Raw genomic sequence first — 110,824 nt, 5'->3', positions numbered from 1 at the left:
AGAACACAGACATTGTGTATAGACAGTGAAGTTTAAATTTAAAGAACAATCAAAACCAGCCAAGAAAAAGCAAAAGAAAAACAAACATTTTTGCATTTTTAAATATTATGGCTGTTTTTATTATATTCTTCAAACCATATTGATGGTTTGCCAACATCTGCCACATTCCTTTCTGCTAGCTGTTCAACGTTCATGGCAAACATGCTGTTTATAGGCTGTGTAATTATTTCTTTAGGGAAGGGGAGATGACTCTTTAGGGTAAAATTAGGCCTCCAGCAATCTTCATGCACAACACACAGGTAGATAATTTGAGCTGCTCCCTTATTTCCCGAGGCGTCACCGCAGCTGATAGATCTCCTGTTTGATGTGCTACAGATTTTCTGTCCTTGCTGTCACACCGCTTCCATTTATCCAAGCTTGGCACCAGTACTATGAGTATACTAGCTTGTGAGTCCATCACAGTACCAACACCGTGTTTGACTGTTGATATGATGTTCTTTTTATGGAATACTGTTTTTATAATAGACATAATGGGGCTCAAACCTTCAAAGAGGGTCAGCTTCTGTCTTCTCAGTCCACAGAATATTTTCCAAAAGTCTAGCGGATCATCAAGATGTTTTTGTTTTTCAGCAAATATGAGACAAGTTTGTGTTTTTTTGGTTCGTTTTTTGTTCTTTTGTGAACTCCTGGATAAATCGTCAGTGCACTCTTGGGGTAATTTTGTTATGTAAAATTAACAGTTGTTTAATAATTTAACAAAGAAAGGCAATTACTTTTTCACACAGGGTCAAGTAGCTTATAGCGTTTTACCCTTAACAAATGAAGTAATCCCTTAGACACTGAATATTTACTTACTCAAGTTATGTTTGTTTAAAATTATAATTTCTTTGGTGATCTGAAACATGTAAGTGTGACAAATGTGCAAGGAACCCGAGTCTGTTTCTCGAGTTATATTTTGGGGTAATTATGATATCATGTAGTAAAAACTAAAGGTAAGCCTGTATGGGATGGGTAATTTCCCTTGAAAAACATCTTTTTGCTTTTTCTTTGTCTTCTTGCCACAAAATCTCATGTGATCGCACTGGCAGAGAATCGAAACCTTTTGCCGGGTTTTGAGACGCAGCTGGAGAGATACTGACTCAACAGGAAGCCAAGTAAAGACAGAGCACTCACACTGATAGGACAAAATCACATGCTGTGTGTTATAATGTTTTTCAGCCTTATGTACAAATGTGTTCTTTTTCTAATTGTTTTCTAATCTAATGTGCAACACTAGATTTTTCAATCCAACAGCTGTAGCGAGAGAAGCAGCATTCACAAGCTGTTGCAGCGCCACCATGTGGACTAGATGTGTAATGCAATCTTTAAATGTAGACAGGAGCTTATCAACACAAAACACAAATCAGTTCCTGTCACACAATTTCACTTCCAAAAACGTAGGCATGGTGCACAAAGTCGCACTTAAAACAGAATGCAATGATCTGCAAATTGTATAAACTCATATTTTATATTTTTTAAAGAAACAGCTGGAGGAAAATTTTACTGTTAATTAGGTTAAGTGGAAACAGATCAGTAACATGACTGGATATAAAAAGAGCATCTTAGAGAGGCAGAGGTTCTCAGAAGTAAAGATGGGCAGAGATTCACCAATCTGCAAAGAAAAAACTGCAAATACAAATTGTGGAGCAATTTCAGAATAATGTTCCTCAACTTAAAATCAAAATGCCTCATCAGCAGCAGTACATAATATTCCAGCAACTCTCCCTGTTAATCTTGAGAAATCTCTTTGTGCAATGCCAAAAATCAACATTGGATGTCTGGGATCTTCGAGTTCTCAGGTGGCACTTTATGAAAAACAGGCATGATCCAGTCATGCAAATCACTGCATGGGCTCGGGAACACTTCCAAAAATCGCTATCTGTGAACGCGGTTCCCCGTGCCATCAACAAACGCCGATAAAAGTTCCATCATGCAAAGAAGCTTGTTATCAACATTCACTTAGCCTGCGTTTCTGAAGGCATGGGGGTGCATGTTGATGTAATTAAATGACTAAGCACATAATTCTGTTTATTGCTTTCACTTTTTCCTCTATTTGCTGCTACTCTCTTTTGAAACAATTGCCCTTTCAGAGCTTTAAAAGCCCTTTCAGAGTTGTTTTTCAGGCCCAAATCCTAAGAGGTGAGAGTATTCAGATACAATATCGACAAAACACAACCTGGACACTAAATAACACTCCAAGTCAAAAGTAGTGAAGTTGTTTGGCTTCTTTTTTGGCTTTGTCGCCCTCTTGTGAACATCTTCTGGTACAGCAACCATCTCTCAAAGTTGACCTGAAACTGTTTGTGTTGTTTATGTTTTTCAGGACCTACTTACTGACACAGAGCTGCTTTATTCTAGTACTTCTGTACCAGTTGAGTAACCTCACACAGCTTTTAACATTATCTCCTGACTACAAGATAATGTGCACTGCAGTCAGCTATGTGACATACCAACAGCGGTCTTGCACAACAACCATTCACACAGTAAAAAGAAAATATGCCTGTGGGTAATGCAAGAAAAATGAAAAGTAAAAACTGCTATTATGCTTTATGATTGTATATTGGCACGTAAATGCTTATAAATGTATGTAGTTATTAGTTTTACATCTGTTGCTATACAGGGATAGAAGTCAAGGTTTTTCAGCCATAACATGTCAAAATGTACCTTTTATTTGTTCTACAATTCAGTGCTTATTTGAAAGATGGGAAAGAGCAGAATATTTTTTCTAATACAACATGAGATCGATGTACTCTCTCATTGTTCTTAAACATATAAATTATGGTGAGGTGTTACGGCCTAAAGAAGTTCAGCCTTTCTAAAGTTTTCTCAACATGTTGTAAAAGAAATGAAGAAATACAACAAAAGGGAAACAGCTGCCATAATCAAGGTGAGTGGAGATAAAGAGTTGCTTAAAAAATATTCTGGAGGTGATTGGAGAAGCAGGTGATTGCTGAGAAGTCCACTCCTGGGAAGATTGACAGCTATGACCCACTTGTGGATAATCTTTCTCACTGTGGAATGATGGACGTCAGATGACCTCATAACTCATCCCAGATTGATGGCCTGCAACACTTCCTTCCCCAAGATCATCGCTGATATCTTTCATGCTCGGGATTATTCCTCCACAATGATGTGAGACTTTAAAAGTCAAACAGAAAAAGATTACTTCAAGTTCTTGATGCAGAAGGTATTTCTACAAGCTATGCGGTCATGTGGTGTATTTAGTTTTTTCTTAAAATATCTATATTGATGCTTACAGTACAATGGAAATGTAAAATATTTTGCAACAAAAACTTGGGGGGAAAAAAATCAAGAAATAACATCCTAAGAATTTATATTTATAATAGATTCTCACCAGAGAAACACAAAGACTTTAGACAATATAAAGAAGCACTGAGTCTGATGGCTCCTCCAACAATGGCAACATAAATCCGTCCAAAGTCTATAAAAGCAGAAGCTATCACTTGACAACAATTTAACTTTTCATTGTTTTTTCAAAATATATCTGCATTCGTGAACATTTACCAGCGGGTGTTACTGAATGTCTTGGCCTTAACAACCACTGGGTAAATGGAAAGCCCTGAGAAACTGCCCGTGGCCCCAGACAACGAGTCAGCAAACCAGCTGACGGCTTTGTGGATTGGTTACAACAAAGAAATCTTCATTTAAAAAAAAATACCATAACTGTTTTACTCCTTATCATACTATTTTTGAGTATTTAGTAAGTGGCAGAAGATAACATATATTTGTTCTTGGCTAATATATACTGGTACCTTCTTTTGCATTACTCCCCAACACAGACTGATTGCAGCATTACAAATAATGAACCACAGGAGTTCAACAGCTTCAAAGAGGGAAAACAGCCAAAATGTGATGTGCTTTGAAACCCAGCGAGCATTTAGTTTGGCTTGTTATGTATTTATGATCTTGTTCCTGTCATTGCAAGCAAAGGCAGTGACAAACGGTCATGTAAAACACACCTACAGCTGCGACCTTCTTGGCATTAAGTTCCTAAGACACTGATTGGTCTTCATCAAGATCATGGCTTTTGTTTCCCCACTGTCGAGTCTTACCTTACACTTAAGAGTTACAGTCAGCACTAAGAAAGGTGTCAGTTAGGTAGTTGGTCAAAGTACAAATATCTGTTAAATTAGCCTATTGCACTGTGATCCTGTACGAGTACTGATACCATGGTAACAAACTCAAAAGTAAGTAATTATAAGTAAACTTAATAAAAGATTTATATCACTCTTCTTCCTTTGGCTGTTCACTTTGGGGGTCACCACAGTGGATCAGCCACCCTTATCCTTATCCTCTATTACACCAACCCTCTGCATGTCCTCTTTCACCACATCCATGAATCTCGGCTATGCTCTTTTTCTTTTCCTCCAGCCTGGAAGCTCCATACTCCATATTTGACGAATATATTCACCATTGCTCCTCTGCACATGGGCAAACCACCTGTTCCTTGCTACTCTAACTTTGTGTCCAGCCTGAGCTGTCCCTGTGATATGCTCATTTCTAATCTTCATCCATCCAGCTTCATGCAGGTAATCCCCAAAGAACATCTTAGCATCTTCAACTCTCAATACCATCTTGTTAATTTACCAAAAGAAGAAGAAAATCCCTTTATCAATCAAATTTCTAGCTCTACTCTCATTATATGCTTCAGATACACTGCACATCCACTTTAGTACAGCTTACACTCTAATTAATTTGCCGTTTCACTTTGACACGAGCATGAAATGATTGGATATTTGGAGTATACTTGGAGTCATGACATTCCCATAAACTGCTGCTGAAACGTGACCGAACCTTTAGGGAATCCTAACACAGGAACTAAAGATAAAGAGGACAAAGAAGGGTCTGTCTGACAAATGAATGTAGGAAGATGCATTTTACTGTATTCTTCTCTATTGGACTTGAAATTTAAAAGACACTTCTGGGCTACCTAATGAATTACAGCACAAAGCAACTAGGTTCGCGATGCAGTCTGTGCTTGCTGGTGGCATTGTGTGTTACGAGACCACACACTGATGGGTAGGAAAAGAAAGCATTATCTGTGCTATTCTGCAATAGATCCTGTGAATAACCCATTATCATTGGGGAAGAACACAAGATGTAGCTTTGAATTGTCCTTTTGTGTGCACACAACTGAGGTTGTAACAAGTTGCATCCTCACACACCAACAAGGAAAATTCATTTGCATGCTTAACTCAGTTATAAAGCAGAGAGACATGGGGGGTGGCGGGGCATGAAGCAAAACACATCTGACAAACCATATTTACAGTCTGTGGCTGGCATTACTGTAACTTAATGTACTAAAGGGCAAAACAGCAAGTTTTCTTTGCACCAGATGTGTTTTTTTTTCTTCTGACAATTGATCCCAAAAACTAAACCATAAATCATTTCAAGTTATTTTCTCCACAGGATACTAGGCCTCCAAAAACTCACTGGATAATTGCTGTGCTCACACAGATTAAGACAAATGCTGGGTTATAAAATCTTCTGTGAAGGTACTCAACAGTCAAGAAGGTGATGAAACAGTCAGGGAAGGAAAGCACCAATTTTAGATCCAAGTTACAACATGGAAATGGCTGAATCACAACTCATGCTTCCTGTTTCTTTGCGACTGCACTGCAGCGTTTACAACCTCGGAAAATTTGGGCTTCCACAGGAAGACTAAGGATAGCCTCTTGCCATATCATTGTGTTCCATACGCTTCTGTCATTTAACACATGTGAGTGAGAGTCAGAAATCTAATTATACTTCTTACTTGTAATAAAGCACCAAAAGACATACTTCTAATTAAATAGATTTCTAAGAACACAACACTTTTTCCACCTTTGGTTTTCATTAGTTTTAGTTCACTGTTGGAGCACACAACATGATGTCAAGCTAGAGACAAGACTTTCTATTGATAATGAAGGGAATGAGGACACTGACCCCCGTGGAGAAAATATCACGGTTCGTTTGATGGTTCAGAGCTGCCATCAACTGAAAAGCTGTGTGTAACGATACAGCAGATTTTTATGAAGTGATAGCATAACATAACATGGTCAATTTGCCTTCGGCACAAGTGCTGCACACAGTATGATAGGAAGACCTACATAAGCTATCCTGCTACATAACACACACTGCTTAAAGGCTAGTGATCAATAAACAAGCAAATATGAAAACAATGTATATGTCAATATTAAATATAGTAAAGGACAGACATAATGATCTTCACTTAAATTTTTATTTTGCTCCTAAAACACCTGTGCACTGATGAGCACTTCTTATGTATCGCCTCCTCATTAACAAATCGTTCTTCAGCAGCTTCTCAGCATGTTTAACACTAAACTAGTGCACAGTGCTTTTCCTCTCACACATGTGCAGCAGCTGTGTTGCTTGCATTCTATTATGTGTGTAACCTTTTCCTAATATTAGAACATTTGTAAAGTCAGCCATTCACACCTTTATTGTGACTGTACTCATACCCAGATCAGAAAAGCCTGTGTGAACTCAACAAGCTGCCGACCGGCTTCGTGTGACCCCATATCCTGATTGGCAGTGTTAGGGTTAGTGAATCCAGATAACAGGAAGATACCCTGGGTATGCTCAACTCACTTTGAGTCTCTTACAACAGCAAGACACTCAAATCACAGAACTAAAGGTCAAATTCCAAACTGAACTTAACAAATAATCAGCACTTTGCAGCACTTGGGTGACTATAAAGCCAACCAAACCACCCGAAACAAACAAACAAATAAACAAAAACAAAAAAATCAGGAGCAAGTCCTTAAATTTCTTATTGATTTTACACTTGTGTCTCAAAGGTGCTGTATAAAAAAGGGTTACTGGCTTATACTTTTTAGTATACCTAGTCTGGTTTTATTTCTTTCTTTCTTTTTATTAGATTTCTTCTGTAATAAATACAATTTTATTTTATTTTACTCTTGGTTCTTGCTTCCAGCTCATCAAAAAGGTCCCTTTTTAAACCTTCTGCTCAAAATGAGCAGTGCAAAATTTCTGTTCCAACATTTTCTGTTACCTACTTTCATATTAAATGATAAGAAGATCTACTGAATTCTGTCATTTTATGCAGCCTCTGCATTCTTGATGTAAATGGGGTTGCAAAACTGTTCACCATCACAGCTCTGAATGGAAAAAATGTTGCCTGATAACAATGCTATTGCAAAACTCCAAAACTGCTCATTCTCCTTCCCTAAATCAATATGTTCAATTAAATCACGGAAGTGGAGACATCCGTCACTCATGCAGCTCATGAGTGAGACAGCGTTGTGTCACTTCTGACATTTTAGAGCTCTTTTTTAAAAAAAAAAAGAAAGGATCTAATTCCTCAATCTGAAGCAGTGGTAAAGGGTGAATCCTGGAGTCACTATCATGAAAATAAAAAGGTAAGAAGCCTCCTTTATTCTCTGTTAATATATCTTCTTGTCTTTGTTTGATTTTTTATTTTGGGTCGATGCGCCTCTTGGGTTTAGAATAAAATTCAGCTATGTTTCCCTTAATGCTATGTTTCACATGCCCAGAATCAGAATCAGAAATACTTTATTAATCCCGAAGGAAACTGAACTTAACTGAAGCTTGTTTATCATTGACTAAATTGGTACTTTATTATGTCAACAACTGGCAACACATCAGCTGTGTGTCTGCGCTGCACATGCATGTAAATCTTTTTCTTAACCCTAGAACACTATCGCTATAAATAGTAACACAATCACTAATGCCGGGTGATTTTTACCCGATATAATATAACCAATAAAAAGTAATCAAATATATCACAATATGACAACACATGACAAATTCCAGTGGTGTTCTTTTACTTTCAACTGTGCCATGTCTAACAAAATGAAAAAAAACCCTCCTAAAACAAAATAATGACTCTGGAAAGCTGGTCTTTGGTCCACCCATTCCTGGGAAATTTGAGACTTCCCTGGTGAAGGCACAGGCTCCTCGACACGCAAACAGCTGCAGGAGAGAGAAATCATGTAAATGTATTTGCTCGGGTGTAAATCACCCGGCGATAGTGTTCTAGGGTTAAATTCCGAATGTAGAGAAATGGCCTGTAGTTGTATAAAATCAAAAGACAAAAGGTTTTTGGAGAATTTGAGATCTTAATTTCACAAACAACTCTGTGGGACTAATTTTGCTGTAGACACAATCCATTTATTTATACTTGTGATGCATCAGCTCATTATTGTTTAGTCAAATTTTCACAGAGGCACTAAATATGTGTTCAATCAATTTAGGAAACACAGGTGTGCAATTACAATAAGACAAATGATAATCTGCTCGGGCACGTGTATGCATATATGCAATTAGAAGTCACTTTTTTTAAAGGTTTAGCTATGACAGAAAGTTGGTTCTGTATTTAAGTAACAAACACATGCAGATGTAAGGAACACACTAACCACAATGGAGAAGCAAAACATGACTAATGGCGTTTCTCTTTTTTAAACTAGTTAAGCTTAAGTATTGTTACACAATGGCCATATTCACTTTCTGGGATCATTATGACTGGTGAAAATATGTATAAAATGTGTCCTTAAAGTCCTTAAAGTTTTATCAAAAGTCTGCTGTACCGGAACAAGAAAAAGGAAACAAAAACTTAGAAAAGTTTGATGTGGAACACTGAAAGACAATTTTCCAACAGTATATGGTATAACAGTATGAATAAAGCTAAAAGACGGAACATTCAATAAAATCAGAGATTCCAAAATAAAGTAGGAACTAAACAAAAACCTCAAACTATGACAAATGAATGCACATCACATGACTATCCATGTACACTGTGCATCAGCATGTTTTTGTAAATGGGAAGAAGATGGTTGTTTCCTTAATTATGACCCAACGTAGGATGTTGAGTGACTGATAAGATCCACTTGGGCAGAGAATGTGGGTGTCTGCATGTTTGTTTCCAATAGTCTTTTTTCTACACTTAAACAATGTAAACAGTGTTTTAACGTCCTCATCCTTTAGCATTTCATATCTTTGAAAAAAATACATTGTGGCTGTAGTTGTATTCATTGATGGATTAGTACATAGAACAGCAGCTGGAATACCAGCTGTTATAGCAAGAGAACAATGGACATGAGAACACAGGGCCGAGAAAACAAACTCGAGCTTCCATTTAAAACGGGAAAAAATACATTTAAGGAAAGACCATACTGTAACCTGCCTAGTATGTATGCTTTTTTTTCCAATTATATCTATCAGAATTTCAGACTACTTCTCAGCTTAGTACATGCCCCGCATCACCTCACACAAAAACAGTCCTTTGTCGGAAATCTGGTCATTCTAGACTTATAACTTATTGGGGAGGCTAACTTTACTCCACACTTACATTCTCCTTGGACAGTGTGTTCCCATTATGGCAGAGGACAAAATTGGCAGGCTAATAATGTAAAAAAAATAAAATAAAATCCTCGTACCTGAACGTTTAAAAGAAATTGTTTTGTTTTGTTTTTTTTAAACTGCTCAATTGACTTATTAATCATTCAAGCATAAGAAAAGAACTTAAGGGATGAAACAGTGTTGATCTACACATAACTGACGACTTTAAAATTGTGTCTTTAGGCACTTTTACTTACTTACTGTTACTGTCTATTGCAAAAGCATGTGATTTTTTCTCATTTTTTTTGTTGTATCTATGGAAAAAGCTAAAGATAACAAAGTTTAACAGACAGATATAAAATTGTACTTTTGCACCAACAAGATGATTCCCAAAGAAGCTGAAAACTTGGCATTGTACAAAGCGTGTCCTTAAAACATTTGAGGAAACTAGACGAGGCTTTAAAATATCTACAGCAGATGAAGAGTACCTGAGAATCAGGTCCTTAAGAAAATGGAAAAAGAAATCCAGCAAATTCCTGGCGCAGATATATCAGGCCGTTCAGTTGATCCATCCATTTCCTGAAGCAGGAGTTTCATCAGAAATGGTCTCACTAGAAGGGCGGCTGTCAAAGGTAGCCATATTTACATATTTAAAGTCATTGGCAAGAGGTCTTATAGAGTGATGAATCCAATGGAGGAGGCCAGGAAAGACGTACAACAGTGGGTGTCTAAAGCGAGAGATTTTTCAAAATTGATGGAATTATGAGCTCAGATAGTCAAATTTAGATCCACCATATAACACAATCTGGAAACAGTGTGATTGGGACTGGCTTTGTTCTTCAGAGATTACAATGACCACAAACATGCTGCCAAAAAAGTCAAAGCATAGTTGAATAAAAAACATGCAATGAAGCGCTATCAGTCATCAAACTGCCTGCCCAGAGCCTGCACCCCAACATTATTGAAGCAGTGTGGGATCATCTTAATAGAGACCAGAACAAAAGGCAGCCAACATGCAAAGAAGAGCTTTGTATGTCCTTCAAGAAGACTTTCCAATTTTCCAAACAAAATATAATTAAATGTATACCTCACTATTTTACACTTAAAAACAAAAGCTCATGAGCATAATATGGATCTGTGCATAAAAAAATTATATTACTTTGCGTGTTTGCTTTTTTGACTCATAAGTACATACGTCCTAAACCCTGACAGCGTAAATCAGTTTCTGTTTTTTCGAGTTAGGATTATTTCACAGTAACTCAGCTTCTTGTGAAATGAGAAAAATAATTCAAATTATTTAGATTTTCAATAGATTTTTTATTGATATTTACAGCAAGGCAGCAATGAGAATGCAGCCAGTCTCACTGAACCTTAACAAATGAACTGCAGACTAAATTAAGCATGACTCAGCTTTTTAAAATATGGTTATAACACAAGTATGATTTAAACCATAGCAAGTGCATGAAAACCGTTGTATCTTCTAAAAGGCCGAATGGAAGGTATTTTTCTATGGAAAATCAATATACGACACACAAACGCTGAACATTATAAAACGACTGAGAAAACTTAATGAACTGGAACTTACTTTTCATAAGCAAGACCCCAAATAATCACTTTTAATGAAACAAGATGTAGATTTCTGTGAAATAGGTTGCGTAAAAAAAGAAAAAAGAGAGTTTCTCCTGAAGCTCTTTCACTGGTGATGTAAAAGCAATAGCTGTGGACCGAGGCTAGATTTGACATGCCAGCCTAATTAGTGCGATTATCACACAGCTGCGCAGGCTGAGAGGATTTGAAGTGGTTTTATCAAAAGGATCATTTTCTGAGGGAATGCCTCATCCTGACAGCGTGTGCACTGCCAGACCCAGTTCAGTTTGGGATGTGCAGCTGCTGTCTGCTGAAATATATATATGGATTTGAATGGATGAACTCTCAGAGGACAGACCGAGTTTTTGCACACGAGTAAATCTGCGATGTTTATCAAAGGTTTTCCAAAGGCCCAAGCCACTGCCTCACACCTCAAAGCTGATCGGTTATTTGGAGTCTGACGGTTCATAGTCAGCATTAGATTTCCCTGAAATAATTTTCAGACTTGGCAGAGTATAGATGGAAACCCAAGCAGACCCAATGATATTAAACGCTGGGCCACAGTCCCATGAGAAACACAACTTTGTTTTGACTTACATATTGATTTAACAATGTTTTCACATTATGAAGGTAAAGTTTTGCATGGCTTCAGTAAAGATGTTAGGGTTACTGTACGAAAAGACATTTCATGTTTCAGGGGGTCAAGTTGGAACCAATTACTGATTTTCCATTGAGTGACCTTTGGTCCAGTGGTCAGTTACTATGAGTAACATGGTAGAGGTTGCATAATGCACTGAACCCATAACCAGGAATTATAGCGCAATTCTCTTAGCTTTGTGGAACATTTATTGCCTGGTAACTTAATAATTTGGTCTAAATGCTTATTAGCATTGGCACGTTTTTATAGTGCTAAAGATAGCACTGGCCATTTGAATAGCTGTAAAGCCCAGTGTAGCACTACAGGACTGCCAAAGTTAGCACCTAATGAACATCATGGTGTATTTCCCAAATCTTGATATTTTTACAAACCAAAAACAGAGTTACAAAAGAAAACGGACATTTCTTGCAGTAATGCTTTCTATTTTATTTTAGGATACTTAATCAGTTAGATTACATCAGTGTTCAGGGTTGTATAGATAATTACCCACCCTCTTATAGTGTATAACAGTCCATGAAGCATAAATGCATCATTCACCCTCATTCATAGAACAATAACATGTTCTCAGTAAAAGAATCTCTGGCTTCCCTCTTGCTCAATCATTACATTGTGCTCTACTACAATACTTCATATAGCTCAGTGACTCAGGATGGCTCAGGAAAAAATGCCATTGGCCAAGTACATACACACCAGCGTTTTGTTTAGCCTGGCTCGTTTAACTCCTCCCTCCGTTTTTTGCCCTTGGGTGGGCCGGTGTTTGCAGTGCTCCTCTGAACCAGCATGGCCTCTACAAGCGCTGCCAGGATTCCCCCCCTCTACCGGCCATGATGTCACAGGTCCAACTCCAAGAGATGCCAGTGTTTCCCCCCTACCAGGTTCTAGAGTGTAGGGAAGCGAGGAAGAAGAAGTCCGGTGACCCTCTTCACCACAACGCCCAACACAGGTCTGTCCACCACCTGACGCCTCCACCTGGCCGTTCTGCTGTGAGTCAGTCATCCATAAAGGACCTGAAGGTAAGACTTCCAAGACTCTGGAAAACCTGCTTGAGTCGCTGGTGATCAGTAATGGGTATTCTCCAGTTGATCCTTGCTTCCAAAACCTGCTTAATGATTTTGTTCTTCTTTAAATCACAATTTCAACTCGATTATGGACTATGGACAAATACAGTTTTTTAAAGAGGGGACTGTGTTAATTCCATACAGGGGATTATCTCTTGACAGAATTCCTGTTTCCAGACATTTGGCATTAAACTCATTTAATCCTATTTGCTCCACTACACTGACATATTTTCATTCATCTGAGTCCTGGAATGACCGGATAGACCCTGAAAGTGTGAGTGTACACATTTTTCAGTCTGCACAAATACAGTTTGGTTTTAAAACTCATATATATTAGTTATAAATATTAGTTTCCTAAAATAAAAGGTCTTCAAATATAGTTATTTTTCCAGGTTTGAGATGAAGAGAAAGTATGATTTTGTACATTCTGCATTTTAAGTGTGTAAGAGGCTGTTAAAGAAAATTTTAACTATAGTTGGTGTGTAGCTGATGGATTGGCTCTACAGATTTGATGTGTATCTGAGTTAAAGTAAAATGTCTTTACCATCTCTGTGTTTCACTGGGTTCATTCCTGCTGCTCACAGTCTTTTTGCTGATGTGTTGCAGCTCTGATATATCATTGTGTTTAAACCTGCCATAATGTTACTTGTTACATGGAAAAACACAACATTGCTGTAATAAAGCAGACTATTTATGGAATTCTTTTGGAGGATCTTTTTCTTATACTTCATAACTTTCACACAACCCAGACAGAAATGCCATGTGGGCAAACACTTCCTGACAGTTTGAACCTTGTCTGTCTGGATTATCAGAGAGACCCCCCCTTAAGACATGTATTCAGTGCAAAATTAGCTTAGAAGTACCAGGCAGAGCTGCTGGAGCATGAAAGTGAAAACATAAAGCTCAGTTGAAGTCCAAAAGGGGATGGGGGGCCCTTAATTAGTCAAGCTTTCTCTGACCCCTGTGAGAATCGAGTGTAAAACCAGTTCAGGGATTGAGACAAAGGCACTCACTCAGCAGTGTTAATAATTGGGTTTCACAGAACTGCATATAACTTTTGTTTTTGGATTTGACTGAGTTAGGGCCAAAATTTTGGTGCAGACGGCTGGTAATTGATGATGATAGGGGTTTGATGTTTGACAGTTTCATAACCAAGGAGACAGCTTTGAGCTGCAGAGAAATTGGGGTCATAAAACACCAAAACATGAAGTGAAGACATATTGTTGTTAATAAAAAACAAATCCTTTAATTTACACAAATGCCTCTTTTTTGTCAGACCTAATGGTATCAATAACTATAATATTGTTAAAAAATAACCCGAGTTGAGATAATGTTTACACTTTTTTTTAACAAATAGAATAATGTAGTTCCACATCCTTAACCTTTACCATTTAAGTTTTTTAATGCATGATGTGGACCCCTATTGGAATTGATAATGTTGTTGTTTCTACTCGTAACCCCACGGAAATTTTGTCTCTTTTTGAGCTACTGCTTCAGCCAAAAGTGTTTGCTAAATTGTGGGATGAATTAACTAAATCCCATTTATTATGTTATCCTTGGGAAGTAACTGTAGCAACACAAAACTCTAATGTCTTATTTGAGTAACCAGACTTGCTGCAATGCCATATCAGGATGGATTGTTTAGTGGACTGTTTTTCAATAGTTTAGATCATTTTGACTTGATGGTAAAATGTAAGATAAGAAATACTTGATCTATCCCATGTTTGGGATAGTGCCACTGGTCTCAAGCTTTAAGGACCAGCTAAAATTCAGACTACTTAAGACTGGCAGCACTGCTTATAAAATTATATTCAGGTCATCTAAAAACCAAATCACACTCAGTTTGAAAACTTGTTAGAGAAATATTTAAAAGGTGATTTTTTTGCAGTTTAACATCTTACTATGCAATAATAACTGCTTTTTGATTCCATGGTGCACAACGGATAGGAAAGCTTCCTTGTGCCTATGAGCTGGAACTGTTCTTCTTGGGGTTGTGCTGTGCGTACACTGTGGCTTCTAAGATCATATCAGAGCTGTTACAAAACGTCTCTTCTACTTTCCATGGAACAACATACAGACATGAAAAAGCTTCATCAGCACCTATTTAAAGTTTGCCTGCCAGTCCACCTTCTAAGTTTCAGAACTTTGTCTTGTTTGCTTCGGCTGTGTTTGAATAAAATTCTCTTATTATGTGTGCAGGTGCAATTTCAAATTCAATTCAATTCAAAATTTATTTGTATAGCACATTTAAAAAAAACAGAGTTGACCAAAGTGTTTCACAATCGGTTAAAAACAAGAGAAAACAATAGAGAAACAAATATAGATAAATTAGAAACAAATACAGATAAATAAGAAGACAGTGAATTAAGAATAAAAGCATAAAACAGGCCTGATGGTACTCATACTGAACTCGAATTAAAAGCCAAAGTGAAAAAGTGAGTTTTAAGACGCAATTTAAAAGACTGAATAGACTCTGAAGTACGAATCTCCTCTGGCAGATTAATCCAGAGTCTGGGTGCTGCTACTGCGAAGCCCCGATCTCCTCCATGCTTCAATCGAGACCTTGGTTGTGCTAAGAGCATCTGGCTAGATGATCTCAGTGCTCTTTTGGGCTCATACATGTTGAGGAATTTGTTTAAATAACTAGGCGCCATATTATTTAAAACTTTAAAAGTAAGTCAAAGAATGTTAAAATCATTACGATATTTTACAGGGAGCCAGTGTAAATTTGCTAAAACTGGAACGATGTGTTCATACAATCTAACACCTGTTAAAAGACGTGCAGCGGCATTTTGGACTAACTGGAAGCGATGGAGAGATGAGTGTTGGAGAACCAAATAGAGAGAATTGGAGTAGTCCAGTCTAGAGGTGATGAAGGCATGAATAAGTGTTTCTAGGTCTCTTGGAGGAAATAGGGCTTAGCTTTGGCAATTTCACGTAACGGATAAAAACTTGTTTTCACAACTGTGGACACTTGCTTCTCTAATTTAAAGGCGCTATCTAAAAACACTCCGAGATTCCTTACAGAGTGAGAAACATGAGAAGCAAGAGGACCGAGGGTATCAGTTAACTTGTTTATAGGCATTACACCTGTTTTTACAGCTCTGTCGCACATGATGTCCCACCTGGCTTCTCTCCTATCAAAGTTGCTCACAAGCCATCATTTTCTGGGTTTGTGGTAGGATTCTGCATGGTATCGTTGGAAGGATTAATGATTAAAAATAATTTTATTTATTTATTTATCTAGCTCATTATGCATACGACTTGTGTTTATGTCATTTTATTCAAAATTAACATAAAAACTATGAACATAAAAAGCGATCAGTTAAAGTTATTTCGAACTGACCATATTTGAGTAAGAAGGTTATTATTAACAGGTAGTCTATTTGAGATTGAGCTCTATATTTCAGGTGAGACCAGTGTACACAAAGGCTATACAAAAACTGAGATAGACAGCTGCATAATAAAAGGACACATTATACATGATCACACAATAAGAAAGGTGTGAAAAAGAAGTTTTATTTTATACACAAAATATTATCTCTGGAAATGTTCCAGTGAAATCAGAAAATGCAGTTTCATAACTTTTTGTAGTTCAGTCCATTTATAAGCATCAAAGTATCCATGGCTGTAATGGGACATCGTAAATCGCATGCTTAAATTCCGTAAAGAAGCTGAGGGAAGCAGGGAATCTTTTCAGCAGAGCCTTGTAAACAAATATCATAAAATGCGGCTCTCTTCAGTTTCCTGAGGAGCATCATACCGCTTCTTTATGTATGATACAATGATTAGTGAGAAAAAAAATCACCTGTGATAAATCGTAATACACAAGCCTTCAAGGCGGATGTGGAAGCATGTATATAAACAATAGTGCCACAAGCTAGGGTAGACAAAACTATAGATTGTACAATCTATAGTCATCAAGATTTGTTCCTATGTAAAAATTCAATCGTCATCTTTGATTTTCTTGAATGATGTTTAAGGGGCAAATGTTGACTGGCATGTCTATTACTGTGATATTGAGTTGGGTAAAGATAATATTTCTTATATAGAAAGTGAATAAAAGAGGTCCAAGAATAGATTCCTGTGGAACACCGGTACAAATAGGAAGTGGTCTTAACCTGAAACTGCTGGAGACTCTTTCAGAGTCAGAAGGTAATCGCCACTCAAAGTTGCCATGTGCCTCAATTATTTTCAACAATAATAATACAAGTTAAAGGGGCGAGTTGTATGAATATGTAACCCCTGCACAGTTTTTTCTTAAGTTTAGGCTATTAGAGGAACTACAGTGTTTTGGCAGTTCGATGCTACCTGGTACTGTGACCAGTACTACCTGACTTTGTTTGGTTTCCCTGGCTTAACTGTTTGTTAATGCAAATATCTAAACCAATCATGTGGGACAAACTCAGTGCATGTGGAATGGTTGTTGAAGCACACAGGTTAGCCTACTGGGATTTTCCCACACAACGATGTCTAGGGTTTAGACAATGGTCTAACAAATAGAAAATATCTCCGGGTGAAAATGCCTTATTGATGATATAATTGCAGGCTGCTTCAAACCAATAGGAAAGCAACAATAACCATAAACAAGGCATGCAGAATAGCATCGCTGCAGCATCTCTGAATGCACAAAACTGCGCCTGGTCTGATGACTCTTTTTGCTGCAATATTCACATAGTAGGGTAGGAATTAAACATAAACAAGATGAAAGCATGGCTTGATTTGTATCAAGCCAGTGTTGGTGTGGAAATATTTTCTTGACACACATTGAGCACCTCAGTGCCAACTAAGCATCATTCCCATCCTATAGGAGTATTGTTGCCAGCCATGTACATCCCTTTGCATGTACACACCATGTCACAAATCTCCAACCATCTCAAACTTGTTTCTTGAACATAACCATAAGTTCACTTTACTCAAATGCCATCCACAGTTACCAGATATCAGTCCAACAGAGCACCTTTAGGGAGTGGTGGAACCTTGTTTATTGGACACCATGAAAAATTAAGAATAACAATTCTGTACACAAAAGGTGTACAGAATTGTGCTATACTAGTTGCGAGTGTACATTGTCCATTGTATTAACTGCATTTTTAGTCACATTTTTCATGTTTTCATGTGGCAGTTATAACCATTTTTCCTTATATAATATAATGTTCAGTGCTAAACTCTGAGTTTGTATTTATGTTTTCATGATTCTTATGTCTAGTGGGATGGTTTTTGGTAGTTTGCTTTTATTTAGATCAGGGGTGCCCAATCCCAGTCCTCGAGAGCTACTGCCCTGCAGCTTTTAGATGCGTCCTTGTTCCAGCACACCTGAATCAAATGAATGGCTCGTTATCAGGCCTTTGCCAGACTTGATGGCATGCCGAATTGGTAATCCAACTATTTGATTCAGCTGTGTTGGAGTAGGGATGCATCTAAAAGCTGCAGGACAGTAGCTCTCGAGGACTGGGATTGGGCACCCCTGATTTAGATTATTAAAAGATTATTTTATATGAGCTGTTTTATATTAGAATTTTAAAATAACATGTAAACTAATTACTAAATTCATAAATCTTCATGCATAAAAATTGAATTTATTCAACAGTGCCATCAAAGATTTTCCAAAGTCATTTGATGGCACTGCGTAGCCCTAAATAAAAAAAACCCATCAGATTCAAGTCCACGTGCAGCCTTTTGTGGTTTACACTGACCTTTTCCTCAAACTTCAGGCACATAAGCTGAATAATGCTAGATCTTTGTACTATTTGATTTTTGGGGTTGGCTCAGACTGAGCTGTAAACGAGCTAAGAGAGAGTCTTTTGTTTGTTACATTTCTCAGAGTATACCTAAAGCTCTGTTCTCAATTTCGAAGAGCCAGTCGATCCTTCGAGATAATGTTTAACAAGAGTAGGACATGTCTCAACAAGTCTCAAAATCCATGACACGAATTTCCAAACATAAAATATAGCATTTGTATATTTTTATTACTGCATTTCATCTGTAAATTCTGACACTGAGGAAGTGCGTGACCCTTCTCATTATGGCAAGATGGAAATGTACACTGCTTGGTTAAAATTTCAATTTTAAAACTCAAAGTTTAGTCGAGTGCAAAGCTCCCACATCAGACATGACAGCCAGACAGCGTGTTTATGTAGCTGCTAAATTAAGCTCTGTTGTTTGTAACTTAAGCAAGTGCATGTTTCTAATCCCACACTGACTGGACTGTGTGTCTCATTCTTGGAAGAGGATGTTACATTCTTTCTAATGTTACCCGTTAGCCTTAGGGAAAGAAAAAAGAACATGTCTTTGTCCCAAACTCCTCCTCCTAATGAATTGGCCTGTCTCTGCTGTAGCTGCTCTTTGCTAAAGAGAAGTGTTAGTGAGGGCATTGGGCAAGAGAGCAAACCGACTCCTTCAGGCCATGTCAAAACAACATAGTGTAGTTGTTCAACTCAAAATCCTTCTTACGATCACTTTGGATATGAGACTTTTTGCTGCCTTCTTGAAAAATCAACAATTTTCTCAAAAAGAGGCCTCGCAGTAACATTTATGTTTATTATGTATTCTATTACAACATATGCAAAGGATTTCTTAACTGTATCTACATCAAACGAACAAAACGTCTGAACAAAGGCTAAGTTGATACTTGTAAAAAAGAGGAGCCCTTGAGGGTGGGCAGCTATGGGGGAGGCGGAGGCGACCTATACAACAACATTAAAAGTTTTAATGGGGGCCATTTCTTCAGTAGAAAGCAGATTGTGTTCTGTGTATGGGGTTTTCTGGAATAACAGTGGCCGCGGTTGTGTAAAAATATGTGACTGCTTTGTCTTGTTAAATGCTATATCATTGTGTAAACTTCAAAGACAAGTACAGCGATATGTTTTTGAAGAATGACAGTTTTTTTTTCCTTAATTTCTGCTGATTAAAGCACCATTTGAATTTAACCCAGGGTAAAATCTGATTAAAGGGCTGATTGTCAGCATTAATTCAAAGGGTTTAACAAAAGCATTACATTAAATGTTCATTTATTACCATCATACATAGTTTCAAAAGTAACAGGACAATTGAATGAGACGGCTCATTGTCAGATGGAAGCTTGCTGTCTCATGAGAAATTAAACACATAAATATGTGGAGGAATGAAGCTATTATTGGAATCCTCAATGTGAAGTCCAAATAAATGCAATGCAACTGAAGGACGCCATTATTAAGTTGAGGGGAAAACAGCATAGAGGGAGCAGTCGCTTTAGGAGAGAATAAATTAGCAATCATGTATAAAACATGTTTAAAAGATTCCATGTACTGACTAGTTCAGCAGGGACTTCCAATCAATCAATCAAAACCGATTATAATGGATTTAAAAAATATTATTTTATTGGTTTTCATATGTACCTATTTTCAGTGACATCAACTTTAATACCTGGAAATTATCTACGCATATAATTATATTATTTTTCTGTTTTTTTGCCAGATTTTTCAAGTAACCTATATTTGACAACATCATAATAAAACTGGAAATTCGGTTCTTGGTGTGCCACCCCAATATTTTTAGTGCCCCCCCAAAATATTAACAAAGTGGTGGGAAAAGAAAAGTACAGGGATGCTGAGAAACATAATAACAAGTCATATGCCACATTATATGTCAAACACAGAGGAGTTAATGTTATGGGCATCTATGGCTGCCAGTGGAGGCTGCTGCTTGATGTTAATGTGGTTGCTGACAGAAGTTTGTGTGCAGTACTCGGCCAAACGCTGCAAATCATGATCAAACTGATCATAATGTTCTTCACAGTGCAATGAATAAACAGCTAAAGCAAAGTGGAAAAGCACTTTCCATTTTCCAGAAAAGTGTATTCTGTCATATTCTTGTGATCTGCTTATGTTGCCAAATATGTTGGTATTTTGGTGTGCCAGTATCAGTAAATCATGTCAACATGAGTGAATTATGGCAATTGAGGAATATAATAAAGCCTCTATTCAAGATGTTTCTTACAGATTTTGGTCCTTATTGATATTAAAAAGCACTGAAAGAAACCCAATTCTGTCCTCTGTGGCAATGAATTTCCCGGGTCACGTATTTGTCTAGCCTGTTGCTACAAGCGATTCGATCCTTGCAACCGTTGCAAGAGGTGGATCTGCATAGCCGGCAATAAGTTGGACTTGTTCCCAGTGGGCGTTGGACTCTGCCATAGCTGCCCTTTGTCACCGATTCTGTTCATAATTTTTTGGACAGAATTTGTAGGCATAACCAAGTGGTGGAAGGCTTCCACTTGGGTGGTCTCAGAATTTCGTCTCTGCTTTTCGCAGATTATGTGGTTCTGTTGGCTTCATCAAGTGGTGGCCTCCAGCTCGCACTGGAGCCTCTGATCACAAGCTTTGGGTAGTGCCTGAAAGTATGAGAACGCAGATTCAAGCGGCAGAAATGAGCTTTGTCCGAAGGGTGGCTGGCCTCTCCCTCAGAGATTGAGTGAGGAGTTCAGCTTCATTTGACAAGGATGCCACATGGACGCCTCCTGGGTGAGGTGTTCCAGGCATATGCCACCAGGAGGAGGTCCCGGGGCAGACCCAGGACACGCTGGAGACATATGTCTCAGCTGGCCTGAGAGCACCTTGTTCTCTGGGTCTGGGTTTCTCTGCTTAAACTGCTGCCCCCGTGACTCGGCCCCAGATAAGCGGAAGATGGATGGATGGATGGACATTATTATCATTATTATTATTATTAGAAAAGTTATATAATACAAACAATACTAGGCACAGCAGAAATGTGAAAACTCCATCTTAATAATTCTACTATGGTCTGTTCAGATGTGTAAAAGTTATTAAAGTATGTTCTGTCTGCTTCTTAATGTCTCACGGTGTTATGAGTAGGGGTTCAAATAGGTTTTGGCAAGTGGAGGAACCCTAAGATTAAGTCTAGCAGTGCAGAGTGAATTGAAGAATCAACTACAAATAAGTCACATCATGTGTTTTCTATGTCACAATAGGTTTTTCTTTGTGAACGTCCAGAGATTAGATGATCTGTGCTGGTAGTCTGATGTTCCTTGTGTTTCATGGATTTATCAAACTGAATTCAAAAAGATATGCAGATTTTACTTGAGCTATTACAGCTGCTTTGAAGCTAGCATTAGCATAAGCATTAGCTAGCCTTAAAAAACTAGAACTTATTATATGAATCTAATCAGCATCAGCACCTTAATCTGCTACCCTTGATGTTACCTAAAATTGACACGGAGTCCAGTATCAAGCATTACTGTAGACTTTACTACAGCACTGCAAAACAAATAGTTGAGCACTACACCAAACGACACCAAATGATCTAGTACAGCAGTTTTTGATTAAAAAAATGTCTTTTGCTTTAAAAGACATTGTACAATAAATATAATTTTAGCAACAATGTATAGATCCATGTATCTGACTATTAAAAAACAAACAAAAAATCTAAAATGAATTAGGACATCACACATAAGCTTTGAATTTCCACTTTATAAATAGGCCTATGGAAAATACTATATCCTATACTATGGAGAATAACTAAACATCTCCCGCCCTTTTCCTTACCTTACATCTGTAATAGTATGAAGTTCCAATGAGATGTTTTTAGCTTGCAGACAGACTTTCTGACAAACTGTGGAGAAATATTTTTGTATTTAGTGATCTTTGTTAATCTGTTTGTAAAGTTGAATTTAAAATTACCTGCCACTTAAAAAAAATATCAAGCTACTGCACTTATTATCACTCGCCTTGTAGAGCAGTAATTACACTCTGAAGTACTGTGGCCACAACTTTATTTAATTCTGCACCGTGAGGGAAGGAAAAGGGAAACGAAGGAAAAGGGAATGTGCTAAAGGTGTAAATATCAGGCTACAGGACATGGAAAAAATAATAACGAATTTGATGGTACCATGCATTAATATATCAGATTTAATTGTTCATTAACTGAACATGCTAAAATCCTGCAGTGCATCATTTATGGGCACTGACATTTTCTCTACTGAATTATCAAAAAAAGTCAAGGTAATAATACCTGTACTAAAGATAATCACAGCTTATGTCTTACATTTGTCAGGAAAATATTTCTTTGGAAATTTGTCACCTTAAACACAAACTTTTATATTTGTGTTTGTATTTATGTGAATTCCTTCCATAAATACAACAGCTTAAATTCACAAAAATGATATTATGTTGGAGATCAATTATTCTACTACTGAAAATTACACAGAAGAAAATTTTAGTATTTTTTGCTAGTATAGTATTTTTAAATTCATTATAAGGTGTTATTAATTTTTTTCTTTTAAATGAACACAATAAAAAAATTGATCCAAAATATAAGCATGACTAGTGTTATTTTTGTGGGTTTACTTGGAAAAGAACAGAAAAAAAGAATTTACAGATGACTTTTTGATGCTTCTGGGCCTCATTTTAACTTTTGTGGTCCTCCATTTTTGTTTTTATGTTTCATATAGTTTTGTTGACCCCATTACTAGTCGTGTAGTGCTTTGATAGCACTGAAATGTGTATGTCCTGGATATGTCTAATACTACTTTCAGTCGGACTTAGCTTGACCAGTGACCAGAGAAATCACATTTTTTTGTGTGCGTGTGTGTTTATTGTAAACCATGGGGCTCTGTAGTTTTACATATAAATCCGTGAACGGCTGGACTCTGCAGTTACTGAGTCTGCAGAGCATTGGTGCCTTTACGTGGTCTGCCACTTTGTGGCTAACTTGTTGTGGTTCCTAAATGCTGCCACTTTGCAATAATATCACTGAGAGCTGATAGTGGAATATCAAAGAAGGAAGGAATATCACAAACGGATATGCTGCTACCATGCTCAAATTCACTCAGCACATGGCTGAATCAGAGAAAAGCATATTTTACTGCACTAATATTGTTCTCTCAAACTCAAGATATGAACTATAAAATAATTGATTTAATGCCTGACTTTTTAATCCATCCACTGTACTTCTGTTACTGACTCGCATTGCCTAAGATAGGAAAGATCTTAAGTAGTCAGGACTGCTACTGTAGCCATATCCTTAAATGTTAGCTCACACAATTAGCATCTTCCTTTTGACTGAATGCTTTGAGTGTGGCTGGTTGCCAAGGAAGTTAGAAACAGTGGAGTGGGGCTGGTGGAGTGATATGAATGGATGTATTTCTTTTCAGGGGTCAAAGAGTGACGACTATCTCGAAATGTTATTGGTCCTAAAGGCATTTGTCTAAAGCACGAACCCATGTGCTTTCCTTGAGAAGGTAATAAACCTCTGTCTCACAAAGAGTCTGTGAATAAAGTGAGAGCTCGTCTTGCTGTAGGGATAGATGAAATACATCCCTTGTTAATAGTTCCCTCTAGACCCAAAGGTTTTGCTGAAGGAAAAGGCCAAGCTGTGAAGAAGAGACAAAGAAACGTTCTACTATGAGTTTGCAGAGAATGCTTTCTCTGTTTTATTGTATAAACCTCCGTCGAGCCAGGGGGCTCTTCTTCTGTTTGTGCTCACCTCTCAAGCTTTTACTGAGTTTCCACTAATTCAGACAAAGGCGTGACGCTCCGTGTTCTATCAGTGTTACACGAGATGCAGTGGCTCATATAGGCATTAATGAGCTCCCTCGTCAAAAAAGCGTCATCAAGAGGATCTCTGAATAAATGTGAGATTATAGAGATAGTGTACTATTTTTCATCATGAAAAAAGAAGCACACAAAGAGCTTTCAGTGCAGAGTACCTCTTGCTTTGCTGTTGTTTTCTGCTTGTAAAAGCAGACATAAAACATTATTGACAATCACAAAATGTAATTTAAAATAGTGTAAATAATTGATGCTTCAGTTTTCCTAGCAAAAACATTGAATCTGCTTTCAAATCAGTGCTTTAATTACTGGTAGCACTGTGGAACTTTATTTAATGGTTAATCTGCAGGGCCCAAAATGGAAAATAATTTGGCGTGACATCAATGTTATCCCTCTGTGAAGTATGGCCTGAAAATTTGACACCATGTCGGTGGTACAAGAACATGCACAGTTAGTCTAATGGTGCTTGTCATCATGAGTGAAATATCCTGAACAGCACTATTATTATTATACAAACAGAAAAGACAGGTGTCTGTGAATAGGGGCTTTATTTGTCCTTCTTAAATAAAATGTAATGTAATAAATGTGGTGATGAAGTTTCTCATTAAAACTGCAAAAACTGTTAATAGTAGCAGTACAGTGAAAATGGTTAGTCTGTTTTCATGAACATTAGCAACATTAACATTGAAAATGTTCATTAATAATTTGGGTTGAGGAGAAGGAAACAGAACAAATGCCATGCTGTGAAAGAAAGAAACACAGAGATTAATAATAACTAATGATTAAATGTAGATGGTGTATACATGTTGCATCATGGGAATCCCCCAGCAGCCTAGACCTATTGCAGCGTAACTAAGGGAGGTTTCAGGGTCATTTTATTTGTCAAAAAGGAATGTTTTAAGCCTGATCTTAAAAGCAGAGAAAAGCTGTAGTGAAAGCTGAAGGCTCTGCCTCCCATTCTACTTTTAAACATTCTAGAAACCAAAAGTAAACAAGCAGTCTGAAAGCAAAGTGCTCTGTTGGTGTGATATGGTACTATGGGGTCTTTATGATAAAATGCGGCCTGATTACTCAAGACCTTGGGCTGAGATTTCCAAATCTTGGTTTAATAAGGAGTCGATGTAAAGAAGCCTATATGGGAGAAATGTGTTCTCTCTTTCTATTTCCTGTCAGCATTCTTGCTTCAGCATTTTGAATCGACCCTGAATGATTTTCAGGGAGATTTTAGGAGAGCCTGATAATAATATATTATATCAGGCTAGTAGGGCCAAGTACAATAACCTCAGTTTTATCTCAATTTAGAAGCAGGAAATAGGAGACCATCAAGATCTTTATGTCTTTAAGACATTCCTAATGGGCGTGTGTCATCTGGCTTCATAGATATGAAAGCTAGGTATCATCTGCATAGGAATGAAAATGTATGCTTTGCCTTCGAATGATACTCCCTAGTGGAAGCATCTATAACTTAAATGCCCTGTGGGCCACTGCTGGCACTGTCATCTCATGTGGCGGCCACTTTAGTGTTCAAGTAGTACAAAAAAAACAAACAAACAAACAAGAAAACACCTACAGATATTTCCGAAAATGTAGTGTTTTGTTTGTTTGTTTGTTTTTGTCACGGTTTTGGGTCATTTGACCCAGCATGTTCAGTTTCTTGTATTTTGGTATTTATCTGTATTATGGTTTATGTTCTGATTCTTTAGTTATCTCATTTTGAATATTATAATCCTATGTTTCAGTTTATTCTGGTTAGGGTTTTGTTCTCAGGTCTTGTGTCTTGTGCCCTCGTGTTTAGTGTAGGTTTAGTTCAGGGTTAAGTCTGCGTTCTTGTCAATTGTTTCTTGTTTCCTGTTTTATTGTGAAGGTCCGTGTCTCATGTGAGTGTCTCATGTGAAATTTTGCTTCCCCTGTCTCGTCTTGTCAATTACTTCCAGCTGTGTTCCCCACCTGTGTGTAATCTCCCTGTGTATCTTCCATGTGTTCTCCCTGCTGTCTACCTTCATGTGCATTTGCCCACCTTCGTGTTCAGGTTTGCCGTTTAGTTTAACCCAGTATAGATTATCTTTAGTTCCGTTTTGCCATTCTCTCCTTCTGTTTTATTTTACAATAAACCTCCTTCACATCTCAGCGAGTGCCTGCTCATTTATTTCTCCACACGGCTCACTCTGTTAGCCGTGACAGTTTTTAAATTTCAAATATTGTATAACAAGGAAAAACTACAAACACATAATTTGTTCCAATTTTTTCCAGTTGAATCTGTGAAAAATGCCAACAACAACACAGTTTTACATAAATAAAATAATTCGTTTGCTCCAACAAGGTGATTTGATTCCTGGACTTCGACGTTATTGTAGCACTGTGGGACGCTCTTGATAGAAGAAGGTCAAAGGTCAAATGATGCCTGTTATTAAGGTGAAAGGAAAATAGTCATAAAGAGCAATTTTGTTTTTGTTCCTGGCATTAAAAAGCAAATTAACATGTAAGTTTGTTCGCTCTGACTCGCTTTTGAAGTCAGCCACACGGGCCGCTAGAGGAGCTGCAGTTTGTGTCACTTCCACATTGAATTCATTTTCCAGTTCCAGGGGTTGCAGCTTGGCCGCAAGACATATTTATTTAAATCATCTTGTTTATGTATTTCATGCTTAAAGGACAAAAGCACAGCCAGCATAAAAATGCAATGTTTTATTTTTTCACACCATTGTTCCCTTGTTGCTTCCAGATATTATTTTACATGTAACACAAGTTAAGCATCAATCTTTTGGATAAACACAGTACCTACAGTTTACCTAATATACTCATATAATAAATATTGATCATTAAAGTGTCATCAATATGTGTGTAACATGTGGCTCTATACCACCTGTTGGACAAGCATTGGAACTATTCTATTCCTGGGTAATGCCTTTCGGCTGTTTCCCCATCTTTGTTTCTTATCTTTTGTTCCTGATAGTTCTAGTCAGCGACGGAAGTGTACCATTTCTGGTAAAGCTGGGTAAAATAGCACTGGTTCCCAGCTTTCAGTATTATTATCTGCATGTTCCATCTTTTATGCTTGTTAAGGGCCAATAAGGGGTCACTACTTTCCGGTTCTTTATGTAAGACAAGCCAACTTGTCATTTTTTTGTTCAAAAGATTTATTCATATCAGGACCATCTGTGTAAATTTTTCAGTTTGCTTTTGAAGAAAACAACGCGACTTCCACCAGCGTTACGCTTCATGCATCTCTGGCCAAAACATTTTTTCCAAGTCATTCAGCACACCCTCTGGGCTCAATGCAGTGCACCATTGACTGAACTTGGTGACAACCAATTCACAAAAATAAAGCGTGTTCAATAAAAGATTTGAAAAGCAATAAACCCCTGTTCACTTTTGCTCAGTTCCAAGTTAATTTTCCTTAATACAAAGAGAATTGACCTAGGCAGCACAAAACTGTAGCCAGATAGGAAAAACAGGAATGAAAAAATACTTTGCTGCTAAACCAAGACATTCACTTTAGACATATATATACATATAATATCAATGTGACTTTAACTTTTAACTGTTGATGGTCAAATGTAATTAACCTCTAAAAAATGTTTTAAATGGATGGGGCTAGGAAATACAGCATACGTTTGAGTTTTCGTATGGCTAGATCGTAGTGAAACAATGGTGTCAATTGTGTTTCGGGTGCTCAGAACAAATAATGTTTTATACTGGATGAGCAGAACTAAAGATTAAATGTTAGCTGGCCTTAAGCAAGCTTCGGTTCGCAGATTACTGGCCAACCAGTAGAAAGACTCCTTTGTGAGCTGCAAGTTGTGACGTCAAATGGGCTCTATAAAGACATAAATTCATAGCTAATCTGGAACAACACAGGAGTGGGAGGATGAGTCTTGGTGTCCTCCTCCATTTCTTAACTTGCATAACTAATGAGCCTTAAATATTGGATAAATTAAGCAGGACCAGTGACTACTGTCAGATTTGCACAAGCTAACTTGTGGACCACAGTGTAAGCTAACAAGATAAAGGGATTGTACTGTATGTGCATTATTTTCAACTTCTGAAATACCTAAAAACCATGCTGGAGATGCTTGAATACAGCCACTATCAGGTGAGATGGGCTGACATATTTTAATATTTTAGAAAAAAAAAAGAGTAGATATGATTTTTATATCAAAAGAGTCAAACATCTTTCCTGCGATTGAAAATAGGGCTTGGGGTTGAGGGTTAGGGTTGAGTTCTACATACTTCATTATGTGTACCCGGTTCACAAGTCTTAGTTTAAATGACGACAGGGAAGCTGTTTTACACTGAGTCGTATTTAAATTGCTGCATGAGTTGGGGAGGTGCTGAAATGTTATATAGTGCTCTTTTCGAAAAAAAAAGAAAAAAAAGAGAGCTTGATGTAAAAGAAATTTTGCTTGGACATTTCAACATCTTATCACCGTAATGTTGCAAAGCAAGCAAGTTAGATTATCTGGTTTTTAAAAGGTGGTTTCAGGGGAACTTTTAATGTAACAGAGTAGTAAAGTGTGATTGATTTGGGTTTGTAAGTTGAACTTTGAAGTTGGAAACATTTGAACATTTAAACTCTTGCATTTTTAATTTGTGCTTTTACCACACTGGGACAGGTGTTTGGAATTATTATAATGAAAACATTCATTTTTAAATCTATTTTTTTTCTCTATGTGAAAGTGTATTTTTGTCCTTACCCATAACTGTATCACATGAGCTTAGTCAAAGAATAAATCCAAAACTAATGTGGTGTAATGTTTACGACTTTGCCACTTAGGTCCAGACCCACCTGGAAAGTCCCACCAAATACCACATCCAGCAGGCTCAGCGGCAGCAGGTGAGGCAGTATCTGTCAACCACCCTGGGTGGTAAAGCTGGCAGCCAGCCCCCCGAACACAGTATGCCACCCGGTCCTGGCAGCAGTGCACCCAATAGTCCCATGGCTTTGCTCACCCTCAGCTCCAACTGTGAGAAAGAGGTATACCTGCTCACTTCAAGGATATTCAGTATCCTTACATGCAGATGTCTCGACAGAGAGTTAGGACTTCATGAAATGTGCCTTTGTGTTATACAGATGGATGATGTCATTGATGATATTATTAGCTTGGAGTCAAGCTACAACGAAGATGTTCTTGGACTGATGGATCCAGGAATCCAAATGAACAACCAGGTAATTTATTTGAAGATAAAATAAAAACTACAATAAATACCAAAGTGTGTAATGTTGACACTTTCTTCTTTGAGTTTAAAATAAAATATATGGCAGTTGCTCTTTTGAAGAGGACACTATAATGACAGGTTTTTAACACCAACAGCTACCTGTGTCGGGAAATTTATTGGATGTATACACCAACCAAAGTCTCCAGCTACCAGGCCTCTCCATCAACAATTGTCCACCCAACATTAAAAGGGAATTCACTGGTAAACTAACACTCAATTTATGAGCGTTTGGATTAGAAAAAGTATAAGCCTTTACTACAGGTATATTTGTGGACACTCAGTTTAGTACACTTTTCTGTGACCTTTCTGTATCTAAAAAGTTAATGGCAAATTTACTGCTGATAAAATACATGCATAACCTTGTTTTGTATGACGGAATCCCAATCCACTCAGACGCTTTTACATCTAAATACATAGATTACTTTAGACTGATGTCAATATTGTGTGCAATTTAGAAGTGCACAAAATACTGTTAAGTCAATCATGTGCCAAATAATTACTCCAGCTCCTGGCATGAAGCAAGTACTGGACAAGCCTGGATCCTGTGGCCAGTATGAAAACTATCAAAGGCCAGAGAGCTTTCCAGTAGGTAAGCAAAGCAAAATGAAGAGAAAAAAAAGACATAATGTTTTGTAAACTGTAAAACTTCACTTTCAGAAACTGTATGTTGAGTGTTTTGTGTATTTTTAAATTGCACACATTATACTACTGTATATTGCAAAAACTGAGATGCAAACTTTAAGCTTTTTTCCAGTTCTAGCCTTCAGATTGTTACTTTTTGTAATGCTTGTGATTAACAGATTTCAAATATGCTAAACAAACCTTAGAGCATGTGAAATACAAACCTATAAAATGAATTCATTTACTGTGATCTAAATCACATTGTAATCCAATGGTTTTGTCTAAAGTACTGCTATTCAGCCATCTTTTGCTTCACAGAGGCCGAAGTTCGTGCTCTGGCAAAAGAGAGACAGAAGAAGGACAACCACAACTTAAGTAAGGCAATCAAAATATAAATGAATTTCAATTTTTTATGTTTAATTTTAGTAGCTTCATTGTGTAGTGGTTTACGCATTCGCCTAAATATCCTAAAAAGCAAATAGCTTGTTATTTTTATACTTAATTTTCTACTTCTAGCTGTTTTGTAAAGTTATATTAATCTGTGTTCACAGTTCATGTGCTTACTTTGCATTTTAGTTGAACGAAGACGGAGATTCAACATCAATGATCGCATTAAAGAGCTGGGAACCTTAATACCCAAGTCAAATGATCCGTAAGTGTTTTTGCATATATTCATGCTAATGGATGCATGTGCCCAGCCATCTACTTGTCTGCCTACTGTAGTGATTCATGCATTAACCATGTTTTAACTTCCTAATGTGTCAAAGTCTCTTTAAAATGCAATCGGCGTTTTGCTCAGCAGGATGTAAAGAACCCTGAGGTGTTTTGGTCAGCTGGTCAGCTGACTCTGACTGTAGATATTTGTCTCATGTATACCCCAGAGACATGCGCTGGAACAAGGGCACTATTCTGAAAGCCTCGGTGGACTACATTCGGAAATTACAGCGAGAGCAGCAGAGAGCCAAGGAGCTTGAGTGCAGACAGAGGAAGCTGGAGCACGCAAATCGGCATCTTATGCTCCGTATACAGGTGGGTCACTCTAAGACTTTGCAGACGTTATGTAGGTTTTTTTAAAGTATTATGGTCATGATTTTTTTTTAAAGTAAAACCATAAAATTAGTTGCAGTAATCTGCAAAAATCTACTTGATCCCAGATGTACAGTATTTTACACAAAATTAACAAATGCTTGTTCTTTTAATCCATCTATTACAGGTAATATGTAGAAAGCTACTTGTGTTTGACACTTTAATATATAAAGGAATTATCCTGTTAATTCCAGCAGCCAGTATAGTTTGGCAGGTATAGCATGAAGGGTGGCAAAAGAACCTGTGTGCAAAACCAGAGAAGGTTTTATCTGGAAAAAAAAAAAAAAAAAAAAAAGTATTCTATTCAAAAGACGTTTCAGCCAATTTTGAGTAATTTGTGTCATACAGTGCCTGGCCAAAAAAAAAGTCGCCACCAAAATAAAAAAGGTCACACACTCTAATATTTTGTTGGACTGCCTTTACAGCATGCATTCGCTAAGTCGATAAGTTTCTGCAATGTCACAAGATTTATTTCCATCCAGATTCTCAATGGGGTTGAGGTCTGGACTCTGTGGTGGCCAATCTATGGCTACGTCCACACGTACACTGGTATTTTTGAAAACACAGATTTTTCTATGCGTATGCACCTTTCCTCTACACGTAAACGTTTTCGATCACTGAAAAGTGCGATTTTTTAAAAATTCCTGCCAGGGTGGAGACTTTTGAAAACTCAGTTTTTGCATTTACGTCTGGATGAGGAAAACGGAGATGCAACGTCAAAGGTGTGCGCCTTTTTTGACGTGAAGCTGTGCGCCACGTTATTGTTTATATGTGATTATTTCTACAATGGCGGATATAGACAAAATACTGTTGCTGTTAACCTGACTATTTTACACACTTACATATATACACGCAGTTACTGTCCCTCCATTTAGAAAGGCGTCAGGGTGAACTTCGTAGGTGCCTTCTACATTCAAGACAGCTGCTGTCACAACCCAAATCCCGATGTTGGTTTTGAATGAATTTACTTTTTTTTAAAAATTCAAATTTATGTAGGCTGTATGCATTTTGTTCATTCCTAAGTTGTGATTCTACACCAACCAAAATACTATCTTTAGTTATTAACATTTGAAATGTTGGAGGCGCTTGAAAAGTAACACAAAATTATCTGCCTTTCCAGGGAACAAAAACTTTTTGGAAGTACTTAACGTTTTGTGAGGGTACAAAACCCTGTTTAGTCTTTCGTTCCCAGGCTTCTAGACTTCTGATTAGCCATTTTTAGCATTTACATGTGGACGAAGATATTTTTTTCAAAACTGCACATGTGGACGGAATTTTTTTTTAAAAACGGAAAATCTCAGTTTTCAAAAATGTACGTGTGGGCGTAGCCTGTGTCACTCTTTCACAATTTAAGCCCGATGAATCCTGGCATTGTCATCTTGGAATATGAACGTTCCATCGGGGAAGAAAAACCCACTGATGGAATAACCTGGCCATTCAGTATAGTCAGGTAGTTAGCTGACCTCCTTGGAGCACATACTGCTGAACCTAGACCCTAGACCTGACCAACTGCAGCAACTCCAGATCATAGCACCACCCCCACAGGCTTGTACAGTAGGCACTAAGCATGATGGGTGCATCACTTCATCTGCCTCTCTTCTTTACCCTGATGCACCCATCACTATGGAACAGGGTAAATCTGGACTCATCAGACCACGTGACCTTCTTCCATTTGCTCCCTAGCAATTTGAAGCCTCACTGATTAGTGGTTTTATTATGGCTACACAGCTGTTCAGTCCCAATCCCTTGAGTTCCCCTTGCATTGAGCGTGTGGAAATGCTCTTACTTTCACTATTGAACTTAGCCCTGATTTCTAAACTCAAAATCTTACCAAGAGTATTTGTCTTATTTCTAGTCAAAATCATCTCATTACACTTAAAATAAGACAGAATCAGCTAAAGGGCAACATTTCAGTAAGCTAAAGGAACTTGTTTCAAGACAGTAAATCTTAAAACTAGAAAAAAAACTAGACAATTTTCACTTGTTTCATTGGCAGATTTTTTCACTTATTTCAAGCTAAAATATCTTGTATTAAGTAGAAAAAATCTGCCAATGAAACAAGTGAAAATTGTCTAGTTTTTTTCTAGTTTTAAGATTTACTGTCTTGAAACAAGTTCCTTTAGCTTACTGAAATGTTGCCCTTTAGCTGATTCTGTCTTATTTTAAGTGTTATGAGATGATTTTGACTAGAAATAAGACAAATACTCTTGGTAAGATTTTGAGTTTTTGCAGTGTTACTGTTGTTTTTCTTCGATTTGATTTTTTTCAGGCCACATTTCTTCCTCAAAGACAGTGGGTTCCCACTATCCTTCCACTTTTTAATATAGTGTTGGACAGTTCTTAACCCAATTTTAGTAGCAATCTCCTTAGATGTTTTCTCTGCTTGATGCATGCCAATGATTTAACCCTTCTCAAACACACTAACATCTTTTCCATGACCACAAGATTCGTCTTTCAACAAAGCTGTTTATGAAATGAGAACCAACTCATTGCACCAGTTGGGGTTAAATAACCAGCTGAACAATAATCGCCCATGCAGTAATTGTCCAATAGGAGGTCGTACCTATTTGCTTAGTTAAGTCCAGGTGGCGACTTTTTGGCCAGGCAGTGTATTTGCATCCTCCCCCTTTTCATCTTTTCACCAATTGTTTTGCACTTTACAAACAAGATATAGCACTACCATTAGTGAGTTTCATAAGATGCCTTTAGTTGGATTTTCTTCTTTGCTCTATGTTCCAGGTTTTGTGCTGGCTTAGTAAATTTGCACAAAACATGATTTTGAAGTTGATTAGCGTAGATGTACTTTTTGTTCCAGTGTTAAAACATGTGCAATATTTCCACCGTTTTTATCTCTATCTAGGAGTTGGAAATCCAAGCCCGTGCTCATGGTCTTACAGTGGTGTCATCCCCAACTGTCTGTACGTCAGAGCTAATGGCTCGTGCCATTAAGCAGGAGCCCGTCCTTGGTGACTGCCCATCAGAGCTCTACCAGCATAGTTCTGCCCCTGACATGTCCCCTCCAACCACATTAGACCTCAACAACGGCACCATCACCTTTGACCATATACCAGCAGATGCGGGGGACCCCGGCCCTTACGGCAGCTCTAGTGCGTGTAAAATGAAGGAGCTGGTAAGGGACAACAGCCTAGGGCCAATTTCCCCCAGTGATCCCCTGCTGTCCTCGATGTCCCCAGATATCTCCAGCAACATCGACAGCCACCACACTTCCAGCTCAAGTCTGGAAGAGAAAGAGCATGGATGTTAGCCCAACAGCATGGGCTGCACTGACATTTACATTTTGTAGCATCTCACCAGTGTGGCGCCTACATTAAAGATATCACTGTGAATGGATTAAAGAACTCATGGTATGTTTAAATTGAATTTTTCTTATTTTTGTCCACACTGGTGTAGAAGTTTTAAGTGTTACATAGTCAGACAGCTCAAAATTACTTGACATGTAATATACACAGTGTCTGTGAAACATGACTACAATCTTATTTTGGACTTGCAAATCTGTTTATTTTTGTCATATTTCAAACTTTTCATATATTTTCTAAATACACAGTGAACCTGGTGGTAATGCCAAAAGACTAAAGTATGCATATGTAAAAATGTATGGCTGATAAAGTCCAAAATGTGGCACATGTTGTAATATTTGGAAATACTACATATAATAAATATTTAGAAATTAAAAGTTTTGGTATTAGAAATCCATGTATTATTTAAATTAAAGTAATTTTTACACTATGTGGTTGTTGTATTATGAGGAAAGAGCAATCTTTTAGAAAAAGGGCCACATAATAAAACACATTATACTCATTTACTGGGTAGAACTTTTGAAGTTACATGTGGTTTCTATGCTGATGAGAACAGTGGAAAAGCATCTGGTGCTATACAAGCACTTAGCACTTTGAGATTTGCCTTTTGCTTCTTTAAAATGACAATATAGAGCATGTGTCAAACTCAAGTCATGGAGATGAAATCCAGTCAAGGTTAAGCTTAAATGCAAGGGTCAGAGAGACAAAAACCCAATGCAGGGTGTTGTGGAGGGACTGAGAAGAAGATACTAGCATTTAGGGCTGAGTAGAGAATTGTAAAACCGCAAGATATATGAAAGACATATTAAAGTAATTACAGTAATCAGGTGAGAACATTCACTACAACCTCATTGCAGGAAAACAAAAAGAATGTTTACTGTGAACAGAAACCAAACATGAAGACAGGCCATGTCCACACTAATACGTTCTCGTTTCAAAACGCATCTTTTCTCTCCATTTTGGCCTTCCGTCCACACCGTCTTTGGTCAAGGAAAACGCAGCGTTTTGAAAACGCTCTCCAAAGCGGATACATCTGAAAATGCAGTTTTCGCGTTGCAGTGTGGAGAGTGAACCCGGAGCCTTTTCGAAAACAATGACACAATTTTGTCATGTGATGCAGTCATGTGAGATAGTGGAGGGCATTATACACCAGTTGTTTTGTTTGCTCTCAATTTTATATATCAGTTTGTACAATCTTCAGATAGCTTTTCTTCAAGTTCTTTAATTCTCACTCGCTTTTGCAACTTTGTACTTTTGTTAGTCCATTTGGTGCTTTTCCTCAACATTTTTCCGCGACGTTTCAAAGAGCCGGAAAGTGGCAGACAGAAATGAGGCAGGTTGAATCGTCTAGCGTTTCATGCATGCGCAGTACTGGAACATAAGCATTTTCGGCCGCATCAATGTGGATGAACAACTCTGAAAACGATAGTGAGGACGCGGAGCGTTTTCTGACGTATACGCTGTTTACGCTAGTGTAGACGTAGCCAGAGACAAGGGAACAGTGGGGGACAATGGCAGAAAGACAAGATAGAGAGGCAACACGTTCTCACTCCCGAGGCGTAATATTTTACGCTAGGTGACAAATCGTCAACATGTTGCGTTTCCGTGCACCCAAAACGTTCCTAAGTGACCAGATCAGAAACATGAGAACCGTTTGAAATCAATCCACACATGTTCGTTAATTTTCCTCAAATCATCTTGGAAAATGCAATTTAACGTCATTAAAGTCCTGGTTATGGTTAGGGATAAGGTTTGGGTTAGGGCTGGAATACATGGCTGGAACATGTTTTACCGCAAGACCGTCATTATACTGTATTTCACCCATAACCCAGCGCGTACCATAAGAACGCCGAAGGCCGCCTTTCGCGTTCCTCGGGAATGCCGCGCAACGTGACAAATCATCATGAGGTTACGCCTCGGGAGTGAGAAGAGGCTGAGAGAGGAGATGACAGGCGCTCAATACGCGTATATTGATGTTAAATTAAGACCATGGACTCACCTATAAAATGATAGGGATCCAAAATTTCATAAGTGCTAAACAGCAACTAACTAACTAATAAAATGGAAATCGAAACTGTATTATTAAGGTATTACACAAAGTTTAATTTTTATATTTTATGTATACAGTTTTAATGGCAGAAGATGAGGCATTACAGTACACACAAACTATACATAAACAAATAACTCTTAATTTACTTTTCTTTAGTGTACCTGTAAAGTAAATAAAAAGACAAGGAAAGACATGAGGCTACTGATACATTAGACGTAAATAACAATCATACATGTCATTTTTCCTCTCACCACTGCGGGTGATTTATCCTTTATGCTCGGGTCCTCTACCACATGCCGGGGAGCTTGAGGGTCCTGTGCAGTATGTTAGGTGTTCCTACTGGACTGCACTCTTCTGGACAGAGATTTTGCATGTTGTTTCTAGGATATGCTGGAGCCACTTGCCTAGCTTGGGAGTCACTGCACCTAGAGCTCGGATTACTACTGTTACCTTCACGCTCCAGATTCCCACTGATGCCGTCTTGTTCCAGTAGCCTACTTCTCATCAGGGTGTCCTGGTTCTTCAACAGCGGACGCTCATGCCTGAGGTAGGCTTGGTTAGCATGGGGGGTCAAGCCTAGGACCCTTACTGGATGCAGACATACAACTCCCATTCCAAAGGAGTGTGGTCTCTCCCTCTCTCTCTCTCTCCATATAAATGCCCCTGAGACAATCCAGCACATAACAGCAGGGTGCAAGATGCTAGCAGGCAAGGCATATGTGGAATGCTATAACCAAGTGGCCGGCGTAGTACACAGAAACATCTGTACCGAATACGGCCTGGACGCCCCAAAGTCAAAATGGGAGACACCCCGGAGGGTGGTGGAGAATGACAGAGCTAAGATCCTGTGGGATTTCCGGATACAGACGGACAAAATGGTGATGGCTAAAAAACTGGACATAGTGGTGGTAGACAAACAGAAGAAGAAGAAGATGGTAACAGCGGTTTTTATAAAATTAAAATTGCTCTTTTACATCAGGATGTACTGATTTCATTAAATTGCCTCATACTACAAGTTGCTTTGGTATTCAGCCTTGAGAAACGTGTTTCTGTGTTAACAGGTTGTTAGCCTTCTTATTAAATTGTAATTAAAAGGTATTTAACTTAGACTTAAGCGCTAAAATAATTTCTTAATTTCTGGCTAAGCATTTTCGTCCACAGCATGTAAAAAAGGATTTTTCAGATGTAATTTAATTAGCTTCAAATAATTAAAATTACATAAACGCATCTTAGAAAACTGTACCACTGGCCCTTGATGTCATTTCTCAGTGTGGCCCTCCAGGCACATGCAGGGAGGGGGGCACCTGCCCCTTTCCTGATTCTCTTTTCTAAAGGCAAATTTATTTATTTAGTTTTAACATGTGTCTGGGTGTGGAGTCCTGTCTGTGTCCCTCAACAATAACATTTAACTGTTAATCACAATTTCGCTAAATAAAAGGATCTGGCTTGCATCAGTCACATGATAACCATTAAACAATGCTCACCCTTGATGGCAGAGTACGCTGGTTACGAGCCGGGAAGAAGCTAGCAAATTTTTGCCACCTGGGTGGTGCGGAGCTGTAGAGGAAACACACAACTGAAAGATGCAGACTGACGCATCAAAAACCAGTAAGTAGGGTCTACAGCGTACACTATAGTCTATAGCAGTGGTTCTCAAACTAGTAAATATATGGCTCTTGAAGAACCGCCCTCATAACCAGTGTTGGGTAAGTTACTTTAAATTAGTAACTTAGTTACATTACTAGTTACTTCTATCAAAAGTAACTCAGTTACTTCAAGTTACTCATTACTTTCAAAGTAGCTAGTTACTAGGGAAAGTAACTTTGGTTTTACCCAGAATTCTATTATTAATGTGTTGCTTCCCTAACTGGATACACAGCAAGGATGCCAGTCTTCTAGCTTGCTTACATGTTAGCACTAACCTGCCACAAGTGCACTGTGCCACCTAATGGCCTGAAACGAAAAAGGTTCAAATGGCAGTGTAGTAGCGTGAGTTAATGATGAAATGAATGAAACTAAATTAGAAATTCACAGTGTTTGTTTTATGTGTCACTTTTTTATCTTTCTGTTTTAATCTATTTCTATTGTTTCAACTCTCTACAAATGCAAACACATCATTTTGGGGTTGGTGCAGCAGTGTTATAAATCTAATCAGTGCACGCAGTATCACTAGGAAGAAGCAGTGGATCACAAAACACGACATACAGTGTGTTGAAACTTTTGAAAGATATATTTATTTTTGCCATTGAAATGGGTAGAAAGTATACTTTTAGCAGTGCCAACATTAAACTGTGCCTCAGAACATTTAGGAGCTGTAGGTATCAAAATAGTGCAAAAAATATAGAGCAAAAATCGTTCATCATAAACACAGTGAGGTTTGTCCATTATTTGTAAACTTAACTGAACTTAACTTTGTAAACTGTTCAGTAATGACGGGCAAACTTAAAAGTATTTTCAGCCTCATAAATAGTCAATATTTAACAAAAATAATATTTCCTCCATACAGGTCATGTAGATAAATAAAATATAATGGTATTTTAAGTGCTTCAGTGGTCTAAGTTTCACTTGGAAATATTAACCTGTTTGACCTTGTAGAGCACCACTGAAGGAAACACATCATCATCATATCAGCACTACTCAACTTTGGTTCCCTCAAACCAACAATTGTACCTCAACAGGAGAAGCTTCTCAAACTTATGATCGGACAACTTGTTCATCTTTGGAATGAGAATCAGGTTTCCCAGGCTGAAAAGCCTTTCAACTGGGGCACTTGAAGGAGTGGCTGCATCAAGTTTAAGAGAGAGTTTATCATCAGGAAATGCTTCAGAGTCTAACCCTGTTGCTCCTGATTTGAGGTACTTGGCTACCTCAGCTTCAGCAGTGGCATATATGTCCTCATTCTATTCAAAGGAGAAGAACTCATCCTCTTTGCTAGAACTCGGGTGCTGTGTTGTCTTGGTGGCGCTGGTACCTGGTTGTAGCTGATCTTGCTCGGGGAGAAGTTTTCGACACTCTACCAGCAGACGTGCCTTTGTGAGGTCCTTCCGTGCCTGGTCATGTAACCAACAAAGCTTGAATTTTGGTAGTGTCACAGCAGCCAGCAAAGCATCTTCACTTCCTAGGACATGTGCAAACCTTGTTTTGACTGCCTGTAATAATGACACAGCAAGAGTCCCCAAAAATTTTTTGCATGAGAAAGTATGCATTGTTTCAACATTAAATTAATTAAACATTAACAGCATGCTGTAGTTTTATACAGAATGTATTTTAATTTGTAAATAGTGTGTATTTTACTACGTTGTATTTATTTTATTTATTTATTAGGGTTAAGTATCTCAAACTGTAACAGCATTTAAGGTATGTGCTAACTAAAAATAAAGACAAGATGATAGTTTATTAAACTTTTAATAAAATTTGCAGATTGTCTCAGTGGAGTTTAATAAACTCAGCCGTCTGCTCCTTGCTATCTAAAATATAACAGGACACTGGAGTAAATTCTCGACCATCTCACACTTTCGTTTAATTAGTTTTCTGTTTGAGGTTTATTCAGCTGTGTGAAAACTAACTTTAATCTCAGCCAAACCGATTTACTCAGGAACAAATAAAACACTAAAAAAAGCAAAACACAAACAGTTTTAAGTTATCTAAGTGACTTATATATCATGTTTAACACAAATAGCGAAAGTCCACGGGGGTTTGAAAACGATTTGCCGGAGTCCGCAGTTCTCGCCGGCTCGAGTGACCATTGCACCCCCCGGCTAGCTATCGAGCTGGTGGCTAACAGATGTCTCCAAAAGCGTCGGAGCACTTTTGCAAATATGTGATGTCTTGATAAACCAAGCAGATATTTCAAGTTTACACAGCTACATTCTCGCCTGAAAGTATGTTAAAAGTTTGTTTTGTGACTCAGAAAGAGTAATAAGAGTAATATTAAAACTCAGTAGCTGCCACCATTGTAGGAAACTGGAATTGGCTGAGCCGTGCTATGAATTCTGGGATAGGTTGGGCCACAAAGGATACGCCCGACCCATCCTTCAAATCTGGGGAAAAGTAGGATGCATTTGTCAGCTGCATTTGCAGAAGTCTTCAAATTTGGAAAGCCTTCGTCACGTTGCTGTAATGTAATCGGCCTTCAAATGCGGCCTCCGAAGGATGCGGCCTGAATTTGGACACAGCGGCCGTTTCTCAATTCTCAAGTACGCGAGTACGTACTCGCGTTCTCGGTGAGTACGTACTCGCCGAGAACGCACGGGAGTACGTACCCGCTGAGAACGCGAGCACGGACTCGCGATTTGTACAATTGGAACACCTGCGTATGTGATGATGTCACAGGTCCGGAGTTTTTACTGCCGTCCCCTCCCAGTTTAACTGTGAGTAACATGTTATGAAGCTTAACTTTAATCACAGCCAAACCGGTTTACTCAGGAACAAATAAAACACTGAAATAAACCAAACATTAACATTTAGAAGTGATCTAAGTGACTTATATATCATTTTTAACCTCAGTAGTGAAACCTCTATTAATAAAAATAGTGTATATGTACATACGTGTACATACCTTAATAAAACAAGCAGGTGAGATGTTAGAACGCTTTTATTTCTATTTTAGTGGACACTCAATACCATAGACAGCTGCTGGGGTTTGTTTAACCTGAGTAGTGAGAAGACCGCGAGCGGGGGGGGGGTTGAAAACGAAGTGCCGGGAGTCTGCTGTTGAGTTTTGGACGAAATGCATTCTGGGATATTTAGCTGTACCAAGTCCACACCGATGCATGCTCGATAAAACGGGCGGAGCGAGAACACATCCGGGACTTTTTCGCGTTCTCGGCTTCATGCGTACTTCAACAGTACTTGGTCTCCGACTGATGACGTATCACGAGTACACGAGAACGCAAGTACGCACAAGTACGCATATTGAGAAACGCCCAGCGATACCGGAGTTGCTTCTTCTTCTTCGGGGTTTAACGGCAGCTGGCATCCTTGTACATGCAGTGCTGCCATCTTCTGTTTCAGTCCGTTATTACACTCTTAAATCCTTCTACTTATTCCTGCATCTTTCAGGATCTTACAAGGCTTTAAACGACACGTCGACTATTAAATTTGTCTTCGATGATTTTGATAGTCGACGTAATCATGACTAGTCGACTAATCGTGGCAGCCCTAAACAGCATTCACTTGCATGTGACACAACAGCACAGCACAATATAAAAAGCAATTGAGTAATAAATTTAATTAAAGATAAACAAAAATGAAAATATCATCTCTTACCTGGATAACTGCATCTGGTAGCCCAACAAGGATTTGCAGACCATTTTTTATAGCCAGAGTCTTGGTCATCAGCAATTCCAGTGTGGGTAGGAGTGTGCCATAAAAACAATGGTCTTCTCCCTGAAGAATGTCCAGTGCCACAGTAAGTGGTTTCATGACTGCACAGTACTCACTGATACACTGATGCTCCCTCTCATTGAAACACTTCAACTGTAGTGTGGATGCGCCATCAGCACCATTCTGCAGCACATCCCCAATAGAAACAAAAGTCACCTCATCCTCCTCATCTTCAGAGTCATTTGATTCAGGTGGTGGCTGGTATATTTTAAAAGCCTTGACAAAATTGGAGCCATTATCCGTTACAATTGATGTGATTTTAAACGATAGGCCATGAGGTGAGTTAATGTTGTTCAGCTCAGATGCAATACTGTCATACTTATGTCGACCCATAAATCGCCTGCAAGCCAGCGCTGCTTTCTCACTTTTCATGCTTTGTGCATTTATCCAATGCGCGGTCACACCAAGAAAACTATTATGCACAGTCCAAATGTCTGTTGTTGTGGGGATATATTCTACCTTGTCAAGTGTATTTTTGAGCTCCGACTCCATGTTGGCATATTCTTGGTCTAGGTAACTGGAAAATGTCTTTCTGCATGGTGCCTTCCCAGCTCTCCCTCGCCCAGGTATATGACTAATCAGTTGTCTGAAAGCATGGGACTCAACCGTTGAGATGGGTTTCATGTCTTCCACAACATACCTGCCAATCAGCCTGTGTAGCGGTGGCTGGGTGATGGACTGTGCAGCAGGCTGTGTGAAATCAAGCTCCAGGATCCAGTTGCAGGTGGAGGTGTTAAGTCAAAGCACGTCCAGCTTGCCGATCAGCTGTTCGGAGATGTTAAAGATGCCCGCTAGGACATCAGTCAGCTGGTCAGCACTTCCAATTCCAACCCTGCTCCTTTATTCGGGCTTGGACCGGCAAAAGTGACCCGAAATTGGCACTCTGGTGGAGTTACTTTGTGTGTGTGTGTGTGTGTTTATAAGTAGTTTTAAAGCTTGTGATCCACAAAACAGCATAACAGTAAAATAAGATCTGACTGCCTTACAGTCAGTGTGGGAGCAGCGGCTTCGCTCATGCGCGATTCATTTGCAGTTTGGACGCATAGGTGTGAACATGTCCTGCCCTGATAGCAGCTGGGGGAGGACTATCCTCCGCCTGTGAGCGCTTTGGCACGGGTGAGGTGGCCACGGCAGCACCGCTGCTTGTTAACAGTAAGAGTGATACGCGCTTTCACGTCAAAAAGTCATCATAAATAAGTCTCCAATAACACCAGAAAAAGTCGCCAGATTTGTCGCTAGTCGCTTTTTAGAAAAAAAAAGTCGCTAAGGGGGTCTGAAAACTCGCTAAATATAGCGACAAAGTCGCTAAGTTGGTAACACTGCCCCGCGCATGCCTTTGGAGGAGTTCAACACCAGTCTGGCCGAATCACAGATAAGCAGGGTGTCTGGGCTGCAGAGCACAGCTGTGTCAGAGACTCTCTACATCAGGGGTGCCCAATCCCAGTCCTCGAGAGCTACTGTCCTGCAGCTTTTAGATGCATCCCTACTCCAACACAGCTGAATCAAATAGTTGGATTACCAATTCGGCATGCCATCAAGTCTGGCAAAGGCCTGATAACGAGCCATTCATTTGATTCAGGTGTGCTGGAACAAGGACGCATCTAAAAGCTGCAGGGCAGTAGCTCTCGAGGACTGGGATTGGGCACCCCTGCTCTACATCAATGTAGCGTTAAGGATGCGGGCCAGGACACGTCGCATAAACAACTCTACTTCCGGTGGGAAAACTAATTAAAGGAAAAGTCGCACTAATAACACCTACCACTCACTTTTATAAGCATACACTATGACCACTTCCACGCAGTAACGTTGTAATAAATATAATCCCCGGTAAAGTCAGTTAGCGAACACTACTGGCATGTAATGCCAATGACGACCATTTCACAAACTGTAGAAAATGCTCAAAATGTTGTCGGCACCAAAAGTGAAGGGCTGACAGTTGCGTTTATATACGAACCGTAAGCGCTAATGTTGGTTAGCATCAGCTAAAGCGAGGAAGTTTGACACTTGCAGAGGCTGTGAACGCAGAGAGAGCTTAAAAATGCATTGTGTTTTTTGTTGTTTAGTTTTTGTTTTGTTGCTTTGATTTGGGATTTTTTTGCATTAAGATGTTGCACACAAAATTAAAGATATAACGGTGACTTAGCTGCTCGTTGGATAAACCCATGGACCTCAGAAAAGATCAACACTACTCGGATGTAAGCACCCGTGTATAACACAATAGGCAAAATTACGCTTGCTAGCCTTTCCACATCATATGCTTTGCATTAAATAAATATTTTTCCAAATACTCACCATGATCTGAGACCGTTTAAATATTTTGTTACTCCGAAAATATGGCAGTATGAAACTAAACTTTCAGCCTAAGAGGTAACGCAATGCTAAGATTTACACGGAAACGATCAGCGGAAATCGTTAAAGTACTATTGGTCTACATTCTTCTTCTATGGTAGCAGCCTGGGCAGAGTAACACCCAACTTTAAACTGCCGCCATCTGTTGGCACCAATGACCGTAGAAAACATTATTGCGACAACACGTTTTTTGGGGAAAATAACAGAGATTGAAACTTTACTGATAATTTGTCCAAGTTGAAAAATGCCCTCCTCCAAAAATGTCATGTGACAACCTCATTGCCTTACAGAATCATGACGTCACACACATGTAGAATCTTACCACCACTTTGATCCTTTGGTCCTTTCATCCTTAAAACCCATAAATAGCGGTGAAAAGCAATGACTTTTAGTCCGTTTCTTGCAGCACTGATCTTTGCAGCATTGAACCGTTCGCCAGAAAAGCCTTTTGAAATATTTGGATCCTTTGCAATAGTCACTGTTTCCAGACCCAACATGTCTCAAACAGAAGATCCAAAGGGACAAGAAGTTGACCCCTACGCTCTTCCCTGGGATCAGCCACTAGACCCTTACCTCTCCTCTCTTCCTTGGGGTGACCAAGTAGAAATAGAGGAAACGTGCTTGGAAGAAATGGAGGATGAAACGCTCACGGATCAGCCCTGGGATCAGCCACTAGACCCTTACCTCTCCTCTCTTCCTTGGGGTGACCGAGTAGAAATAGAGGAAACATGCTTGGAAGAAATGGAGGATGAAACGCTCACGGATCAGCCCTGGGATCAGCCACTAGACCCTTACCTCTCCTCTCTTCCTTGGGGTGACCAAGTAGAAATAGAGGAAACATGCTTGGAAGAAATGGAGGATGAAACGCTCACGGATCAGCCCTGGGATCAGCCACTAGACCCTTACCTCTCCTCTCTTCCTTGGGGTGACCAAGTAGAAATAGAGGAAACGTGCTTGGAAGAAATGGAGGATGAAACGCTCACGGACACAGAGAAGGTTAAGTTATTGATGGAGGAAAATGAAAGAAACAGGGCTGAATTAATAAAGTTGTCCTACCAGCTTCTAGAAAAGGAAGCTATTATTGAGGAGAAACAACAGGATCTCCGGGACATGGACAAAAAGAACCAGGAGCTTCAAGGAAAGCTTGATCAAGCTCTGCAACAAAATAAAAAATTCCTCCAAGAGAAGAAACTAGAGGGCACGAAGAAGAGAGGGATGGACCGCAATCTCCGAGACTTGGAGTTAATGTACAGTGTAGACAAAAAAAGGCTTGATGACACACTGCAAGCAAATGAAAAGCTTCTTCAAGAGAAAAGGCAACAGGAGATCAAACAAAAAGAAATGGATCGCAAGCTTCAGAGCATCAAGCAACACAAGGAAAGCTTGCAAGGAAAGCTTGATCAAGCTCTGCAACAAAATAAAAAACTCCTCCAAGAGAAGAAACAAGAGAGCATGAAGAAGAGAGGGATGCACTGCAATCTCAGAGACATGGAGCTAATTTACAGTGTTGACAAAAAAAGGCTTGATGACACACTGCAAGCAAATGAGAAGCTTCTTCAAGAGAAAATGCAACAAGAGCTCCAACAAAAAGAAATGGATTGCAAGCTTCAGAGCATCGAGCAACAAAATGAAAGCTTGCGAGGAAAGCTTGATGAAGCTCTGCGACAAAATAAAGAAATCCTCCAAGAGAAAAAGCAGCTGGACAGAAAGCAGGGAGACATGGAGTGCCAACTCCAGCACATGGAGGGAAAAGACAGGATGCTGCAGGTAAAGTTCGATGAGACACTGCAGAAATATCAAGAGCTGCAAGAACTTCATAACAAAATGAAGTACAAAGTAACTGAGCTGGAAGGAGAAAATGAAAAACTGCAAAAACAGGAGGCGACATCTAAAGTACTGAAAGAAAGGTTGGAAGAAAAACAAGCCAAAATAGAAGAAGTGGAGAAAAAATGCAATAAACTGGAGCAGCAAAATATCGAAACAATCGAGGAGTTGAAAATCCTCATCCTCGAGAAAAAAGTGCTCATAGAAAAGCAGCTGGAAAAGAAGAAAAGACGCTTCTTCCGCTTCTTCCGGAGGAGGGACACTCCTTCTTTCACTGCTGCCGATGTCACCTCGTCTTCCTCCACCTCCGTTCCAACTTAATCCCCCCCTCCCCTTTAATTACTAACACCTCTCCATCCGCCCCCTCCTCCCCTCACACACACCCCAACCAGTCCCGACAGTTGACTGCCCCTCTAGAGCCTGGTTCTGTCATAGGTTTCTTCCTTTAAAGGGAGTTTTTCCTATCCACTGTCGCCTAGTGCTTGCTCAGAGGGGATTGTTGGGGTTTTCTCTCCTCTATCTCTTTACCTCCTTTCTTCCCTTTACCCCCCTCTCTTTTTCACACTCACCCCAACCAGTCCCGACAGTTGACTGCCCCCTCTAGAGCCTGGTTCTGTCATAGGTTTCTTCCTTTAAAGGGAGTTTTTCCTATCCACTGTCATCTAGTGCTTGCTCAGAGGGATTGTTGGGGTTTTCTCCTCTATCTCTTTACCTCCTTTCTTCCCTTTACTCCTTTCTCCCCCACCACCCCACCTTTTTTTTTTTAATAATATAACAATAAAACAATTGGCTGCATTTTAAATGTGTCACATCAATGTCTTTATTCAAGAATACAAGAAATGGGTAATAGCTGCATGTGTGTTTGTGTGTGTGCATAATATGCATACTTCATATAAATATTGTCTATAACTTAATTATTTTCTGTAGTTCAAATAATTAAACAATTCAGTTACATAACACATTTGAATTTAGATTTTATGTACTGTATAGCCTGTATGATAAATCAATATTTACCCAATAAGTATAAAATCCAGAAAGCTACACAACATGGGAGGGGTTCTTTACAAACACAAGTCTAACTTAGGTTTCACACTGTTAAATTTACACAAAATGTCAGAAATCTGCACTGTCATTAAACCTAATTTTTCATGATTTGTTGGGTTAATATTCTGAGGCCCAAAAAACAACTGGCCATTTTTGGCTACTTTTGATTTTACATTTGTATTTCACCTTCAAATTGTTTTTTTTTTTTTAAACCTTGCCTTGCTTGGTATCATTCTTTTCAGAACAACCTCACATGTCTGAATTTACAGTTACTTTTTCATTGACATACTGTATTAACTGATCTGATATCACACAAAAACATAAAATCCTAGTGGGAGTTATATTTTCTTTTTACTATAAAAACCACAGACATGTTTAGTAAATTATTTTCATATCTTGAAATGCAAATATAAATGGTAAATTTTTAAAACTTATGGACAAATTTTGTAAACAATAAAATTATATATAACTATTCATCTAAAAATGCAGCCAATGCATCAGGCGCTTTGTTTTTTTGTTTTGTTTTTTGTACAGCCATTTAAAAACACTACTTAACTAAAACGAGAGAACAATCAGGTGTCACAATAAGATGCCCCACAAATTATTTGTGCCAGTAAATAAAAAAATGTCCGCCACAAGACAGAGAAAAACAGCACAGGGAGAAACCTGCAGGCCTGACAGCAGGTGTATCACTCCCTCTGTTTTCCACCTGGAGACAGGCAGAATGCAGTGTAAACACTATGTGACATTCATTAGTGCCCTCACTAACACACAAAACAACAACTACACAACACACCAACTATACACTAAACGTCACAAATCTCTAACATCTCAAAACTCGCTCTCCCTCTCTCACTTGGTTGCTCGCTCTATCTCGCTGCCGTCACTTCCAAAACTTTCCACTCTTCCTAACCAAATCCCACTGTTTGCCATTTTTCTTTTTTCTTTTATTGGTCAACATGATACATTTTTTTCTTTCTTTACTGTTTACGCGCTGTCATTAGAAAAGCTTTTATTTTTTTTAAACCATGACAATAGTATTTAGAAAAAAGCATGGCTTATACATATTTTTTTAATCATAACTCTGGATTTAGCAGCCTGTCATTAAAATTTAAAAACTGGTGTATACTTTGAAGTCCAAACTTTCAACACAAGCTAAAATAGAGATTCAGCATGGCTGCAGCTTGTTGCTATGTCAGCTTAAATCAGTCACGTCATTTGGAGGTGGGTGTGTCCGTGGACCCCAGAGGGTTAATAACACTCACCTTCATTCCATTTCCACAGTGCAACAACCAACCACCTGTGTGAAATCTGAAATGTCCATGGTGTTGATTCAAAATGTGCTCTTGCACAATCATAGGCATCGCTTACTACTGAAAACAAGAAAAAAAAAGCCGGTCCGCGCTATGGGCTGAACCATTTGTTAATGTTCAGTTTTAGAATTTATATTCTATTCAGCGTTTACTGTAGCTAGACTCAAACTGTTAATGCTGCCTTATTTTAATAAACAACACTGCCATATGCAAAACTAGGGTGGCACTTGGAGTGGGAAGAGCTCATTTAAGGGTGGCACATCCCACCCTTCTTGATCTGCCCTTGGACAGGTCCTCTATAAAGTGAACACCGCGGAATCTGGTGCTCTTCACTCCGTCTACTCTGACACCAGCAATGCTGAGCAGGAGATGTACAGCCTCGGTCTTCCTAAAGTCAAAAATCAGCTTTTTTTGGTTTGTCAACATTGAGACACAGATTCTTGTCCTGGCTTAGCATATGTGACAGCCGCTCCATGTCCTCCCTGTATGCTGCATCATCATCGTCCCTGATGAGTAGCACCACTGTGGTGTCATCTGCAAACTTGATAATGTGGTTTGTGTTACATTCTCGGTCTACCAGTGATTGGAAAACAACAAGCGATGTGACACCCCCACTCACCCACCACCCAAGAAAGAGCAAAAACAGAGTACTTTTCAAAGTGCTAAGCAGCCATTTATTTACATCGGCAGTGAGCAATGCCAAAAATAACAAACAACAAATACCTAAACACTCCTAAGCGTCCCTAAAAAAGAAAAAAAAAATCCAACCAAAAGACAATTTACTTACCTGACCTTCTAAGTGAAAAACAGGAGAAAACTGAGTCAACAGTTAACAATTTATTAAGTTTTCAGACAAAGACACTAAGTAACACTTGGAAGCACAGACTGTTTGTTGGGTGGTGGAGGCTAGGAGAGAGGGGGACCATAAATCACAAACAATCACAACATTGACTCATCACATGTTGGAGCTGGAGGTGCAGTCGTGGGTCAGCAGCGTGAAGAGTAGCGGGCTCAGCACACATCCCTGGGGGGGGGGCTGTGCTCAGTGTGATGGTGTTGGATCTTATGTTTCCAACCTGTACTGTCTGGGGTCCATCAGTAAGAAAGACCAGGATCCTGTTGCAGGTGGAGGTGTTAAGTCTGAGCAGGTCCAGCTTGCCGATCAGCTGCTGGGCAATGATGGTGTTGAATGCTAAGATGAAATCAGTGAACAGCATTCTTAGGTGGACGTTGCATTGATCCAGTTGTGATAGGGCTAGGTGGAGTGCCAATGAGATCGCATCGTCCATTGTCTTCGAACTGCGAGGCTGTAGCTGTCTTTGGTACAGGTAAGATGGTGGTGGTTTTAAAGCACTTGGCACAACAGCTTGACTCAGGGAGATGTTAAAGATGCCCGCTAGGACATCAGTCAGCTGGTCAGCACAGGCTCCGAGCACACGTCCGGGTATATTGTCTGGTCCAGCAGCTTTGTGTGGGTTGACTTTAGTGAGAGTCCTTCTCACACTGGCCGTGCACAGGGACAGCACTTGGTTGTCTGGCGAGGGGGTGGCCCTCTATAGTCAGTCCTGCATCCCATTTAAAGAAGTGTGTGTTCACACTGCCCCTGGATGTCCTGGCCTCTGAGGTTAAGGTGTACGGCTCCTGGTTGTAAACTGACCAATTTATCATGGCAAAGGCTGTGGTGGAAAAAAGATAAGAGGCTGATTATAAAAATGATCAATGCATGCCTTATGACCTATACAGCATGTACAGATAACACAGCTAAATGTGTGTGAAATTGTAAAGTTACTTTTGAAATAAAGCTTCTCAAAGTCAATTAACTGTGACTATAATAATAGCAATGTTAGCCAGCAAACAAAACGTTAGCACTAATTAACATAAGCTGCTAGGTGATGTTACTGTTTCAAGTTCTCTCATTGTTTGACATGTAGGGCAGATATTTTGGTGACACTGAGATTAGCGAGACACTAAACAGCAGTGTACCATCAACGCTAGATTAGATGTTTTCTAATCCGATAAAATGACATTATTCCTGTTTATAGAAGATGTTTGTCGTCTGTTCGCTTTGACTGACAGGAACAGGAAACAGCGGTTGAAATTACTGTTGGTGTTACATGAGGGTAAAGGAGGGCTTTAAGCACCTGGGTAAAAACTGGACCCATGATGAAACAGTACAAGTACAAAATATTCTTCAGTTTTAATATGTGACCATACTGTGCAGACTGCTGATGAGTTACACCGTTACATTTCATTAATCATTGTTAAACTAAAGTGTTAAGCAGTTACTTTATCCTTTCACTTAAAATTTCCAGGAAAACACTAACTTGGCTACTTTTGTGGTTATATTTGATATATGCTGGTTCACTACTTTTGCACTATAATGCTGCTGCTGACACCTTGGTTCACACTGACAATTAGAAAAAAGCTGATGGGAAAAGAAGGATGGAAAATGCCTGGAATTTAGTTACACTTGCAAATACTGCTGCCTCCAAACTGCAAGCATCAATAAAATGTTACGGTATTGTTTTCTATATCTGTGGATATCATTATTGGTAGTTTTCTTGAAATAGAAGATCTTCATTAAAAAAAAATCGCTGATAACATTGATGAAGCTAGCGCCCAGCCCTACTGCACGTACTGCAAATATAAAACTGATATATACTTACATCATGAAGCAGTTGATGTCTGGTTTCCGACAAATGCAGTAAAGAGGTGCGTTCTCCCCCTCCATACCAGTGTTCTCAGGCACTGGTACATGGTCAGTGTCAGACACTTCACTGTCCTACAACATACCACATAGAACCACATTAGAAATGACATATATGTAGACATGCTAATTATACCTGGCTAAATGGATGCAGTAACAAAATGTTACTCAGCTACTCTAGTTATTAGTTTCCAGTTGTGTGCAGTTGCTCCAGTCTTAGTGACAGTATACTGTTTCAAACACCAGTGCCAACATTTTAGTTTTTAAATCTTAGTACGCTTCTGGACCAAGACTTGTGGCCTGTTGATCGCTAACTTATTGTCTGACTACTAGAGCTGGGCGATATAAGATTTTTTCATATCACAATATGTTTTTTTCATTTCAGGCAATAACAATATATATCACGATATAAGCCAAATAACTATATTTGAAATAATCAGCAGCTTGTTTTTATTTAAATATTTATTTCCCATAATAAGTTCAACAGGGTCGATGTACTTAAGGAACATGAGACTTTTTCAGATTAAAAAAAGGCAAATATTGCAAACTACACAAAGGGCAGCCGCTAAAGCGTTTAAGTTTCAAAATAGAACAAACAAAACAGACCACTAAATTGTCAATTCCACTTAGAAACAAAATATTAATTCTAAAAAAATAAATCTTAGTTTGTTTTACAGAAGAACAGACAAAATTGACTAACTTTTGTCAATATCACTGAGAACTAAAAGGAAATTCTCAATCTCTCCTTGTTGTATTAGCTTTTCAAACAGTTTTAACAGTTACTTTAGTCTGACAAAAGCCGAATGACAAATTAGCACTTTCAGTCAGAGATTGAGCATGCACTGCTTTATTGTATTTCCAGACTTGCTTTCGGCACAATTTACAGTGCGCGCTACTCTGTTTTTTGACTTGAAATAGCTGAAATACCTTCACACTACGAAACTTCTATGACCTTTCCGTTCGACAATCTCTCCGGCATTGGAACCATCATCTGTTTTCTCTTCGATAACCTTCGGTCACGCTCTCGGTTGATTTTTCTCTAGTCGGCACACTCATTTCCTCCATTACCCGGGTAGCACGGCGGTTGGCTGCTTCCCAAACAAATACACACGTGCGTTTTGGCACTTGTGCTGTACCATAACAAGTCACGTGACGTGACGCTGCGGCTGTGATTGGTTCAGCTCTGCGCTACTTAATTTGGATTGGCTGTTCTTTTTTCTTTTTTTTTAAGAGCACAAGAGAGATGAGGTCTATCGCAATAGTTTAATTTTTCTATCGAGAAAAAGTTGATTCGCAATACATATCGTTATCGTTTTATCGCCCAGCTCTACTGACTACATTAACTACAGTTCATAAACATCATTTATTTTCTCCCACTTATTTCATTCAAGGTCTATTCCAGCTGTCATAGGGCAAAAGTACACCCTGGACAGGTCGCCAGTCTGTCGGAGGATTATTAGAAAGACGCAGACAACCACTCACACCTACGGCCAACTAACCTAACCCCGCGCATGCCTTTGGAGGAGTTCAACACCAGTCTGGCCGAATCACAGATAAGCAGGGTGTCTGGGCTGCAGAGCACAGCTGTGTCAGAGACTCTCTACATCAATGTAGCGTTAATGATGGAGGCCAGGACGGGGAGAGATGGGTGCCATTATTAGAGTTATCGTCATTGTCTCTATGCTGTTGCGCTCTTACCCGTATTATTGCAACCATATACCTATTCCAGCTCACCCTAAAACTGCAGAGAATTGGTCTGTTAATAATAATCCCCGGTAAAGTCAGTTAGCGAACTCTGCTGGCATGTAATGCAAATGACGACCATTTTACAAACTGTAGAAAATGCTCAAAATTTTATCGGCACCAAAAGTGAAAAGCTGACGGTTGTGTTCACGTACAAACCGTAAGCGCTAACGTTAGTTTGCATCAGCTAAAGGGAGGAAGTTTGACACTTGGCAGTGGACACAGAGAGAGCTTAAAAGTACATTATGTTTTTTGTTTTGTTTCTTTGCTTTGTTTTGGGGTTAGTTTTGCATTAAGATATTGCAGACAGAATTAAAGATAAAACGGTGACTTAGCTGCTTGTTGGATAAAAGATCAACATTTCCCGGATGTAAGCATCCGTGTATAACACAATAGGCAAAATTAAGTTTGCTAACTTTTTCACATCATAGGCTTTGAAGTAAATAAATATTTTTTCAAATACTCACTGTGGTGGGCGTGGTCTGTGATCACGCCCCCCTGTTAAAACACAGGGACTCATGGGTTGGTGGGTTGTTGTTGTGGTGTGATCTAAATAAAATGGCTCAAAACACTGATCCCTGGACCCGCCGTGTCTTATTCACACCACACTGGTGCCAAAACCCAGGAAGCGGCACGGCGGGCCTACAACCGAGCCAGAGGGAGGAGCTGGCCCAGAGGGTGGCCGAAATGGTGGCTGCCCAGCGGGAGCAGGCGGTGGAGGTGCTTCACCAGCAGGAAGAGCTGCGGGACCAGACCGAGCGGCACCTGGAAAGGATTGGGGAGCTGGCGGCACTGCTCTGGGCCTGGGTACCACCCCCACAGGTGTATCCCGACGGCGGTGAAGCGGTGGAGGACCCGTGTGAGGTACCTCAGCAGCCAAAGGTGGCAGATGAGGCGTGCGGGGATCATTTAAATGGTAAATGGCCTGTATTTGTATAGCGTTTTACTAGTCCCTAAGGACCCCAAAGGGCTTTACACATCCAGTCATCCACCCATTCACACACAGGTGATCCTAAGCTACATTGTAGCCACAGCCACCCTGGGGCACACTGACAGAGGCGAGGCTGCCAGACACTGGCGCCACCGGGCCCTCTGACCACCACCAGTAGGCAACAGGTGAAGTGTCTTGCCCAAGGACACAACGACCGAGACTGTCCAAGCCAGGGCTCGAACCAGCAACCTTCCGATTACAAGGCGAACTCCCAACTCTTGAGCCACGATCGCCACAAATGTGAAGATTTAGATTTTCACATTTAGAATCTTACCAGCAATTTGATCCTTTGATCGTTAAACCCATAAATAGGGGTGAAAAACAATGATTTTTAGTCCGTTACTCGCAGCATTGATATTCACAACATTCAAATCTTTGCCAGAGAAGCATTTTAAAACATTTGGATCCTTTGCATAGTCAGTGTATCCAAACTCCAACATGTCTCAAAGAGAAGATCCAAACGGACAAGAAGTTGACCACAGTTCTCTTCCCTGGGATCAGCCACTAGACCCTTACCTCTCCTCTCTTCCTTGGTGTGAACGGGTAGAACTAGAGGAGAAGCGCTTGGAAGAAATGGAGAATGACAATCTCATAAACAGAGAGAAGATTGTGTTATTGACACAAGAAAATGAGAGAAAGAGTGCCGAATTAAAAAAACTGTCCTACCAGCTTCAAGAAAAGGAAGCTATTATTGAGGAGAAACAATGGGATCTCCTAGATAAGGACAAAAAGATCCAAGAGCTCCAAGGAAGGCTTGATGAAGCTCTGCAAAAAAATAACAAAATCCTCCAACAGAAGAAACAAGAGGACAGAAAGCAGAAAGAGATGAAGTTTCAACTCCAAAATACGGAGATACAATACAGAGTGCTAAAAGCAAGGCTTGATTACAAACTGAAAGCAAATGAAAAGCTTCTTCAAGAGAAGAGGCAACATGAGATAAAACAAAAAGAAATGGATTGCAAGCTTCAGAGCATTGAGCAACACAATGAAAGCTTGCAAGGAAAGCTCGATGAAGCTCTGCCAAAAAATGAAGAAATCATCCAAGACAAAAAAAAGAGCTGGACAGGAAGCATAAAGACATGCAGTACCAACTCCAACACATGCAGGGAGAAGAAAGAATGCTGCGCGCAATGCTTGATAAAACACTCCAAAAATTTGAGGAGTTGTTTCAAGCAAAAAAGCAGCAGGAGATCAATCAAAAAGAAATGGACTGCAAGCTTCAGAGCACCAAAAAACACAACGAAGGCTTGCAAGGAAAGCTTGATGAAGCTCTGCAAAAAAAAAATCAAGAAATCCTTGAAGAGAAAGAACAGCTGGTCATAAAGCAGAAAGAAGAAAAACTTCTTCTCCAGGACTTTGAGAGAAGAAGAAGAAAAGACGCTTCTTCTGCTTCTTCCGGAGGAGGGACACTCCTGCTTTTACTACTGCTGATGTCACCTCGTCTTCCTCCACCTCTGTTCCAGCTTAATTTTCCCCTCTCTTCTCCTGTCCTGTCCTCGCCCTCCCTCGCTCCCTCTAACTCCTAACACCTCTCCCATCTCCCTCCCCTCTCTTTTCACCCTCACCCCCCAACCAGTCCCGACAGTTGACTGCCCCCTCTAGAGCCTGGTTCTGTCATAGGTTTCTTCCTTTAAAGGGAGTTTTTCCTATCCACTGTCGCCTAGTGCTTGTTCAGAGGGGATTGTTGGGGTTTTCCCTCCTCTATTCCTTTCCCTGTACCCTCTTCTCTAACACCCCCACCTTCCATTTCCTCAATAATTTAATAATAAACACAATTGGCTACATTTTCTACATCTATTTTTACTCTCGCTCCAGAAGCTTCATCTTGGGCCTCTCCTCCATGCAGCCTGAGACAAACACACCCATTTCTGTATCCTTAATGCAGGGGTGTCAAACTCCAGTCCTCGAGGGCCGGTATCCTGCTTGTTTTTGAGATATTCCTACCCTACCTGCTGCTGATTACCTGCTGATTATCAGGTGTGCTTTGCCAATAAGAAGCTTCAGGGGCAGGTTAGTTGGAAAACAAGCAGGACAGCGGCTCTCAAGGCCTGGAGTTTGACACCTGTGCCTTAATGTGACCTCCATCATCTGAGTGCATAAGGGATTACTCACCTAAAAGTCCAATTTTCATTGGCGTGTGGGTCTTTAATCGTTTCTTCTTCATGGCTGTTAGTTGTTGCAGTCTATTCCATATTGTTTGCTCAGCCTTTTCTCTATTAAGAAAAGAGATTAGGTTGCAAAACTGCCAAAAGCTGCCATCACCTAGCACTAGATTTTAACGCTTTTCATGAGTTTGATCTTTGTTACTACCTTACAGAGCACGTTACCAAAAGAACAACATCTGCCTGCAAGTACACGCACATCTTAAACAAACTGCATTGAAAAAACTTCTGGTTTTATTTTATGATTCTAGCAGAAGTCAGCTGTACCTCATTTAAGGTAAGGTAATTTTATTTATACCCATAGGTAAATTTGCTTTACAGAAAAATAATAGCATTTGGCATCCCTTCAAAAACACACATACCTAATAAATATAAACCTCACTCTAGCACATATATAGTAATTTAACGTTTCGAATCAAAAACAAAAACAGTTCTTATTTAATTCAGTAACAGCAACACGATCTGCATCTTGGAGATAGAAACCTCCGTCCTGAGGAAAGAAGCTGAAATTCACCCCGTAGAGGATGGGAATCATTTTTAAGGATTGATAAAGCCATCCTCTGTACCTGTTTAGAGTACAGGGAGGCTAAACAAGACTGTGGCTCACCTATCAGACGACTGGACCATCTCACTATCTGATTCAGTGAGTTTTTCTCTGTGACAGAGGTCTGACCAAACCATGCCACCAAACAAAAGGATAAAACAGGCTCAATAAAAGAACGATAAAACAAAGTTAAAATTTTTTGGTCAATGTGGAAATGAGCAAGTTTCCTAAGGCAGTAAAGTGCTGATGACCCTTTTTACAAACTGATTTGCAATTCTGATCAAAGTTCAGTTTTTCATTGATTATGGTGCCAAGATATTTATATGATTGCTCTATTTTCTGACCTTTAATTAAAGTGACTCCGTGCCCATTTTGTTGTTTCCTAAAATCAATAACCATATCTTTTGTTTTAGACATGTTCAACTGGAGATAAGACTCCTTGCACCACTGAACAAAGTCATCAATGACTGGACCGTGGCTAGTTTCACTCTATTTCAGTAAGCTGACAATAACAGAGTCATCTGCATATTTAATAATGGCCCCGTTTTCACATCTGCTCTGACACATGTTTGTATAGAGAATGAATAATAAGGCGATAAGACACACCCTTGATTAGAACCTGTGGAGGAGAACACTGGGTCAGACAGAACCCCATTTATTCTCACTCTTTGTGACCTGTCAGTTAAAAAATCTAAAATCCAGCCCACCAGTTTTTTCCTGATTTCAAACTGTTCTATAAGTCTTTTAATTAAAATACGGAGCTGTATTGTATGAAAAGCTGAAGAAAAGTCAATGAAAAGAGGTCTTGCAAAGGTTCCCTTTACTCTCTACATGTCTAAGAATCAGATTTAGTAAAGTCAAAAGCACGTCCTCCACTCCTCTATTGGGCCTTTATGCAAATTGCATTGGATCCAGCTATGTTCAAACTCTTTCATAATCACATTTCTGATGATTTTTTCAAAGACTTTCATTACAACTGAAGTGAGGGCAACAGGCCTGAAGTCGTTTAGAATTTTTGGACGACTAGATTTAGGGACAGGAACCACGACTGCTTCTTTCCAAAGAGAGGGCACATGTTGTGTTTGCAAGGATTTATTAAAAGTAACCTGAAATATAGGACTGAGTTCTTCAGCACAAGATTTAATTAGGCAGCCACTAATGTTATCAGGACCCTGGCTCTTGTTCACATTAACTGTATGAAAGGCCTTTTTGACATCGCTGAGTTCAATGATAAAGTGCTGAGTATCTCTCAATTTCTGTTTCAGTTCCAAAATATCTTTGCTAAAATCAGAGGAACTAAAACGAGCATAAAACATATTCAAACATATTTCCTTAAACAGGATTTGACGCTTTTGGTGACCCATGGTTTATTGTTAGCGTACACTTTAACACGCTTACGGGGTATAATCATGCCTTTACAAAAAACTGCATAAGAGCTAGTAACATCTACCAAAGCGTCAAGATCATCTCCACAAGACTGAATAAAAACTTCCCAATCTGTACATTTAAAACATTCCTGCAAGGTAAGCACAGATTCTTCTGACCATATGTCAACATCCTTAGTCTTTGTCTTCTCTTGTTTTAAAACAGTTTTATAGATGGGCAGAAGATGCACACAGTTATGGTCAGCAGATCCCAGAGGAGGAAGTTGGAGGGATTTATAAGCATTCTCCACCGATCCGTAACAAAGGTCCAAGATTTTATCCAGTCTGGTAGGACAGGATACATATTGATACAAATTGCCCAAAGTTGATTTAAGAGAGACATGGTTAAAGTCCCCCCATTATAAAGTTTGGGGTGTCAGGAGAGAGCGCCTGCAGCTTCTGCTCTACCTCTGAGATGCTGCTGCAGGTGGAGGTGGGGTGAGCCCTCGTGTGAATGTAAACTATGGTAATAAAAGGTTTTGGAAACTCACAAGGGAGGTAAAAAGGGCGCAGTGACACGGACAAAAGTTCAACATCTGGTGTACAAATACACTCTCTAACAGTCACCGCCCTACAGTAACATTTGTTCACATACAAGCATACTCCCCCTCCTTGGGATTTCCCTGTTACCCGTGCATCCTGATCCCGGCAATAAGGAGCTCCAAAACCGTCAATTGAAAAATCGGCGTCTTGGTCCTGCTCCGTCAGCCATGTCTCGGAAAAAGCCATCACACAGCTGTCCCTGAAGTCTTTCTGGAACCTGATGTTTCCCTGCAGTTCGTCCAGCTTGTTCCTAACAGACTGAACATTTCCAAGGATAACAGAGGGCAGGGGAAACCGACTGACCTGTTGTCTCCTCAGACGCAATTTAACACCTCCACGTCTTGCTCTTTTTCTCTTCCTCTTGTCACTTGTTCTGTTAGAGTCTCCAGGTATAAGATCCGGCATACATGAATTTAGGTCCTTATCATGATATGGTAAGTTAAGTTGTAACAGCTCGTCGCGGGAGTAAACAATCCTCAGCTGACTCACGGCCTCACACACATCATCGGAAACAAGCCAGCACAGTAAAAATCCAACCACAATGAAGAAAAAAACGAATCCATGACGTTCTCAGTGCTGTGGAGCATGTGTCACTTTGTAAGAAAACCGTCACTTATTCAACCAAAATACATGCCAGTGATAAAAACGATAAAGCCATTAAAAACTTAAAAACTGAACGCCAAGCTTTCATTCACTGCGGGTCGCTGCGTGCACATGTGCCCAATAATGAGATGAGCGGTGCGCTGATAGTCCTTCTACTGCAGTATGGACCAGGCTATCTGCATGTCATTCACATTCATTTGACAACCATAGGTTTCAAAATAAACTGCAACAATAAGCCAAAGAACTCCTTTAGCTTTGCCACAAGCATTCAAAGCTAAGTAAACCAACGACTTTCACCGACCTTTCATTGAGTTCCCCATCAACAAGCCTTCAGAGAGATAGTGATGCTTTTCTACGTAGAGGGAAAGATCTTTTTCAGTGTCTTGGCCCAAAGACTATCTACTTTCCTGCAAAGAAACAACTATATTGACACATCAGTGCAGAAGGCCGGCATCCGGGGCTTCTCGGGATGTCTGGAACATGCCAGAGTCATCTGGCACCAGATTCAAACTGCCAAGAAAAAACAAAGAGACCTTCAGGTGGTCTTTTAAGACCTTGCCAACATCTTTGGGTCAGTTCTGCACGAGATCTTGTGGACGGCTTTCAAATATTTCAGCATACCAAACCATATCACAGGACTGGTCAAGACCTACTTTCAGGATTTACAGTTTTGTGTGACAGCTGAGAACACCACCACAGCCTGGCAGCACCTGGGAATTGGAATTATGGCAGGCTGCACAATTTCCCCTCTGGCATTTATCATGGCAGTGGAGTTGGTCATGCGGGCATCTTGGTGGGTAGTGGGAGGTGAGAGACTCAAGAGTTGCCTTCGTCTTCCTCCCATTAGAGCCTACATGGATGACATAACCATCGTTATGTAGTACTTACGTGGGTTTATATACAGTACCAATGGATAATAACCAAGGTAATGAGTAATTTGGGCTAGTATCAGAAGATTAAGAATGACTCTTAGAGCTCTGGTATATGAACGGCAGAGAAACCAGACAAACACAGTTGTGTGGCTTAAAAGTACCTTAGTGATGTTAAGCCTTTTAAAAGAATTTTGTAAACAACACAGAATTACAACAGATTTTAACAGAACTTCAAGTATAAAAATTTTCCCCAAGGTAGCAAAAAAAAAGAAAAAAAAAGAATCAAAATTCAGTTGTAACCTGCAGTAACATTAAAGATTATCTACAAGGCTTCAAACATTCAGTAATTATAGTCACCATATACAGGGAGTGCAGAATTATTAGGCAAGTTGTATTTTTGAGGAATAATTTTATTATTGAACAACAACCATGTTCTCAATGAACCCAAAAAACTCATTAATATCGCTGATATAATAGCTGAATGTTTTTGGAAGTAGTTTTTAGTTTGTTTTTAGTTTTAGCTATTTTAGGGGGATATCTGTGTGTGCAGGTGACTATTACTGTGCATAATTATTAGGCAACTTAACAAAAAAAATAAATATATACCCATTTCAATTATTTATTTTTACCAGTGAAACCAATATAACATCTCCACATTCACAAATATACATTTCTGACATTCAAAAACAAATCAGCGACCAGTATAGCCACCTTTCTTTGCAAGGACACTCAAAAGCCTGCCATCCATGGATTCTGTCAGTGTTTTGATCTGTTCACCATCAACATTGCGTGCAGCAGCAACCACAGCCTCCCAGACACTGTTCAGAGAGGTGTACTGTTTTCCCTCCTTGTAAATCTCACATTTGATGATGGACCACAGGTTCTCAATGGGGTTCAGATCAGGTGAACAAGGAGGCCATGTCATTAGTTTTTCTTCTTTTATACCCTTTCTTGCCAGCCACGCTGTGGAGTACTTGGACGCGTGTGATGGAGCATTGTCCTGCATGAAAATCATGTTTTTCTTGAAGGATGCAGACTTCTTCCTGTACCACTGCTTGAAGAAGGTGTCTTCCAGAAACTGGCAGTAGGACTGGAGTTGAGCTTGACTCCATCCTCAACCCGAAAAGGCCCCACAAGCTCATCTTTGATGATACCAGCCCAAACCAGTACTCCACCTCCACCTTGCTGGCGTCCGAGTCGGACTGGAGCTCTCTGCCCTTTACCAATCCAGCCACGGGCCCATCCATCTGGCCCATCAAGACTCACTCTCATTTCATCAGTCCATAAAACCTTAGAAAAATCAGTCTTGAGATATTTCTTGGCCCAGTCTTGACGTTTCAGCTTGTGTGTCTTGTTCAGTGGTGGTCGTCTTTCAGCCTTTCTTACCTTGGCCATGTCTCTGAGTATTGCACACCTTGTGCTTTTGGGCACTCCAGTGATGTTGCAGCTCTGAAATATGGCCAAACTGGTGGCAAGTGGCATCTTGGCAGCTGCACGCTTGACTTTTCTCAGTTCATGGGCAGTTATTTTGCGCCTTGGTTTTTCCACACGCTTCTTGCGACCCTGTTGACTATTTTGAATGAAACGCTTGATTGTTCGATGATCACGCTTCAGAAGCTTTGCAATTTTAAGACTGCTGCATCCTCTGCAAGATATCTCACTATTTTTGACTTTTCTGAGCCTGTCAAGTCCTTCTTTTGACCCATTTTGCCAAAGGAAAGGAAGTTGCCTAATAATTATGCACACCTGATATAGGGTGTTGATGTCATTAGACCACACCCCTTCTCATTACAGAGATGCACATCACCTAATATGCTTAATTGGTAGTAGGCTTTCGAGCCTATACAGCTTGGAGTAAGACAACATGCATGAAGAGGATGATGTGGACAAAATACTCATTTGCCTAATAATTCTGCACTCCCTATAATTCACTTTTCATGGTAACCATTCATTACATCCATCAGATATAAACTCACTGTATATATACACCAACACCTTAAAATCAGAATTAAGTAAGCTTATCGGCCTCAAATTTTCACATTTATTACTCGGTTTTCCTGGTTTAGGTAACAAAATGATTAGTGAACCTGTTATTGATTTAGGAAGATTTCCTTTGCTTAATGATTCCTGATACATTTCCAATAATGGTTTCATTAATTTACTTTTAAATTTTTTATAAAAATCAATTGGGAATCCATCTGGTCCAGCTTTTTTACCTGATCTCATATTGTTAATTGCCCTGCTTATTTCCTCTTCGGTGATTTCGGCATCTAATTGTTGTTTTACTTCGTCAGCGATAGTAGGAATATTTATTTTATCCAGAAACGCATTTCTGGAGTTTTGATCTGATCTATCCTGAGATTCATAAAGTTTTTCATAATAGTTTCTAAACTCCTTGTTTATTTCAATCGGATCCATTATCATTTCCCCTTTGCTGTTTATAATCGACGTTATATTTTTCTGCACTTCCAAATGTTTAATTTGCCATGCCAATATTTTTCCAGGTTTTTCTCCTTGTTCATAAAAAGACTGATTTAATCTCAAAATGTTCGAAGCTGCTCTATCTGCCGATTCTTTATTATATTGTGCTTTTAGTATTAGCAATTCTTTCTCTATTAATGGGTCTCTATTTTTGAATACTAGTTCCTCTAGTTTTTTAATTTTCTTTTCCATTTGCTGTCTTGTTTTGCATTTTTCTTTAGATTTCGATGAAGCATATGCAATCATAACTCCCCTTAAACATGCTTTAAATGCCTCCCACCTAATACTAGCTGATGTTTGTGAGCTATTCATAGTAAAATATTCATCTATTTCTTTTTCTACAAAAGTGAGGAATCCTTCATCATACAACCATTTCTGGTGTAAGCACCATCTATGTTCCATTATCAAGTTGTTATGTGTATATATGATATTGCAGGGAGCATGAGCCGATATTAATATATTGTCATATGAACATGTCTTTATGTTTGATAGGAGGTTCGCTGATACTAAGAAATAGTCTATTCTGGAATATGTATCAGGGCTCGCAAAATCGCTAGCCCGACGTCCCGGGGCTAGCGAATTTTCCAGTCGGGCTACCAAAATCTACGGTGGCCCTGAAGTGCAAACCACAAAAACAAATCACAAAACGCACAACAAATTGAAAAGCGCAAAAACAAATTGAAAAGCGCAAAAACAAATTCACTTAACGCAAAAACAAATTGAAAAGCGCAAAAACAAATTGAAAAGCGCAAAAACAAATTCACTTAACGCAAAAACAAATTGAAAAGCGCAAAAACAAATCACAAAACGCACAACAAATTGAAAAGCGCAACAACAAATCACTTAACGCAAAAACAAATTGAAAAGCGCAAAAACAAATTGAAAAGCGCAAAAACAAATCACAAAACGCACAACAAATTGAAAAGCGCAAAAACAAATTGCAAAGCGCAAAAACAAATTGAAAAGCGCAAAAAACAAATTCACTTAACGCAAAAACAAATTGAAAAGCGCAAAAAGCAAATCACTTAACGCAAAAAAACAAATTGAAAAGCGCAAAAAACAAATTCACTTAACGCAAAAACAAATTCACTTAACGCAAAAACAAATTGAAAAGCGCAAAAACAAATTGAAAAGCGCAAAAACAAAAACCAAACCGGGTACCAATGCTGCAACAACAGGCATCACTGATTGGATGATGGATCCGGTAGCCTTTTGAACCGGAAGTTGTTCTGTTCGGAAGTTTGGCGACTGCTCTACCAACTTTTTTCCACAACTTGGACAAAACATGTTGGCTGTATCCCAATTCAGGGTCTGCAGCCTTAAAGGCTGCATTTTAAGGCCGATTACGTCACAGCGGCGCGCGAAGGCTGTCCCAATTCAAAGGCTGCTCAAATGCGGCCCTCAAATTCGGCCTTCATTTCCCTGAATTTTAAGGCTGTGGCGGTGTAGACTTCGTGGCCCAACATATCCCACAATTTATAGCGCGCAGTCACTGTGGATAATTTTGCTGCAGACGGCAGAAGCGTGGCGGCCGAAGAGTAAACTGTTAAACGTAAGTACTGAATATGATGTCACTTTTTATGTGCAAATGTTTAATAATGAGGAACATTAAAACATTACTGTTGGCCACATGTCGGCAAAGTTATTTGCCATTAGCGATGTTTGTACTTTCAGCGTTTACTTTGTTTTAAAGCATTTAAAATATAATAATACAATAGTTGACCTTAATCTTACAGAGAATGTGATGATTTTATGGATAATTAAAGTCAGTCATATATCTACAAACACAACAAGCTGAAAGTCAGTGATGCTGCTCGGTTTGCAGTCCTGAATATCACGGCACAAGCAGGATTCACTGCACTGTTAATGTTAGCTATGTTATATTGCTAGCTATGTTATATTGCTGCCTGTGTTCGGTGGTGTCGAGCCAAACGGACTTTAACGTGTGTTTGAACGAGCTGACGGTTCACTCGTTAAGCTGAAAGAAAGATGCTTTAATCACAGGAGTCACACATGTGTCCACTGGACCATCTGGGAACTCTTCTTGTTTAGCACTTGTAATAACACAAACACTAAATCCTCCTTCTCTTGTGCTGTTTTGTAGCAGTGTATACACCTGAGACTGTCACCTGTCTGTCTGTCCTGCACTCTCTCTCTGTTTCTTTCTCTCTGATTGTGGAATAAAAGTATGAACATGTATTTATAAGTTACACTTGTGTTTGAATCCTGCAGCTTATCACACATTTGATTTCCATGTGTGACAACTGCAAGTGTCCAGAGTGAGGACAGACTGAGGGACCCACTGCTGCACATCATCTGTGAGGCTTTGCACCCCTGATGATCCACCAGGACAAACTCAGCAGTGTGTGAGGAAGAGGAGGAGGAAGAGCCAGCAGCAGCTGACAGATGTGGAGAATAGACAGACTGTTCCCTGTTTGTGAAGGACTGCTAGAAACATTTAAAATAACTAATTATCTGTCCTGAATCATTATTAGGTAATGTTCAGATAATTTGATCATTCCAGTGTTTTCAGTGTGGGAGAAAGTACTCAGGGCCTTCAAGTTACACACTATGAAAGGCAGCACCAAGTTTAATATTCAGAAACCTAAAGTATGTATCAGCAGCAGAATGGAGCTAAAAATAAATGTTTGTTTCAGTTCTATGAAGCTTTGAGTATTTTGGATTAGTAGTACTGCTGTGTTTGTTGCATCATATTGCTGTAATTGTTTATATGCTTTATATATTCTGAGGTAAGTTGATCTATAGTGTTACATCATATTCTATAAGGATGTTATGTGTTTGTATACTTTCTGCCCAGTTTGACCCATTTAGCAGAAGTCAGCCTGTTTAAGGCTCTGATATCTATTCTGTATGACTTAAAGCAGTTATGACATGGTCTGATTTTTCTCACCCAATAAAGGGATATTTAATGTATCAGTCTACTCTTCATTCTATCAGACACAGTTATCACAGCTCGTACATTTTCTATTTACACATATATGTAAGCATTGAGCCAAATTTAGTAATGCCAACATATTACACGGACAATATTTGTCTCTTGTATATAATACATCTACATATACACTGTCAAAGATACTTGAGTGTCTTTGAGTGAAGATTTAAGGTGATAGGACATATAAATAACTGCAACTTGAATCTTTACTGAAGCTCAGTATTAGACACAGAGTTCACTCACATGAATTTCACTCACATGTGCTGTACCAGTGTACCTGCACATGTGATGTGACAATAGAAGTGATTTGATTTGAGAGTTCAAACTCACTGCTGTAATAACTTATGATTAATATAATAACTATAATATTGGCCATATCATATTTACACTGACTTTAGTCTCATGAACAACATTAGCTAATTGTTATTTACTAGCTAATCTTAAATGACTGTTCAGTACAGATATGAAGGCCAGCAATCATATTTTACAGTCCTGTGGTCTCAGCCTCAGATACGTGTTAAATCACACAAAGCTCGTGTAGAAACAAACACACGAACAAAATATGTTCTCCTTCATTTCCGTCAAAGCTGTATGAAACGTTTCCAGCGGTTGGTGTTATGGTTGCTAGGCAACCTGGGCAGCGCGGGCGGAGGCTAGACCGTCCCATTTCACAAGCCTCGCACTTCCGGCCTTAGCGGTCTTTGAGTCTGCGCCCTTGAGGATCGTTGAGGCTGCGTGCTTAAAGGCTGCAGACCCTGAATTGGGATACAGCCGTTGACTGCTCTTTCTCATAACCACGTTCGGCAGAACAACTTCCGGTTCAAAAGGCTACCGGATCCATCATCCAATCAGTGATGCCTGTTGTTGCAGCATTGGTACCTACCTCTTCCGGTTTGGTTTTTGTTGTTGCGCTTTTCAATTTGTTTTTGCGCTTTTCAATTTGTTTTTGCGTTAAGTGATTTGTTGTTGCGCTTTTCAATTTGTTTTTGCGCTTTTCAATTTGTTTTTGCGCTTTTCAATTTGTTTTTGCGCTTTTCAATTTGTTGTGCGTTTTGTGATTTGTTTTTGCGCTTTTCAATTTGTTTTTGCGTTAAGTGAATTTGTTTTTGCGCTTTTCAATTTGTTTTTGCGCTTTTCAATTTGTTTTTGCGTTAAGTGATTTGTTGTTGCGCTTTTCAATTTGTTGTGCGTTTTGTGATTTGTTTTTGCGCTTTTCAATTTGTTTTTGCGTTAAGTGAATTTGTTTTGCGCTTTTCAATTTGTTTTGCGCTTTTCAATTTGTTTTTGCGTTAAGTGAATTTGTTTTTGCGCTTTTCAATTTGTTTTTGCGCTTTTCAATTTGTTGTGCGTTTTGTGATTTGTTTTTGTGGTTTGCACTTCAGGGCCACCGTAAAAATCTATCTCAGCCCTGCCCGTCGGGCTATCATAGGAAGGAAAAATATATGTCATTGCTTTTGCATTCTTTCGGAAATGTAGCTGGGTAATTGTGTCATTGGCATCGGGGAACCACTGTCAATATGTGACATATTGAAATCGCGTTTGAATTTGCGCTTGTTTTTTGCTTTCACTTTGCGATCGCGCGAACTGTGTATAGAGAGCGGCAGTACTGATTGGTGAGTGACGATTAATTGCGCACCAGTTCCTCTGACATCGTCTTATCACTCATTAGCTTACTATTCAAACCTGACAAGTGAAATCTCCCACAGCAAGCTTAAACATGTGAGAGGTTGATTGCGCAGAGAGTCGCTGACCGTTATGTGAGTGCGTGTGTAAAAGCAGCAGGATATATATTTTAGTTCTGCTGAGCCAAATAAGACAAGTCAGGGTGAAGAAGTGACAGCCAAAGGAAAGCCGACCACAAAACGGAAAAGTTATGACAAATCAGACTATGAGGGAAAAGAAAGTGCAGCTTTATGGTTTCATGGACAAAAGAATTTCTGTGGCTGGAATGTCTGTGAAGGTGTGGCTGGAATATGACAAGCTAAATAACCAGGGGTGCACATAAGTGGTCCGCAGGTGCGCATTCGCTGTCAAAATAAAAAACGCGCACCAGATAAGAAGTTGCAACGCGCGTTTGCGTACATGTACAGACATTTGTTTAGAACTCTTAAAGACGAAGAAGCAAGCTCCTTTAAGCAATTACTTTGGTGTTCCTCCACCTCCAAAGAAACGTCAGGAGTCCGAACCGCAAAAGAAGCGCGTATTCTCGGAAAAGTGGTTGCAGGAGGTGAGCTGGCTTCAAACAAATGATGAACGCACAGAGATGTGGTGCAGAATATGCTGTGAAAATCCCACTCTAGCGGACAAAAACCGTGCCTTTTATATGTACGCAAACGCGCGTAGCAACTTCTTATCTGGTGCGCGTCTTTTATTTTGACAGCAAATGCGCACCTGCGGACCACTTATGTGCACCCCTGTAAATAACATAATGTTCTGCCGGGTGTGTTGTTGGTTTCCCTCGATTACTGAGTCGACAAGCGCCTTTGTTACTGGGACCAGTAATTTTAAGAAAGACCCCCATTAGAACCCATGAGAAATGCAAGAAATGCATTATTGCTCAGTCTGCAATATCTTTCCCAGAACAAACACCAATTGCAAAGAACATACTAAAAATACACCTGAAAAATCTGTTTAGAGCAGCGTACTATGTTGCAAAGAGTGAACTACCATTGGCAAAATTTAGCAGTCTTTGCAAACTTCAAAAAAAATGGCCTAGATCTTGGTTCCACTTACCTCTTACCCGTGACTTCAGTGGAAATTTCAAATTCAGGACCTGACAGACTGATTCACACAGTTCTTACAAGTTCATAGAAATTTCTGTTCAATTAGAACCAAGTATTTGAGTTGATGATTGTAATTTTTATACAATGTTGTAATTTGTGTTTCAACAATTTTTTGATTACTGTTTTGTTTCCATTACAATATTATACTTTAATGTATAATATTGTAATGGAGACAAAACAGGAAAAAAAAACCAAAAAAAAAACCATCAATCAAAAAATTTCTCTCTTTTTATTCGGGCTACTTAAATTTATTTTGGGCTACCAAAAACTGGAGAGTGCCTGCCCGAAGGGCTACCAGGGATTTTGAAATTTTGCGAGCCCTGATTTCAAACTATTTACAGAACAATCAGCTGTTCTGCATCAAATCTGATGCCACGCAAATTATTTGTGCCACTCCAAAAATAATTTCTGTCCACTATGAGATAAAGGAGAACAACAGCCTGATACCTGCAGGCCTGACAACAGGAGATGTATCACTCCTGTAACACCTGTAACATTCAGCAGCCGCTTCATTGTTCTGACACACACAACAAAACTATTGACTACACTACACACTAACTACACAAGATTTGTGCTAAACGTCTCAAATTTCTCACATCTCAGAACACCACCGTCACTCCTAAAACTTCCCCCCGTTTCTTAACAACTAGATGCCACGTTGCCATACCATTTTTTGACTGGTCGACACGGTACTTTTTTCGACCAATAGGAAAGGGTGGGGTTTTTGTATGGGCAGAAATCTGTGCCATCAGAAACTGAATTTGAATAAGTTAAATTTGAATCTGAATTGTAACTTGAATAAATGCTTTTGAAAACTGAATTTGAATTAGTCATATTTGAAATTGAATTTATGGTTTGAAAATGATCATCACTAAATTGAAATTGAATTTTATATATTGAAAATGAATTCATTTGCTTTGAAACTGCATTTCATCCTTTAAAAATTCAGCTCTCCAATAATTTCAGTTTCACTCCCACCATTCAATTTCAGTTCCAAAATTCAGTTTTTTGGGACTTACATCCGGTTCCGGTTCAAGCGCAGATTAATAGAACTACATTTTACTAGCGCACCGAACGTGTTACTGACGGGAATCTACAGCGTCTTGAGCTGAATTAAGACTTCAGAAGTCATTCGTCATGTCGAATGACTAGCGGATAAACTCTCAGGTTGGTAATAAATATATTACATGTATAAAAACAAGCGTCATGTTAACAAATGATAGCCGTACAGTAACTTTTATGCTTATTGTAGCTGGTAGCTAAAAATGCTAATTTAGCCTAGTTTGCCCTGGATTTAGCTTTGACAAACAAATATGATCGACTGTTTCTAGGAGAATTCCAAAGTTGTCATCTTGTACCCTGTCAGAGCCCTGTATGCTTGTAGAGACCCCTACAGTAGGGAAACATGCAAAACGGTGTCCAAACCTTTGTATTTGAGCTTTATTTATGTCTTACACAGCATCCCAACTCTTTAGCTAACTTAATAACTTTAGCTAAAGTGAATAGTTAGTCTAATTTATTAGTGCAGCATTACTGGATCAACTCTGTTTGAAGTGATATGATATGTGACTATCACTGTGTTTAACTATCATAATAATTCTTAGGGTACTGAGTGCATGCTTAATTAGTTGGTTTTTTTTTTAAACATACTGCTCCATTGCTATGTTTGACAGGCTAAAGTTGTCGGGTCACCTCCTAAATCGACCATCTTTTACAGGTGTTTTGTGCCAGAAATGGAGTGTCCACTGAAGACTGAAGATACTGAATCTCTACGCCGTGCCATTGATCCCTCTTGTGCCTTCATCTAGACAAGAGACATAACCACTCTCACATGCTCTGTACCTACATCACCTTCCCTGACAGTCGTAGCTTGGCTCGTTTGAGGGTGAAATTATAAGAATGTGTTATTTTGCAAAGTGCTCCCTTCTTCTGAAAAATATATGTATGTATGTATATATATATATATATATATATATATATATATATATATATATATATATATATATATATATATATATATATATATATATATATATATATATATATATATATATATACACACACACATATAAGAACCTCTCCTGGTTTTAATGGCACTTTGGATTTCCTTACTTTCTGTTCCACTCCCAACCCCAAATAGATGCTGACACAGTAACATGGAAGAGGGAAAGAAGTTGGAAAGGACTACTATAAATAAACCTAATGCCTAACAATGAAAAATGTAAAATAAGAACAATAATAATAATAAAGATAAAAGATGAAGTAACAAGTTTTTAGTTTTTTCCAAATGATCATCCAGATGTCTGTGACATATGATGACAAACACCATAATGGAAGGCCCTTGTCATCACATGCTTAAACTCATCATATATTTTTGCATATCCTGAACAGGCAGTCAGACATGCTGTAACTGTGGGGTAGAAAACTGCATGAACACCATACGGCAGGGGTCTCAAACTCCAGTCCTCGAGGGCCGCTGTCCTGCAACTTTTGCAACACACCTAGTAGATCATTAGCAAGAGTATAGAACTTGAATGCATGGTGAGTTGGCAATTCAGCCATTTGATTCACGTTACAGCAGCTCATGAGTGAATGAACATGGTGCAATAAAAGTATTTTAGAAGTACATGTTTCCAAATACATTTACTTGAGTAGGTAGGGTTAGGGGTTGCCACCTCAGCATGCAGTCAAGTTCTATACTCTTGCTAATAACCTACTAATTGTATTCAGGTGTGTTGCACCAGGGACACATGGAAAAGTTGCATGACACCGACCCTCGAGGACTGGAGTTTGAGACCCCTGTCATACGGAATATGACAGGTGTGGTTGAACTGCATGAAGACTCTGAAGTTTCTCTTCTCTTCTGGCAGGACAGGAATGTCGCCTTGTCCTGTGAGCTACCGTAAGGATGTACTTGGAGTAGAACTGGACTGTCACCGGCCTCAGGCTCTTCACCTTTTCAAAGACAAAGCAGTCATTTAGATAAAATATTAGATATTGTTTACCTGTAAATGCACAAAGAGAATTTAGAAATGTAATTATTGTCAAGAGTGAACAAGCACTGATAGTGTAATCTACAGCCGTGGCCAAACGTTCAGAGAATGAGAAGTGTTGTTTATTTACAAAGTTTGCTGTTTCAGTGATAGTTGTATATCATATTATATCACTTCAAACAGAAGTGATCCAGTAATGCTGCACTAATGAATTAGACTAACTATTCACTTTAGCTAAAGTTATTAAGTTAGCTAAAGAGTTGGGATGCTGTGTAAGACATAAATAAAGCTCAAATACAAAGGTTTGGACAGCGTTTTGCATGTTTCCCTACTGTAGGGGTCTCTACAAGCATACAGGGCTCTGACAGGGTACAAGATGACAACTTTGGAATTCTCCTAGAAACAGTTGATCATATTTGTTTGTCAAAGCTAAATCCAGGGCAAACTAGGCTAAATTAGCGTTTTTAGCTACCAGCTACAATAAGCATAAAAGTTACTGTACGGCTATCATTTGTTAACATGACGCTTGTTTTTATACATGTAATATATTTATTACCAACCTGAGAGTTTATCCGCTGGTCATTCGACATGACGAATGAGTCATGTAAGTCCCAAAAAACTGAATTTTGGAACTGAAATTGAATGGTGGGAGTGAAACTGAAATTATTGGAGAGCTGAATTTTTAAAGGATGAAATGCAGTTTCAAAGCAAATGAATTCATTTTCAATATATAAAATTCAATTTCAATTTAGTGATGATCATTTTCAAATCATAAATTCAATTTCAAATACGACTAATTCAAATTCAGTTTTCAAAAGCATTTATTCAAGTTACAATTCAGATTCAAATTTAACTTATTCAAATTCAGTTTCTGATGGCACAGATTTCTGCCCATATTTTTGGTTTTGGTTTTGCTCACAGGCGGAGAGTGCTTTCGAGCGGTTTCCTTATAAAACGCCGTTTTTACCGTTTCTTCCTGCAGTAAATATAAACAACGATAGTATTCAGGAAGAAAAGCAAACATTGCAGATATTTTTATCATAACTCTGGTTTTACGTGGCCTATCAACACAATTTAAAAACTGGTATAAAGTCCACACTTTTTCCGTCAATTGTTCCGTCTGTCCTGCTCACATCTCCAATAGTTGTACACGTCATTAATGTGGCTTCACTGCACATCAGCCACGCTGCTTTGCTAGCTAAAACACCGGTGTCGGCACATAAGGACGCTGTCATAGCCTGTCAACAACGTTGATTGGCTGCGTATATACGAATGTGAATCGCATTATTGGCTGGACTATGGGATAAGGTGGCATCGTTCTAATCCCATACAGGAGCAGCCAGTCACTTACTGACTAACACTGCAAAACAGAATTGTTAAAGTTTTAATTTTAATTTCAATTCAGGTTAGATTTTTTTTGTGCGCAACGCAGATTTTCTGTCTTGCAGAGACCGTGCCAGCAGTGCGCATGATTACGCATGCGCAGCTTAGAGGAACATTGGTTTCCACACCACTGAAGTCGTTTTACCTCTCTTTTCAACCAATGGCATTCTTTCTTCAGCAGCCATTATCCTCTCCTTTCCAAATAACTTCTGCTTAGCTTTCCGAGCTTTCCGAGCTTTCCGAGCTTCCTTCGGGTCCTCTTAATTGTTGTGACGCGTGTTCGAAACGCAGAGAGGTGCGCTCGATTTGCCACACGGAACAGCGCGAGAGTAAAGCACGAGGGAGGTGCTAATAATCGGCTCAGTCATTTTTAATGATCGTTGAAAACCCAGATCGTAATCGAGATTAAAATTCTACTAGAAAGCGAAAATTTCAGAAGAAATTTTATGTGTGCCTATGCCGCTGCTAATCAGTGTAGTTTGCCATTCATACGGCTACAGAGAGCAAAACTCAGCAGAGCAGCCATTCTCCACCATGAATTATGATAAAAACAAACACCGCTCGCGCCTCACAGATGACAGCTTACAGTTTTGGGTAAAGATGAGGTGACTTCGTACAGCCCCGATTTGCAGACGCTGTGCACAGAGGTTCATGAGCAGAAGTCCCATTGTATCACGGCAGACCCTGACAATGTTTGCATGAACATGCTTTGAAGCATTACGTTATGGACCACTTTTCACACATGGTTGGTGTACCCACACAGGCAGCCGTAGCTTTTCAACTCATAGCCCAACACACACCCAAAAACAGCCAAGAGAGCACAGACTTTACACCCGTGGTCCACCTCCCTGCAGCGGCACTGCAGACCACGCCCGACACACATCAAACACATAAAATAAATATGTATGCACTTTCGCATTCACTTTTTGTTTTTGTTATTTTTACATAGTGTTCTGAATGATGAACAATGGTCTACAGCCAATCTTGTGTATTATTATACAAACTTTGGTTGTAAGATTCAGATAACTATTTAATAAAAGCTAAATATTTTATACAGGGAGTGCAGAATTATTAGGCAAATGAGTATTTTGTCCACATCATCCTCTTCATGCATGTTGTCTTACTCCAAGCTGTATAGGCTCGAAAGCCTACTACCAATTAAGCATATTAGGTGATGTGCATCTCTGTAATGAGAAGGGGTATGGTCTAATGACATCAACACCCTATATCAGGTGTGCATAATTATTAGGCAACTTCCTTTCCTTTGGCAAAATGGGTCAAAAGAAGGACTTGACAGGCTCAGAAAAGTCAAAAATAGTGAGATATCTTGCAGAGGGATGCAGCAGTCTTAAAATTGCAAAGCTTCTGAAGCGTGATCATCGAACAATCAAGCGTTTCATTCAAAATAGTCAACAGGGTCGCAAGAAGCGTGTGGAAAAACCAAGGCGCAAAATAACTGCCCATGAACTGAGAAAAGTCAAGCGTGCAGCTGCCAAGATGCCACTTGCCACCAGTTTGGCCATATTTCAGAGCTGCAACATCACTGGAGTGCCCAAAAGCACAAGGTGTGCAATACTCAGAGACATGGCCAAGGTAAGAAAGGCTGAAAGACGACCACCACTGAACAAGACACACAAGCTGAAACGTCAAGACTGATTTTTCTAAGGTTTTATGGACTGATGAAATGAGAGTGAGTCTTGATGGGCCAGATGGATGGGCCCGTGGCTGGATTGGTAAGGGCAGAGAGCTCCAGTCCCACTCAGACGCCAGCAAGGTGGAGGTGGAGTACTGGTTTGGGCTGGTATCATCAAAGGTGAGCTTGTGGGGCCTTTTCGGGTTGAGGATGGCGTCAAGCTCAACTCCCAGTCCTACTGCAAGTTTCTGGAAGACACCTTCTTCAAGCAGTGGTACAGGAAGAAGTCTGCATCCTTCAAGAAAAACATGATTTTCATGCAGGACAATGCTCCATCACACGCGTCCAAGTACTCCACAGCGTGGCTGGCAAGAAAGGGTTTAAAAGAAGAAAAACTAATGACATGGCCTCCTTGTTCACCTGATCTGAACCCCATTGAGAACCTGTGGTCCATCATCAAATGTGAGATTTACAAGGAGGGAAAACAGTACACCTCTCTGAACAGTGTCTGGGAGGCTGTGGTTGCTGCTGCACGCAATGTTGATGGTGAACAGATCAAAACACTGACAGAATCCATGGATGGCAGGCTTTTGAGTGTCCTTGCAAAGAAAGGTGGCTATATTGGTCGCTGATTTGTTTTTGTTTTGTTTTTGAATGTCAGAAATGTATATTTGTGAATGTGGAGATGTTATATTGGTTTCACTGGTAAAAATAAATAATTGAAATGGGTATATATTTGTTTTTTGTTAAGTTGCCTAATAATTATGCACAGTAATAGTCACCTGCACACACAGATATCCCCTAAAATAGCTAAAACTAAACACAAACTAAAAACTACTTCCGAAAACATTCAGCTTTGATATTAATGTGTTTTTGGGTTCATTGAGAACATGGTTGTTGTTCAATAATAAAATTATTCCTCAAAAATACAACTTGCCTAATAATTCTGCACTCCTGTATGAGAGTAAGAAAGAAAAGTATATCTTTGTGTCCACCTTTCTCTGTTAATGCCCTACCTGGCCCCTGGCAAAAGCTTTGCTAGATCCGCCCCTGCACAGTTACCAGCTGTCAGCTAAATAAAAAAAAGGAGCTTGGTGTTTATTTCTCTCAGAAACAGTTCATAACTTCCTTCAACTCATTCATGTCACCTAAAAAAAGGTAAACCTGTTTCTCCATCACCAGTTCAGCTCTGATGATTCAGTAAGGTCATCTCCTGGTTTCGACCAGCCGCTTCTACAGCTGTGGCTCCAGCAAACATCAGCTGATACTAGAAATTAAAATCAAATGAATTCTAACAACAGCTGATCAAGCTTAAACGTGCTGCTGTTGTTTAGCGCGATAAACAAACAAGAGAGAAAAGCCGATCATTGATCAGTTTCATGACTGAAGTTTGAACAGGCGAGAGAATGACAGGGAGGCTGTCATAAACTCCATCGTGCTAGCTACCACGCAGTACGAGTTATTATAACTGATTGTAAAAGTCAGCACAACAAAAATAAACTACACCTAAACTCGGTTTATATCTGACCCAAATAGAGTGCAGGTCATAACTTAACTGAAATTCAGTTCACCTCACGCTCCGACCGGCAGCCGCCTGCTTCTCCTGCCTTCGGTTTCCCTGATCCACGATCTACCACCGTCGATCGGCGGTCGCCCTCGCCGCCTCGTTCCCGCATGTTCTTTCTGACACACACGGTGGATAGCTGCCCTCGGTTGTAGCTCGGCGTCAGCGACTACCAAACAACTCAGTTATTTTTTCCACATCGACCAGCATCTGGACAATCCACCGCCTTTCACTGTTTGTACCGTTACTAAAACAAACCCCTCATCGGCTCATAAAAACGAAAAATAAGTCCAGCTATGACCCTGAGTCAAAAAGACAGCCAGCTCGGGTTAGCTAGCTACCTGTCTAGCTCTTTGCAGGCACCGAAAACATCAGAGCTAATATGGGATGTCTTGGTAACACCAGCAGATATTTGAAGTTTACATCTGGCCAATCCACCACCTTTCACTGTTTATACCGTTACTAAAATGAATAAATAAATAAATCATCGGTCCATATAAACGAAAAATAAGTCCAGCTAAAACACATACTGTCGGCGACGACGGGTGCTGACACGAGTTTCACCCGCCTCAATATAAGCCAAGCCTGGGTGCTTTTTCACGAAGGGTCGCTAGCGGTGCTAGCTAACTATGCTAGCGGCACTAGCTAGCTAGCCGACTATCAGCAACACATAAGAGAACTGCTGCTAAATAAACTACACCTAAACTCGGTTTATATCTGACCCAAATAGAGTGCAGGTCATAACTTCTTACCTGAAATTCAGTTCACCTCACGCTCCTGCCTTCGCTTTCCCTGATCCACGATTGACCTCCGCGTTAGCAAACACCGGTCGATCGGGCGGTCGCGCATGTCCTTTCTGTCATACACCGGTGGATAGCTGCCCACTGTTGTAGCTCCGCGTTATAGCACCACCAAACAACTCAGTTATTTTTCCACATCCAGCTGTAACTCCGATTCTGTGCGAGCATTTGCGAGACCGGGAGGTGAAACGACAGAGAGAGTCCCTCGCTATCCATTTGCAGCCAAGTGCGGCAGCTAGCTAGGTAGCCGGCTAGCTGTCAGGCAGGACCGACGTTGTCAGAGCACTGTCGCTAAATATGGGATGTCTTGATAAAACAAGCAGATATTTGAAGTTTACACACCTACATTCTCGCCTGAAAATATCTTAAAAGTTTATTTTGTGACCTAGAAACACGAATAAAAGACATATAAAGCGAAGTGGTGGCCGCCATTGTTCACTCTGTAGAGGCGTGCTATGAATTGTGGGATATTGAGTTTTCCACCAAGCATTACCGTAACTTTTGAATGATTTGCGCAACCTTAAAAATTCCAATGGCTCCTGAAAGCAGCGACGCTGTGCGCACCGTTGAAATTGTCATCATTACGGTAATCCAAATAAGGGTAGACAGGCTGTACCACTCCCGGCATACCACTAGAGAGAGCCAACACACCACAAATGAAGTCTGTTTATTTGGCGCCAAAAGATGAATTGGCCTAAATTTGCACTAAAATATTAATATTTAAAAAACTATAAAAGTCATGAACACCAAAAGTCATGACATAATAGTCCAGCTCCAGCCGCACAAAATGATCTAACATATGTAACCCTAATGTCAAAACTGTTCGGCAGAGGAGCGCGGGAAAATTTCACTAAAATATTAATATTTAAAAACTATAAAATTCATAAAGACCAAAAGTCATAGCACACCATTCCAGATCCGGCCGCACAAAATGAGGTAACATATATGAAGCTTGTCTCAAAACTGCGGGTCGAGATTCGCTGCAAAATTTCAGGCGGAAACTGGAGAATAATAATAACTAGAAAAATTTGCATTTCCTCTTGAAAATGCTGTGTGGATGGATGCCTTAACGCTGAAGTTGCCTGCTGAAAATGACTGAAAAAGATGAAAAGCTGCAAAAATTGTATGGCGGTAAAGAAACTGAAAAATTATGCTGAAAACAAGTGAAAAAACAGAAACTTTTGCTGAAAAGAGGTGAAAAGGCGAAGATTCTGCTTCAAAGGGGTACAGAAGTTCAAATTTCTACTGAAAAGAGGTGAAATGGTTTCCTCTGAAATGAGCAGAAGATACTGAGATTTGTATTGATAAGAGGTGAAAGGCTGAAAATTCTGCTTAAAATAGGTGAATCAGCAGAATTTCTACTGAAAAGAGGTAAAGAAGTAGAACGTTGCACTGAAAACAGGTGAATCAGCAGAATGTCTGCTAAAAAGAGATTTCTGTTGAAAACACCTGAAAAAGCTGGGATTTGTGCTGAAAAGGGTGAAAACACTCACAATTCTGCTGAAACGGGTGAAGAAGAGGTGTTGGGCTGTTGAGAAGAATTAAATAAGTTGAACTGATATGTTTGAGTACAAATACTATGATTTGGCAATAATACTGCGTTTAGCACAACTCCTGAGATTTGATTGAAATACTACGATTTAGAAGAAATATTATGACTTTGTACAAATACAATGTTTTGGCACAAATACTATGATTTGGCACAAATACTATTATTTACCAGAAGTACAAGGTTTCTGCAAAATTACTATGATTTTGCAGAAATACTATGTATTAGTAGTAATACTATAACATCACAGATATATGATGATTTTGCAGACATTCTGGTTTTACACAAATACTATAATGTGGCAGTATACTATGTTTTAGTACAAATACTATGATTTGCTATAAATACTATGATTTGGCACATATACTATATTCAGCAGATATACTATAACAAAACAGAAAGTCTATGACTTAGTAGTAATGCTATAACATAATAGATATACTATGATTTTGCAGACAGTCTATGTTTTTGCACAACTAGCACAATGTGGCTGAAATACTGTGATTTGGCACAACTACTATGATTTAATACAAATACTCTTATTGGCAGAAATACTATGCCTTAGTAGTAATACTATAACATAACAGATATACTGTGATTTTGCAGACATAGTATGTTTTTTCACAAATACTACGATTTCGCTCAAATACTATGAAATTGCAGTAATACTATGACTTTGAAGAAATGCTATGATTTGGTAGAAATGCTATGGCTTAGTAGTAATACTATAACATAACAGAAATTTTAATTGGGCACAAATACTCTAATTTGGCACAAATACCATGATTTGGCAAAAATATACCATGATTTAGCAGAAATACTAAGATGTAGTAGAAGTACTTTGATTTAACAGAAATACTATTATGGAGGAGTAATACTCTAACATGGGAGAAATATTGATACAGACACACAAACATACACATACACAGAGCCTAAAGGGAACAGTGGCTGTTAAGAGTCTGGGCTTGGTATATCTAGGTCAGTTAAATTAGCTGCACCTGCTGTAATCAGCCCTTACACACACAGACACAGAGAGTGGTATAAGTTTTCTGCAGTGTATTTCTCACATTCACATTCAGGATTCCCCTTGAACCTCCTGGTCTCAAGGCAGCTACTCATCTCACTGAGCCAAACTCATTCTCACAAAAAGAGGTAGATAGACTGACAATTGTGCTGAAATTATCAGAAGCTGCTGAGAACTGTGCTGATAAGAGGCAAAAGGATGAAAATTTTGCAGAAAAGAGGTGAATCAGCAGAATTTCTGCAGAAAAGAGGCAAAGAAGCAGAACGTTGCGCTGAAAAGAGGTGAATCAGCAGAGTTTCTGCTGAAAAGAGTTTTTTCTGAAAACCGCCAAAAAGCTGGAATTTGTGCTGAAAAGGGTGGAAAAAAAGAACATTTTGCTGAAAAGGGGTGAAGAAGCTAAAGTACACCAAATCAAAGTATTTGTGCCAAAACATGGTATTTCTGCCATATTGTGGTATTTGCACCACAATAGTTACTACATTACAACATGAATACGGATTAAAGATGAAAGAAACTGGCAACAAATTCCTCCACTACAAACCAGTCTGATACCACTTCTTTGCAGTGTTCACGTTTACTAAGGCACTACCCAAAAGGCGCCACAAGAGGGCACTCCAACACAAGAGATGACCTATGTACACTGATGCACTTAGTAACAGCCAGCCTCCTACTTAGCCACTACGTAATACAGCGATATAACAGTGTACAAATTCACATAAATTTGCAGGGGAAACAAACAAAGCAGGAACAAGCACAAAACAATCAAATAACTGTGCTGCCATAGCTATCGCTAACTAGCACATACGCTAAAGGTAACTAAAACCAATACACGCAAGTAGCAGGGTAAACATCTTAAGCATGGAACATTAACTCACGTTTATGTGACACACACCATCCCCAACAAATACAGGATGGGCTATTTGCTCCCCTTCCCAGCAGCTCTCTCCTCAATCGTTAGCCCAGGAACGAAGGAAGACCATCTAGCTCAGAAGTCCCATGAATCCCCTCACTGCTCAGAGGCTGCTGGGTAATGTAGCTCACACTAACACAGGTTTTTCTACAAGCACAAATACTATAACATAGCAGAAATACTGTGATTTTGTTGAAATACTATGCTTTAGGACAAATACTATGATTTGGCAGAAATACTATGTTTTAGGACATATACTATGATTTGGCTCAAATACTATGATATAGCAGCAATACTATGTTTTGGTACAAATGCTGTGCTTAGGCACAAATATTATGATTTGGCAGACACTATGATTTAGCAGAGATAATATGATTTGGCAGAAATACTAAACTTTGGTACAAATACTATAATTGAGTGCAAGTACTTTAAGATAACACAAATTCTATGATTTAGCAGAAATACAATGTTTTGCAGAAACACTGTAATTTCACTCAAATACTTTGAAATACCCGTAATACTATGATTTGGCAGAACATAACAGAAATTCTACGACTTAGTAGTAATACTATAACATAACAGAAATATTAACTGGGCCCAAATACTATAATTTGGCACAAGTACCATGTTTTTTGGCAAAATCCCATAATTTGGCACAAATACTATGATTTGGCAGACACTATGATTTAGCAGAGATAATATGATTTGGCAGAAATACTAAACTTTGGCACAAATACTATAATTGAGTACTTTAAGATGAGAGAAATACTATGATTTTGCAGAAATACAATGTCTTTGCAGAAACACTGTAATTTCACTCAAATAATATGAAATAGCAGTAATACTATGATTTGGCAGAAATACTATGTTTCAGTACAAATACTATGACAAAGCAGAAATACTATGACTTAGAAGTAATACTATAACAAAAGGGATTCCTCAAAATACTATGAAATTGCAGTAATTCTATGATTTGGCAGAAATACTGTACTTATTACAAATACAATGCTTTGGTACAAATACTATATTTTGATTTGAATACTATGATTTGGCACGAGTAGTATGATTTAGTACAAATACTACGAATTGGCAGAAATACTGTGACTTAGTAGTAATACTATAACATAACAGATATACTATGATTTTGCAGACAGTCTATGTTTTTGCACAACTAGCACAATATGGCAGAAATACTATGATTTGGCACAAATACTATGTTTCAGTACAAATACTACAATTTGGCAATAATACTGGGTTTTAGCACAACTACTGAGATTTGGGTGAAATACTATGATTTAGAAGAAATACTATGACTTCGTTACAAATACAATGTTTTGGTTCAAATAATATGATTTGCAAAAAAATACTATGATTTGGCACAAGTACCACGATTTAGTACAAATACTACAATTTCGCTCAAATACTATGAAATTGCAGTGATACTATGATTTTGAAGGAATACTATGATTTGGTAGAAATACTATGCCTTAGTAGTAATACTATAACATAGCAGATATAATGTGATTTTGCAGACATAGTGTGTTTTTGCACAAATACTACGATTTCGCTCAAATACTATGAAATTGCAGTAATACTATGATTTGGAATACTATGATTTGGTAGGAATACTATGCCTTAGTAGTAATACTATAACATAACAGATATACTATGATTTTGCAGAAATTCTATGTTTTGCACAAATACTACAACAACTACTACTACAAATACTACAAGAAATACTATGTTTGGGCAGTAATACTATTATTTGCTATAAATACTATGATTTAGTACAAATACTCTTATTGGCACAAATACTATGTTTCAGTACAAATACTACGATTTGGCAATAATACTGGGTTTTAGCACAACTACTGAGATTTGGGTGAAATACTATGATTTAGAAGAAATACTATGACTTCATTACAAATACAATGTTTTGGTTCAAATAATATGATTTGCAAAAATACTATGATTTTGTACAAGTACCATGATTTAGTACAAATACTACAATTTCGCTCAAATACTATGAAATTGCAGTGATACTATGATTTTGAAGGAATACTATGATTTGGTAGAAATACTATGCCTTAGTAATAATACTATAACATAGCAGATATAATGTGATTTTGCAGACATAGTATGTTTTTGCACAAATACTACGATTTCGCTCAAATACTATGGAATTGCAGTAATACTATGATTTGGAATGCTATGATTTGGTAGGAATACTATGCCTTAGCAGTAATGCTATAACATAACAGATATACTATGATTTTGCAGAAATTCTATGTTTTTGCACAAATACTACAAGAAATACTATGTTTGGGCAGTAATACTATTATTTGCTATAAATACTATTATTTGGCACATATACCATAATCAGCAGATATACTATAACATAACAGAAATTCTATGACTTAGTAGTAACACTAATATAACAGAAATTTTAACTGGGCACAAATAACATGATTTGGCAGAAATACCATGATTTGGCAAAAAGATACCATGATTTGGCACAAATACGATAATATTGCAGAAATACTATGATTGGGTACAAATACTATGATTTGGCACAAGTACTATGAATAAGTACAAATACTATGATTTAGCAGAAATACTATGTTTTAACATAAATAATATCTTTTGACAGAAATTTCTGCTAAAAGGTACTATTTCTGCTTTTTAGCAGAAATACTGTAATTTTGCATAAACACTATGATTTGGGATAAATACTATGATTTGGCAGATATACTATATTCAGCAAATATACTATAACATAACAGACATTCCTCCACTTAGTAGTAATCTCATAACATAAAATAAATATTATGGTTCTGCCCCAAAACCATGATTTGGCACAAATACCATGATTTTCAAAAATACTATGATTTAGCAGAAATACTATGATTGAGCAGAAGTACTAAGATGTAGTAGAAGTACTTTGATTTAGCACAAATACTATTATGGAGGAGTAATACTTTAACATGGGAGAAATATTGATACTCACACACACATACACAGAGAGCAAAGTGTACAGGGGCTGTTAAGAGTCTGTGCTTGGTATATCTAGGTCAGCTAAATTGGCTGCACCTGCTGTAATCAGCACTTACACACACACAGACACAGAGAGAGCTATGGGTTTTCTTCAGTGTATTTCTCACATTCAGGATTCCTCTAGAACAAATGGCCATAATTTGCTAACCGTAGGAGATAGAAACGGTCATTCTGACACCGTTTTGTTCAGAAGAGATGGGGAATCTGGAGGTCTTCATAATTCAGAGATAAAATATAAATTATTAAAGATATATGACTTGTAATACACTGTAACTGAGTAGAGGCAAAGCAAAACTGCCTTGACTTGCCCTCAAACAACGTTTTGTAACTCTAAATCTATATGGAGCATCAAAATCATTCTTTCACCGCAAGAAACAGCAGGCTTTGGTGAACAGTCATGGAAATTTTCAGGTCTCTGTTTAAATCCATCAAAGAGATATGACGAGAGAAAAAAGTGCCTCATTTCCAGAGTTTGAAATCTGAAGAAATCTGAGCGAGGGACAAATTTCCTACCCTCAAACAAGTGTAATTCATGGCCAAACGGTAATAGGTGAGGAAAAAATTCTTGAATTGTGAGCATCAGGGATGTCTGAAGATATATTGGCACAAGCGTCATGTCTCAACTTTGTTTCGTTAAGGAGATATGACGATTTGAAAATGCCTCTCATTAGAGAATTCCAGCGCTGATTTTGAAGAAACTCTCCATTGAGTTTCTATGGAGAGTTTTGAGACTTTATGTTACTCTGAGTAGATTTGCAAAAAATCTATAAGTCCCACAACAATGATAGTGACATTTTCTGAAAGCCAGCAAAAATACCTACGTTTTGATGTATAATTTGTGGGGTTTGAGTGGAAATTGAGCGAGTAGCAAGAAGTTGTTCAGACATGAAGAGAAAATTCAGAAAGGACGAGTGCACACTCTGAGTTAATTGCATAGCAACCATAACAACGCATGTATTTTCTGAAAAATCACAATTTTGCAACTGAAAACTTAAAGAGGTATAAAATTAAAATGGTAGAAGATCTGAAAAAGCTGAATCATTCAGGAATAGCCCAATAGTCTGAGAACATTTTAAAGTTTGAATGGAGTTTCTAGGTGAAAGTATGACAAAGTAGTTAAGTTTCAAAAACAAGCAAGTTTTAGCAGAATTGTGGAAGTTTTCCATTCATTTCAATGGGACAAATTAAAGGAAAAAAGTGTAATATTTTAAAAAGTATAACAGTAATAAACACCAAAAGTCATAGCACACATTAGCAGAAAGAGCAGAACAGTATAGAGTTTGAACGGAGAAAATCGGCTGAAAACTGAGGCAGTAGATAGACGGCAAAAAACGTACGGAAGTCCTAAGAATAACTAGAAAAATTTGCATTTCCTGCGAAAATGCTGTGTGGATGCCTTATTGCTGAAGCTGTCTGCTCAAAAACTGAAAAAGATGAAAAGTTGCAAAAGTTGTATGGTGGTGAAAAAAAAAAAAAAATTGCCCTGAGCAGGATTCGAACCTGGGCCTCCTGCTCTCAAGGCAGCTACTCATCTCACTGAGCTAAACTCATTCTGACCAAGAAGAGGTGGAGAGACGGCCAACTATGCTGAAATGAGCAGAAGCTGCTGAGAATTGTGATGATAAGAGGAGAAAAGGCTGAAAATTTTGCAGAAAAGAGGTGAATCAGCAGAATTTCTGCTGAAAAGAGGCAAAGAAGCAGAAAGTTGCGCTGAAAAGAGATGAATCAGCAGAATTTCTGCTCAAAACAGTTTTTCCTGAAAACAGCTGAGACTTGTGCTAATAAGAGGTGAAACGGCTGAAAAATTTTGCAGAAGAGGTGAATAAGCAGAATTTGGGCTGAAAAGAGGTGAAAATTCTCCTGAAAAGAGTTCAATCAGCAGAATTTCTGCTGAAAAGAGTTCTGCAGAAGTCTTTTCAGAATTCTGCTGAAAAGATGTTTTGCTGAAAACAGCAGAAAAAGTTGGGATTTGTGCTGAAAAGTGGTGAAAAAACTGAAAATTTTGCTGAAAAGGGTGAAAAAGCTGAAATTGAGTTAAAACAGTTTAACTGTTAACTGAAAGAAATGTTGCCATAAGCGGGATTTGAACCCGGGTCTCCCAGTCTGAGAACGGCTGCTTATCTCACTGAGCTAAAACACGGCTCAACCGGGCAAGGAAAACTAGTGAGGCCACTGATAATGTGCAAAAATGGGCAAAAATATTGCAAAAAAAAATTCAATATCTCAAAAGTATAGAAATTATGAGCACCAAAAGTCATAGCAAACATTAGCAGAAAGAGCAGAATTTTTAAAGTTTGAACTGAGAAAATCGGCTGAAAACTGAAGGAGTAGTTAAGCGGCAAAAAACGTACGGAAGCAACTTGAAGAATAATAATAAAGAATAAAGAGAAACAGGAACTCAATAGTGTGGAAGCCCTTTAGGGCATCCACACAATAATAAAGAATAAAGAGAAACAGGAACTCAATAGTGTGGAAGCCCTTTGAGGGCATCCACACAATAACTAGAAAAATTTGCATTTCCTGCGAAAATGCAGTGTGGATGCTGGAACGCTGAAGCTGTCTGCTGAAACTAGCTGAAAAAGCTGAAAAGTTGCAGAAATTGTAAAAACTTTGCAGAAGCAAAGGAACGTTGCTAAAATGTAGTAACTTAGCAGAACTGCAATATCTTAGAGGAAACATAATACTTGGCAGAAATACAATAGCATAGCAGAACTTAGCAGAAATATTGTAACTTACCAGAAACATGATAACTTCTCAAAAATACAAGAATTTAGGAGAAATAGTATAAGATAAGAGAAAGAATATATTTAGCCAAACATTCTTAAACATTACAGAAACACTATGATTTAGAAAAACAGTACAACATAGTAGAAATGCTGCGATTTACCAGAGACACTGTAATTTACTATTAATATTGAAATTTTTAAAAAAAAAATACTATGTTTTAGCACAAATACTGTAATTTGACAGAAATACTATCATTCGGCAGAAATACTATGTTTCAGCAGAAATACTCTGGTTTAGCACAAATATTATAACATAGCAGTAATACAATTATATAGCAGAAATGCTATATTTAGAAAGAAAAAATATAATATAGTAGAAATACTATGATTTAGCAGAAATACTGTAATCAGCACATATACTGTAACATGACAGAAATTCCTCCACTTAGTAGTAATACTATAACATAAAACAAATGTTATGATTTGGCACAAAAACCATAATTTGGCAAAATACTATGATTTAGCAGAAATACTATGATTGAGCAGAAGTACCAAGATGTAGTAAAAGTACTTTGATTTAAGAGAAATACAATTATGGAGGAGTAATACTTTAAAATGGGAGAAATATTGATACACACACACATACACAGAGCCTAAAGGGAACAGTATTTGTGCCATGGAGTGTTAACAAGAATCTGAGGTCCATATTAGAAAAGCTGCTAAAATCATAAAAGTTTGCAGAATTGTAATAAATGATGAATATGAATTAGTGGTCTGTGATAGTGTATTAATTTGTAGGAAAAAAACATGTTGCCCAAGGTGTAATTGAACCCATGACCTTTGGGTTGCAGACCTGTGTCATTACCAACTGCGCCACTGGGAAAGAGAGCGGCGCCTGGAAAACAGGGTGATGAGCAGTCAGAATTAGATTGCGGTGAGAGGCGATAAACGCCATTTTTGGAGTTACAAAACGTCGTGTAACTCAAAAAAACTAGGTGGACTAGAAGCATAATTCTTGTACTGGGTGAATCAGCGTACTTTCGTGTACTTTGACTGCGATTTTCATTGCTCTTTGTACATCTGTCGCTGAGATATGACGAGAGAAGAAAGGGCAGACCTCAGATATGATTGGCTGGCTGGGAAGCCGTGCAGGCCCTGATATGTAAATTTTATATGTATCAGTCCTCACAGAAGATTAGCTGCCTGGGGACCTGGCAGAAATATATACAAATAGTATGATTAAGCATAAATACTACATTTAGTAGAAATACTATGTTTTAGCACAAATACTATAAAATGGCAGAAATACTATAATTAAGCAGAAATACTATATTTGGCAAAAACACTATATTTAGTACAAATCTTATGAAATAGCAGAAATAGTATGATTTAGCAGAAATGCTGTATTTGGCACAAATCTCATAAAATAGCAGAAATAGTATGATTTAGCAGAAATGCTGTATTTAGCACAAATACTGAAAAGCAGCAGAAATGCTATGACTTAGCACAACAGTAATAACTTATAGAAAAATTGGAAAAGCAAAATGGACAGCTGGAAAAGTCCTGAACATGCTAAGGGTCCCTCAAATCTAATTATTAATTGAAAAAAAAAAAATCAGCAAAAGAAGTATAACAGTCACACAATCACAAATATGGGCACATATGGAAACACACATGCACAGAGAGACACACACAGGATCAAATTCAGTCAACCAGTCTAAATATATTGAATTTAAATCATACAATAAGATGCTCCCATCAAAAGCTCTCTCTCTCTCTCTCTCTCTCTCTCACACACACACACACACACACACACACACACACACACACACACACACACACACACACACACACACACAGAGCCTAAAGGGAACAGTATTTGTGCCATGGAGTGTTAACAAGAATCTGAGGTCCATATTACAAAAGCTGCTAAAATCATAAAAGGTTGCAGAATTGTAATAAATGATGAATATGAATTAGTGGTCTGTGATAGTGTATTAATTTGTAGGGAAAAAACACATGTTGTCCAAGGTGTAATTGAACCCATGACCTTTGGGTTGCAGACCTGTGTCATTACCAACTGCGCCACTGGGAAAGAGAGCGAACGCCTGGAAAACAGGGTGATGAGCAGTCAGAATCAGATTGCGGTGAGAGGCGATAAAGGCCGTTTTTTGCAGTTACAAAACGTCGTGTAACTCAAAAACTAGGTGGACTAGAAGCATAATTCTTGTACTGGGTGAATCAGCGTACTTTCGTGTACTTTGACTGTGATTTGCATTGCTCTTTGTACATCTGTCGCTGAGATATGACGAGAGAAGAAAGGGCAGACCCCAGATATGATTGGCTGGCTGGGAAGCCGTGCAGGCCCTGATATGTATTTGTATGTATCAGTCCTCACAGAGGATTAGCTGCCTGGGGACCTGGCAGAAATATATAGAAATAGTATGATTAAGCATAAATACTACATTTTTAGAAAAACTATATTAAGCACAAATCCTATAAAAAGCAGAAATACTATATTAAGCAATATAAATATCCTCTAAAATCCTATAAAAAGCAGTAAAACTGTACTATGATTTGGTAGAAAAACCCTAATTAATCAAAAATACTAAATTTGGCAGAAATAGCAGAAACACTATATTTAGCACAAATCTTATGAAATAGCAGAAAGAGTATGATTTAGCAGAAATGCTGTATTTAGCACAAATCTCATAAAATAGCAGACATAGTATGATTTTGCAGAAATGCTGTATTTAGCACAAATACTGAAAAGCAGCAGAAATGCTATGACTCAACACAATAGTAATAACTTAAATAGAAAAATTGGAAAAGCAAAATGAACAGCTGAAAGAATCCTGAACATGCTAAGGGTCCCTCAAATGTAATTGTTAAATGAAAAAATCAGCAAAAAAAAGTATAACAGTGACACAATCACAAATATGGACACATATGGAAACACACATGCACAGAGAGACACACACACAAGATCCAATTCAGTCAACCAGTCTAAATATATTGAATTTAAATCATATAATAAGATGCTCCCATAAAAACTCTCTCTAAGCCCTCCTTTCTCTCTCTCTCTGTCACACACACACACACACACACACACACACACACACACACAGGAGAGACAAGCAAGTTTCTAGGTCAGTCAAGCAGCCTGGGAGCTGCTAAATTTGAATCCACCAATCAGAGAGGCTGTGTACTTTTCCCTTAAAACAGGTGCAGCCGTTTTTACACACTCAGCACAGAGAGAGACAGGATTTCTGCAGTGTATTTCTCATAGTGAGGATTCCTCTCAAACAAATGGCCATAATTTCCTAACCGTAGGGGCTAGAACGGTCATTCTTACACCGTTTTGTTCAGAAGAGATGGGGAATCTTCAAGTGTTAACAATTTATCATTAAAATATGAATTATTAAAGATATTTGACTTGTAATGCACCATAACTGAGTAGAGGCGAAGCAAACTGCCTTGACCTGCCCTCAAACAACGCTTTCTAACTCTAAATGTATTTGGAGTATCGATATAATTCTTTCACCGTAAGAGACAGCAGGCTTTGGTGAACAGTCATGGAAATTTTCAGGTCTCTGTGGAAATCTATCAAAAAGATATGACGAGAGAAAAAAGTGGTTCATTTCCAGAGTTTGAAAGCTGAAGAAATCTGAGCGAAGGACGAATTTCCTACCCTCAAACAAGTCTAACTCATTTCAGAACGGTAATAGGTGAGAAAAAATTCTTGAATTCTGAGCGTCAGGAGTGTCTGAAGATATACGAGGACAAGCCTCATGTTTTAACTTCGCTGCGTTAAGGAGATATGACGATTTGAATATGCCTCTCATTAGAGAAATCAAGCGATGATTTTGAACAAACTCTCCATTGACTTTCTATGGAGAGTTTTCTGACTTTGTGTTGGTCTGAGGAGATTTGCCAAAATTCTATAAATCTCACAACAATGATAGTGACATTTTCTGAAAGCCAGCAAAAATACCTACGTTTTGATGTATAATTTGTGTGGGTTGAGTGAAAATTGAGCGAGTAGCAAGAAGTTGTTCGGACATGAAGAGAAAATTGCCAAAGGTACAGTGGCTCACTTAGAACCAACTGCATAGCAACCATAACAACGCATGTATTTTGTGAAAAATCACAAAGATGAAACTCAAAACTTAAAGAGGGATAAGATGAAAACGGTAAAAGATATGAAAAAGCTGAATCATTCATGAATAACCCAATAATTTGTGAACATTTTAAAATTTGAATGGTTGTTCTAGGCGAAAGTATGAGAAAGTAGTTAAGTTTCAAAAAAGAGTAAGTTTTAGCAGAATTGCGGAAGTTTCCCATTCATTTCAATGGGACAAATTAAAGGAAAAAAGCTTAATATTTTAAAAAGTATAAGAGCAGAAAATACCAAAAGTCATAGCCGGGATTAGCAGAAATAGCAGAATAGTTTAAAATTTGAACGGCAAAAATCGGCTGAAAATTGTGGAAGTAGATAAGGTCCAAAAAACGTACGGAAGCAACTTGAAGATGAAGAATAACTAGAAAAATTTGCATTTCCTGCGAAAATGCTGTGTGGATGCTTTAAAGCTGAAGCTGTCTGCAAAAACTAGCTGAAAAAGCTGAAAAGTTGCAGAAATTGTAAAAACTTTGCAGAAGCAAAGGAACTTTGCTAAAATGTAGTAACTTAGCAGAACTGCAATATCTTAGAGGAAACATAATACTTGGCAGAAATACAATAGCATAGCAGAACTTAGCAGAAATATTGTAACTTACCAGAAACATGATATCTTCTCAAAAATACAAGAATTTAGGAGAAATAGTATAAGATAACAGAAAGAATATATTTAGCCAAAAATACTTAAAGATTACAGAAACACTATGATTTACAAAAATAGTACAACATAGCAGAAATACTGTGATTTACCAGAGACACTGTGATGAACTATGAATATTGTAATTTTAAATGAATACTATGTTTTAGCACAAATACTGTAATTTGACAGAAATACTATCATTTGGCAGAAATACTATGTTTCAGCAGAAATACTCTGGTTTAGCACAAATATTATAACATAGCAGAAATACCTCCAAAAGTTGAATCTGTTCATCTGGACGTAGCGTTTTGTGGGAGAAACGTTTAAATCACTCATCAAGTGACTTCTTCAGTCTCAGCTGACTGCAGGTTTCCCAAACCTTATAAACAGGACATTTGCATAATGACTGAAACCAGCCCACAGAAGGAACAATGGGCTGTGAGGTCAGTTCCTTAATCATAATTATGCAAATTCCCATGACCATTGATCAACAATCACTGACCAAAACCCGCTGATCAAAGACCACTGATCAATGGCCATGAGTCCCATTCACAGAGAGTTGGGGAATGGCTGCAATCACAGCATTGTAAGATGGCGAAAGATGTACCCCTAGGCCACCTCCTCGATTCAGAGATGGTCTTTCCCTTTTCACGTAAATGGCCTCCTTGACTCCGCGCTCAAACCAGCATTCTTCCCTGTCCAGGATGTGTACATCCTCCTCCTTGAAAGAGTGTCCACTGGCCTGTAGGTGTAAATAGACTGCAGAGTCCTGGCCTGACGAGGTAGCTCTTCTGTGTTGTGCCATCCGCTTCGCCAGAGGTTGTTTGGTTTCCCCGATGTATAAATCCTGGCAATCCTCCTGGCACTTAACAGCGTACACTATGTTACTCTGTTTGTGTCGGGGGACCCAATCCTTGGGGTGGACCAGTTTTTGGCGCAGCGTGTTTTGGGGTTTAAAAGCCACAGAGACCCGGTGTTTCGAAAAAATGCGTCTCAACTGCTCCAATACTCCTGACACATATGGGATCACTACAGGTTTTCGCCTGGGCAGCGGTTGTCCTTCTCTCCTGGATCGGCTGGAGCTTTCTTTGGGTGTCTTTCCAGCTTTGACAAAAGTCCAGCTGGGATAGCCACATTTACTCAGGGCCTTCTTGATGTGCTGTTCTTCTGCCTCCCTGGCCGCTGTGTCTGTGGGGATGGTGTTCACTCTGTGTTGTAGCGTCCTGATGACACCCAGTTTGTGCTCCAGTGGATGATGAGAGTCAAACCTTAGATACTGATCCGTATGTGTAGGTAGCAGAAATACAATTATATAGCAGAAATGCTATATTTAGAAAGAAAAATATAATATAGTAGAATTACTATGATTTAGCAGAAATACTGTAATCAGCACATATACTGTAACATGACAGAAATTCCTCCACTTAGTACTAATACTATAACATAACACAAATGTTATGATTTGGCACAAAAACCATAATTTGGCAAAATACTATGATTTAGCAGAAATACTATGATTGAGCAGAAGTACTAAGATGTAGTAAAAGTACTTTGGTTTAACAGAAATACAATTATGGAGGAGTAATACTTTAAAATGGGAGAAATATTGATACACACACACATACACAGAGCCTAAAGGGAACAGTATTTGTGCCATGGAGTGTTAACAAGAATCTGAGGTCCATATTAGAAAAGCTGCTAAAATCCTAAAAGTTTGCAGAATTGTAATAAATGATGAATATGAATTAGTGGTCTGTGATAGTGTATTAATTTGTAGGGAAAAAAAACATATTGCCCAAGGTGTAATTGAACCCATGACCTTTGAGTTGCAGACCTGTGTCATTACCAACTGCGCCACTGGGAAAGACAGTGAGCACCTGGAAAACAGGGTGATGAGCAGTCAGAATTAGATTGCGGTGAGAGGCGAAAAATGCCGTTTTTTGGAGTTACAAAACGTTGTGTAACTCAAAAACTAGGTGTACTAGAAGCATAATTCTTGTACTGGGTGAATCAGCGGACTTTGGTGTACTTTGACTGTGATTTGCATTGCTCTTTGTACATCTGTCGCTGAGATATGACGAGAGAAGAAAGGGCAGACCTCAGATATGATTGGCTGGCTGGGAAGCCGTGCAGGCCCTGATATGTAAATTTGAATGTATCAGTCCTCACAGAGGATTAGCTCCCTGGGGACCTGGCAGAAATATATAGAAATAGTATGATTAAGCATAAATACTACATTTAGTAGAAATAATATGTTTTAGCACAAATACTATAAAATGACAGAAATACTATAATTAAGCAGAAATACTATATTTAGCAGAAATACTATTTTTTAGTATGATTTAGCAGAAATGCTGTATTTAGCACAAATCTCATAAAATAGCAGAAATAGTATGATTTAGCAGAAATGCTGTATTTAGCACAAATACTGAAAAGCAGCAGAAATGCTTTGACTTAGCACAATAGTAATATTTTAAATAGAAAAATTGGAAAAGCAAAATGAACAGCTGAAAAAATGCTGAACATTCTAAGGGTCCCTCAAATGTAATTGTTAAAGGAAAAAAACAATCAGCAAAAAAAAGTATAACAGTCACACAATCAAAAATATGGACACATATGGAAACACACAAGCACAGAGAGAAACACAGGATCAAATTCAGTCAACCAGTCTAAATTTATTGAATTTAAATCATATAATAAGATGCTCCCATTAAAAACTCTCTCTCGCCCTCTCTTTCTCTCTCTCTCTGTCACACACACACACACACACACACACACACACACACACACACACAAAGAGAAAAGTAAGTTTCTAGGTCAGTCAAGCAGCCTGGGAGCTGCTAAATTTGAATCCACCAATCAGAGAGGCTGTGCACTTTTTCCCGCCAAAACAGGTGCAGGCGTTTTTACACACACAGAGCACAGAGACAGGATTTCTGAGTGAGGATTCCTCTCAAACAAATGGCCATAATTTCCTAACCGTAGGGGCTAGAACAGTCATTCTTACACCATTTTGTTCAGAAGAGATGGGGGAATCTTAAAGTGTTGACAATTTATCATTAAAATGTGAATTATTAAAGATATTTGACTTGTAATGCACCATAACTGAGTAGAGGCGAAGCAAAAACTGCCTTGACCTGCCCTCAAACAACGCTTTCTAACTCTAAATCTATTTGGAGTATCGATATAATTCTTTCACCGTAAGAGACAGCAGGCTTTGGTGAACAGTCATGGAAATTTTCAGGTCTCTGTTTAAATCCATCAAAAAGATATGACGAGAGAAAAAAAGTGCCTCATTTCCAGAGTTTGAAATCTGAAGAAATCTGAAACACTGAAGAAATCTAGCGAAGGACAAATTTCCTACCCTCAAACAAGTCTAACTCATTTCAGAACAGTAATAGGTGAGAAAAAATTCTTGAATTCTGAGCGTCAGGAGTGTCTGAAGATATCTGGGGACAAGCCTCATGTTTTAACTTCGCTTCGTTAAGGAGATATGACGATTGAATATGCCTCTCATTACAGAAATCAAGCGATGATTTTGAACAAACTCTCCATTGACTTTCTATGGAGAGTTTTCCGACTTTGTGTTGGTCTGAGGAGATTTGCCAAAATTCTATAAATCTCACAACAATGATGGTGACATTTTCTGAAAGCCAGCAAAAATACCTACGTTTTGATGTATAATTTGTGGAAGTTGAGTGAAAATTGAGCAAGTAGCAAGAAGTTGTTCGGACATGAAGAGAAGACTGCAAAACCTACAGTGGCACACTGGAAGCCAAGTGCATAGCAACCATAACAACACATGTATTTTCTGAAAAATCACAATTTTGCAACTCAAAACTTTAAGAGGGATAAGATGAAAATGGTAACAGATATGAAAAAGCTGAATCATCCATGAATAGCCCAATAATTTGTGAACATTTTAAAGTTTGAATGGTTATTCTACGTGAAAGTAGGAAAAAGTAGTTAAGTTTCAAAAACAAGCAAGTTTTAGCAGAATTGCGGAAGTTTCCCATTCATTTCAATGGGACAAATTAAAGGAAAAAAGCTTAATATTTTAAAAAGTATAATAGTATAAAATACCAAAAGTCATAGCCGGAATTAGCAGAAATAGCAGAATAGTTTAAAATTTGAACGGTGAAAATCGGCTGAAAATTGTGAAAGTAGTTAAGTGCCAAAAAACTGAAAAAAGTGGCAACTAGAATAACTAGAAAAATTTGCATTTCTTGCGAAAATGCTGTGTGGATGCCTTAACGCTGAAGTTGCCTGCTGAAAAAGCTGAAAAAGTTGAAAACTTGCAAAAAGTTATATGGCGGTGAAGAAACTGAAAATTCTGCTGAAAACAGGTGAAGAAGCAGAAAATGTTTGCTGAAAAGTGGTGAAAAGCCAAAAACTTCTACTGAAAGGGGTAAAGACAGAGAAATTTTTGCTGAAAAAAAACATTGCCCTAAGCAGGATTTGAACGTGGCCCTTCTGGTCCTAAGGCAGCAACACATCTCACTGAGCCAAAGTCATTCTGACAAAGAAGAGGTGGAGAGACTGAAAATTTTGCTTAAACGAGCAGAAGCTGCTGAGAATTGTGCTGATAAGAGGTGAAAAGGCTGAAAATTTTGCAGAAAAGAGGTGAATCAGCAGAATTTCAGCTGAAAAGAGGTAAAGAAGCAGAAAGTTGCGCTGAAAAGAGATGAATCAGCAGAATTTCTGCTCAAAAGAGTTTTTCTGAAAACAGCTGAGATTTGTGCTGATAATAGGGAAAAGGCTGAAAATTTTGCAGAAGAGGTGAATAAGCAGAATTTGGGCTGAAAAGGGGTGAAAATTCTGCTGAAAAGAGTTCAATCAGCAGAATTTCTGCTGAAAAGAGTTCTGCAGAACTCTTTTCAGAATTCTGCTGAAAAGAGGTTTTTGCTGAAAACAGCTGAAAAAGCTGGGATTTGTGCTGAAAAGTGGTGAAAAAACTGAAAATTGTGCTGAAAAGGGGTGAAAAAGCTTAAATTTGTGTTGAAAAGAGTTAAAAAAGTTTAACTGTTAACTGAAAGAAATGTTGCCATAAGCGGGATTTGAACCTGGGCCTCCCAGTCTGAGAACGGATGCTCATCTCACTGAGCTAAAACACAGGTCAACCCGGCAAGGAAAATCTGTGAGGATGGAGAGACTGACAATTATGGTGAAATGAGCAGAAACTGCTGAGAATTGCGCTGATAAGAGGTGAAATGATTGAAAATTTTGCAGAAAAGAGGTGAATCAGCAGAATTTCTGCTGAAAAGAGGCAAAACAACCTGTTTCTGCTCAAATTCACCAATCAGAGGTACTGCCTCTGTGTGCTTCATCAGGTGGGTACTTGTATGTATTTCTGCCATGGAGCGTTAACAAGAATCTGAGGTCCATATTAGAAAACCTGCTAAAATCATAAAACTTGCGCTGAAAAGAGATGAATCAGCAGTTTCTGCTGAAAAGAGTTTTTTTTTTTTTCTGAAAACAGCCAAAAAAGCTGGAATTTGTGCTGAAAAGGGGTGGAAAAAAAATGAAAATTTTGCTGAAAAGGGGTGAAGAAGCTAAAGCATACCAAATCAAAATATTTGTGCCAAAACATAGTGTTTCTGCCATATTGTGGTACTACTACATTACAACATGAATACGGATTAAAGATGAAAGAAACTGGCAACAAATTCCTCCACTACAAACCAGTCTGATACCACTTCTTTGCAGTGTTCACGTTTACTAAGGCACTACCCAAAAGGCGCCACAAGAGGGCACTCCAACACAAGAGATGAGGTGAATGAGCAGAATTTCTGCTGAAAAGAGGCAGAAGGTTCTGTATGTAGAAAAAGAAACACTGTTGAACCATGTGTGAAATAAATAAAGAAATGAAATGAAAGAACAACCTGGTTCTGCTCAAATTCACCAATCAGAGGTACTGCCTCAGTCTGCTTCATCAGGCTGTGTACTTGTTTCTGCCATGGAGCGTTAACAAGAATCTGAGGTCCATATTAGAAAAGCTGCTAAAATCATAAAACTTTGCAGAATTGTAATAGATTAGCAATATAAATTACAGGTCTGTGATAGTGTATAAATTTGTAGTGAAAAAAAAAACGTGGACCAAGGTGGGATTGAACCCACGACCTTTGAGCTGCAGAGCCGTGTCATTACTGATTGCGCCACCTGGAAAGGGGGCGGCGGTCTGAAAGACAGATACTTGGGCAGTCAGAAAATAGATCGCGGTGAGAGGCGAAAAACGCCGTTTTTTGGAGTTACAAAACGTCGTGTAACTCAAAAACTAGGTGGGATAGAAGCATAATTCTTGTACTGGGTGAATCAGCGGACTTTGGTGTACTTTCACTGCGATTTTCATAGCTCTTTGTGCCTCCATCGCGGAGATTTGACGAGAGAAGAAACGGCTTCATTTCCAGAGTTTGAAGACTGAGAGAAGGACAGATTTCCACCCTCAAACAAACGTAATTCATTGCTCAACGATAAGATAATTGTAAAACTGCTTGCACTGTGAGTGTCAGCAGTGTCTGAAGATATATTGGCACAAGCCTCATGTCCTAACTTTGCTTTGTTAAAGAGATATGGCAATTTGAAAAAGCCTCCCGTTACAGAATTTCAGCTCTGAATTTCAAAACCTCCCATAGACTTTGAATGGGGACTTGTCAGACCTTGTGTCACTCCGAGGCAAATTGCGAAAAAAAGCGGTAAACCTCACAATAAAGATAGTGACATTGTCTGAAAGCCAGCAAAAATACATACGTTTTGATGTATAATTTGTGGGGATTGAGTGGAAATTGAGTGAGTAGCAAGAAGTTGTTTAGACATGAAGAGAAAATTCAGAACGGACCAGCACTCACTCTGACTTAATTGCATAGCAACCATAGCAACGCATGTATTTTCTGAAAAATCACAATTTTGCAACTGAAAACTTAAAGAGAGATAAGATTAAAACGGTAGAAGATCTGAAAAGCTGAATCAGACAGGTATAGTCCAATAATCTGAGAACATTTTAAAGTTTGAATGGAGTTTCTAGGTGAAAGTATGACAAAGTAGTTAAGTTTCAAAGACAAGCAAGTTTTAGCAGAATTGTGGAAGTTTCCCATTCATTTCAATGGGACAAATTAAAGGAAAAAAGTGTAATATTTTAAAAAGTATAACAGTAATAAACACCAAAAGTCATTGCGGAAAGAGCAGAAAGAGCAGAACAGTATAGAGTTTGAACAGAGAAAATCGGCAGAAAACTGTGGAAGTAGTTAAGTGCCAAAAAGTGTAACGGAAGCAACTAGAAGAATAACTAGAAAAATTTGCATTTCCTTGAAAATGCTGTGTGGATGCCGGAACGCTGAAGCTGTCTGCTGAAAATGACTGAAAAAGATGAAAAGCTGCAAAAATTGTATGGCAGTAAAGAAACTGAAAAATTATGCTGAAAACAAGTGAAAAAACAGAAACTTTTGCTGAAAAGAGGTGAAAAGGCAAAATTCTGCTTCAAAGGGGTACAGAAGTTCAAATTTGTACTGAAAAGAGGAGAGGTGAAAAGGTTTCCTCTGAAATGAGCAGAAGATACTGAGATTTGTATTGATAAGAGGTGAAAGGCTGAAAATTCTGCTTAAAATAGGTGAATCAGCAGAATTTCTACTGAAAAGAGGTAAAAAGAAGTAGAACGTTGCACTGAAAACAGGTGAATCAGCAGAATGTCGAGATTTCTGTTGAAAACACCTGAAAAAGCTGGAATTTGTGCTGAAAAGGGGTGAAAAAACTCACAATTCTGCTGAAGCAGGGGTGAAGAAGAGGTGTTGGGCTGTTGAGAAGAGTTAAATAAGTTGAACTGATATGTTTGGGTACAAATACTATGATTTGGCAATAATACTGCGTTTAGCACAACTCCTGAGATTTGATTGAAATACTATGATTTAGAAGAAATATTATGACTTTGTACAAATACAATATTTTGGCAGAAATACTATGATTTGCAAGAAATACTATTATTTAGTAGAAATACTATGATTTACCAGAAGTACAATGTTTCTGCAAAAATAGTATAATTTTGAAGAAATACTATGCCTTAGTAGTAATACTATAACATCAGAGATATATGATGATTTTGCAGACATTCTGGTTTTACACAAATACTATAATGTGGCAGAAATACTATGCTTTAGCACAAATACTATGATTTGCTATAAATACTATGATTTGGCACATATACTGTATTCAGCAGATATACTTTAACAAAATCGAGAGTCTACGACTTAGTAATAATACTATAACATAATAGATATACTATGATTTTGCAGACAGTCTATGTTTTTGCACAACTAGCACAATGTGGCAGAAATACTATGATTTGGCACAAGTACTATGATTTAGTAGAAATACTCTTTTGGCACAAATACTATGTTTCAGTACAAATACTATGATTTGGCAATAATACTGCGTTTCAGCACAACTACTGAGATTTGATTGAAATACTATGATTTAGAAGAAATACTATGACTTCGTACAAATACTATGTTTTGGTTCGAATAGTATGATTTGCAAAAAATAGTATGATTTGCACAAGTACCATGATTTAGTACAAATACTACGAATTGGCAGAAATACTGTGACTTAGTAGTAACACTTTAACATAACAGATATACTGTGATTTTGCAGACATAGTGTGTTTTCCACATATACTACGATTTCGCTCAAATACTATAAAGTTGCAGTGATACTATTATTTTGAAGGAATACTATGATTAGGTAGAAATACTATGCCTTAGTAGTAATACTATAACATAACAGATATACTGTGGTTTGGCAGACATAGTATGTTTTGCACAAATACTACGATTTTGCTCAAATACTATGAAATTGCAGTAATACTTTGATTTTGAAGGAATACTATATATAGGTAGAAATACTATGCCTTAGTAGTAATACTATAACATAACAGATATACTGTGGTTTAGCAGACATAGTATGTTTTTGCACAAATACTACGATTTTGCTCAAATACTATGAAATTGCAGTAATACTTTGATTTTGAAGGAATACTATATATAGGTAGAAATACTATGCCAAATCGTAGTAATACTATAACATAACAGATATACTGTGATTTTGCATAAGTATGTTTTTTCACAAATACTACTATTGGGCAGAAATACTACGTTTTAGCACAAATACTATGATTTGCTATAAATACTATGATTTGGCACATATACTATATTCAGCAGATATATTATAACATAACAGAAATTCTACGACTTAGTAGTAATACTATAACATAACAGATATTTTACTTGGGCACAAATACTATAACTTGGCACAAATACCATGATTTGGCAAAAAAAATACCATGATTTGGCAGAAATACTATGATAGGGTATGAATACTATGAATAGGGACAAGTACTATGATTTAGTACAAATACTATGATTTGACAGAAATACTATGCCTTAGTAGTAATACTATAACATAACAGATATACTGTGATTTTGCAGACATAGTATGTTTTGCACAAATACTACGATTTTGCTCAAATACTATGAAATTGCAGTAATACTATGATTTTGAAGGAATACTATGATTTGGTAGAAATACTATGCCTTAGTAGTAATACTATAACATAACAGATATACTGTGATTTTGCATAAGTATGTTTTTGCACAAATACTACAATTGGGCAGAAATACTATGTTTTAGCACAAATACTATGATTTGCTATAAATACTATGATTTGGCACACATACTATATTCAGCAGATATACTATAACATAACCGAAATTCTACGACTTAGTAGTAATACTATAACATAACAGAAATTTTAATTGGGCACAAATAACATGATTTGGCACAAATACCATGATTTGGCAAAAACATACATACCATGATTTGGCACAAATACGATGATATGGCAGAAATTCTATGATTGGGTATAAATACTATGATTTGGCACAAGTACTATGACTTAGTACAAATACTATGATTTGGCACAAATACTGTGATTTAGCAGAAATACTATGTTTTAACATAAATAATATCTTTTACAGAAATTTCTGCTAAAGGTACTATTTCTGCTTTTAGCAGAAATACTGCAATTTTGCATAAATACTATGATTTGGGATATATACTATGATTTGGCAGATATACTGTATTCAGCAAATATGCTATAACATAACAGACATTCCTCCACTTAGTAGTAATACTATAACATAAAATAAATATTATGGTTTTGCCCCAAAACCATGATTTGGCACAAACACCATGAATTTTCAAAAATACTATGATTTAGCAGAAATACTATGATTGAGCAGAAGTACTAAGATGTAGTAGAAGTACTTTGATGTAGCACAAATACTATTATGGAGGAGTAATACTTTAACATGGGAGAATTATTGAGACACACACACACATACACAGAGAGCAAAGTGTACAGGGGCTGTTAAGAGTCTGGACTTGGTATATCTAGGTCAGCTAAATTGGCTGCACCTGCTGTAATCAGGCCTTACACACACAGACACAGAGAGAGCTATGGCTTTTCTTCAGTGTATTTCTCACATTCAGGATTCCCCTCGAACAAATGGCCATAATTTCCTAACCGTAGGAGCTAGAACGGTCATTCTGACACCGTTTTGTTCAGAAGAGATGGGGGAATCTGCAGGTCTTCATAATTCAGGGATAAAATATAAATTATTGAAGATATATGACTTGTAATACACTGTAACTGAGTAGAGGCAAAGCAAAACTGCCTTGACCTGCCCTCAAACAACGTTTTGTAACTCTAAATCTATATGGAGCATCAAAATCATTCTTTCACCGTAAGAAACAGCAGGCTTTGGTGAACAGTCATGGAAATTTTCAGGTCTCTGTTGAAATCCATCAAAAAGATATGACGAGAGAAAAAAGTGCCTCATTTCCAGAGTTTGAAATCTGAACAGATCTGAGCGAGGGACAAATTTCCTATCCTCAAACAAGTGTAATTCATGGCCAAACGGTAATAGGTGAGGAAGAAATTCTTGAATTGTGAGCATCAGGGATATCTGAAGATATATTGGCACAAGCCTCATGTCTGAACTTTGTTTCGTTAAGGAGTTATGACGATTTGAAAATGCCTGTCATTAGAGAAATCCAGCGCTGATTTTGAACAAACTCTCCATTGACTTTCTATGGAGAGTTTTCAGAGTTTGTGTTGCTCTGAGGAGATTTGCAAAAAATCTGTAAATCCCACAACAATGATAGTGACATTTTCTGAAAGCCAGCAAAAATACCTACGTTTTGATGTATAATTTGTGGGGGTTGAGTGGAAATTGAGCGAGTAGCAAGAAGTTGTTCAGACATGAAGAGAAAATTCAGAATGGACGAGTGTACACTCTGAGTTAATTGCATAGCAACCATAGCAACGCATGTATTTTCTGAAAAATCACAATTTTGCAACTGAAAACTTAAAGAGAGATAAGATTAAAACGGTAGAAGATCTGAAAAAGCTGAATCAGACAGGAATAGCCCAATAATCTGAGAACATTTTAAAGTTTGAATGGAGTTTCTAGGTGAAAGTATGACAAAGTAGTTAAGTTTCAAAGACAAGCAAGTTTTAGCAGAATTGTGGAAGTTTCCCATTCATTTCAATGGGACAAATTAAAGGAAAAAAGTGTAATATTTTAAAAAGTATAACAGTAATAAACACCAAAAGTCATTGCCGGAAAGAGCAGAAAGAGCAGAACAGTATAGAGTTTGAACTGAGAAAATCGGCAGAAAACTGTGGAAGTAGTTAAGTGCCAAAAAGTGTACGGAAGCAACTAGAAGAATAACTAGAAAAATTTGCATTTCCTGCGAAAATGCAGTGTGGATGCCTTAACGCTGAAGCTTCCTGCTGAAAAAGCTGAAAAAGTTGAAAACTTGCAAAAATTTATATGGCGGTGAAGAAACTGAAAATTCTGCTGAAAACAGGTGAAGAAGCAGAAAATGTTTGCTGAAAAGTGGTGAAAAGCCAAAAACTTCTACTGAAAGGGGTAAAGACAGAGAAATTTTTGCTGAAAAAAAACATTGCCCTAAGCAGGATTCAAACCTGGCCCTCCTGGTCCTAAAGCAGCAACTCATCTCACTGAGCCAAAGTCATTTTGACAAAGAAGAGGTGGAGAGACTGACAATTCTGCTTAAATGAGCAGAAGCTGCTGAGAATTGTGCTGATAAGAGGTGAAAAGGCTGAATATTTTGCAGAAAAGAGGTGAATCAGCAGAATTTCAGCTGAAAAGAGGTAAAGAAGCAGGAAGTTGCGCTGAAAAGAGATGAATCAGCAGAATTTCTGCTCAAAAGAGTTTTTTCTGAAAACAGCTGAGATTTGTGCTGATAATAGGGGAAAAGGCTGAAAATTTTGCAGAAGAGGTGAATAAGCAGAATTTGGGCTGAAAAGGGTGAAAATTCTGCTGAAAAGAGTTCAATCAGCAGAATTTCTGCTGAAAAGAGTTCTGCAGAACTCTTTTCAGAATTCTGCTGAAAAGAGGTTTTTGCTGAAAACAGCTGAAAAAGCTGGGATTTGTGCTGAAAAGTGGTGAAAAAACTGAAAATTGTGCTGAAAAGGGGTGAAAAAGCTTAAATTTGTGTTGAAAAGAGTTAAAAAAGTTTAACTGTTAACTGAAAGAAATGTTGCCATAAGCGGGATTTGAACCCGGGCCTCCCAGTCTGAGAACGGATGCTCATCTCACTGAGCTAAAACACAGGTCAACCCGGCAAGGAAAAAAGTGGTGAAAAGCCAAAAACTTCTACTGAAAGGGGTAAAGACAGAGAAATTGTTGCTGAAAAAAAAACATGGCCCTAAGCAGGATCTGAACCTGGCCCTCCAGGTCCTAAGGCAGCAACTCATCTCACTGAGCCAAAGTCATTCTGACAAAGAAGAGGTTAGGGAGACTGACAATTCTGCTTAAATGAGCAGAAGCTGCTGAGAATTGTGCTGATAAGAGGTGAAAAGGCTGAAAATTTTGCAGAAGAGTTGAATAAGCAAAATTCTGAAAATTCTGCTGAAAAGAGGTCAATCAGCATAATTTCTGCTGAAAAGAGGTGAATGAGCAAAATTCTGCTGAAAACAGGTTTTTGCTTAAAACAGCTGAAAAAGCTGGGATTTGTGCTGAAAAGTGGTGAAAAAACTGGAAAATTCTGGTGAAAAGGGGTGAAGAATCTGACATTTGTGTTGAAAAGAGTTAAAACAATATAATTATGCACTGAAAAAATAGTTGCCATAAGCGGGTTTGAACCCGGCCTCCCGCTCTGAGAACTGCTGCTCATCTCACTGAGCTAAAACACAGCTCACTCCAGGGAGCAAAATCAGTGACCATATTGATAATGTGTTCCATTCATTTCAATGGTCAAAAGTCATAGCACACATTAGCAGAAATAGCAGAATTTTTTAAAAGTCTGAACATAGTATTTATACTATAACATAGTATTTCTTCTAAATCATAATATTTGAACCAAATGATAGTATTTCTGCCAAATCACAGTATTTCTGGTAAATCACAGTGTTTGTGCCAAATCACAGTATTTGTACCAAATCATACCACTTGTGACAAATCATACTGTTAGCTGAATCTGTGCTAAAACACAGTATTATTAGTATTTATACTAAATAATATTTTTTCTTACAAATCATAGCATTTGTGCTGAACCATAGAAAATTCTGCCAAATCATAGTATTTGAGCCAAATCATACAATTTGTGCTGAAACATTGATTTATGTATGATTTATGATTTAGCAGAAACACTGGGACTTGGTAGAAATACTATGATTTACATGAAATACTTTGACTTAGCAGAAATACTATAATCTAGCAAAAAGTACTACAGCATAAATTCAGAAATTCTATCATTGAGCAAAATTACTAGGATTTAGCAGAAATACTATGATTTGGCACAAATACTATGTTTTAGCACAAAAAAATATGTTTTGGCTCAAAAACTTTTATTTTGCAGTTATACTATGATTTGGAAGAAAAACTATGCTTTGGAAGAAATACTATGCTTTGGAACAAATACCATGATTTGGCAGAAATACTATGAGCAGTAATAATATCACATAGCAGAAATACTATTATTTGGGTGAATGCTATTGTTTGGCACAAACACTATGATTTAGCACTGTACAGAATGGTGTACGTCAGTTTAATGCTGGGTGGTGCTGCAATGGTAGCTATCCTCAGTCAGAAGGAGAGCTGACATCCAGGGATTAGATTACCACAGGTGGAGTTTATTGGCAGTCAGATGGATGTTACAGGGAGATATGGCATACAGTAGGAGGATGTGGAGGGTGATATGGTGTGGTTTCTATGATTAAGAACAGGGTATACATTACAACATGAATACGGATTAAAGATTAAAGAAACTGGCAACAAATTCCTCCACTACAAACCAGTCTGATACCACTTCTTGCAGTGTTCACATTTACTAAGGCACTACCCAAAAGGCGTCACAAGAGGGCACTCCAACACAAGAGATGACCTATGTACACTGATGCACTTAGTAACAGTCAGCCTCCTACTTAGCCACTCACGTAATACAGCGATATTACAGTGTACAAATTCACATAAATATGATTTGGCAGAAATCATAAATCACAAATACTATAATTGAGTACAAGTACTCTAAGATAACAGAAATACTATGATTTAGCAGAAATACAATGTTTTTGCAGAAACACTGTAATTTCACTCAAATACTATGAGATAGCAGTAATACTATGATTTGGCAGAAATGCTACGTTTTAGTACAAATACTATGACAAAGCAGAAATACTATGACTTAGAAGTAATACTATCACAAAAGGGATTCCTCAAAATACAATGAAATTGCAGTAATTCTATGATTTGGCAGAAATACGGTACTTGATACAAATACAATGCTTTGGTACAAATACTATATTTTGGTTTGAATACTATGATTTGCAACAAATACTATGATTTGGCACGAGTAGTATGATTTAGTACAAATACTACGAATTGGCAGAAATACTGTGACTTAGTAGTAATACTATAACATAACAGATATACTGTTATGTTGCAGACAGTCTATGTTTTTGCACAAATACCACAATATGGCAGAAATACTAGGTTTTAGCACAAATACTATGATTTGGTATAAATACTATGTTTTGGCACATATACCTTATTCAGCAGATATACTATAACATAACAGAAATTCTACGACATAGTAGTAATACTATAACATAACAGAAATATTAATTGGGCACAAATACTATAATTTGGCACAAGTACCATGTTTTGGCAAAATCCCACAATTTGGCACAAATACTATGATATGGCAGAAATACTATGATTGGGTACAAATACTATGATTGGGCAGAAATACTATGTTTCAGTACAAATACTATGATTTAGCAGAAATACTATGTTTTAACATAAATACTATTTTTTGGCAGAAATTTCTGCTAAAAGGTACTATTTCTGCCTTTTGGCAGAAATACTGTAATTTGGCATAAATACTATGATTTGGGATAAATACTATGATTTGACAGATATACTATATTCAGCATATATACTATAACATAACAGAAATACTTCCACCTAGTAGTAATACTATAATATATCAGAAATATTCTGATTTGGCCCCAAAACCATGATTTGGCACAAATACCATGACTTGGCAAAAATACTATGATTGAGCAGAAGTACTAAGATGTAGTAGAAGTACTTTGATTTAGCACAAATACTATTATGGAGGAGTAATACTTTAACATGGGGGAAATATTGATATACACACACATACACAGAGCCTAAAGTGTACAGGGGCTGTTAAGAGTCTGGGCTTGGTATATCTAGGTCAGCTAAATTGGCTGCACCTGCTGTAATCAGCACTTACACACACAGACACAGAGACAGCTATGAGTTTTCTGCAGTGTATTTCTCACATTCAGGATTCCCCTCGAACAAATGGCCATAATTTCCTAACCGTGAGGGCTAGAACGCTCATTCTGACACCGATTTGTTCAGAAGAGATGGGGAAAACTTCAGGCCTTCATAATTCAGAGATAAAATATAAATTATTGAAGATATATGACTTGTAATACACTGCAACTGAGTAGAGGCGAAGCAAAACTGCCTTGACTTGCCCTCAAGCAACGTTTTGTAACTCTTAATCTGTATGGAGCATCAAAATCATTCTTTCACCGTAAGAAAAGCAGCAGGCTTTGGTGAACAGTCATGGAAATTTTCAGGTCTCTGTTGAAATCAATCAAAAGATATGACGAGAGAAAAAAGTGCCTCATTTCCAGAGTTTGAAATCTGAAGAAATCTGAGCGAAGGACAAATTTCCTACCCTCAAACAAGTGTAATTCATGGCCAAACGGTAATAGGTGAGGAAAAAATTCTTGAATTGTGAGCATCAGGGATGTCTGAAGATATATTGGCACAAGCGTCATGTCTCAACTTTGTTTCGTTAAGGAGATATGACGATTTGAAAATGCCTCTCATTAGAGAATTCCAGCACTGATTTTGAAGAAACTCTCCATTGAGTTTCTATGGAGAGTTTTGAGACTTTATGTTACTCTGAGGAGATTTGCAAAAAATCTATAAGTCCCACAACAATGATAGTGACATTTTCTGAAAGCCAGCAAAAATACCTACGTTTTGATGTATAATTTGTGGGGGTTGAGTGGAAATTGAGCGAGTAGCAAGAAGTTGTTCAGACATGAAGAGAAAATTCAGAAAGGACGAGTGCACACTCTGAGTTAATTGCATAGCAACCATAACAACGCATGTATTTTCTGAAAAATCACAATTTTGCAACTGAAAACTTAAAGAGGTATAAAATTAAAACGGTAGAAGATCTGAAAAAGCTGAATCAGACAGGAATAGCCCAATAATCTGAGAACATTTTAAAGTTTGAATGGAGTTTCTAGGTGAAAGTATGACAAAGTAGTTAAGTTTCAAAAACAAGCAAGTTTTAGCAGAATTGTGGAAGTTTTCCATTCATTTCAATGGGACAAATTAAAGGAAAAAAGTGTAATATTTTAAAAAGTATAACAGTAATAAACACCAAAAGTCATTGCCGGAAAGAGCAGAAAGAGCAGAACAGTATAGAGTTTGAACTGAGAAAATCGGCTGAAAACTGAGGAAGTAGTTAAGTGCCAAAAAGTGTACGGAAGCAACTAGAAGAATAATAATAACTAGAAAAATTTGCATTTCCTGCGAAAATGCTGTGTGGATTGCCGAACGCTGAAGCTGTCTGCTGAAAATGACTGAAAAAGATGAAAAGCTGCAAAAATTGTATGGCAGTAAAGAAACTGAAAAATTATGCTGAAAACAAGTGAAAAAACAGAAACTTTTGCTGAAAAGAGGTGAAAAGGCAAAATTCTGCTTCAAAGGGGTACAGAAGTTCAAATTTGTACTGAAAAGAGGAGAGGTGAAAAGGTTTCCTCTGAAATGAGCAGAAGATACTGAGATTTGTATTGATAAGAGGTGAAAGGCTGAAAATTCTGCTTAAAATAGGTGAATCAGCAGAATTTCTACTGAAAAGAGGTAAAGAAGTAGAACGTTGCACTGAAAACAGGTGAATCAGCAGAATGTCGAGATTTCTGTTGAAAACACCTGAAAAAGCTGGAATTTGTGCTGAAAAGGGGTGAAAAAACTCACAATTCTGCTGAAACGGGGTGAAGAAGAGGTGTTGGGCTGTTGAGAAGAGTTAAATAAGTTGAACTGATATGTTTGGGTACAAATACTATGATTTGGCAATAATACTGCGTTTTAGCACAACTCCTGAGATTTGATTGAAATACTATGATTTAGAAGAAATATTATGACTTTGTACAAATACAATATTTTGGCAGAAATACTATGATTTGCAAGAAATACTATTATTTAGTAGAAATACTATGATTTACCAGAAGTACAATGTTTCTGCAAAAATAGTATAATTTTGAAGAAATACTATGCCTTAGTAGTAATACTATAACATCAGAGATATATGATGATTTTGCAGACATTCTGGTTTTACACAAATACTATAATGTGGCAGAAATACTATGCTTTAGCACAAATACTATGATTTGCTATAAATACTATGATTTGGCACATATACTGTATTCAGCAGATATACTTTAACAAAATCGAGAGTCTACGACTTAGTAATAATACTATAACATAATAGATATACTATGATTTTGCAGACAGTCTATGTTTTGCACAACTAGCACAATGTGGCAGAAATACTATGATTTGGCACAAGTACTATGATTTAGTAGAAATACTCTTTTGGCACAAATACTATGTTTCAGTACAAATACTATGATTTGGCAATAATACTGCGTTTCAGCACAACTACTGAGATTTGATTGAAATACTATGATTTAGAAGAAATACTATGACTTCGTACAAATACTATGTTTTGGTTCGAATAGTATGATTTGCAAAAAATAGTATGATTTGCACAAGTACCATGATTTAGTACAAATACTACAAATTGGCAGAAATACTGTGACTTAGTAGTAACACTTTAACATAACAGATATACTGTGATTTTGCAGACATAGTGTGTTTTTCCACATATACTACGATTTCGCTCAAATACTATAAAGTTGCAGTGATACTATTATTTTGAAGGAATACTATGATTAGGTAGAAATACTATGCCTTAGTAGTAATACTATAACATAAAAGATATACTGTGGTTTGGCAGACATAGTATGTTTTTGCACAAATACTACGATTTTGCTCAAATACTATGAAATTGCAGTAATACTTTGATTTTGAAGGAATACTATATATAGGTAGAAATACTATGCCTTAGTAGTAATACTATAACATAACAGATATACTGTGGTTTAGCAGACATAGTATGTTTTGCACAAATACTACGATTTTGCTCAAATACTATGAAATTGCAGTAATACTATGATTTTGAAGGAATACTATGATTTGGTAGAAATACTATGCCAAATCGTAGTAATACTATAACATAACAGATATACTGTGATTTTGCATAAGTATGTTTTTTTCACAAATACTACTATTGGGCAGAAATACTACGTTTTAGCACAAATACTATGATTTGCTATAAATACTATGATTTGGCACATATACTATATTCAGCAGATATATTATAACATAACAGAAATTCTACGACTTAGTAGTAATACTATAACATAACAGATATTTTACTTGGGCACAAATACTATAACTTGGCACAAATACCATGATTTGTCAAAAAAATACCATGATTTGGCAGAAATACTATGATAGGGTATGAATACTATTAATAGGGACAAGTACTATGATTTAGTACAAATACTATGATTTGACAGAAATACTATGCCTTAGTAGTAATACTATAACATAACAGATATACTGTGATTTTGCAGACATAGTATGTTTTTGCACAAATACTACGATTTTCTCAAATACTATGAAATTGCAGTAATACTATGATTTTGAAGGAATACTATGATTTGGTAGAAATACTATGCCTTAGTAGTAATACTATAACATAACAGATATACTGTGATTTTGCATAAGTATGTTTTTGCACAAATACTACAATTGGGCAGAAATACTATGTTTTAGCACAAATACTATGATTTGCTATAAATACTATGATTTGGCACACATACTATATTCAGCAGATATACTATAACATAACCGAAATTCTACGACTTAGTAGTAATACTATAACATAACAGAAATTTTAATTGGGCACAAATAACATGATTTGGCACAAATACCATGATTTGGCAAAAACATACCATGATTTGGCACAAATACGATGATATGGCAGAAATTCTATGATTGGGTATAAATACTATGATTTGGCACAAGTACTATGACTTAGTACAAATACTATGATTTGGCACAAATACTGTGATTTAGCAGAAATACTATGTTTTAACATAAATAATATCTTTTGACAGAAATTTCTGCTAAAAGGTACTATTTCTGCTTTTTAGCAGAAATACTGCAATTTTGCATAAATACTATGATTTGGGATATATACTATGATTTGGCAGATATACTGTATTCAGCAAATATGCTATAACATAACAGACATTCCTCCACTTAGTAGTAATACTATAACATAAAATAAATATTATGGTTTTGCCCCAAAACCATGATTTGGCACAAAACACCATGAATTTTCAAAAATACTATGATTTAGCAGAAATA

General features: G+C 38.1%; 1 protein-coding gene and 1 long non-coding RNA gene across 7 annotated transcripts; one reads left to right on the top strand and one right to left on the bottom strand.

The window, feature by feature from the left end:
- The first annotated feature begins 7,310 nt into the window (after positions 1-7,310).
- mitfa (melanocyte inducing transcription factor a) lies at positions 7,311-34,940 on the top strand. 6 transcript variants are annotated; one of them, XM_039612778.1, is made up of 10 exons: positions 7,311-7,442; positions 12,390-12,639; positions 29,002-29,202; positions 29,299-29,394; positions 29,540-29,645; positions 29,950-30,033; positions 30,384-30,440; positions 30,642-30,717; positions 30,947-31,094; positions 34,012-34,940. In XM_039612778.1, the coding sequence occupies exons 1-10, from the start codon at positions 7,429-7,431 to the stop codon at positions 34,414-34,416; spliced, it is 1,437 nt and encodes a 478-aa protein (XP_039468712.1). In that variant the 5' UTR covers positions 7,311-7,428; the 3' UTR covers positions 34,417-34,940. The 6 variants fall into 6 exon arrangements, with proteins under 6 accessions (XP_039468712.1, XP_039468713.1, XP_031587753.1 ...); XM_039612779.1 differs by lacking the exon at positions 29,950-30,033; XM_031731894.2 differs by lacking the exons at positions 7,311-7,442; positions 12,390-12,639 and adding an exon at positions 28,113-28,320 and having other exon boundaries at positions 34,012-34,938.
- A 14,209-nt stretch (positions 34,941-49,149) lies between these two features.
- Positions 49,150-53,161, bottom strand: LOC120440133. Its single transcript, XR_005612997.1, has 3 exons — positions 52,640-53,161; positions 51,100-51,215; positions 49,150-50,109 (listed from the first exon to the last, which is right to left on the bottom strand). It is a non-coding gene; the product is annotated as an uncharacterized LOC120440133 (long non-coding RNA).
- Between the last annotated feature and the right edge of the window lie 57,663 nt (positions 53,162-110,824).

This window comes from Oreochromis aureus, linkage group 5 (assembly GCF_013358895.1).
Source record: "Oreochromis aureus strain Israel breed Guangdong linkage group 5, ZZ_aureus, whole genome shotgun sequence".
Taxonomy (NCBI): Eukaryota; Metazoa; Chordata; class Actinopteri; order Cichliformes; family Cichlidae; genus Oreochromis; species Oreochromis aureus.
The sequence above is the reverse complement of the archived record's forward strand: the minus strand, read 5'-3'. Positions and strand labels throughout refer to the sequence as shown.

What these genes read in the sequence shown, in the direction of transcription:
- mitfa (XM_039612778.1), top strand. An exon ending in CATTAAAAGGGAATTCACTG is followed by an intron (nt 29,646 to 29,949) that starts GTAAACTAACAC and finishes TAATTACTCCAG; the next exon opens with CTCCTGGCATGAAGCAAGTA. An exon ending in ATCTTATGCTCCGTATACAG is followed by an intron (nt 31,095 to 34,011) that starts GTGGGTCACTCT and finishes ATCTCTATCTAG; the next exon opens with GAGTTGGAAATCCAAGCCCG.